Source organism: Corythoichthys intestinalis, chromosome 21 (assembly GCF_030265065.1).
Source record: "Corythoichthys intestinalis isolate RoL2023-P3 chromosome 21, ASM3026506v1, whole genome shotgun sequence".
Taxonomy (NCBI): Eukaryota; Metazoa; Chordata; class Actinopteri; order Syngnathiformes; family Syngnathidae; genus Corythoichthys; species Corythoichthys intestinalis.
The window spans coordinates 6,637,259-6,781,437 of record NC_080415.1 but is presented as its reverse complement, the minus strand read 5'-3'; the positions used below and the strand labels follow the sequence as shown (position 1 = coordinate 6,781,437).

Below are 144,179 nucleotides of genomic sequence, written 5' to 3'. Positions count from 1 at the left end.
ATGAAAATATATTCATCTTCGTGACTTGCCGCCTTGTTATTTTTGCCAAACTTAACCTCTCACCTGTACATCTGATAGTCCTGACCTCTAGTTGTTTTTTGGACTGCCTCTCTCACTACCAGTCCATATCCTTCCAATGAACAAAGTGTTTTTATCCTGTTTTCGTTCTTGTGTTGGGTGAGTGTGATTGTTCCTCTCATCCAAAATCGAGACCGGTGCAAAACAAAGACTGGCCTTTCCTTGATGATCATCCAAGAGTGTTGCGATAGCACATTAAAAGTGCATCTAGACAACAACAAAAAGTACTAAATAATTCTAACTGATGATAAAAAAGACATGCTGGAAATGACGATTTATGACAGCGTCACAATTTCATTGCTTTCCTGCAAAACGGTCGCACAGCGTATTTTCCCGTGAGAGAAATCAACATGGGTCCCAAGCATTGTTGTTAATAATGGCGTTACAGTATAACGGCATTACTAACGGCGTTATTTTTTTCATTAGTGAGGAATCTAATTAACCCATTCACTCCCAGCAATTTTCACCGGAGCAACCCCCTTCGCTCCCGGCCATTTTCCTGGATTTTGACTGATTTTGCAAGGCCCACAGAAAATTCTATTCTATTGTTATATAAACATGGAACCCACCAAAAGAAATATTACACTCTCTTCTTTCAGCAGGAAAAAAATGTTAGTTCATATCTTTTTCCACTCTTTAGAAATCAGCATTAGAAAATAGCTTAGTTTGAGCAATTTTCCAATTTGTGACGAAAAAGCAGAGAAATTTACAGAGAGAGAAATACATTTACAGAGAAATACATTTCAAACATAACTTTGACTTTAACACAACTATTTTTTGCTTTTGTGACATCCTAAACATCAGTAATGTTTTCCCTCTACAAAATAACATAAACAACAAGACAAATAGAGCTTTTGATAGCAAAGTAACAATTTTTTTACACATAACTAAACTATTGAACTGAGAGATGACGCTGTTCTGGCCGCGGCTGTCGAGCCAAACGGGGTAAACTTTTTCCTCATCACCGCCTGTCTCATCAAGATAGATTTTTTAAAATCTTTTTTTTGTAGTGACCACTACCTCATAGCAGAATTCACCCAGAGAACTTGTGTGGGGCATGTTGTGTTCCTGGGGGGAACTAATTTAGCCGTGCGCGTTTCCGGCTGAGTCACGAGACACTAGAGAGTCACGAGAGACACGAACGGCCGAACAAGGTATTGCAAGCTCTAATCAAAGAGCAACACAGACTCAACAACATCATCCGCTACACTGGTGATCCCGATTGTTCTGCTCGGTCGTCTAACGCCTGGCATCGCGGATGTCCTCCCGATTGTTCTAGCCTGGTACTCCAGACTCACCGCTGTTCCAGCTATTGAGTCTGGCCACCATGAAGCGGATAAAATTTCCAGGGCGGAGCAAGCCACAGAAAAACAGACAGCGGAGTGGACCAATCAGCGACGGGCGAGACGAGGGACATGCGCGCGGAAGTAAACATACGAGGAGAGCGGAGTTTATTCAACATGGCTAGCGCGAGACGGACTGTTTTCAATGACTTGTGTCGATGTGTTTTTGGTAATTTAAAACTGATTTTACCATGGATTGGAACATATTCTTGGCTCTCCTGTTCGCCATCTGTGTTGTTGTGGAGACGACTTCCGATGCGGAAGAGTGACGTTGCTTGTTAAGAACATGTCACGCAAATAAACAAATCTGATTTGTCGATTGATTTTGTACTTGTTCGAGAGGCCGTTAATGGGCTGGGTCCCAGACTTTTCTCTCAGTGTTTGAAAAACACACGGAGAACAGTCTGGCCGTACCAGGCAACGATTGTTCTGCTCGGTCGTCCGCCGCCTGGCATCCTGGACGTCTTCCTGATCGTCGCACTTGGTCATTCATCACCTGGCATCCCGGCGTCCTCCCGATCTTCCTACTCGGACTTCCCACACCTAGCATCCTGGACATTCTCCTAATCATCCATTCGGTCATATTCCACCAGTGCCCCAGCCGTGCAACCCGACCGTTCGTTCCACGGGTTACGCCTCCTCACTTCCTTTAATGGTCCAATATGAGTTCTTACCAAATGCGCTACTGTCCTCCAGTGGCCAGTTTTATTGCTTTAAAATGGATTTTGAGCATTGTGCTTTAGAGCAAAGTTGCATCAGAACCTAGAGATGTCTCTTGTGGAAAAAAAAAAAACGTAAATTGTTTTTAATTGTGTCAGTGTCCCAAACGTATTTATACATTTTTGGGAGCAAATGAGTTAATTACTTTTCCCATCTCTGCAACGCTGTTACCGAAGATGTGAAGGGGCGTGTTAGCTTGTTGTCTGATTTTGTCACAGCTGCCTGGAAGGTTGCAGAGCGAGAGGAAGGAGGAGGGGTTCCCGTTATGATTAGCGTTTAAATATCCAAAATGGTTCTTCAAAGTTCATCTCTGAAACACAGAGCCTATCTCCTTCCTGAGAGGTGAGATTGCTGGACATTGATGATGTTAATACCCGAATATAATTGTTTGAATGAATGAATGTGGCACCTTAGGCTTTGGGAAATATCACCCAAGGATAAGCCAGACTTGTGGATCTCCAAGATTCTCTCTTTGTTTTCCTGGCCGATTTATTTCGAATATCGCATGTTTTCAAACAAGGAAGCCAACTGTTTTAAATTGTTGGTTGAAAAAGAAAAAAGTCGATTTTCTCCTTTTACAGGTTCTTTTATTCTCTTAATAAACAAGAGATGACGATGCACAATTGAGGAACAAAAAGAAAGCAATAATCACCTAAGGTAAATACATTTATTGAGGAAAGAATTATTAAAAGCTGGCTAGCCAGGACAAATTTCCTTGAGAGCCCCCGAAAAGATCCGCCCCATACTCTCAACGCATACACATTTTGTTATTTCCAATGCGAATAGGCAGGCCCCCATGTTAACCCATGAAGTGACTCACAAGAAAGTGGAATTTCTAGGCAGCTGTGTTATCTGTTTTTGACCTGCAGGAATCTTGTCCTACCGAAGACAATATAACAATGATAGAGGATGAATGTACAGTGGTTTGAAAAAGTATCTGAAACTTTTGGAATTTCTCACATTTCTGCATAACATCACCATCAAATGTGATCTTTGTCCAAATTACACAGATAAAAAAAAAAAAACAGTGTCTGCTTTAAAGGGTATGACAACACCTGGGGAAATGCTAATATTCCATCATTTATCCATCAACGCATGCCTTTTGAATTTATATCATGCCATTTCGTGTAATTATACACATCGCAACACCAAGAAAATGATAGAAATTAGGTCGATTGTCAAGCTAAAAGGACCCGCTCCCGAGATGCCGGAAATCTAGCATATTGTGTGCGTGACGTCACTATAGGGAAACAACCGGCTCAGTGCTTAGTACTGAATGGCGGCGATGATGGCGGACAATTTTGTTTCTATTTGCAGCGACGAATCCGATGTTTTTTATTATAAAAGAGTACTCACTCTGGCCATTTCCCTCCTTTGCTTTGCCTGGGGTGGTGAGGTGGTCTCATCAGAGCCAGTCATCGTCCTCTTTCACCGGGCACCGCATCTGCTTTCAGCAGCAATTTCTTAGCAAAACCTGATTTCATTTGCCCATAGTTCGTATAGTTTTCAGGTGTAAAATGCGCACCACACAAAACCGTGCCGGAGGCTGGGTCTGCAAAATTAGCCCTCTTAGCACTGACGAACTTTACTCATTGTCTGCGTAGTCCAGCTCTTTTTCTCGCGTTCGGGAACTCATGGGTACTACATTGCGACAAATGGCTATTTGTAAACCACATAGCATGACAGGTTTGAACCATTTTAGCGATTTTTTGATAAAACACGAACGCAACTCTCTCGTCGATAAACAACGATGGCACCTGCCTCGACCTTTTGTTTCCTTTTTATGACGTCTCCGCCCCATTCGGCTGTTTCCGGAACACTTTCGGAAATGTTCGTCATTTTCGATCTATTTTCGATAATTGCTCATTAATGTGATTGATTTTTTTGTTACCTTTATCAATATTTGTTATCTTGGCACATAACGGTTCTATTGATGTCTCACACCCCCTTTGCGTTTTCATACCCTTTAACTAAAACCACCCAAACATTCATAGGTTTTCATATTTTAATGAGGATGGCATGCAAACAATGACAGAAGAGGGAAAAATAAGTGTGTGAAGCCTCTGACTAAGGAGACTTAAAGAGAAATTGAAATCAATTTTTGCCAAACAATTTAAGTCAGTTGTGTGCTCAATCTCTGATGAGTAAATTAAAGCTGCCCTGCCAACTATATAAAACATACCTGGTAAGAATTGTCTTGATGAGAAGCATTGTCTGACATGTGCATCATGACACATGTCTAAAGAGCTGTCTGAAGACCTGCGATCAAGAATTGTTGATTTGTGTAGAGCTGGGAAAGGATACAAAGCCATCTCTAAAAGTCTGGATGTTCATCAATCGACAGTCAGAGTTGTCCACAAATGGAGAGAGTTTGGCACTGTTGCTTCTCTCCCAAGGAGTGGCCGTCCACCAAAGATAACGCCAAGAGTTCAGCGCAGAATACTCAGACGGGTATAAAAGAACCCTAGGGTGTCTGCTAAAGACTTAGAGAAACCACTGGCACAGTCCAATATCTCTGTGCACACATCAAATATATGTAAAACTATGGCCAAGAATGGTGTTCATGGTAGGACGTCATGGAGAAAGCCACTGTTGTCTAAAAAAACATTGTTGCTTGTTAATGTTTGCAAAAAGGCACTTGGATACTCCACAGAAGTTTTGGCAAAATATTTTGTGGACTGATGAAATCAAAGTTGAATTGTTTGGGATTAACACACATTGTCATGTGTGGAGAAAAAATGGAACAGCTCACCAATATCAACACCTCATCCCCACCTTGAAGCATGGTGAAGGAAGCCTCATGATTTGGAGCTGTTTTGCTTCCTCAGGGCCTGGATAACTTGCATTCTTTGATAACAGAATGAATTGAAAAGTTTATCAAGATGTTTTGCAGGAAAACCTGAGGCCGTCTGTCAGACAGTTGAAGCTAAAAAGAGGATGGATGCTGCAACAAGACAATGATCCAAAACACAGAAGTAAATCAGACTTGGTTCAGAAGAACAAAATACATGTTCGGGAGTGGCCAAGTCAAAATCCAGACTTGAACCCCATTGAGATGCTGTGGTATGACCTACAGTAAATACAGGGATTCATGCCCGACATCCCACTAATCTGACTGAACTACATCAGTTTTGTAGAAAAGAATGGGCCAAGATTAGTCCTGATCGATGTGTCAGACTGATCTGCAGCTACAGGAAGTGTCTGGTTGAAGTTATTGCTGCCAAGGGGGGGGGCACAAAATATTTAATATGATGGTTCACTTACTTATTTCCCCCGTTCTGTCATTGTTTGCATGCTGTCCACATTAAAATATGAAAATCTTTAAATGTTTGGGTGGTTTTAGTCAAAGCAGACACTGTTTTTTTCCATCTGTGTGATTTTGACAAAGATCAGATCAGATATGATGGTGATTTTATGCATAAATTCCAAACGGTTCAGATACTTTTTCATACCACGTCATCAAGTACAACGAAAAAACATATGGGAACAAATATCACCACAGGCCTTGCCACATAGATGACAGAATTTACACCAGGATCTGCAAGGCCAGTGTGGCATTTGTTCGTCTATGTGATACAGTGTCGTCAAGGGGCGGCATCAGGCAGGAGACAAAAGTCAAGGTCTACCAAACTGTCGTACTACCAACTCTTTTGTATGGGTGTGAAACCTGGACAGTCTACTAGCGTCATGCCAGAAAACAAAGAAGGAGAGGAGTCTTTGATGGCTTTCTCCACTTTATTGTGGCAACAATAAGAAAACAATAAACAAAATAACAGCGCACTGCCGCCACGTTCAACCGCAAACTTTTGCTTCTCCCCTAACTCCCTACTACTCACAGGAAACTCAAACGAACCGTGCATAGTGTCTTGTTTTGAGTTTTTTGTTGACAAAAGTATCAAACACACGACATGCTGACATCTTTCTTTCTTTATTAACACATGGAGCTAACAGCACGAACAGAACTTTTGGCTCTCGGCAGGCTGTGCTCCTCTATCTCCCGCGTCACGTGACCAAAACAACAGCAACGTTGCGTGCACTTCAGGGTGCCTCGGAAAATATTATATCTGAATATTACACATAGTTACGGACACTACGGTATGAAATAAAATAATAATATGCACATATTCATTTACAGAACAAATCCCAAGAATTGCATGTTGTTTATAAAAATTTAACGTCATTTGAAAGAGTCGGAGATTTGTTGATGCACTGAAAAGCTGGACTAACAAATCACGCCGCTGACTTTCTGACATAAAAAAAAAACAAAACAAAACAAAACAAAAAAAAAACGGAAATTTGCGGCATCTTGCCAGCAAGCAGCCACAGTTGCATTTAATGTCTTTTTTTTGGGAAAAAAAAAAAAAGAAAAAAAAAAAAAAGGGAAATGGTTCAGAACGAGTCAGAAAAGCACAGAGAAAGGAAAGAAAAAAAGAAAAGTCCCAGAGCATGGCAAGTTGGCATTTGCGTGTTGTTTTCAGCACCATTTTCTGCGTATGTTCCGGGACCTGTGCCTGTCTCGTCAGCCCTGCGCTGTCATATGTACTTTGCGTTCCGGTCCCTTATGATTTAAAAATTAAGCACTGGCTGTACTCCTTAAATACTCCTCTTATTTGTTGTCCTTCGCCAGTGCGTTTTCAGTGTTTAGAGATCACTACGTAACCGCCTTCCTTGCTTTTTTTTGCCCTGCTGTTTTTTCCTTTGCCAGTTTTTGTTAGAACTCTAAATCCTCTTTCCACGTTTCCTTTTTTAATTAAACATTTATTGGACAGTGCCAACCTCTCATCTCGTGCATCTGAGTTCAGCCGTGTGTGCCTCATTACTGACATCATCAACCTTGATGGACGATCATTACAGGCATCCCCCAGTTGTGCCGTCAATTAACTCACATGCTGTCATTTAACCTATCAGCAGCTTCCAAAGCCATGACCTTATCATCTGGACTTCCCCATGTTCTTTAAATTCTGATGAGTCTTCCCACAGAAAACACCGTTTATTCAGGAAGTGGAAACATGGCGGACCAAGCCAGCTCCTCACTCACGGTTGCCCAGGAGTGAGAAAATCGGGTGGACATCAGCCAGCTCACTTTTCCATTTGCAATGACAAACGGCCACCCAGGCCTGGTCCAGATGCTGCCAGCGTGTCTTCGTCAGTTCGCTGACCATCCAATGGGAGGATGCAATCGATGAGGCATACAAACGGAAGAGGCTGTAGAATGCCAACCTAGCAGTTGAAGCAGAGGGGCGGGGCTGGAATGAGAAGGTGTGACATAAGTAAGTGTGGGCTGCAGGGACTCTATAGTCAAGTCTGTCAAAAACTTCTTGAAGGATGTGGGCATCAGAAGGCGAGCCAAACGGAGGACAGGAGGAATGGAGCAGTCACTGGCTGTGGCTGAAATGCAACGTGGGTTGCCGAATGATCAGGTGGTGCAATGGTGATACACATCTGATCAGACGAAGAAGCCTTAATATTTCATTACCAATGTGCTGACACTTTTTAGTTAATGGATCTGAGGATCAAGACCCTGAGGCTTTGGCCCGTACAAACACATATTTTTCCACTGTGGCCTTAGCTTATTAATGCGGAGTTTCAGGAAACTATAGCTGCACTGATGTTTCCAGACACAAAGCAACTGGCCTGAACAATGCAGTGTTAATTTATTTGGTTTCCGGCCTAGGACTGTGAAAACACCGATGGCCATAAAGACAGGAAAGACCATTAATAGATGAAGGAATGTTGGCTGAGGGCAAAGGAGGATGTGGGATTGAGCAAAATGTATCAAGTTGGGAGCAAATGAGATAATATGTACAACTAACCAGCATATGGATAAAAGGTAAAACTGTTATTTAGGAGGGCACTATACAAAAATAAATGTTCATTTCCCCTCCTATTTATAATTGTAAGTGATTTCATTTTCAATGGCTGTTTTATAGGTCTTTGTTTGCAAATTGTGTTATGACTTAAAAGTGCCTGTGACAGGATTAAAAAAAGTCTTAAATTGCAATATTACAGTGCCTTGCAAAAGTATTCGGCCCCCTTGAATCTTGCAACCTTTCGCCACATTTCAGGCTTCAAACATAAAGATATGAAATTTAATTTTTTTGTCAAGAATCAACAACAAGTGGGACACAATCGTGAAGTGGAACAACATTTATTGGATAATTTAAACTTTTTTAACAAATAAAAAACTGAAAAGTGGGGCGTGCAATATTATTCGGCCCCTTTACTTTCAGTGCAGCAAACTCACGCCACAAGTTCAGTGAGGATCTCTGAATGATCCAATATTGTCCTAAATGACCGATGATGATGATAAATAGAATCCACCTGTGTGTAATCAAGTCTCCGTATAAATGCACCTGCTCTGTGATTGTCTCAGGGTTCTGTTTAAAGTGCAGAGAGCATTATGAAAACCAAGGAACACACCAGGCAGGTCCAAGATACTGTTGTGGAGAAGTTGGAGCCGGATTTGGATACAAAAAGAATTCCCAAGCTTTAAACATCTCAAGGAGCACTGTGCAAGCCATCATATTGAAATGGAAGAAGCAATCAGACCACTGCAAATCTACCAAGACCCGGCCGTCCTTCCAAACTTTCTTCTCAAACAAGGAGAAAACTGATCAGAGATGCAGCCAAGATGCTGAGGATCACTCTGGATGAACTGCAGAGATCTACAGCTGAGGTGGGAGAGTCTGTCCATGGGACAACAATCAGTCGTACACTGCACAAATCTGGCCTTTATGGAAGAGTGGCAAGAAGAAAGCCATTTCTCAAAGATATCCATAAAAAGTCTCGTTTAAAGTTTGCCACAAGCCACCTGGGAGACACACCAAACATGTGGAAGAAGGTGCTCAGGTCAGATGAAACCAAAATCGAACTTTTTGGCCACAATGCAAAACGATATGTTTGGCGTAAAAGCAACACAGCTCATCACCCTGAACACACCATCCCCACTGTCAAACATGGTGGTGGCAGCATCATGGTTTGGGCCTGCTTTTCTTCAGCAGGGATAGGGAAGATGGTTAAAATTGACGGGAAGATGGATGCAGCCAAATACAGGAACATTCTGGAAGAAAACCTGTTGGTATCTGCACAAGACCTGAGACTGGGACGGAGATTTATCTTCCAACAGGACAATGATCCAAAACATAAAGCCAAATCTACAATGGAATGGTTCAAAAATAAACATATCCAGGTGTTAGAATGGCCAAGTCAAAGTCCAGACCTGAATCCAATCGAGAATCTGTGGAAAGAGCTGAGGACTGCTGTTCACAAACACTCTCCATCCAACATCACTGAGCTCGAGCTGTTTTGCAAGGAAGAATGGGCAAGAATGTCAGTCTCTCGATGTGCAAAACTGATAGAAACATACCCCAAGCGACTTGCAGCTGTAATTGGAGCAAAAGGTGGCGCTACAAAGTATTAACGCATAATAATATTGCACGCCCCACTTTTCAGTTTTTTGTTTGTTAAAAAAGTTTAAATTATCCAATAAATTTTGTTCCACTTCACGATTGTGTCCCACTTGTTGTTGACTCTTGACAAAAAATTAAAATGTTATATCTTTATGTTTGAAGCCTGAAATGTGGTGAAAGGTTGCAAGGTTCAAGGGGGCCGAATACTTTTGCAAGGCACTTTATGTGAATTAAAATCATATTTTGAGATGATTCGACTATATATAACAATTTGACAAAGCGCAGATAATGAGAAATTAGTCTTTTAATCTGCCGTTTAGCCCCGCCTGTCATTTTAGCGCTCTAGCGTCCCCAGCTGGATGATGATGTCGGCAGGGTCATGATTTCAGCTGACTTAAAATTCAGCCCATTGAGGAGGAAAATTCAGAACAAGGAAAATGCGACAGGGAGCAGCTAAATGCCACCATTGTTTCAATCTCTCTACTCCAATATTTTGACGGGATATTCTTTTTAAGTATTTATCCTCAATTGCTAAATAAAGGGTATGGTCATGACAAATACCACTCTTGTGCTAAATGGAATATGAAATACTATAAATGGATTTATTCGGTATGGCAGGGCAAAATTACTGCATAATGGTCAAAACCGCCGACTTCTTAAACCTCCCGAACAGTATTTTATGCCACAGGAGTTGGTCCGTCTTTTGGTCTTGCTTCGGAGACGGAGGAAAGAGCGTAAACAAAACTGGAGGCGTGACAGCTAGTCGACATACTAACCTGAACCGAGCGGCGTCTTTTTCTTGCCTTTCAAAAATGAAAAATCACACAAAACTACCTCCATTTATATCACACCCAGCAACAGGGTTGTTTGTCTTCACCGATCGGCCAGCCACCGGTGAACAAGTTACAGCTCGTCATTGTGCTGCGGCCATGGCGGGCAGGCAGTGCTCGTTGTTGGGAATGAACACTGGAAATAGCCCATTCTCCGTGGACAAACCAGCCGATGTTGGAGTGGGGGGCTGCTTGGGGCCTTGACGAGGAAAGCGCATTCTCAGCGGGCACGCCTTTACCGGCCGGCGACCATGGTGTGCGACAAGCCGCCGGTCGTCGGCCGTGTGGCCTTCTCGGTGGTTTTTCATGATCCCAGTATTTGACATAATATAAAACACAAAGCTTACTCAATTCCTTGTCCGACCACTGGTTCCTCTGGTGTCGGACTTCTTTTGCCCATTGCGGTGTACAACAATCTTTGGGAAATCCAAAAAGCCTCACACCTCTCCCTGGTGTAGCAAAACAAGTCTGAAGCACATTGGGCTGGCATAACGCAAAAAATAAACAAATTCATCTGCAAAATCAGATGATCCGTAGTAGAATCGGCAGTCCTTCTGCATGTTATAGTGATGACTGTATTGTGAAGATGATCTCTAACGCTGATGTCACATTCCCCTCCTTCCTCGATCCAGACGCTGGAGTCACTCATTTTCATGGTGCGGGATTAAAAAAAAAAGTTGAATAAATATATCGATCGCTTCCACACACATCCAAGCATTTCATTCAAGAGCATAAAATACCACGTGTAATATGAAATAAACATGCTTTTTTGTTTCACAGGCACTTTAAAATAATCCAATATTTTCTTCATCTGTGGCAATTGTGAGCATAAGTAGTTTGGATAGATAGCGTACGTATTGTCAGAAAATATTTTTGATATTAAAGTGTGTACGGCAGGAGAAACAAGTCTTAAATAGCATTATTATGTGAATTAGAATCATAATTTGAGATGATTTGACTATATACTGTACAACAATTTGGCAAAGCACAGATGACGAGAAATTAGTCTTTTAATCTGACATTTAGCCATTATAGGGCTTTAGCGTCCCTAACAGGAGGATGACGTCGGCAGGAGAATGGTTATATCTGTTTTACTATTCAGCCCATTGAGGGGGAATTATTCAGAATGAGGAAAATGCGACGAAGAGAGCCGCAAAATGTCATTGTTTCAGTCTCTCTACTCCAATATTTTTACAGGATATTCTTTTTATCCAAGTATTTTTCCCCAATTGCTAAATAAATGGTATCGTCATGACAAAAAACAGTCTTGTGCTAAATGGAATATGAAATAATAATAATGCATTTATTCAGTACGACATGGCAAAATTACTCCATAATGGTCAAAACTGTCGACTTCACCTTTACTGTCGCACCTCCCGAATGATATTTTATGCCACCGTAGTTAGTCGGGCTTTTGTCATTTCCCTGCCGGAAAATGCAAACAAACCTAGAGGCGTGTCGGCTAGCCGACATGCTAACCCGAACCGAGTGATGTTTCAAAGTCTTCGAAGCGAAAAATCACACAAAACTAGCCTGGATCATTTCATACGGCGGCGGGGTTGTCGATTGTCTTCGCCGATCGGCAACCCGCCCGGCGGCAAGCAAGTTAGATCTCTGCAGAGGGGATAGGGCTCGTTTGCGGGGAAGCAGCTAGACAATGACCGCCGGACAAACCGGCCGATGTCGGAGGAGCGCGTAGCTGTTAGATGGTAAACACGAATATGGCAATATAATGCTTTACTACACGGCGAAGACGTAAACAGCGAGAGAGTCATAGGAGAGGGGCTGCAGTTGTCGTGCAGCTAACATGGCAGAATGTGTCAGGAGAGTTTTTCTACATGCCCATCCGTGATCAAACGTAAGTAAATAGTCCTATATTTAAAGAAAGTTTGTAGTGTTTACTTTTATAATTGCTGTATTCGCTGCCATATTTAACATAAAGTTGCAATTTATGATCAGGTGGAAAATTTGACAGAACACCGGGCACACGACGAGGGCAATAAGCAGAGCATAGTGCTCCCCCGGCGGAGGGATGTGCTACAAGCCACCGGTCGTCGGCTGAGTGGGCAAGGAGCATGCCAGCCACAAAATGCAAGCCACCTCGGTATTAAAACGTGTGCCATGATCCCAGTATTTAACAAATACAAAACATGATGTTTACTCACTTCCGCGTAAGTCCAATGGTCCCACAGTTCTCGCACACTTGTTTTGGCCGATCTCGGGGTGAACGGGAACTTTCTGAAACCCAAAAAGGCTCACACGCCTCTCACTGGTGCTGCCACAAAAGCCTGCAGCCGTTTGGCTGGTGTGATGCGAAAAATAAACGAATTAATCCGCAAAATCAGCTGAATCCGCAGTCCATCAGCATGCTATAAAACAATGCTGTATTGTGAGACGCTGACCCGGGTGACGTCACATTTGCATTTGTCCCAAACCTGAGACTGGAGCCGGAAGTAACTCATTTTCATGGCGCGGGATTCAAAAATTGAATATATAAAACGATCGCTTCTACACACATCCAAGCGGTCCATTTCATTCAGGAGCATAAAACACCGTGTGAAATATGAAATAAACATGTTTTTTGGTATCATCACTTTAAGGCCTCCATTGCAAATACAAGTTGGTGTACCATTGCCACGAGTCTTGGACCATGGATGTTGCCAGACATACGTATTTCACTGGGGCACGTGCCCCAATATTGATCTGCAGTGCCCCAGTATAAATTTCACTAGTTAAAAAAAACATAAAATAAAATAAAAACTTTGGAGTTTTATGTCTACATAGCATAATTTACAGAACGCGCCTATTTTGATATGGCCATATTACTCTATTCACTCCATATATGTAGACAATCTGCACATGGCTCCTTAATAATGCTACACCATTGTCACAAGTATCTCACTAGGTAATATGTTCTCAGACATCTGTCTCAATCAGGGTACTGAATAATCTGTGTGCTGCATATGCAATATTTGCAGTTACATTATAGCATTTTTGCACTGTTACGTCAATATCTACTGTATGCACAAACTGTCATTTGCACTATCACATCAGGTCAGCCATCTGCCTCGTCTGAGTACTGTAAATTGTTGTACACGTTATTGTGCTCTGTTATATTACCACTACAGCACCACTTGCTGCTAGTCACTTATTCACTTTATTCTCAATCCATGTACACTGCAGCCTGTGATTTTGTTTCATGTTATGTGTAAATTTGATCTTTTAGCTCTGGTAATGACTGCGGTGGCCAGTGCTTTGCATTTGATTCCCCATGTTGTCAACTATCCTAGCAATGTTCCAACCCGTGTCTTTGTACAAAAGCATTGTCTTCTGAGTCTAAACACGTCTCCTCATTTTGTGCTTAGCATGTGACCAGGTGTACATCATTATACTTTGAGTTCTTTAGACTTGCACTTTCATCACGTTATTCCAAAAAATAACGGACACTTAATTGAGCTCCGGTGGAGAAAGTGATGTCCTATATATCCTCGACAAAGATCTGTTATGCCAAATTGGATGAAGAGCCACTGTATTTTGTCAGACTTGGCATTAGGACGGTGCGGGCCCTCAGCATAAGTGAGCTAGCCGGTTGCCTAGGGCACCATCTAGTGGAGGGTGGGCCAAATTGCCTTAAAGGAAAATATACTCATGCTATGCTTCTTGAGCGTTTCTAACTTAACAAGTAAATTTCTTTTTCTTTTTTCTTTCTTTAAAAAAAAAAAAAAAAAAAAAAAAAAAAAATTAACCTGTCCTGTTCAGCTGCTTGACACGGAGAATAGAGATAGAGATCTGAGTGTCCGATTGATCTGAACAGTTTTAATGTATCACATGGGAGTATGACATACATTATTATTAAACGTACCCCTTTTATTAGGAGAAGGCAGGAAATAGGAAGGGGTTATGGAGGAAAAAAAGAAAAGAGAGAGACAGAAAAAGCACAAACAACAAGAAATACATTAAATGCCTACTCTAACTATAAATATGCTGGTGCTATCGTTAGCTAGTTGTATTTCCGGTTGACACCACGTGGGGGACCTGATAACCAAGGAAGGGGAGGCGCAGAGAGTTAAGTGATTGGGAGGGGTGAAGTGTATCTAAATCAGCCATGTGGTCTAGTACCCAATATTTGTGTGAATCCCTTGCGAGTGTGAGTATGTTGGCATCCTATTCTATACTGTCTCATTGCTAATCCTGACACCGAGGTTTTCTACTTGAGTGTGTCTAATTTCACCCAGTCATGGGTGAGTCCCATCTAACATGTGATAGTCCCGCAGACGAGTGGAGGTGCCGCGTGGATGCCACCCCAGGGGGGCCATGGCCCTTCCCCAGCAAATCCGGGGGTAGGGCTGGGCGATATGGCCTTAAACATGTATCACGATAAATTGAGCAGATTTATCTCGATAACGATAAATGACGATAAATTCGCCCAAGCGGACTGTTATATAATTTGAAAATCTGAATCAATGCATGAAATACAGATTAACTATTTCTTGTTGATTTATTTACCAGCATTCAATTTGATACACTGTATTTAACAATTGTACATGCAGTCTAAACATTAAGTTTATAAAAATGTATTGTAAGCAATAAGAATTCAAGTATGAACATTTATAACAGCGTGTATGACTTGAACAATGTACATTGTCAAAATCAATATGCCTGTGCAAACATGTCATTGTAACACAAATGACTTGCAGCTTGAACAGTACACTTCAAAAAGACAACTTATTGTTAATGGTGTCATTGTAACACAAATGACTTGCAGCTTGAACAGTACACTTCAAAAAGACAACTTATTGTTAATGGCTGCTGTGACATAATTATTAAATACAAGTGTACACTTTATGGTTTAAGGGTCCCCCCCCCCCCCCCCCAGTGCATTTTTTAATAAATGCACGCACAATAAAAATAGCCGGGGCCATTTCTCGGTCATTATAAGTTTCGCCGTTGGATTGTACTTTATGCTGAATGCTTTACCATCACAAAAGCTATCAGAGGAATCACACACAGACAGATACAAAATAACGCCACATAGTAATTGCTAGATGCAGTCCGTGCCCAATCCACTCATTAAGTTCAGCCGTTTCGACAAGGTTAAAGCTGCTATCCGACTCCATAACGTTCATTTGTAGCATTAGCCGCTAGCTAGCGTTAGCCTGGCTACCAGTAGAAAGCACTGAAAAGCACCATCTCCGGAAATCGTGAGAACAAAGGAGGGCAGCGGGTGAAAGCCCGTCTGGATGCCACCAAGAGTCTACTAAATGTCGATTGAAAGTTTGGTGGACCTCCCTTAAGCCACACTCCATCACGTTTTGCTTGTAGCGTTAGCTGCTAGCGTTAGCTTACCGGGCTTTTGTTTGATTGGCTTCCTGATGATCACGTGACTCACTACGTAAGCACATTCACTGCTTTCTTAAAGGGGAATGAACATAGACGAACAACACAGAATCAAAGCGGGATGAAAAGACTATATTTTCTTGTTTTATTAATTTACCGAATTTACCGACATGGTCAAAATTACGTCGGTCATCGTTAAGAATTTCGGTGACGGTAAATTTTCGGTTTACCGCCCTGCTCTATCCGGGGGGTGAGGGGCGAGCCAGCGCAGCCCATCCCTCCTCGCGCAGCCAAGCAAAGGGGCCATCGTCACCCCTTAGGGATCCAGGGTGGTCCCCTGGGCCACCCGCGCCCCCATCAACCAGCCTTCAGGGCCGCCCACCCAGCCCACGAGCCACAGCCAAAGCCCCCCAACCGCACAGCACATGGCGGGACCCCCAACGGCCCACCAAGCCCAGTGCAGGGCCCCCCGTCGGAACAGGCGACATCCAGCCGACCCACCGGCATCCAGCCAGTGACCTGCGCCGGAATGCAGGGCGGATACCCAGGCAGAGAAGAGAGGGAAAGGCGGAAGCAGGAGAATGCCAAGGAGCCGCCGTGGGGCAACGCGAGATCGGAGCCCAGACCTCCCCCCACTCCTGCGGCCGACAGCCCAGGAAGAGAGGAGGCCACATCCCGGGAGCCACGCCATAGAGAAAAAGTGTGGGACCCACCTACCACCCTATTACTGTGGCTGCCAGGCAGGGCTGTCAACAGACTTTTAGGGGCCCGGTGACAAGAGACCATTATAGGGCCTCCTTACCCCTTTCACTGGCTTGTCACGACAACATATGCAGTACTTTTAACGCTTTGCAAGCAATGACAGTGTAAATTTTCAAATTATTTAATTTGAGATGGACAGTTAAATTTAACAGACCGTAATGTGATTTGACACAATATAAACAAACAATTTCAATCTATTGTCCCATGTAGGCTACAACTAAATACATCTGAGAGTGCTATGCCTGCCTGCTAAGCACTGCTGCTCATTTGTGTCGTTTCGGTGATGGATTCATATATCGGCCCACCCCTGTCGACGGGCCTGCTGCCAGGTCTTAACAAGTAAATTTCAATGTACAATACTATATACTTTCTGGTCTGCGAGTCAGATCACCCTGAACCTCTTGTTGCTCTTGTTTTACTCCTGTTGCTCTAATGTTGACAGTGAAAGGTATGGGAAGGCGATGCGCATCATATCACTGTGCTAGTCATAAATGAATTATTCACATCTGTGGCTGTCAATATGATATTAAGAGTTTTAATTATGATAAGGTCCAAAGCCCTCAGGTGCTGCTTCAAGAAAGCGACGAAAGAAGGTGGAGGAAAAACGGACCCAGGGGAAAGGTATGTACATCATTGTCTTAAAAAAAAGTTAAACATGAAAATAGCGTTAGCTTTGTAGATAGCTTGTAACCAGCTGACTCCCCCACTACTACCATGCAACTCCGCTCATGCATCGCAACGGAGTGGGGCAAAGCTTGTTGGTTTTGAACTTTAATAAGTATACAGTCCAAAAATCTATGAATACATTTACATATCCATGTTAAGATGGGAGTTAATTAAAAAAAAAAAAAAAAAATCAGCAATGCCATTTGAGGGGGCTCCAAGTCACACCTAGGTGCATTAGGAAAATGAGATTCAAAGGCTGTGATTGCACAAAACAAATACGACAATTCGAAACATTCATACGGTCACTGAAGCAAACTCCCGCTGCCCGCACCAAAGTCAGGCGAATGTGGTACTGCGCCATTTGTGTATTTCTAGAAGGGAAGAAAACACTTTGGTCCATATCTGGGAGTCGAACATGAAACACAATAAGTTGTTGTCATCATTTTAGGTCATACAATAGTCATGCTTATGGAAATGTACCATTACAAGCCATCATTATTCTTTTAAAGTGGCCCCAGTTGTATTTGTACATTTTGATTATCTGTGAAATTGTACATTTTGATCATCAAGAAGATTGTTCGGTCATTCAGTCAAGGGCATAGGTTTGCATAGGGATGGTAGGGACATAACACAGCCAACCTTTTAGGATGCTCAAATTGTCCACACCAACTTCAGTTATATAGGTAATTTAGCTTGTCTTCCTATATGTTGTCAGGATAGAATTGACCCCACCATTATTAAGTGAATTATTTTCATTATGTTCAGACTTATATGTACCCCTTTTCACTTGTGAATGTGCCAGTCCCATTTTTTCCCCTCAAACGCACGTTTGATTTGCTGATGACTTGAGCCCCTCCCCCATACAGACACAACCGCACTCACAACCCCGACCAGTGTTGTTAATCTTACTTTAAAAAAGCAATTAACTACAGTTACAAATTATTTCTCCCAAAAAGTAATTGCGTTAGTAACTCAGTTACCTGAATGTAAGAGTGAATAGTTTCTTGGCAAAGTATCTGGTGTTACCTTTCATATTTTTTTTTTCATTCCAAAAAAAAAAAAAAAAAAACATAATAACCTTTGCTACGTTTGGAAGTCAATTAATGTTGTGAATCAACTGTTAAAGTTGTTAAAATTGCTCCCATTATTGCATTAGTTCCCTTCTGTCTACTTTTGACATGTGAAAGTTTTAAAACTTTTTCATCATTTAAAGATAGATTTTGGAGATTTAGGAGTATTTTAGATAAAAAGTTACTGAGGTTCGCTCGGATGGTTCTCTACAACAGAGCCTTCCTGAGAAGCCTACTGCTTTAAGATGGCGGCTGTTTATTAACGCCGGCGAGTCTAACATTTTGAATCTAGTTCTATATACATGTTATCTCTACCGTAGCGTAATGTGGGCGCAGTTTGTAGGCTATCGGCTACAGTCAGTTATTATTGGAGCCAACTAGCATCGCGTTTGCAACAGCGTCACAACTCCTTTTCCTCCTGCCCACTCTTGCTCTGCTCTCTTGTCTCCGCGAGTCGGAGTCCATGTTTCTCAGACTTTTCTCGCGTCATTCAACCAACGTAGTAACGGATAATGATGCACGCCTTTACATCCTCAGCAACGGTAACGGCGATACCAAGATGAGAAAAGTAATTAATTAGAATACTCACTACTGAAAAAAATAACGCTGTTAGTAACGCCTTTATACTCTAACGCCGTTATTAACAACACTGGCCCCGACAGAATTACAATATGTCGACAAAATACCGAAGAGGAGGAAAAATAAAAGTTTTTTCTCCACCAGCAGCAGCCACTGTAAGGAATGTAAAAAGACATCAATGTTGTGGAGGTGGGGAACACACCACTAATTTTGCTACTGAAAGTCCCACCTGCATCAGAGTTAGCATAACTTTAAACTGTATGAATTTGCTAACTTGCAAAACTCGAGTAGGAAGCTGCTTAGAAAGACGTGTCCTCCTGCACGTGTTTTCTACTGCTAAGTTTAATTAGACTGTGAGAAATGTAGTGAACCCAGGTTTACCACCTTCTCCTCAATTTTCATTTTTATATTATTTATGTGGTCTCACAGCAGTGTCAAGGAGCTTGCAATTTCTTTGTTGAGTTTGGCCGCGCTTGTGGACAAAACCAGTAGTGTTTTACCTGAAGGAAGGCTCCATTTTTATTTGTTATTCCCTGACAAAGAAGTTTTTTCAGTTGAATTTAATTTCTTTATTTAGACGGACAATGTTGAGTGGTCTTAAGACAAATGTTCATTTTTTGCATTCCTGGATAGTTAAGAGATTTTGTTTGTATTTATTGTGTATGTTAATAATAATTTAAATTATGTTTAAATATTGCAATATAAATTTGCTAATAAAATCCAGACGTTTCCGGAAGTTTTCAGAATGGTTCTTTAGTAGTTTTTGAAAACAAATGTTTGACTCGAACAGTGCAACACCTGAACCAATACATGTAAGTTAGTAAAAGTCAAAACAGATCTGTTTGGTCTTTTTAATGTCCGGTCCCCAGCAAAAAGTGTACAGGCAAGTTTTGCTATTATATCGTCACTATCAATGTTGAGACCAAACCTACGCCATTGCATTCAGTGTCAATATACTTGCCAAATCCTCCTCAATCATCAATAAAAACCTGGCTATAGTAATTATTTGCAAATTTCTAGTTAATTTGACTCAAGTATTTTCTGAGAGTTTGTAGTCTGCACAAAACAAACAGACTGCAGAATGTGAATCGGACAGTGTTCAAGCAATTCGAGTATAATATGAATGTTAACATTCCTACTGCTTCTTAGTCTGAGCCTTCCCACTTGTAGGCGTCAGGAGAGAGTGCTGAGAGGTTCACGTCTGAATAGATAAGATCACTGACGTCTCTTTCTCTGAGCTGCTGTGTATGTGTTCTTTTCCTGAGGAGATGTGGCTGAAAACAACACAAAAAAACCTAGACACTTGAACACCCAAGAGTTTTTTTTTTTCTGCTGACAACATCTCTTCTCATACACACGCAATGGAAAGCATTCTGAAGCCTTCCAATCTTTAACTCATCCTAGTCGCAGAATGCTAAATTTTTGGGTCTGTAGAGTTTGGACACTTTAATTGTTAGAAGAATATAATGTGCTATAGTTGTTTTAAATGTAGTTTAAAACAAATCTAAAACTCAAGCCCAATGTCCTGCATAAGCCTGTCACGATATGCAATAAGTCAATTTATCGCACGGTAAATAAAAATGACGTCGCTCATTTTCCAGGCTGCAATTTATCTCCGCCTGCTGCATACATTTCTGCGTGTGTGTTTGCGTGTGCTGCGTGCACTCGGCACACGTGCATGTTGATTGCATATGATATTCCAGTTCTTTTTTCATATGTTTATTGATCATCAACACACTGTAGGATTAAAGTTCAGATGTACAGAATAAGGAAACACATCCATCTTAAACATTGTAAAACGTTAGCATTGCTACATTGAGGCTAATGGAAAAAAGACAATGTACAAATCACTTTAGCCTGCTATAAAACATTGGCAGTCTTCTCCAAAACACAAACTCGTTGTTAAAAGGTGACGCTTCAAACATGAAAACTCGCTGGTTTTCAGCATTTGCAAACAATACGAAAAAAAAAAAGTCTACATCTAAGTCTATCTATAAGTGTATATATAAGTCAATATCTATTAGTGGCTGAATTGATGAAAGATGTAGGTATCCTAAATTTCTGTCCATAAATACAGCACCTAATGTATATGAACGGTAGTTATTTTTTTTCTTTCTTTCTTCAATCACTGATTACCTCTGAGTAGCCTCTACCTATAATCAATGGTTCCCTCTTCAGGTAAACATAAGGCCATGCAGCATCACAATCAGTTGTATAGCTGGCATAGAACAAATAATAATAATAAAAAACAAAAGTCTCCAGCAGGGCCAAGAACGAAAAGTTGTAAAGGGATTTTGCCATGTGGCATTTTTTTGCAATGTGGCAATTTTTTTGCCATGTGTTAAAATTGATTTTGCCATGTGGCATTTTTTTGCCATGTGGCAAAATTGATTTTGCCATATGGCATTTTTTTTTTTGCCATGTGCCAAAATGGATGCGCTGCAAAGTGTATGGTCATAATCACAACTACACGTTTTTCTACCATTCAAAATGAATTGAAAATTTGGGCGTGCATAGCCGTCAATGGTATAGCCTTACTTGGGTGCTAGTTGAATGTCAATGCGCTCTAATGGTAAGTGTAAAGTCAAAAATCACAGCCACACATTGTTTTTCTGCCATTTAAAATGAATGGAAAATTTGGACATGCAGAGCCATCAATGGCATGGATGTGGATGGCCTGCAAAAATGCCATAACCCCCCCCCCCCCAAAAAAATGCTGCATACAAAAAAATGTGCCACGAAAAAATATGCCACAAACCAAAATCCATTTTACCACATACTAGTAAAAATGCCACATGGCAAAGAACAAATGTCACATAGCAAAATCAATTTTGCCACATGGCATAAAAATACCACATGGCAAAGAAATAATACCACATGGCAAAATCAATTTTGCCACGTGGCAAAAAAATGCCACATAGCAAAGAAAAAATGCCAATTGGCAAAATCCATTTTGCCACATGGCCCAATAAAAACACAAAGAAAAAATGCCACATGGCAAAATCAATTTTGCCACATGGCAAAATCAATTTTGCCACATGGCAAAAAAAAAAAAAAGCCAGATGGCAAAAAAAAGGCAAAATCATGGTAAAAAAAATGCCACATGGCAAAGAATAAATGCCACATGGCAAAATCGATTTTGCCACATGGCAAAAAAATACCACATGGCAAAGAAAAAATGCCACATGGCAAAATCCATTTTGCCACATGGCAAAAAAACGCCACATGGCATAAAAAATTCCACATGGCAAAATCTATTTTGCCACATGGCAAGAAAAAATGCTACATGGCAAAATCCATTTTTCAACATAGCAAAAAAAAAAAAAATGCAACACGGCAAAATCCATTTTGCCACATGGCAAATACTACTTTTGGTTCTTGCGGTCTCTCTCAAATAAAAAGAAGAATACAAAATAAATAATTGAATAATCTATTAATGTCATGAACAAAAATGCACACATGCTGGAGGAGGGGACTGTATCTCGGCACCAGGGGAGCAGTTCAGGATGTTGGTGTCTCTTTTAGGGACACAACAGTGGTGAGTGTGCTGCATTCCAGGGTTTGAATGAAGTCGGTTTTGTTCAAACTGATTAATCACACAACCATAGCGTGAGTGTGCATAATTGTTTTGTTTTTTTTTGTCTCCTTGTGCCCTGCAATTGGCTGGAAACCAATTCAGGGTGTACCCGGCCAACTGCCCATAGTTAGCTGGGATAGGCTCCAGCACCTCACACCAAGTCTCGTGAGGATAAGTAACACAGAAGATGAATGAATGAATAATTAAATTGTATAAATTGGCTTACTCGGTGAACTAAAATTGGGTTTTAGAAATATTTAAAAAACAAAACAAAATTATTTGTGTCATGGGCAAGTACTTATGACACTGAAGGCCCTGGGCAGATTCATTTAACACAGCAACTTGTAATATGATTTGACGGGGGAAGAACATTAATGGAAACAGGGAGCCACGAAATGCGATGAAATAAAAATAATCGACGACAGGTAATTTCTTGAAAGTTGTAAATGGAGGTCTATGATTCTGAAAGGGTTCAGGCCAGAGGAGAAGGTAAACTAAATTTAGCCTACACACCAGTGATATCTTGGTATGTTGGAACTCATGAACCTTTAGGCACATATTTTAGATTAGCTCTGGGCTGGGCCTTAGTGACCACAGCTTGGGCTACTATATTTTACACCCTGAGCTCGCACTGATTAGACAGAGGGAGTTAAGGACATTAAGTCACATATAGGACGACAAACTAGGATATAAGGAAGGAACAAATTAGAAGTCAAGTCTCCAGCCAATTCGCAAAGGCGGTTTCCACGTATCAACTCTTCTGGCTTTAAATCAACACAAACCTGGATCTTATTCCTGATTGTATAGCAAGCATCAAGAGAAAGCTCCAGCGACAGATCGGTGAGTCAAATTCTCAGATTAAGTGCCCTAAAATGGATTAATATTATTATGGGTAATGTTTTAAAATGTCAACTATAATAATTCCGGTGGTGTTGCTTCCTCAGAACAATCACCGAACTTTTTTTTAACAACAGCATATCAATTATTCTTGCCATAAAATGCTGTCTATTTGACCCTTATTCTTCTGGAAAGAAATCCCCATGAGCAAAGGACTTTCTTTAAGTCCAGGATGTCCTTCAGTGCTATTTGTTTGGAGTGTAACTTACAATAAAGGTCAGCAGCTGTATGGCAGAAACCATGGTCTGCAGCGACTGAGGAAGCGGGCAGGAAGCTGGCAGGCATGGAAAGGAACAACACATGGTCACAAGAGAGCTCATAGAGGAATCTTATTTTCCAAAGCAACACATGCACATACAATGCAGTAAAAAAAAAGTACCATAATTTTTGGACTATAAAACTATATGGACTATAAGCTGCTTCTTTTTACCCTAGTTTGAGCTCTGAACCCTTACAGGCTCATGTCGCTAATGTCTTTTGCTGCAAATGTCCCAAAATGCAATGCTTTTAGTCCAGTGCATTTTATGTGTGAATAAAAGAGTTTAAGAGACTAATTGATTTTCCTATAAATGGATTGAAGGAATCTGACCTTCTAGCCAGAACGCCGGAATCGCACCAGCTGAACCGCCGGACCTGCGCTGGCCGGTGCAGCTCCAACGACCCAGGCCAGCGAGACCCCGACAATCCGGCCAGACGGGCAAACTCCCTTAGTTTTTTCCCTTTGTACTGACTCCATTTTGAAAGGTTTAAAGAAGGCTCACCGAAAACAAGTTGACAATTTATTCGGGTTGACAGCGACCAAACAGAAAGGTGAAACAGACACAGACTCAGGCGAGGAGTCAAACTCGTTCCAAGGTCACCATATCAGAAGTCAACAAAAGGTTCCCGAGAAAAAAATGACAACTCTTAGTTAAAAATTCAGTCTTTTGAAGGCTCTCGTGGGGAGGGCCGTGGGCAGGAAGAAGGGGGTGTTTGGGATTATTGTCTGTTTGTGGATTGGACTGGAGGATTCGGGACTTACTGTTGTCTGGGCAACAAGGGTTGTGGATTTTGCCACCTCAGCGTTAAAAGGGGTTTTGGAGTCTTGTCAGTCGTGTTATGAGTTGGATATTGGGCGTCCTCCGGTGTGCCATGTGTTGGGACAGAGCGTCCCCCCATTTGTCGTGGACTGTCCGGGAGAACTGATTGCGAGAGTTGGTGAGTCAATCTTGCTCATGACGCACACATTAGGCTTCCGTGATAAGAAGGCACTGTGTATATTTTATGCCCTATATTCTGCTTGTTTTCCTTAAACTATGGTATAAGTGCTATTTATTTTATATTGGGTGTGTTAGAGTAATACAAACAGTCAATCAGTAAATACGAGAAATGATACTGTTCCCTGCTTGGTTATATCAAGTGTCTTGGAATCATGCAAACTGTTAGACGGTGCCTACAAGAAAAGGTAATATCTCCTTCAGAATTTAAAGGGTAAGTTCAGAATTTTTGACATAAGGCTTAATCTTCGATTTAGCGGGACTTAATTAGTTGATGACCAGTCATGGGTGTAAGCAGTGATCTGCCGTCAGCATAGGTGAGCTAGACAGTTGCTTAGGGCACCATCTAGTGGCGGGGGTGCCAAAATCCAGAAGGTTTGCTAAAATATTAAGTACATTTCAATATGCTACTTTTAAATAATTGAACCCACATTTAGTGAACTGTGAAACACACACGCTAACAAGCCAACCAATCAATCAAAACCAACTAAGCGACATAAAATCAATATGTTGATTGTCCACCTATTCAGAAAATGTAGAAGCGGTTTCCTTCCATCTATCAACTACTTTAAATGTGTCCCGATAGTCAATCCATCTCCTCCATTGTTTAACTTTTGTGCCCATTCTTGCAACTCAGGCACATTTCCGATACTGCTGCTATGACTGTCCATTGTGTGTGCGCAAGGGCATGTGCATACGTGCGTGCGTGTGTGTTGACCCACTTCACTTCTTGCTTTTGGTGAAGTAATAAGGAAACTCATAGTCAGGGCTTTTGTAAAGACACACACTACAGCCACACTTCCAATTGGCCAATCCATTTCAAGAAGAATAGAAGGAAATAGAAAGTGGTTGTGTAAGCTGGCCAGGGCCTGCTGCCTTGACAAATGCTTTAAAAAGCTCCACAACAGCCATTCAGCCCCAATATTTATTTGTATGAAGGGATTGGATTGATCAATGACAGACTCTTACAGTTTGACAAAGTGTAAAGTATTATACAACTTTTTAGTCAAGTAGTGAAAGTCCACAAAAATAATAGCAACACTGTACACCTAGAAACTACCACAAGAGTAGCTTGCCTGTTGCTCATCATCCGAAATATTGGTTAACTACCACAGTTCTGCTATTTTGAGTAGCACTGTTCTTTCTTAGAACTGTATGAAATTTCCTTGATTGCAATTATTGCATGTTCGGTTAGTCACTTATATTTACGCAAAAAATACACTTCATTTAGAAGATATAAACTGCAGCAAATAATTATTGATTGACCGAGATGTTCAGAACATATTTCTAAAGCTAAAAATATTTTGGTTATCCTTGAATTGACATTTTTATAGGACCGATATTTATAGTTAGTCCTGCCTGTAGTCAGCTAGGTTAGGCTCAAGTATCTATGGAACATGAGGTAGGTATTAACACATTCACGCCAATATACAGTATGTACTTGAGTAATTTTCTGAGAAAAATACTGCAACAACAAAATCCACGTCAGCACTTCTACAACCCCTAGCAAAAAGTATGGAATTACCAAGAGTCTATAATTTGCACTGGACAAGGTGTCAAGAGTCCAGAATCTGCATTGGACAAGGTGATGATGCTGGAACTTTGGTTTGGTGCTGTTCCAGTGAGATTTACAAAGATGACTGCCGGAATATGTTAGTTTCTTCATTCATATTCAAATGAAAAAATGTTTTTGGCTAAATACAATATAAAAAGTATGCAATAAAGAATTGGTGGTAATTGAGGTTGTCTAGCAGGGTCGTGCAGAGACCGATGGCGGGGCAGGTGCTCATAGATCAAAAGGGGCACATGACCAAGTATTTAATACACCTTACAACAACATAACTTCAATTTGAACAAACTTTACAGTATGATTGGCTGTGACTGTGACAGACTTTAGTTGGGAGGGGGGAATATCGAATAGAAATCAACACTGTCATCAACACTCTCTGGCTGTGACTCATTCAGTCTTTGCCTGTTTTCTTCCTTCAACCACTTCCAACTTCCTTCCTCAACTTGCTGCATCTGAGAACAAACCACACTAGATGGTCACCATCAGCACAGTTTTTTCAAAACTATTATTTCATTATTATCCATTGTTGACAGGTCTAGCACCTAACAATTAATAAAGTAATGATATAAAATGTTACAAAACAATGACATTGTAATTGGGTTTATAATTGTTATATTTTATCCCCGAATATCCTTGCAAACTGTGTGGTTCTTACCAATTGTTCTATCTACCCAGCTGATGAAGGTTCCACTGCCTTTAGCAGCCTCAGCGGCTTAGCGGCACGCAGACGGCTTTAAAAAAAAAAGCATTTATTTTTTTAAGGTGTTTTCGGTGTTCAAGTAAAGTACTCGGTGGCGTGCTTGCACAGTTGGCTAGGACACACATACGCACCCTCTGCCCCCCGCAAGTGCTTGTTGCCTAATAAATTTGTGATCCACTATATACTGAATAAAGTTTGATGAGAATAATCATTACTTGGGAAGTTTTATAGGACTCAAAGTTCAATGAATCACAAGGCTCTTTTTCCTGTTGACCATTTTCTGCTGACTTTAGAAGGTGACATGGAGTTCACCACAAATTCTAACTCAAACACACTTCCCCATGCATGTTGCTGACATTCTGTAATCCTGCACCATGAAAACTTCATTTAAGAAATGAACAGTAAAAGGATTTATGCTGCTTTACCTGTCCCTCCTAATCAAAGAATAGAGGGAAGCAAAGAGAAGGAGAATGTTTTTGGAAATATTTTTGCAGAATTGGAATCTTTGGATCTTCCTCTGGGAGCCACATTAAGGTAATTTAACCCTCTTATGCATGAATTATGATTTTTTTGGTAGCATTTTTTATTTAATTATTCAATTTTGCTGGGCTTAACAACATGTTTTTGGACACAGTCAAGTAAATTATTAATTTTGACTTCCACTGGTGTGTCCGTGCTAAGAAATAGTGACCATGTCAAAACATGGCAATCCCTGCAAAAATGTCATTTTACATGAAAAAATGAATTTGGCACTCAAATCTCACTGTCTTTAATCATTTAATAGTTATTTCATCCAAATCAATGCATCAGAGAACACCCACTTTTTTCAGTAATTCTGGTTGGGTTTGAGATCACAACCAGAGTTGATGATCATGGCTAGCTTGCCTGTGCTAGCTAGTACATGTTGACAGCATTGTAAGCCTATGGCTATGGATAGCATGCAAGTATGCTGCAAATATCTGCAGCTCCTTTTGGTTGTGACATCAACGTCTGTTAGGAGATTTTGTTAGTAGGCGGGGCAAAGGCATCTGAGAAAGAAAGTCTTGCATTATTATGCCTTTAACGGCACTTTTTTTTTTTTTTTTTTGATTGATTTGTGTCCAAAATATGGTCTGCTATCATTTTAAAGTCACTTGTTGCAGCATTTCATAGTTAACCTTTATAGGAGAAGTGACTATTTTTGGTCATTAAAAAAAAGTCACTTGAATTATCAGTTATTATTACACTGCTGGCCAAAAGTATTGGCACCCTTGCAATTCTGTCAGATAATGCTCAATTTCTCCCAGAAAAACATTGCAATTACAAATGCTTTGGTAGTAATATCTTCATTTATTTTGCTTGCAATGAAAAAACACAAAGGAGAATGATTTTTTTTTTTTTTTTTTTTAAAGATAATTATCATTTTACACAAAACTCCAAAAATGGGCCAGACAAAAGTATTGGCACCCTCAGCATTATACTTGGTAGCACAACCTTTAGACAAAGTAATTGCGAACAACCGCCTCTGGTATCCATCAATGAGTATTTTACAATGCTCTGCTGGAATTTTAGACCATTCTTCTTTGGCCAACTGCTCCAGGTCTCTGAGATTTGAAGGGTGCCTTCTCCAAACTGCCATTTTCAGATCTCTCCACAGGTGTTCTATTGGGTCCACGTCTGCACTCATTGATGGCCACTTTAGAAGTCTCCAGTGTTTTCTCGCGAACCATTTTCTAGTGCTTTTTGAAGTGTGTTTTGGATCATTGTCCTGCTGGAAGAACCAAGACCTCTGAGGGTGACCCAGCTTTCTCACAGTGGGCCCTACATTATGCTGCAAAATTTGTTGTTAGTCTTCAGACTTCATAATACCATGCACACGGTCAAGCAGTCCAGTGCCAGAGGCAGCAAAGCAACTACAAAACATCAGGGAACCTCCGCCATGTTTGACTGTGGGACCATGTTCTTTTCTTTGAAGGCCTTGTCTTTTTCCCCTGTAAACTTTATGTTGATGCTCTTTTTCAATAAGATTTACTTCTGTCTCATCTGACCAGAGAACATTCTTCCAAAACGTTTTTGGTTTTCTCAGGTAGGTTTTGGCAAACTCCAGCCAGGCTTTTTAATGTCTCTGGGTCAGAAGTGGGGTCTTCCTGGGTATCCTACCATAGAGTCCCTTTTAATTCATATGCCGACGGATAGTAAAGGGTTGACACTGTTGTGCCCTCGGACTGCGGGACAGCTTGAACTTGTTTGGATGTTAGTCGAGGTTCTTTATCCACCATCCGCATAATCTTTTGTTGAAATCTCTCGTCAATTTTTCTTGTCAGCCCTCATCTAGGGAGGTTAGCCACACTGCCATAGGCTTTACACTTATTGATGACACTGTGCACAGTACACACAGGAACATTTGGTCTTTGGAGATGGACTTATAGAGTTGAGATTGCCCATGCTTCCGCACAATTTTGCTTCTCAAGTCCTCAGACAGTTCTTTGGTCTTCATTCTTTTCTCCATGCTCAATGTGGTACACTCAAGGACACAGGACAGAGGTTGAGTCAACTTTAATCCATTTTAACTGGCTGCAAATGTTTAGTTAATGCCACCACCTGTTAGGTGCCACAGGTAACAGATGCTGTTAATTACACAAATTAGAGCATCACATGATATTTCAAAGGGTGCCAATACTTTGTCCGGCCAATTTTTGGATTTTGTGTAAAATGATAATGATTTACCCCCCCCCCCCCCCCCCATTCTTTTTAGTGTGTTTTCATTGCAAGCAAAATAAATGAAGATATTATTACCAAAGCATTTTTAATAGCAATCATTTTCTGGGAGAAATTGAGCATTATTGCAGGGGGTGCCAATACATTTGGCCAGCTGTGTAAATGATTTATAAAAAAAAAAATCATTAATCTTGATTATATCTTTACATTATTTTATATATTGTTAAATAAATTGAATGAATAAATGAATGAAGGAAAGAAGTAAGGAACGAAGGAATACAATGTTAATTACAAACTATATTGAATAAATTAAAATGAATAAAAACAGAAATACACTCTGGTTATGGTCCCAACTAGTAACACTTTGAATTTTCATTTCATGCCAGTGGCAGCCAATGAGTTAAATTTGTGCCTTATAACGGTTAGAAATAAACAGTCATAATTCAAATATGAAAGGGTTACGTTTTCAAGTAATAAATACATTAAAGACAAATATTCTACGACAAGATGTGTTGATGGAAAGATATTAGGACTGGAGAAATGTGACAACCAAATACATTAACACAATGACCACAATAATTGATCTCTGTTTTTGTTTTATCATCATTTACAATAATTACCGACACCAATCTAATCAATATCAACACCCAACAAATTCTCCTGTAATTTTCAGATACAAAAAAGTGAAACGTATGTTTGTTGCGTTTCATAACACACTGTACTTTACACAAAGCCTTAACATAATGAACTTCAAAAATGCACTGAAACTTGTCAGTTTATTAGAATTTATTTTATAAGACCCTGGCAATTTTATTTTAATTTCTTTTTTTATTATTGTCATACTCTGCATTCTATAGCATGCACTGCTCCAAATGTGTCATAAGAAGTATAAAGACGTTGTAGCCAAATTGTTTGTATATATGGTTCTATTTTGTACATTTGTGATTGTTTAATTAAAAAAAAAAAAAATCTATGAATCATAATGCTCCATGACCCCGCCCCGGTTCAATATTTTATTTCCGGGTAGAGTCTGTTGCACCCGAATTAAACACGGAGCTGGCGCGCCCTCTGCCGGCCATTACGTCTCCTTACGCTCCTACAGCTGCAGTGATAGACAGCCATAATGCACACATAATCATGGCGGAGAATGAAACACTGGAGTGTATAACGGAACACGAGCGGATTCTCCAGGAAATAGAGAGTACGGATACGGCTTGCGTCGGTCCCACGCTTCGGTAAGAACATCTGTTTTCCGACAGAACCGATTTAGTTTATAGTGTCAGTGAATGTTTCTCCCATCTACAGTATATGCCTTTTGTTCGTCAGATCGTTTAGCTATCCTACCAAGGGGTAAGCTAATGTTAGCAATTTTAAACCATGTTATAAAAAATATCAGGAACTTGCTGGTGCATTAACTAACAGGTTGATTTAGAAGAGTATTTTGGGTAGATATGTACGTGGTTAAGAATAGTGCTACCACGTTTACATTTGCACAATTTGATATTGACTGTTGACCTGTCAAAATGCAAACCTGAATTGTAGGTGTGGCTTTCGGGTTTGTAATCATTTTAATGTTCTTAGCTAATAGTTCAAACGATTACCTTTCTTACCTTGCTAGAAAATCCAGCATAGGGTAGAGTCTGTACCAAAACGCAACCGTTAAGCAAGGTGATGCTGGATTTGTGGTGTTATGGTTTTGGTCTAGTAAGGTGATGCTGGATTTGTTGTGTTTTGGTAATGGTATTACTAGTAAAGACGGTATCATATGTAGGATTTTTTAGCAGGTTGAAATTAGGAGCATTTTGCTTCATGGTTGTTAATCAGGTTATATCTGTTTCAGGGGTGACCAAACCTTTTTCTCTGAGGGTCGCTTTCGGAAAAACGATTACAAAAAAAATGTTAAACACACAATCAGAATTTAAAAAAAAAAAAAAAATAAAATAAAAAAAAAATTAAATGTGTTTACTTTTAAGTATTATTTCATTGAATGTGATAGACACAGTGATACAGTGGGGCAAATAAGTATTTAGTCAACCACCAATTGTGCAAGTTCTCCTACTTGAAAAGATAAGAGAGGCCTGTAATTGTCAACATGGGTAAACCTCAACCATGAGAGACATAATGTGGGAAAAAAAAAAAAAACAGAAAATCACATGTTTGATTTTTAAAAAAACTTATTTCCAAATTAGAGTGGAAAATAAGTATTTGGTCACCTACAAACAAGCAAGATTTCTGGCTGTCAAATAGGTCTAACTTCTTCTAACGAGGTCTGACGAGGCTCCACTCGTTACCTGTATTAATGGCACCTGTTTTAACTCATAATCTGTATAAACAATCTCAATCAGTCACACTCCAAAATCCACTATGGCCAAGACCAAAGAGCTGTCGAAGGACACCAGAGACAAAATTGTAGACTTGCACCAGGCTGGGAAGACTGAATCTGCAATAGGTAAAACGCTTGGTGTAAAGAAATCAACTGTAGGAGCAATTATTAGAAAATGGAAGACATATAAGACCACTGATAATCTCTCTCGATATGGGGCTTGTCTTACGAAATTTAAGGGTTCGCGTTGAGTCAGCAACAAGCACACTTTTGCTCAATAGACAATGTTTATTGATGATTATTGCAGTTATTGAGTACAGTCCCACACAAAGGCAAGCAAACAAATATCAAAACAAGCATAACATGTAATAACGATAACGCTAGATCTAGATTGTCACTTCTAGTATCCCCACGCTACCGTCTAAGCACAAATATTCCTCTAGTAATGCAAAAGAACTCTTACCGTGACAAAAGGGCGGCGAGCCAACGCCCCGATCAGAGTCAGAAGAGGAAGCCAAGCGATTCGTACGTCATCCTTTGGCGGACTCTGATCGGGGCGTTGGCTCTCCGCCCTTTTGTCACGGTAAGAGTTCTTGAAGATGAGTTGAATTTGACACCCAAAGTACTACAGTGCGGTCTAAACCTGTTTTGTTTAGATGCATACAGGCAGAACGTACTAAAAAATGCCTCAAGAAAATACTTAAATGTAGTTATATCAAATAAGGACGGTTTAAATACGCTATGTGACTAATGTGGTCAACTGCTTCAAAGCTAACACAAAAAAACACAATGGTTAAATGTAGGATAAGGGTAATGTAGGGTAATACATGCAAAAAGTATTTTTGAGGCAATGAAAAGGTACTAAAAAACTAAATAAAAACAAAAATAGTGAGAACTCGCCGCTTCTAACCGATGTGCGCATGCGTGCGGATGCTTGCGCAAGCGCGCTGAGCATTGTGTAGACGTTTCGCCGCGTAGTAAGGAATGGCCGAACACCGGAACCTATTTTCTTCACACCCTTCTCACCTTTTTAACCCCTGACCCATTTTGATGGCTGTATGTTATATGTGAGAGTCCTGCTATAACCATGTGAAGAGTCCTGCTTTGGCCTGGAAAAGGTCTAATTGTGACATAGGTGAGTTAATAAATTAAACATAATGAACAACCACAATGGGAGTATATAAACTTCGACATTAAAACTGTTCAGACAATTAGGACTATTCTCTTTGTCTAAGCAGTTATACAGGACAGGTTTAAAAGAAAAAAAAACTCACTCAGTTTCACTGCTTGTTTTTCTATTTGCACATACTGTACTCTGACAGCCATTCCATCTTAAAAGAACCCGCATTTCTTTTTTACTTTGGCTTGATGAGTGTAGTATAGCTGCCCGTTCCTTTCGCCACGATAAGTGGTTAGCATTTGCGTCTCAAGTAACTTCACTGCACTGTTGTTGGCTAGCTAACCTGCAAGGCGCCTGTGGGCTGCGTAGCGTAAGTGAAGTGAACTGTGTCACATTATTGGCTAGACACCTGTTGCTCATTGAGTTGCGTTACAAAATGGTACAGAAAACAATCTTGTTAGTGTAATTGACTAGATTACATCAGTTCTAGAATTAGATATTAATTGCTGTATTGGCCCGAATATAAGACGGCTCTGATTATAAGACGATCCCCTCTTTTTCAAGACTCAAGTTTGAAAAAAGACTTTTTGAACACCAAATTAATTTTTATACAGAAAATAATTACAGTACATCTGAAACCCATGATTATAACAATATATTTGAGAGAAAAAGCATGTTATTTTGCCTCATTCAAATCTTAATTTTTGAACATTTAAATATGTAAACTAAAGTGCAATCACATTCGTAAATGGATGGCTTCTGGTTTTTGAAATTTAAATAAGCCAATCTATTGTGATAAAACAACACAATTGCAATAACTGCATTAACCATCAAAGTGAGGTCTAACTGTAACAGTAGTCTTGAAACAAATCTGAATAAGGAAAAACATTGCAATAAAAAAGTGCAAACTGGTTAAACTTGAGAGTAGCTGAGATCTGTCATGACAGAACTTACTCCTAAAGTTCAGCAATCGCTTCAAAGATATCTGGCGCCATCTAGCGTCGTGAACGGGTATAATGTCTAGACCGCGAATATAAGACAACCCCTACTTTTTCAGTCTTATTTCAATGCAAAAAACACTGTCTTATATTTGGGCCAATACGGTAATACTGTAGTGCTTGCAAAAATTGGCAGCGGAATGTTGCTTCCGTAAATCAGCACAGGGGTCTAGTTCACTTTTCACTCTTTATTTTTCTTCGCACCCACCCAGGTCATGCACCTCACAACTGTACACAATCGTGGTGTGGTAACCCACCAATGAGAGCGTCGCATTGCCGTTTCGAACGCAGCAATAAAAGCATCTCGCTGGCTTATGGAACGCAACAATGGGAGCGTCGCGTTGCCGAATTGAACGCACCAATTGGAGTGTTGCGTTGCAGCGCCGACAGTAGTCCTAGTGACACTACAATACATTTCCGTTGAATTTCATTTTGTGCGTTGCATTGATTTTCTTGTGCGCCGAGTTTGTGCAAGCAGTGTGCGATTGCACACGCGCGCAGCTTAGAGGGAATACTGGGTGTGACAAAGTATCGAAATGGTGATAAATCGTGGTGCTTTGTATCCCAAAAGGTTAAATGTTCGCTCATGCCAAGAATAGAGATATCGTTTTAAAAAGGGGTCAATGTTTTTTTTTTTTTTTTTTAAAAGGACCAAACAAGTTGCTACTAAAATCTTCTGCCATAATAGTGTCTCTGTTAGCTCTAATATTGATGGCGCTCGACGCCCAGTCCATTAAGACTGGGAAGGGCGAAAGAAAGTTCGTTCATTCAAAACCAGAGGATTCACAGTCACTCTTTACAATTTTCGGGGCATTTATAGGTCACCTTTCTGTTGAGTTTCAGTCACTTCTGTTAAGTTTCAGTCACTGCCTATTCATCCTGCCTATACATCCATAAAATGCCCACATATCAACACGAAGTGACTGAAAATCAACAGGTAATGCCTTGAAATGGCCCATATTTACCTCATTACCTGGCACTAGCTGCCACTGACGGCCATAGAAGTGGGATGGGTTCATTTGCTGCCACCCTCCCAGTTCAAATTGATTGGGCGTCTACTAGGGATAACCTTACAGCAGAAGGATGAAGATAGCTTGTTTTTCTGTTTACTAGTTGTTTTGTAGAATATCTTAGAATGATTTCCTGACTAATGTATCAATAATCGTTCTATCGCCATATCGTGAGATCATCGTTATCGTGAGCTTTGTATCGCCTTTTATCGTTTTGTGTGGTACTAAGAGGTTCCCACCCTATGTATTAATTGATATTTTTAGAGATCAACTGATATAGGTTTTTCAGGACCGATTATTAGTAGTTAAAGGGGCCGATTACTGATTTTTAGAGATGATATTCATTTGCAGTAAAAGTGTAAAAAATTGGCGTGAAAAAAGTTGAATAATGCAAAAATGGAACTTTATTGAAATGCCTAAAGCATGTTTATTGAATCACACAAATAGAAAATAATAGCTCCAGAAGTGCCTGAATTTCCTAGACTTAGAAACACTTCATTTAACAGTCACTAGATGGCGCTGTAACGCCATAATTTTAATGATGATCGTCAGCTCTTGCCTCAAGATTGTAGTAGTAGCCAAAGGCATCTTTTTTTTTTTTTTTTTTTTTTTTTTTTTTTTGGTAACATGCCTCCGTTTTAAATTGAGTAAAGTGTTAAATTGGACTTTTTGTACAATTCCTTCATTGTGCTTTTAATTTAGATACACTTTTATTGATTATGTGGCATTGACAGAGGGAAGTCCTCAAAATCAACAATAGAAAGTTATAAAGAGTATTTTTCTTTTGGTAATGGGTTTAAATTGTTTACAATATCTGCTATTCTTTGTTTGTCTCTTGTCCAAGCACTAATCAGTAATCCTGTTCAAACACAGTTTACCCCTTTAGTTCTGTATTCGTTCCCTCTATCCGATCAATCTCGCCCACCCATGACCAGAGCAGACGCGTGGCACGGCATATTTCCTGGTGGTGGCTGCCCCAGTTATGGGCCCCGCTGTCGGAGGTGGGTTCAGCAGTGGGTTGAGTGGAATGGCGGGTGGTGGTGCGAACCCTCTGCCACACTTTGGAAGACTGTTCAAAATGTTTCAGTGGGCCCAGGGGCGGTTCTAGGATTTTTCCTGAAACGTGGGCTAAAAAGGGGCCACATGTTATCTTCAGGGGCCAACTGCCATCTTTGTTCAGTGTTTGTTTGGGTCAACTAGGCAATACGCAGATTATCCTGCATGTGGCGGTAAAAATCTTTGAGAGAGGGTCATTGATGCCGGCAAAAGTCGATTATTAAATTTGTTGTTGCAGCCTTAATTAATAATGTTTTTTTTTATTTTTTATTTTTAAATTAGGTGTTATAATTCATTATTGTTTTCGGCCTTGCTTCCCTCTTTTTCGGATTTGGGTTTCGACCAAGAATTTTAATATTAGTGCATTTCTAGGATATATTGACTGTTGTTCTTTTAACCATGTTTCTCCTCACTGTAATTTTCTCTGCTAGATCAATTTACGATGACCAGCCAAATGCCCACATGCGCTTCATGGAGAAGCTGGATGCCCGGATAAGGAATCATGACCGGGAGATTGAGAAGATGTGTAATTTCCACCACCAAGGTTTCGTGGATGCGATCACAGAGCTCCTCAAAGTCCGCATGGATGCAGAGAAACTCATGGTAATAAAACTATTCAGATTCTGTTGGCCTAAACTAATGTCAAGAGAAGCTTTTACAGAGTCTCTGACATTAAAGGTGGTGCTTGAGGTCACTGTGTCGGGTCAGTATGCACCTCACAGACGCTGGCCTCAGTACATATTTTATAAGTAGTATAAATACATTTTTGTAGAAATACAGGATTAATTAAAAAAAAAAAAAAAAAATAATAAAAATAAAATTCATAAAATTTTGATTTTCATCCCGCTGAATTTTCCGAAATAATTCATGCTCTAATACAGTGGTCCCCAACCTTTTTTGCACCACAGACCGATGTGATGTGGGCCTTTTTTTCACGGACCGGCAATGTGTAAGAGACAATTACTGTAAAGATAAAATAACAAGATGGGGCAGTACCGGGAATATGTAACCATATGCTGAATCAACCTTTTTTTGAACAACAGGCTCTCCTAAAACCTGATGGCAAATATCTTTGATCGCAGACATAATGAATTCTTCTCTAGTCGTGAAAGGTTTCTTAGCTTTAGCAATACGGTTCGGCACAAGGTATGATGCTCTCAGTGCATTCGCTTTTGTTGTTTCGTTTGCTAGCTTTTAGCAACATATTTTGCAGAATTGACTTAGTTGTATGCTCCTCTTCTTGCTTGGCAGTGGCCTTTTCCCAGTAAAAGTCCACTGTCCAAAGACGTCTGTTTTTCAGTCATCTTCGCTAATGTGTGGGCTTAGTATTTCCGGGAACAAATCTGATGCACCTACATCATTATCGAGGACACACGCACATGTGTGGGGTGGCGTGGCTCGGTGGTAGAGTAGTTGTCCCCCAAACCCAGAGGTTGTGGGTTCAATTCTCCGCCCTGATGAACACGCCTAAGTGTCCTTGAGCAAGATACTGAACCCCACGTTGCTCCAGTAGGTGGATGGTGAGATAGTGTAAAGCGCTTTGAGCGCCTTGAAAGGTGGAAAAGCGCTATATAAGTGTAACACCATTTACATAGATATAAAAAATAGATGCTAACTCCAATGGATGTCAATGACGACTTCCTATTCAGTTTTATTATTATTCCTGTTGACTAAACCGAGCAAATCGACCGGAAATACCCCGTGTTGAGGTGTGCCGCCCGCAGCACACAGCCAACAGCAGCTAACGTTACTGTTTACATTGACTGAGGGCTGCTATAGGTGTGCAAACACCCCAGCAATGGCGGCCATCCACTAGAGGGTGTCGTACAAAAATCTCTTCTCGGATAAATCATATGTCAAGAGGCAAAGGTGAGATTGCAGTTGTTAACAAATTATTTATTATTTCTCTGTGGCCCGGTAGCAAATGTGCCACGGACCGGTACCGGTCCCCGGCCCGGTGGTCGGAGTTGGTTCTAGTACACACCATGTCACCAAGCAGCAAAGTGACCACTACACCCTTTAAATAGACTACACGTGTGCACATTCTGTGACACACCTCAGAGTCTGATATAAATTATGGCCCGATGACTTCGGGGCATCATGGGACAGTCAGGGCACCTGCAGTCCTCTGATGCATGCCTGACACTGCCACCGCAGGGCTCAAGAGTGTGAGTACTGTATTATTGTCAGTGTGTAAGAGTAAAAAAATGAATGTTCCTGAGAGTCTTTGTAATGCTCCTACAATTTGTTGTTTGAAAGACACCCCTTTTTATTACAATTGACTTTCGTGCCCATCATTTTGAAGTACTTCGAGGAAAATAATCGAAGGAGGTGCTCAGAATTTCCCAAATGTGATACACAAACAAATGTGAATGCAAACTCTCACGCTGAAAAACAAGACACATTAACTCTGCCTCCATGTGCGACAGGCAGACCGTATTCGAAAGCTTGCTACTATGAGCTAAAATAAGAGTTCACTGATGATCAGAATGGGCATAATCAACTCTTAAAAAGACACATACTCTAGGAAATAGCCAAATTCAACCAGTACTTTATTTTCCAAAACTGTGCAACTACACGTACACACTCTCTGTTTCCTCTTGGTTTGCCAGCCAATCACAACTCGTCGTTTAGTTGCATGCCTCCTAGAACGTTGGAAATGACAAAACATTACAACAACCGAACTGCCGTTTTGCAAGTGTGACAATATTCAGATTTTTTTCAAGTCTCACCATAGGAAACCCTGCGCAACACTATTTTTAGGCGCGCCAAGTTTAGTCACTGGAGTAAAACTGTGTTTGGTAATAAATGCCCACAGTAGTATCTTAACATTGTGCAATGCAGCTAGGTAAATGTATGTTTTCTGACTATATATTTTCACCCTTAGAAAATTACATTTTTTCCCAAATCAAGTTGTCAAATATTACATTAAAGCAGTACTTTTCAAATAGTGAGGCGGGCCACCCCAGGGGGGCTCAGAGCGATGCTTGGGGTGGCGCATGTGACATTGGGCAACATACTTTTTTGCCATACTAGAATTAAGTGTAATTGCACATCCACTGAGTGGGTTGCAGTGGCGCTGTCATTTTCAGCATGTATTTTTGAACCAAACAAGATCACACAGCAAAGAGCATGGAGATATGAAAAGCTAAGACGAAGAAATATGACGAAGCGTATGTAGCATTTGGCTTTTGGCTTTGACTTTGACCAGTCTGGTTACTTTGTCTATAAATGTTCGCAGCAGACAGCAGGAATTCTTTTTTTTTTCTCAGCGAAAACGTGCCGAATATTACCACAATTGTCCCGCTTATTCAGTGTTACATCAGTAAACCAGCGACCACTGTCAGCATCACATAAGGTGGCATACAAATTTGCTCAATTTAAAATAACCCAACACCACAGCAAAGGAGCTGATACTGCCTGCAGCAAAAATAAAAACTGTCTCTCTGTCCAATGACACTGTCGTGTTTGTTCTATTAATTTTTGTTTTTTTCAGTCTAAAATAGTTTGGCATATTGTCCTCTCGAGTTAATGTTGCTAATCAATTAGAATTTATGAGTATTCATTGAAATTTTTTTTTTTCAGTATATCAAACGGTCAAAAAAGGTATCTTGACACACTTTTACACTTTTTTTTCTTCTTCAATATCAAAAAGGACACAATCTTATGCAGAGGTGTACTTATAATAATAAGAATTTCATAGACAAATGATACTAGAGTATATTTACAGTGGCAGCAGAGAGTTTGGGAGTGGCGCGGAATGTTTATGTCTTGTGTAACAGAAAATAATTGAGAAGCACTGCATTAAAGGTAGAAAACATTTTCAACTCGGTCTCAATTCTTACATCATAAAAAGACCTGAGGTAGGTGGTAACACATTACATTTACTTAATAACTTTTACTTGAGTAGATATGTGAAAAAGAAACGCTAGTCTTACTTCCACGATTATTATATAACTAATGTATTACATTTTACTTTTATTTTCTCCATCGATGCCCACAGTGTCTCCACCAGTTTCACCAATGAGATTCAGCTATCGATTATTTTAGTAGTCGATTAATCGATCAACTAGTTAGTTGTTTAGGAACATTTAATGCGTTGCAGAATAAATTTTATGAGATGTAAAATAAAGGCTTGCTAAGATTTTCAAAAGAGTATTAAATGCAAATACAAAATAGAATTCCTGGGTGTTTCCTCAAACTATGCAGAATTGCACTTTCATTTAAAAATAAATAAAAATGCCCGAGCTTAGCCTCAAACGGTATAAAATAAAAAAATAAATGAGGATCTAAGTACAACAAAAGAACAATTTGCTAACTTGCACAGCAAAAGTCCGCAAGCTTAAAGGGCATATGACACCAAAAAGCATGTTTATTTCATTATTCATGCGGTGTTTTATGCTCCTGAATGAAATGGACCGCTTGGATGTGTGTGGAAGCGATTGTTTTATATATTAAATTTTTTAATCCCGCGCCATGAAAATGAGTGACTTCCGGCTTCAGTTTCGGGTTAAGGACGAATGCGAATGTTACGTCACCCGGGTCAGGATCTCACAATACAGCATTGCTTTATAGCAGGGGTGCCCAATCCCGGTCCTTAAGAGCCCCTATCCAGCTTGTTTTCCGTGTCTCCCTCCTTTAATACACCTGAATCAAATGACCAGCTCATCAGCAAGCTCTGCAGCAGCCTGATAACAATCCTGATTAGTTGATTCAGGTGTGTTAGAAGAGCAAGACATGGAAAACAAGCTGGATAGGGGCTCTCGAGGACCAGGATTGGGCACCACTGCTTTATAGCATGCAGATGGACTGCGGATTCAGCTGATTTTCCGGATTAATTAGTTTATCTCTCGCATCACGCCAGCCAAACGGCTGCAGAAAATTGTTGCCGCACCAGGGAGAGGCGTGTGAGCCTTTTTGGTTTTCAAAAGGTTCCCGTTCACCGCGGATATTGACCAAAACAAGCCGTACTACTGTGGGACCATTGGACTTACGAGGAAGTGAGTAAACATCGTATTTTGTATTTTGTCAAATACTGGGATCATGGCACACGTTTTAATTCGGAGGCGGCTTGCATTTTGTGGCTGATTGTCCACCGAGAATATCACTCAGCCGACGACCGGCGGCTTGTTTGCACACACCCCTCTATACTCGGCTTATTGCCCTCTTCGTGTGCTCGGTGTTCTGTCAAATTTTCAACCCCATCAGAAATTACAACTTGATGTTAAAAATGGCCGCAAATACAGCGATCACAAAGTAAACACTACAAACTGTCTTTAAATAAAGGACTATTTACTTACTTTTGATCAAGGACCGACATGTAGAAAAGTTTTCCTCAGACAGATCCTGCCATGTTAGCTGCACAACAACTGCACTCCGCTCTCCGTTTACGTCTTCGCCATGTAGTAAAGGGTTATTGTACGCCATATTCGTTTTGATCATGTGGCAGCTATGCGCTCCTCCAACGTCGGCCAGTTTATCCGGAGGTACTCTCCAGCTGCTTCCCCGGCGAGCTCTCCTGTGCGTAGTAGCAGGGGAACGAGCTGTAACTTGCTCGCCACCGGGCGGGTTTCCGATCAGCGAAGACAATCGACAACCCCGCCGCCATGTGACATGATCTGAGCTCGTTCTGTGTGGTTTTTCGCTTCGAAAAGCGAAAATAAGACTTTGAAACGTCACTCGGTTTGGGTTAGCATGTCTGCTAGCTGCCACGCCCCTTAGTTTGTTTACATTCTCTGAAGCCGGGGCAGGAAAATGACAAAAGCCTGACTAACTACGGTGGCATAAAATATCGTTCGGGAGTTGCGACAGTAAAGGTGAAGTCGACAGTTGTGACCATTAAGGAGTAATGTTGCCATGTCAACTGAATAAATGCATTTTTATTATTTCATATTCCATTTAGCACAAGACTGTTATTTGTCATGACCATTCCATTTATATAGCAATTGGGTAAAAATAATTTGATAAAAAGACTATCCTGTAAAAATATTAGAGAGACGGAAACAATGACATTTTGCGACTCTCTTCGTCGCATTTTCCTCGTTCTGAATAATTCCCCCTCAATAGGCTGAATTCTAAATCAGATGAAACCATGACCCGCCATCATCCTCCTGTTGGGGATGGTAGAGCCCTAAAATGGTAGGCGTGGCTAAACAGCGGATTAAAAGACTAATTTCCCGTCATCTGCGCTTTGCCAAATTGTTGTATATAGTCGAATCGTCTCAAAATATGATTCTAATTCACATAATAATGCTATTTAAGACTTTTTTTATCCTCTCGTATGCACTTTTAATGCTACAAAACGCGAACGTGTTTTTTTACAATGCACTCAACAAATCGTTCGGACACATATTCCAACAAAAAATGGCTAAATACACCCATAAACTAAATTATGAATGCAAACAAACTAATTTAAAAAAATGCCTTATGTTGGTCTTAACAGGGAGCAGCTGGATTCACCCATGTTAAATGAGCTATGTCATATTCACTGTTGCCACTAGAAGGCAATGTATCCACCCTGTTTTGAAACAATTCTGATACTGCTTATGATCAATCACAGTATCAATGAAAATGAATAGTAGCGAGGCTGATACCCAATCACCAGGCTACAATGGGTTAATTTGTCTGTTATATCCAATCAGACAAGCATTCTTTGAGTAGACACTGCTTATAATCAATTACAGTATCAAATAATATAATAGTCACAACTCATAATCAATTGCTATGACTTATTATTAACTTCAGGATCGCGGATCGTCGGCGACTTACATGGACAGCAAACAATAACACTTCACTGCGTTAAACAAGCGGCACATTTTATTTAACCCACAGTATAAAGTGTACAAGCAAACAAGCAACAATTGTATTTCAGCTCATAGATTACATGCAATAACATAAATCTCATTACCGTGTGCTGGAAGGACGGAGAGCCGGGCGTCCTCAGTAATAGTGAGCGAAGAAATACCAAGGCTGGGCGACCGCGCGTAATCCCACAGCAGACTCTGATTGTACTTGTCTCCGTCGCTTCTTTATAGCAAGTACCGCGCCCCGTAACTTCCCCTCCCATTCGAGTGCGATTAGATGTTTCACACGGTTGACGAGAAAAACATGTTATGTTCACATTCCGATGTTTTGGGAGTCAGCTTGATAAGGTTGCCGATGTTTTGGGAGTCAGCTTGGTAAGGTTGCCGATGTTTTGGGAGTCAGCTTGGTATGGTTGCCGATGTTTTGGGAGTCAGATGTTACCTTGCAGCTTGATGTCAGTTGATGAGGTTAAAAACAACATTCCTTTATATAAGGCTTTGGGGCCTTGTCTTACACACCCAAATCAATAAAACTAAATGCAAACACTTTCAAAACAAACCATTACAACACCACTCTAATTAAAAGAATACTCAAAGCAGCAAAATTTGATTTGAAGCTTTTTTCTTATCAAATTACTCGAGTTAATCAATTAATCGTTGCAGCACTAGTGACAATACAGTCACATGACCATCCACAAGCTTCAGGTCGGAAATCCTATGTTCTTGTGGTATCTTTAAAGCACCTTAAAAAATAAACTTTTCATCAACATTACTGGAAATCGCGGATTTCAACCTCTCTCCTAGTTCTTATTTGTTATTTACTGATACACCACGGCAAACTGAGATGATTGTTTTAATTTCATGTAGGAAATGTTTGCTCCACGAGACGCCACATGCTCTTTGGATGGTTGATGTTTCATTTCTGTATATTTTTCTAGTCGGAATTTGATGCGTTTTGTATATTTTATTTTTTGGCCTAATATGATCATGTAATAGGTGACATAGCATTGTAGTATAGTATAGTAAAATATACCATTGTTTAAAAGTAATTGCACATTATAAGCAGTTGCTCATTACCTATTCTTTTCACTGAGTTTTCGTCTACTCGACCCACCCCTGATAAAGACTAAAGGTATATTGACTTAAGATATATTATCATTACATAAATATATTGAGGTGAAACCCCATGTAATGAACTTCTGTGACACTGTTATTTATACTTTTGCCCCAAACATTTGTGAGATCTTCTGCTGTTCTTGCTGTGCAGTAGGTAAAAATGAATTGGTGATTATATAGTTTGCTCCTCTGGATTGGAAACTCCGTCGTTGAAAGGATTGCATAAAAAGCCGACTGGTCAATTGGGTCATGGCTCTCAGCCGTGTGACAGGAGCAGATAGTTCAAAAATCCCCATCCAGAATCGAGAAGTTTGTCACTGAATCTGTGAGAAAGAGCCTGTCACAAGCCATTAAACTCCATGAAAGGCCCAGTGGAGCGATGATGGGTTCAGGTCCCTGCTGCCTGGTTAATCTGAATTTGCCTGCCTTTGTCCTTGGCCCTTCATGGACAATGAGCTGATTACAAGGTTGAGCAGCTGCGGGGAGAGGGATGGAGAGGGAAATGAGAGGGCAAGAAGAGGGGGGCAATACAGAGAACACATATAAGTACCTATGAACCTGTTGAAGATGTCAGTCAAAGGGTCAGAATATTCTCTGCTGTATTCACATTTCAAACAAATATAGGTCAGAACCAGAAAGCTTTAAGGAATACTCTTGAATGATCTGAATCTTCTAGTACAGTATAAGGCGAGGGTCGGCAACCTTTAGCATTCAAAGAGCCGTTTAAAACGAATTTCCATTCAAAACACAAAGCGCCACATGCACATATTGACATTTGAAATAATTGCATCAGTTTGTTGTGTGTGTGTGTGTGTATACTGTATATTAGAGATGTGACCGAAATTCGCCGCCGAAGAAAATTGACCACCAAAAATGAGCTGCATCAGAGGTCTCAAAGAGCTGCATACAGCTCCGGAGCTGTGGGTTGACGACCCCGGTATAAGGTGTCAGTTGATGTCAACATTATTTATAAAGCCCTTAATCACAAAGGAATCAGAAAGGGCTTCATACACCCATTCTTAGTAAAACAGACAATATCTCTGAGGACAATAGATGTTATGCTAGATTTTACATATATATTTTTTGTATTTTACAAAATTCAGGATTTTTTTCCCATATTGAAGTTTAACATGATGTGTTTTTTTAAGGGCCAAGTGACAGACACCAATCGAAGACTACAAGAAGCTGGGAAGGAGGTAGGACCTTTATGGCTGCTTGTGAAACATGTCAAACAGATAACAATCTAAAAGCTCTACAGGAATTTAGAATATGAAAAAGTATTCTAAATGGGCATTAAAACTATTCACAGTAAAGTAGACTACAGTTGACCCCCGCATATTTGCATTTATTTGCGATGACTAGGCATGTACTGGTATGAGATTTTACCTTAAAATAAATAAACATAATAATGCGGTTTCACGGCATCACGGTTTGCAATTAGAGCTCTAAAATGTGTTATTTTGAGATGTATGGGTTGAAATTTTTTTTCCATTGAACATGATTTCTTTTATTTTTTTCACAACATATTTGCAAATTGGAACGTCACATTAACAAAAAATAAATAACTGAAATATTTTAAATAAGATTGAAATTGAAAGAACTTATAAACTAAACCCACAGCAACAGCTCAAGCTGCTCAACATTAAAACGAACAAAAAAAAAAAAAAAAGAACTGGACCTAAGCAATATATGATCAAAATGATTTTATGTGAAATACATACCACAACTACTATTAATATTAATTAGTTGAATATTAATGGAGAGGAGAGTAGAAGACAGAGCGCGTGTGTATGACTCGTATCATTATTTACGCATTATACGCACGCACGCACCCACTCTCTCTCAACACAAAAAGTCGCCAGTGAGAAAAAACACCACTGGCTGTAATAAGGTAATTATTAAATGGATATTAAATATTTGCTTTTGCCAATGAAGGCTCACAAAGTATTGATTGCTATAATAGTATGTTCCATGACTGATTGCAGTAAAGAGACATTTTAGTGATTGATAACTATAGACATGTTTAGTTCTTGATAAAACTGCCTTGTCATTCTGAGTGGTTTAAACCGGCCCAGGTCAACGTCAAGGACAACCCACAGACATTGAGAACTAACATGTCTGGGACATTTAAGAAATCATATTGTTGCAATTACTTGCCAAAGGCTATTGCTTCATGAAATATATCTGATGTGATAGTTATTGACATGTTTAAATAATTGCTCTAATCAATAGCAATGAAGAAATGCTTATTGCTGCTCGCAATGAAGATATGCTTTTGCTCATTGTGCTCACAAAGAAGGGATGTTTTTCTTGACGTAGCCTTGAAAACTCTTGCCCTCCCAAGGGCAAGAGGTAACAACAGAGACAGTTTTGCTTTGCTGGAATGGGCTGACACACATGTATTAATCCTACCTACATGCATACACATAGCCAACCAAATCCATGGAGGTGTCGCCCGCTTTGCTCCCCATCCTTTTAAGGTTGGCACTTTTCTTGTTGCCAGGGCCATCCCCAAAAAAAAGAGAGGTGAAGGAGGAGTTTTTTTTTTAGAACGATTGCGGAAGCTGTATTTTGTAGTAGATTGTGTAGCTTCTCTCCTTCTTCTTGCAAGGTTTTCAACTGAATCGAGTACCTTCTCACCTTACTTTTGGTAATGTTTATAAATGTCCTCCTTAGGATTGTTATTTGAAGTTGACATAGGCTGTATTAAGAAAATGTTATTATGAACACATGTTTACAATGGTGAAAGACTTTACCAAAGTAGGCTAATGGCAGAGAGGAAACTAGTTGGTTGTCTTGGCATGCTAACTAGCCACGTTATCTCTCTCGGTAACGAGTTTACATTATAGTATTTATTTTACCATCGCTAGACACATTAAACACAGGGGCTTGCGAAAAATCCAATTCTTAGATTATTCGCGATTCAGCCGTGGAAGATTCGAGAACGATTCAAAAACATCCAAATTCTGATTATTGAATTATACCAGGTAAAGCGGTCCTAAAACACAGTCAGCGCGGTCTTCGGGACGCAATGAGGAACGGACCGAAAGTAAAGATCACGTTCAACTCATGCCACTGGATAAAAAAACAATAATACCTGACTGCGGACGACAGCTGCTACAAACAACACCCGGTGGCTAGTTGCTACAAACATACGGCCACATATCACTGCAGTAGATATCACATATATGTAGAACTAGATGCGAAATGACAGAGGACGGCGGCATTCGAACATGTATAAAGAACTAGATGCGAAATGACAGACTTGCCGGCGTTAATAAACAGTCGCCATCTTAAAGCAGTAGACTTCTCTAGAAGGCTCCGTTATAGCGAACCTAATTAACTTTTTATCTAAAAAAACTCCTGAATCGGCAAAATCTTGACTTGAATCCATCTTTAAATGATGAAGCAGTTTTAAAACTTTGACATGTCAAAAGTAGATAGAAGGGAAATTATGGAATAACGGGAGCAATTTTAACAACTTTAACGGTTGATTCACAACATTAAATTAATTGAATGTTGTTTAAAGCTGCTGATACAGAATGGGGACTTGAGTATTTTATTTAATGTTTTTAACTGTTAACTTGATACTGAAATATTAGTTTGGTTTAGCCTGTGAGGATTTTTGAACAATTTTGGAACTAAAGTACAAAACATTGAAAGCAGGGGCTGGGGGGGCTACATCAATAATCGATTTGGAGGCTCTGAATCGTCATCGTAACCGAATCGTTAGGTGCCCCAAGATTCCCACCTCTAATTAAACACACTGCTGTAGTGAACTCTAGTAGCTGGTGGAAAACGTTCATGAGAGTGTTTACTTACCTTAAATTTTGTATAAAGTGATGGATGACGGTCATGTAAATGTGAAATCATGTTGGAGGTGTTGCTTGCCCTGCCAACCACCCTCTGTGTCGGCTGTCCTTTTTCCTCTAAGCCACGGCCGTCTGTTTCCTTTCGGAAGCTGAAGTACTAGCATACTAGCGACTGTCATTTGGGGGGCGGGGGGGGGGGGGGGGTTCAGGTGTAGTATTACCGACAGACACAGGACAGAGCAATAACTCGAGTTTTATTGCTGCCGCTCCAATCCACAGATTTCTTGCTGTATTTTGGTGACATAAAAATATCTAATACCGTACTACGGTATGACAAAAAATTTTAGTGTGTGACGTTTTCTTACCACGGTTAACCTTGAAATTGGTAACTGGCAGATGCCTAGCGATGACCTTTTGTACAATAATTATCTGCCCTTAATAAACAAGGAATAAGTTACCCATCTGTCTTTTAGGGCGTTAAGGCATAGAAGTAAGGCAGTTTGCTACATATTCAAATTCAATTCTAGCATGCTTAGTAAAAGTTATTGCAAACATCCAGAAACATAGTTGCCAAAAGTTGTACTGATGCAATTGCCCTGTCCACATTTAAGATTATTTGCGAAATCCTGGACACCTTGTCCTCCAAGTTAAAGAGCATTGAAAATGTGTGGCACATTATCTACAGTTTATCAGAAAAGTGAGTACACCCCTCGCATTTCTGCAGATATTTAAGAATATCTTTTCATGAGACATTGCTGCAGAGATTGAAGAGGTTGGGGGTCAGGAGGAAGCCTCTTCTGAAGAAGAAACCCCGCAAACTGTTTGCTGAAGACATGTCAACAAAGCACATGGATTACTGGAACTACGTCCTATGGTCTGATGAGATGAAGATTAATTTGTTTGGTTCCGATGGTCTCAAGCATGTGTGGCGGCGACCAGGTGAGGAGTACAAAGATAAGTGTGTCATGCCTACAGTCAAGCATGGTGGTGGGAATGTCATGGTCTGGGGCTGCATGAGTGCTGCAGGTGTTGGAGAGTTACATTCCATTGAGGGAAGCAGGAATTCCAATATGTACTATTAAATACTGCAGCAGAGCATGATCCCCTCCCTCCAGAAACTGGGTCGCAGGGCTGTGTTCCAGCATGACAATGACCCCAAACACACCTCCAAGATGACCACTGCTTTACTGAAGAGGCTTAGGGTAAAGGTGATGGAGTGGCCAAGCATGTCTCCAGACTTGAACACAGTAAAACATCTTTGGGGGATCCTCAAGCGGAAGGTGGAGGTGTGCAAAGTTCAAAATATCCGGCAGCTCCACAACGTCGACATGGAGGAGTGGAAGAGCAATCCAGTGGCAACCTGTGAAGCTCTGGTCAACTCCATGCCCATGAGAGTAAAGGCAGTTCTTGATAATTGTGGTGGCCACACAAAATACTGACAGTTGACATGTTGTACGTACAGTGCTGCTCAAAAGTTTGTGAACCCCCTCAACATTTTGGAATTTTCTATTATTTCAACCTGATTTCCTAATCAATCAATTCAGTAGTTTTTTTTTTGTTTTTTTAACAGTTGTGTTGTCGAGACTAAATTAAAAAGAGTTTTCATCAACTGATGTAGGTGCAAAATTGAACTGTTTGGTCACAACCAAAACCGCCATGTCTGGCGAAAAGTCAACACTGCATACCACCAAAAGAACCTTCTCCCAACAGTGAAGCATGGAGGTGGGAATGTCAAGATCTGGGCTTGCTTTTCATCCTCAGGACCTGGACAACTCCACATAGTCCAGGGAATCATGAATTCTGAGGAATATTGTCAAATCCTAGAACATAACCTGACGCCATCTGTTTTTAAGTTAAAGCTTGGCAGAAGGTGGATCATGCAACATTATAATGATCCAAAGCATTCCAGCAATACAACCAAGGAATGGCTGAAAAAGAAGAAGATTCGTGTTCTGGACTGGCCCAGTCAAAGTCCTGACCTAAATCCCATTGAAATGCTGTGGCGGGACCTGAAGCGAGCAGTTCATGCCAGACGCCCATCAAACCTCTCTCAACTGACTGCGTTCTGCAAGGAAGAATGGGCAAAAATCCCCCAAAGTAGATGTGAGAGGCTGATTAGTCACTACAGAAACCGTTTGGTTGAGGTAATCTCTGCAAAAGGAGGCGCAATATCCTATTAACTGAAGGGGTTCACATACTTTTGCACACATGATATCTGAGTTTTTCTTAAATCAACAACTTTTGTTAAATAAAGAATGACAATATAACTATTTCTTTTGTTTCAGTCCATTATTTGGAATGTCAGTATTGTGGATTTGGGTATAACTTAACATTTAATAAGGTTATTTTAGTTTTTTTTTACAAAAAATCTGACCATCGCTGTGGGGTTCACAAACTTTCGAGCAGCACTGTATGTTAGTATTGACAACTTTTACTAAGGGATGTACTCTCGTTTGTTGCCAGAGGTTTAGATATTAATGGCTATATTTTGAGTTATTTTGAGGAGAAAATAAATGAACTTTATTATATAAGCTGCACACAGACTACTTTTCATTGTGTCAAAGTGTCATTTTGTCAGTGTTGTCCCATGAAAATATGTACTTAAATATCTGCAGAAATGTGAGGGGTGTACTCACTTTTGTGATACGCTGTAGAACAAAACATGACAGCAGAAACTCCGGACTGTGCAGCAATTGAAGTTGAACATCAGGCAAGAATGGGAAAGAATTCCACAAAAAAAAAAAAAAAAATGTATCCTCAGTTCCCTAACTCGTTTAAGTGTTGTAAAGGGAGAGAATCGTATACATGTCCCATTCCCATATTTTTGGGAATGTGTTTGAGGCATTCAATTTAAAATGGGAGAATATCTGCAAAAATATACAAAAAACATTCATGATTTTGAACATTAAAGTATCCTCTATTTTTTGCATCCTCATTTCATTATTGTAGCTTTAAAATCATTTTCATCATTTTTTTTTAATTAAGAATTTACACAACACCCCAGGTAATTGGAATTGTGGTTTGTAGAAAAGAAATAAAATGCAAACATGCTGTTTAAATGTGATTATTTTTATGTTCTCTTCTATGATCCCCAGGTGACAGCTCAAACTGGCGAGGTTATTCGTTGCCGGATCCAGCAGAGGAACATGGCCACAACTGTGGAGAAACTCCAGCTCTGCATTCCAGGTAGCACATTCTATCAAGGGGTCACCAACATAGTACCCACTGCAGCAAGTAGCCCCCAAGGACAACATTAGTCGTAAAGTGTTTCTCGAAATAGCCCACCAGGAATGGGATTTGATTTCTGAGGAGTGTTTCAATGATCATATGAAAATGTAAAGAAAAACCAATTGTTACATATTGACTAGAACATGCAGTTTCAGGAGAAATTGCGATTGTAGTTTGCTGTTATGGTTGGTATATCGAGTGACTTCCTGTTGTTTTTGAGTCATTTTGGACTTCTTGTAGATATCAGGTCACTTCCTATTTATTTTAGGGCATTTCGGGTTGACGTCCTGCTCATATTGGGTCACTTCCTGTTGATTTGAGGGCACTTCGTCGTCACTTTATGTTTATATCGTGTCACTTAGGTTGGAAATCAATAGGAGTGAATGCAGGTTTTTGTGCCAGTGAAATGCATGGCAGGCAAATTGGGCCAATAGAAATGAATGGGAAATTTTGGCTCTTAGAAACGAATGGGTATGTTTTTGGCAAATTTTGGCCGAACTGTACATTTTTAGCAAAAACTACAGGAGGGAAAAAAAAGGGAATTTTATAGGTAGTAGCTTTTGCATTACATGCAAAGCTGCCATCAATAACAATGGCCAATCGCAGGGCACATATAGACAAAGCAACCTTTCACACTCACAGTTAGAAGTATTGAGAATTTAGTGTTCAATCAGCCTACCATTCATGGTTTTGGGATGTTGGATAAAAACCTGCACAGAACATGCAAACTCCATGCAAGAAGGCCAGAGGTGGGGATTGAAACCATGATCTCATGAATGTGCTAACCGTTCGTCGGAGTCTCTTTTCTACACTCTTTTTATGATATTCAGCTTTGTTTCCATGGTAATTGAAAAAACCCAGCTTTCTTTTTTTGGACCATAACGTGAAAAAGGAGAGCAAAAAAAGGCGAAGATATTCCTGGCGCACAAACATAGACCAACACTGAGGACTAACTAAGTCAGAAACACTGATACTACGGACTAAATGGCGGACGAGACATGGTTGTCTTAAAGTTGAAACGTCGTAGGTCAGAGACATGGTATCCCTCTAGTTGAGTTTCCATTGACACTCTGTAGGTCAACAGTGCTGGTGACAGACCTAGTTAACCCTGGCCATGTCCGATGTGCTCTGGAATTTGTTTTTATTTCAGATACATTCCCTGTTACAACCATCTGTATTCATCCTCATGGCACAGGAGTGGTTTACATATCCAATTTTTATACTATGAATTTGTGATCATTGTGTTAAAACTTGCATGTTACTAATGCATATTTCTCTCCTTTTTTGTTATTTGTCACAGTGCTAGAAATGTACAGCAAACTAAAGGAGCAACTGGAGTCTAAAAGGTACCTATTTTAAGGTTACAGTACTGTGATTTTTTTTTTTTTTTTTTTTTTTAAACGCTTACATTTGAATATTTATTTGGAATGCTATACTACTACTACTACTACTACTACAGGTAGTCCCCGGGTCATTATTATTATTATTTTTTAAACGCTTACATTTGAATATTTATTTGGAATGCTATACTACTACTACTACTACTACAGGTAGTCCCCGGGTTATGACGCACTTGACTTGCGCCGCCATTTTGTCTCCATTTTTTTCTTTTTTTTTTTTTTTTTTGCCGCATAAACAGTACCTTATTGTACCTCACAGCATCATATTTTTTACTTTACTGTATCAATATGACATGTTCTATCCTCACTAAATGTGAAGTTGTTCAGCTTTGCAGACATCAAACAAATGTGCTTTTTGTAGCTTTCTACTTCCTTCACTTTTGACAATTTGTAAAGCTGTAACACACATATATACACTTATGTTCAAAACGACACGCATTCTAACGATAAACCAATTGACACAAAACAATAAGTGTTCAAACATCCATCTAGTCTAATCAATATGTAAATTTTGTAGATAGCCTAATTTGCCTAACAAAAGTCCGCTCGCTAAAATGCTTAAAAGAATGAACATGTTCACGATTCTTATAGCAAATCGCTCACACATAACTCCACAAACTGTGAATCCAAAATTAATTAATAATGCATACACAAACATACAGTATATTATCTGAAACAACTTAGAGCCTTATGTGGGCCAAACCCCGAGCGCAGGTATCCTTTATCCATATCAGAAATCCGAGTCTGCTCCTCAGCCATACAAGGCGACAGTCCAGCCAGACACAACGCTGTCACCAGAGGGCAGTGTATCCTCCATCATTAAACAAAATACAATACTTTTGGACTATTATTATTATTATTTTGAGATTTAGGGGTACTTAAAGGGTTAATTCTGACTTACGCGGTAATTCGTCTTATGTTGCCAGCGTAGGAACGAAACTCGTTCGTTACACAGGGACTACCTGTACTTTATATGAAATTGTAACCTAAGATAAAGGCACCTTCACCAATAACTTCCTTCAATCAAGAAAGTACCATTCATTCAATGTGATGTACGATATGACGTTATACAGTGGTATGAAAAAGTATCGGAACCTTTTGGAATTTCTCACATTTCTGCATAAAATCACCATCAAATGTGATCTGATCTTTGTCAAAATCCCACAGATGGAAAAAACAGTGTCGGCTTTGACTAAAACAACCCAAACATTTATAGGATTTCATATTTTAATGAGGATAATATGCAAACAACGACAGAAGGGGGAAAAATAAGTAAGTGAACCATCACATTTAATATTTTGTGCCCACCCCCTTTGGCAACAATAACTTCAACCAGACGCTTCTTTCTATAGCTGCAGATCAGTCTGGCACATAGACTAATTTTGGCCCATTCTTCTCTACAAAACTCCTGTAGTTCAGTCATATTCCTGGGATGTCTGGCATGAATCGCTGTCTTTAGGTCATGCCACAGCATTGTAATGGGGTTCAAGTCGGGACTTTGACTTGGCCACTCCAAAACGTGTATTTTGTTCTTTTGAAACTATTCTGTAGTTGATATACTTCTGTGTTTTGGTCTTGTTGCAGCATCCATCCTCTTTTTAGCTTCAACTGTCTGAAAGACGGCCTCGGGTTTTCGTGCAAAACATCTTGATAAACTTTTAAATTCATTGCTCCATTAATGATTGAAAGTTGTCCAGGCCCTGAGGCAGCAAAACAGCCCCAAATCATGATGCTCCCTCCACCATGCTTCACAGTGGGGATGAGGTGTTGATGTTGGTGAGCTTTTCCATTTTTTCTCCAGACATGACGTTGTGTGTCACTCCCAAGCAAGAATTCAACTTTGGTTTCGTCAGTCCACGAAATATTTTGCCAAAACGTCTGTGGAGTGTCCAAGTGCCTTTTTGCGAACATTAAACGAGCAACAATGTTTTCTTTAGACAGCAGTGGCTTCCTCTGTGGAGCCCTCCCATGAACACCAGTCTTTGTCAGAGTTTTACATATAGCTGATATACGCACAGATATTGGACTGTTCCAGTGATTTTTTGTCTTTAGCAGACACTCTAGGGTTCTTTGTTACCTCTCTGAGTATTCTGCGCTGAACTCTTGCCATCCTATTTGGTGGACAGCCACTCCTTGGGAGAGAATCAACAGTGCCAAACTCTCCATTTGTAGACAACTTGTCTGACTGTGGATTGATGAATATCCAGACTCTTGGAGATGGTTTTGTATCCTTTTCCAGCTTTATACAAATCAACAATCCTTGATCGCAGGTCTTCAGACAGCTCTTTTGACCGAGCCATGATGCACATCAGACAATGCTTCTCATCAGGATAATTTCTTACCAGGTGTGTGTTTTATAGTGGGCAGGTTAACTTTAAACTACTCGTCAGTGATTGGGCACGCACCTGACTTAAATGTTTTGGTTAAAATTGGTTTCAATTGCTTTTTAAGTCTCCTCAGGTAAGGGTTCACTTACTTATTTTCCAGTCCTGATCTATGTGCCAGAATGATCTGCAGCTATAAGAGGCGCCTGGTTGAAGTTATTGTTGCCAAAGGGGGTAGGCACAAAATATTAAATGTTATGGTTTACTTACTTATTTTTCCCCCTTCTGTCATTGTTTGTATGCTATCTTCATTTAAATATGAAAACCTATAAATGTTTGGGTGGTTTTAGTTAAAGCAGACACTGTTTTTACATCTGTGTGATTTTGACAAAGATCAGATCACATTTGATGGTGATTTTATGCAGAAATGTGAGAAATTCCAAAAGGTTCAGATATTTTTTCATACCACTGTTTATCGTCAAACCGACATAAAAATGACATATCGTCATGAAGATTTCATATCGTCAGTATTGTGATTGTTAGGCAGAATGTAAGAATGTACAAGCCTGCAGCATTTATGCACTTACTGGTCACACATCAGTTATGCCTAAGGTGACCTTTAGATGCCTCCAAACATTTCATTCATTTCATAACAGACAAAAAATAGGTCATAAAATCAAATATCATTCAAATTCATGGTTTTTAAAACGAAGATGATTTAAGATCAATCTCTTCAGACCGCAAATCATGAATGACCCTGTGAGAGTGATGGGCCATGTCCAGAGTGATGTTCATTACCCACTGAAGTAATTTTCATATCCAAAGATATAATTCCATTCCAAGTAATCTTTACTTTGTTAGTTTCCATGAACTTAATTTTTCCCCTATAAACGTCACTGACAGAAAATAATGACCCTTTTTTTGTTCATTACTGCGTACTGAAGGAACCGGCCATTCAATGGCGAGACAATTGACCCTCAGTGTGCCCTTGTTTGCAACAAGGCCCCTCCGTTGCAGTCCTGTCAAGGCCCACTGCCAATCTTAGGCAATTAGACCATGTTGGCCACTGTGTGAAATTTACGTATGTGTTTGGGCAGGGGTTCTACTTTCAGCACTAATGACATGGCTTTTCTACTGTTACTTTAAATTTAGAAAAGCATGTATCGGTCTAATACATATCACTATCTGTACTGAATGTTGTTTCTGGGCAGGTCACTTTCCTGCCACTTCTTGCCTTTGTGTTGTCCCCCTCCTGGTGTGCTGCACTCTGACAGACCTTTTCACTGTACAGTTTATGAGGCTGTCTTCTGTTCATGTGTGTACAACACATTTTACACTCACTGAACGACCAATTAGATCCCTCACAGCCTGCCTATCAGCCTAATGATGGGAGTTCAGCACACTGACCTGAGTATGAACCCCGCTGATTTGTGCTCACTACCAAAGACTGCAATGTCTTTAAAGCCCCTTCTCCTCTAAAGTGTACCTCAGTTTTCCTTGGATGCAATTGGTTCGACCCACCTCCATTTGTGTAGGCTGATTAGTCATTGCAGGACTCTGTTCTGGTGTCACCAGTGTACCAGAAGTTGTGATTAAGTCAGTGGTTAAGATCAGCTGAGAGAGATATGCTAATTACCAGATCTGGGAGAGGTATTTCTAGGGATGTACCAAAAGCTAAATTCTTACCGAAGGCTAATATTGGAAACACCTGACCGAAAAAACGAAACCACATGCATTTAATTCATTTTTACTTCATTTTTATTTTTTTCAAACGATATTATTTCATTATTTCAACACTAGAAGTCCCAGAGAATTCTGGAACATGAGTTGTCTTGGAAAAGGACGAATCGGCCTCTTCCAGGCATTCTGGTGCCTTTTCACTTGGCATTGGTTCTACAACCCCGGAGGCTCGAGAAATTTAGTTTGAAATGTGCCGATTCTGAAACCTCATGGACAGGGGCGGATCCACAAGGGGTGTAAAATTAGTCGATGTGGATCAATACGATATCAATTAGTTAAGCACAATTTAATGTAATTCGATCAAAATGCAAAATGATTGATTTCAATATTCCTTTTTGTCAAAAGGTTTCTTCATTAAAAAAATCTGATGTTTCATCAACAAAATTTTCATACACGTAAACACTAAAGCCCTTTTTACATATGCCGAAACACCGTTAAAATCCCGGGATTTAAACGGGCAGCCCTTGTATGTGAAAGCTATTTCCTGGGCCGACTGACATGGAGGTTACGCGGACATTTCACGGTTCGCGTCTTAGTATAATGTCCGAGAAAGTCCCGGGACGAGGCGTATGTGAAAGCAAATGTTAAATTCCTGGGTCGCAACACGATGGCTGATGACGTAAATATCAGAGTGGGCTGATCGTCACTTCCTCTTTCTTCGCAGTAAGACAAAACCGGTAAACAGACATTGCAATTATCAACGTAGCAAGCTGAAAATAGCTAAATTAAACTGAAAACATAACGAAATTAAATTGCTATTGTATCGTAGAGCTGAAGAAGAGAGTCCATCGTCCATCTTTGGAAATGTCTGGTTTATTTTGTTGCTGATGTTAGGGTCCGCAACTGCGGAAACAAGGTTGTACCTCAAAGCACAAAACAACGGAGGGAAGTGTTCAAGGGTATATTGAATACAAACAAAAACGCACACGATCGCGGAAAAGGGGGAATAACACATTGGGACAGTAGGTCGACGGGGATCAATAATACTAACCTAAGCGCTAGGCAGAGAGCTAATAAGAAAAGAAAACAAATACACTCAAATACCAGGAAAGCGCAGGGGTTTTCAAAACAAGGGCGACAGAGGTGTCAAATGGCACCCAGCAAGTTAATATCTCGACACCCTTCTCTTGGATCGCCTGGGCTTGAATACAGTCTTGATGAGCTTGAATTGGCTGCAGTTACAATGTCAGGAATGCTCCTACAACCGTAACAAAACACGATTTGACCAACATTGTAACAGCCGATGCCGACCCAAAATGATGTAATTTCCGGGTTATAAAATCGCGCCAGCAGCCCTCCCTGCACGGAGAGCACCAGTGGGCAACACGGTACAAGTCTGTGAAAGTGTCCAACCCGCGTCATTCTCTGTACATCTCTCCATGCGTGAAAGCAATGACGCGAGTAAATCCCGTGTCACCTTACACGGGAATTTACCAGGATATGGCGGAAAACACTCAGGTGACATGAAGTTCCGCTCTGAGACCCCCAATTTGGCCGAATTTCAAAATTGTCCTATATGATACATCATTGGAAAACTTAAAATCTCAATTTTCAGGTGGAAGACAAATTTTGAACACAATGGCATTTTGAAAAAAAAAAAAGTTTTAAAACAGCAAAATCCTAACTGGAGGTGAGAGCATGTGAGAGCATAATTAAAGACGCCATTATTTTAACGAGATATTATCGCGTACTTACCTCTTTTCGATCCAAAAAATGTAGCATGAATCATCAAGTGTCAAGACACAGCTGTGAATGGCCACAGCCGGATTTTTGGGGGATTTTATGGTGAAACATGGTAATACAACAAGGGCCGCGATGCAGAAATCGCAGACATCAAGGAGTGGTTGAGATTTTCTTTTTCATATATTTACCCTTTTAAATGTTTTTTTTTTTTTTTTTTCAATTTTTCTTTGGATCATTTATTTATCTTCTAAAATATTGGGGAAAATGCAACTAACAACAAAAAAATACATTTAAGGGATAGTTATGAGGTAGATATAGATATCTGTGACTTATGTACAGACACCATATTTTTCATTGTGAGGAAATTTTTTTTAACCCTTAAAGACCTGCAACATGAAGCAATTATCAGAGAATCCCAAAATTTGAAAAATAAGGTCCTAATGAAACGTTTTTTTCAAATTTGTAAAAAGAAATGTCAAAATGAATATGTGTCATAAGCGCTCTAATATCAATAACCCTAACTAAATCCTGTTTTTTCCCCCCCATGGAACCTGCAGATGCATGTGTTGACTTGCATCTATCATTTTTTTTTCCCAAAAAGAAATGTGAAAATTTTGAATTACTCTCAAAATCATGAAATTTTAGGTGTATCAAATGTGATACATTTGGCCAGGGCCGGCCCAGGCCATTTGGGGGCCCTAAGCAAAATAATGCCAAGGGGCCCATATTTTTGGCCCACCATTTCGTCACAGTGTACTGTGAAACCCATACATGCAATCAAACCTATATGTCCATATTTTTTTTATTAATCAGATTTAGTTGCACTGCATTCTTCAAACTTCTCACCCCAAATGATTGGCAATACTTACAGTAGATAATGCCAAATCTTTTTCTAAAAGAGGAAAGAAAGAAGTTAAGGAAGAACTTTTATTTTTTAAGCTTGTAATCAAGTATAAAGACTCTCAAAAGTCAAATAAAGCAAACTGTAGTAAACAAAATAGAATATAAATTAAACAATTGCCAGATTGCCCCCTATCTGGCCCCCCTAGTGGTTAGGGGCCCTAAGCAGCTGCAGAGTCTGCGTATAGGCTGGGCCAGCCCTGCATTTGGCAAAGTTTAATATATGCAAGTGAATAATTTTTTAAAGTATTCTTTTTAAACTAAATATTAGACTTTAATGAATACTAAAAATGACAGACATTTCGAATAATAAATATAATTACTTCTTTTTATGGCTGGGTTGAAACAAAAGCGGTTGCGCGACGTCTGTAAACGGGGATTTCCAGGGTAAAACGGTTCAATTAAAAATGTTTGGGGGCTTAATGCGCCATGAATCTGCTATGGCAGCATATAGACATATAGTTTAATCAAACACAACAGTTCTTTTGGCTTAAAATACAGCAGCTTATTTTAAAGAGGGGTGCAAGAGCAGAAACTCCTTTTTCAGTCTTGTCTGTGTTTTCCGCCATATGTTTGTGAAAGGGGCTTTAATTTATATTTTTAATTTCTTTCGGTAAATTGGAACTGATTGTGTTAAATGTAAGATGTATTAAAGCGTCGATAATGTATACCATCGTGAAAATATTACGAAACTACTTCCAGAACCAGTTAATTTCGTAAGGAGAGGTACCACTGTGTAGCCAAAAGTATTTCCTCACCTGCCTTGACTCATTCTTATTAATCGGTTTTAATATGTTGCCAGCCTGTCTTTTGTAGCTACAACAGCTATCTTGACAATGCTTTCTACAAGGTTTAGAAGTGTGTTTATGTGAATTGTTTGACCATTCTTTCACAAGCAATTTTTGAGTGTAACCTAAATCATTGAAATGAGAAGGACTTGCTCTCAGTTTATGCTGTCATTCATACCAAATGTTTTCGGTCAGGTTGAGCTCAGGATTCTACGTGCCAGTGAAGTTCCACAATTTGTAGTGCAAATCTTAAGCCACATTGCATTACGCACTGGTGCAAAGTCATGTTGGAACAAGAATGGACTATCACTAAACTGCTTCCCACAAAGTTGCAGCAGCATGGAATTGTCCACAATGTTGAAACACTGAGCGTTGGGTTATTCCAAGGTCTGTTTAAGGCTCTAGGTGTAGTGCCTGTTGTGTCTTGAAACTGCTGTTTTATTACATTAAAATGTACCTGCATCTGGTCAGGTGCCTGTCCATCGTCTGTCCCGCCTCACCCGCTCCTCTTAATACTGGATTCCCCACTACACATTACTAACATTGCTTGCGCACTCACCTTGCGTATCATACTCCTATCTGACCTATCTTCCCTCTTCTTATTCTTCGGTGTCCCTTCCCCAAAGAGTAAGAATATCCTTTGGTATCCCTTACCTTTGGTAAGACTAGTTACATTGAGATAGCAGCGTTACAGGGCCTTCTAAAAAAATTAGCATATTGTGATAAAGTTCTTTTTTTTTTTTTTTTTTTTGTAATGTACTGATAAACATCATGAAAAGGTACTATAAAGAAGCTACTAACCTAATCATCTCAATCAACGAATTAACTCAAAACCTCTGCGAAAGATTCCTGAGGCTTTTAAAAACTCCCAGCCTGGTTCATTACTCAAAAACGCAACCATGGGCAAGACTGCTCACCTGACTGCTGTCCAGAAGGCCATCATTGACACCCTCAAGCAAGAGGCTAAGACACAGAAAGAAATTTCTGTGCGAATAGGCTGTTTCCCGAGTGCTGTATCAAGGCACCTCAGTGGGAAGTCTGTGGGAAGGAAAAAGTGTGGCAGGAAACGCTGCACAATCAGAAGAGGTGACCGCACCCTGAGAAAGATTGTGGAGAAGGGCCGATTCCAGACCTTGGGGGACCTACAGAAACAGTGGACTGAGTCTGGAGTAGAAACATCCAGAGCCACCGTGCACAGGCGTGTGCTGGAAATGGGCTACAGGTGCCGCATTCCCCAGTTCAAGCCACTTTTGAACCTCAAACAGTGGCAGAAGCGCCTGACCTGGGCTACAGAGAAGCAGCACTGGACTGTTGCTCTGTGGTCCAAAGTGCTTTTTTCAGATGAAAGCAAATTTTGCATGTCATTTGGAAATCAAGGTGCCAGAGTTTGGAGGAAGACTGGGGAGACGGAAATGCCAAAATGCCTGAAGTCCAGTGTCAAGTACCCACAGTCAGTGATGGTCTGGGGTGACATGTCAGCTGCTGGTGTTGGTCTACTGTGTTTTATCAAGGGCAGGGTCAATACAGCTAGCTATCAGGAGATTTTGGAGCACTTCATGCTTCCATCTGCTGAAAAGCTTTATGGAGATGAAGATTTCATTTTTCAGCACTACCTGGCACCTACTCACAGTGCCAAAACCACTGCTAAATGGTTTACTGACCATAGCATTACTGAGCTCAATTGGCCTGCCAACTCTCCTGACCTGAACCTCATAGAGAATCTGTGGAATATTATGAAGAGGAAGTTGAGAGACACCAGACCCAACACTGTGGATGAGCTTAAGGCCGCTACCTAAGTATCCTGGGCCTCCATGACACCTCAGGAGTGCCACAGGCTGATTGCCTCCATGCCACGCCGCATTGAAGCAGTCATTTCTGCAAAAGGATTCCTGACCAAGTATTGAGTGCATAGCTGATATAATTAATTGAAGGTTGACTTTTTTGTATTACAAAACACTTTTTTGTATTGTTCGGATGAAATATGCTAATTTTTTTGAGATTTTTGTTTTTTTATTACTTTTTTGCCAAAATTATCAATATTAAAACAATAAAAGGCTTGAAGTACTTCAGTTGTGTGTAATGAATCTAAAATATATGAAAGTCTAATGTTTATCAGTACATTACAGAAAATAATGAACTTTATCACAATATGCTACTTTTTTATATACAGTACATTCAATCATGTTTTTTGATTCATTCTTCTTTTTTTCTTTCTGTCCCCGAAAACCTTTTTTCTTTCCAACTGCAACTTCTGACTAAACAACATAATATGAACAATCACAATGGGAGTACACCAAACTGCCATATGGCACATTTAAAACTGTTCGAGGCTATAAAGACACTCAGACTTACAATTTTCCCTGTTTAAGAGGCTGAACAGGAGAAAAACAAACACACCCCGCTAAAAAACATCACAAATCCATACAGAATAATTTTGTTGGGAATTCTTTTGTTGGGATATGTTTTTAAATCCAGCACTGTAAACTAAGTGTCAAAGTTTATTGCATTATAGAGGCCCTTCTTAATTGTTAATAATTTTGCCACTTGATTTTTGTTATTTTTGCATTACAATTTCAAAAGAGAAAGATGAGCATAACTTGCCTTCTTACCAGTTGCAATTTGTCTACATAGATACTACGCTGCACTGAAAACCATGGAACAATTGGAGAAGGTCTACATTCCTCGGTAAGATGTTTACAATGTCCGGTTTTATTTCTTTATTTTAGATAAACTTTTTTGATTGAGAACGCATCGTTGTTCAGTCTGGTCTCTAACAAATTATTAGGTGAGATCAGTATAGTAATTAATTAAATATGTTTTTTTAAGTTAAATGTAAAAAAAGTAAACGCATACAGTGAGGAAAATAAGTATTTGAACACCCTGCGATTTTGCGAAGTTCTCCCGCTTAGAAATGATGGTCAGGTTTGACATTTTCATGGTAGGTGATAGTCCACTGTCAGAGACAATCTAAAAAAAATCCAAAAATCTCTGGTGATGATTTTTTAAACAATTTATTTGTATTATACCGCTGCAAATAAGTATTTGAACACCTGTCTATTAGTTAGAACTGTGAGCCTCAAAGACCTGTTAGTCGCCTTTAAAAAGTCCACCTCCACTCCACTTGTTTCCCTAAATAAGTGGAGTGGAGGTGGACTTTTTGAGTCTGACTTTTTCACCTGTTTGAGGCGGTTAACTGCATATAAACACTTGTCAAAAATGACTGTCAATCTCCCCTAGACTAGGGCTCCATGCAAGATCTACCTTGTAGGGTATTAATGATGCTAAGAATGGCGAGGAATCAGCCAAGAACTACACAGGGGTAGCTAGTCAATGACCTGAAAGGAGCTAGGACCACCATTTCGAAGGTTACTCTTTGTAATACACTAAGACGTCATGGTTTAAAATCATGCATGGTACGGAAGGTTCCCCTGCTTAAATCAACACATGTCCTGGTCTGTTTTAAGTTTGCCAATGACCATTTGTATGATCCCGAGGAGTCATGGGAGAAAGTCACGCGGTCATATGAGATAAGAATGGAACTTTTTGGTCTTAATTTCACTCAGTGTTTGGAGGAAGAATAATAATGAGTACCATCCCAAGAACACCATCCTTACTGTGAAGCATGGGGGTGGTAGCATCATGCTATGGAGGTGTTTTTCTGCACATGGGACTGGACGACTGCACTGTATTAAGGAAAGGATGGCCAGGGCCATGTATTGTGAGATTTTGGGGAATAACCGCCTTTCCTCAGTTAGAGCATTGAAAATGGGTCGTGACTGGGTCTTCCAACATGGCAATGGCCTGAAGCTGACAGCCAGAATAACCAAGGAATGGTTTTCGTAAAAAGCATATCAAGGTTCTGGAATGGCCGAACCAGTCTCCAGACCTAAACCCAGTAGAAAATATTTAGAGGAAGCTCAAACTCTGTGTTTCTCAGTTACAGTCCAGAAACCTGATTGATCTAGAGAAGATTTGTGTGGAGCAGTGGTGCATAATCACTGCTGCCGTCTGTGCAAACTTGGTGAAAAGTTATAGGAAACGTTTGACCTCTGTAATTGTAAACAAAGGTTACTGTTCCAAATATTGACATTGATTTTCTCAGGTGTCAAATACGTATTTGCAGCAGTATAACACAAATAAATTGTTAAAAAAAAACATACACTCTGTTGCCGCTGAATCCTCCACTCTAGGCTGCCGCTAGTTTGAAACAGCCTCAATGATAGGTGCCGAATTGAAGCAAATTATTGCATTGTACGTTAGAAGTATCCAACATAAATGTGTCAATGCACTTACAGCTTGTTACAGCTTGTTAATGTCAGGCAAGCAATCCGGTTCTACACTGAAAACTTTTGATCAGTCTGTGGAAAGTTTTCGGCTTCAAACCCCTACATTCCTGAAGTCAAGGTGAGATAGAATGAAATATAACTCTATATAAATAAATATATATAAATATATATATAAATATATATATAAATATATATATATATATATATATATATATATAACTCTATATAATATAAATCAATGCAAGCAGCAATCTGTCGATAAACGCCAAGCGTTCAATAAATGCCTCCTGAGAGATCATTGGGAGACTATCCTTGAGCCGTACTTGAGCATTGTTTGAGCGTTCCTTGTTTGATCGCTACTCTTAGTAATCGTCAAGAGATTGTTTTGGACTGTGTCAAAACATTGAGGAGTCGTGGCGAACGTAGGGATCACTGGAAGATCATTGAGAGATCTTTGGTGTCGCTGGCGGCTCAATGAAAGATGGTTGAATTTTTTTTCATTGCTCAATGGCTTCTCAATGATCTCCACCCATGTGGCAATAAAAAGGCTCAATATAGTCAAGGGTGTACATTTGTGTACCAAGCATTTAACTTCTTTTTCCTTAGCCGGATGGTGGACGGGGCTAAAGATGCAAAGTGTTATCTGAGTGCAAGCGTGAGAAGAGGTGTTCTTTGTTCTTGTGCACTTTTCTTATTTCCCCAGTCGCTCCTATTCACGAAACAACAGTACCACAAAACTGATTCGCCCTCACTCTGCCCTCATGAAACAGCAATGTAAAAGCCATCTTGTGCTGTTTTGAGGGAAAACAAATTACTCAATGACAAGATTAGGCATGGGAACTTCTGCGTACCTCAAGATATGATACAATATGTGATACAAGGCTAACGATAATGATGATCTTAAGACGATATAACAATTACAGATACATTGAACAGGAAATAATTATTTTACTATAGCATGATGAACAGAAAAACAAACTCTTTTCATCCTTCTGCTTTGAATTGAATTGAATTTATCACGAGAACATGTCCAACTCATTTGAACAGGGAGGGTGATAGAATGGTCATTTGCTGCTGTCCCTGCCACTTCAAATGGATTGGATGTCTATGGTGGTCAATGGGAACCAATGAGTTTAAATTTGGGGGGGTTTCAGGTCATTGGCTGTTGATTTTCAGTAACTCCCTGTTGATTTTGGGGAATTTCTGGGTCACTTCGTGTTGATTTTGGGGCACTTATGGGTCACTTCGTGTTGATTTTGAGTTACAGAACAGGACGTGACCCACGAATGAATAGGCAGTTACTCAAATTTAACAGAAAGTGACCTGTAAATGCCCTAAAATTAACAGTAAGTGACCTGTAAATGCCCCGAAAATAGTAGTCACGAAAAATCACCTTTTCGATGTTTTGTCACACACCCAGACAATATATTATTTCTCTGAAGTGAGCTGGTACTGTTCCCCCAAGTTCCCTTGCGGCACAAGCTTGTGGTTGAGCTCAACTGAACTGAGAAAGAGACAAATGTTCATTAAGTGATTCCCTTCAGTATGTTCACTCAAACGATTTGTTCATTTGTCATTCTCAAACGACACACTATGGCATAGTTGAACACAAACGATTAGCTGTTCTTAATTTTAACTCATAGTTTTTACCCAATGTTTTAGTTCATCATTTACATTGCTGGCCAAAAGTATTGGCACCCCTCTTAATTTATTTTGCTTGCAATGAAAAAACACAAAAGAGAATGGGGAAAATTAAATCATTATAATTTTACACAAAACTCCAAAAATGTGCCGGACAAAAGTATTGGCACCCTTTGAAAAATCATGTGATGCTTCTCTAATTTGTGTAATTAACAGCACCTGTTACTTACCTGTGGCACATTACAGGTGGTGGCAATAACTAAATCACACGTGCAGCCAGTTAAAATGGATTAAAGTTGAGTTAACCTCTATCCTGTGTCCTTGTGTGTACCACATTGAGCATGGAGAAAAGAAAGAAGAACAAAGAACTGTCTGAGGACTTGAGAAGCAAAATTGTGAAAAATCAATGGGCAATCTCAAGGCTAAAAGTCCATGTCCAAAGACCTGAATGTTCCTGTGTCTACTGTGCGCAGTGTCATCAATGAGTGTAAAGCCCATGGCACTGTGGCTAACGGATGTGCGGATGGTGGATGAAGAACCTCGACTAACATCCAAACAAGTTCAAGCTGTGCTGCAGTCCGAGGGTACAACAGTGTCAACCCGTACTATGCGTCCGCATCTGAAAGAAAAGGGACGCTATGGTAGGATACCCAAGAAGAACCCACTTCTGACCGAGAGACATTAAAAAGCCAGGCTGGAGTTAACCTGAGAAAGCCAAAAATGTTTTGGAAGAATGTTCTCTGGTCAGATGAGACAAAAGTCGAGCTTTTTGGGAAAAGGCATCAATATAATGTTTACAGGGAAAAAAACTAGGCCTTCAAAGAAAAGAACACAGTCAAACATGGTGGACGTTCCCTGATGTTTAGCAATGGACTGCTTGACCGTGTGCATGACATTATGAAGTCTCCCTGGGTCTCCCTCAGAGGTCATGGGTCTTCCACCTGGACAATGACCCAAAACACACTTCAAAAAGCACTAGAGAGTAGTTTGAGAAACAGCACTGGTGACTTGTAAAGTGGTCGGCAATGAGTCCAGACCTGAATCCCATAGAACACCTGTGGAGAGATCTGAAAATGGCAGTTTGGAGAAGGCACCCTTCAAATCTCAGAGAGGTGGAGCAGTTGGCCAAAGAAGAATGGTCCAAAATTCCAGCAGAGCATTGTAAGAAACTCATTGATGGATACTGAAAGCGGTTGTTCGCAGTTATTTTGTGTAAAGGTTGTGCTACCAAGTATTCGGCTGAGGGTGCCAATACTTTTGTCCAGCCCGTTTTTGGAGTTTTGTGTAAAATGATGATGATTTCATTTTTTTCCCCCATTGTCTTTTGTGTTTTTTCATTGCAAGCAAAATAAATGAATATATTACTACCAAAGCATTTGTTATTGCAATCATTTTCTGGGAGAAATTGAGCATTATCTGACAGTTGGGCAGGGGTGACAATACTTTTGGCCAGCACTCTATTGGCCAGCTGATATATTGACGGGCCTTTAAGCAAAATCATTATATCAAGGAGAAGAACAGGTTTTGGTCATTTAAATATAGACCAGCTTTTCCATACGGGCTGGTGACTGGTGTGCATGCGTCACTTCTTGGAAGCAGTCTCTTTGTTTGCTATGCACAGGCATTTTGAGTTATAGACGGACACTAGTATTTTCAGTGGATGCTTTCCGTGAAATGTACTGCTCCTTTTTTTAAATTGTATTTTGTCTCATGCAGGGTAAGCCAATACAGGTTCTGTCAGATCATGGCTGAAAACCTGCCCAGGCTGAGGGAGGAGATTAAGGAGATCTCCATGTCTGACTTAAAGGACTTCCTTGAGAGCATAAGAAAACACTCAGATAAAGTTGGAGACACCGCAATGAGACAGGTTCTTGGGTTTGTGTTATTAATCATACCTCAGAATCTTTGAATCAGTTGTGTCATTGATATTTTTGTGTCGTATCCAGGCACAACAACACAGAACCTTTAACAGTGCAGTAGCAAAGCAGGCCAATGTGGGCCACTACACTAAGCCTTTGTACTCTCTCAATGGGCAAACACACACGCACACCAGTCTCATGATGGACGATGACGCAGAAGATGAGGACGATGCTGATGAGGAGGTAATGACACTCTGCCCTTTTCACGTTGTAATAGGTACAGAAGTCTACAAATAAAGGACAGAATGACATATTATTCAGAATACAGTCAGTACTATACTGTGTCTGAGAAGTGTCAGGCGAATCTCATGACCACATACTTTGCATAATGAAAAAAAAAAAAAAAAGCATGACAGGCAGAAAATAGGTAACATTCACTGTGTAAATCTGTAAATACAGTGGTACCTCTCATATGTATTTAATTCATTCTTCTTCCCGCTCCTTTTCAGGCATGTAGTTGATGTAGCAATGTTGCTAAGTTTGTTTTGCTGCTCTTTTTTTGTTATATGATAATATGAGCTGTATACATTTGCTGTCTTGACAAGGACAGTCATGGCTTGAAATAAATGAATACAATGAAATGAAATAAATGAAATGTCTTGCTGCAAAACAATGAAATTGCAACACTGTAATAAATCGTATTTCGAGTGTGTCGTCAAATATCGAGACAAATGACAAGTCAAAAATTAAGTCGTTTGTTGAAAGGATCATATGCCAATGCGATCATATGTCGAGGTACCACTGTATTGTAATTTCTGTAATTATGTAAGTGTCCTGTAGGAGATTAGTTTAATGTCTGTAATAAAGTGCATCTCATGTTTGGTGGCGCGTACAGAAGAAAAAAAACAAAAACAAATTTTAATTGTCCTTTTATCTTCACAGATTCTTACAGCTCAGGATCTTGTGGATTTCTCACCTGTTTACAGGTGTTTACACATTTATGCTGTGCTGGTATGTTACTCAATCGCAATTTCCTTTTCTTGGGTAGCGCCAAATCTTTTAATAATGGCTCTCACGTTATTTTTTTTTTTTTTTTGCAAAATCATGAAGTTTTTTTTTTTTTTTTTTTGCCTCTTGTGATTGTCCCAAAAGTTATGAAAATCCTTTATATTTGTGTGAAACAGGGAGACCGAGAAACATTTGAGAATTACTACAGGAAGCAGAGGAAAAAGCAGGCTAGGCTAGTTCTGCAGCCACAGGCTAACATGGTGAGTAAGAATCGAAAGTTAGCGATGTGCAATGCTACACGATTTGGTATTGAAACATGTAAATGCACAGCCATGCATCTCCAAGACTGATATTTTTTAAGAATTAAGGTACAGCAGATGCATAATCAGACTAAATATAACTGGATATCTATCTGAATTATAAACACACAACTTTGAAACATTTTACCAGAGGTGGGTAGTACCACTTTGCATTTACTCAGTTACATTTACTTGAGTAACTTTTTGAGAAAAAAATCTAAGAGTTGTTTTACTAAGCCTTACTTTTTACTTGAGTAGATTTGTCAAAAAGAAATGCTACTCCTACTCCATTACTTTGGGCTACATCTGAGTTGTTTCCTGTTTATTCTACATATTAGATTTGACCTTATTTTTACCAGCACAGTGGCTCAACCACTTTCACCAATGAGACATAGCAACAATAATCACATGACTTCGTTATACCAATCAGATTGGTTTAAGAAAATGCTCGCAATGCTAAAGCTAATGATTAGGTAAATGCTATGCTAAAGTGACGAGTTACATTTAGGCTGTAAGGCTCACTCAGTGAATAGCTTTAAAGGCTACAGCAACATCGCATATTCTCTCATGCAAGATAAAAAAAAAAAAAAAAATCTTCGAAAAATTTACAAAACAGGCAAGCCTGAAGTTTCCTGTAGTAGCCTTCTTTGAAGCTGCTGTAGGGTCCTTCCGTGGTCCTACCGTCAGTAAGTGGTGGCCACAGTTGCCCACACAGATACCAGTTCAAAATCCTTTTTTTATCAGCTTATTTTATTTGTTAATCAGCCTAATAGCCGATGTTGGAAAAAAGTCCATATATTGGTCGACCTCTAATTTCCACACTTTCTCAAAAGTGTTAGTCCTGGTGGATAATGTTATTTCAACTTAGAATATACAGTGAATTGAGATACAAGATTGGTGATTGTATAAATTCAACTCATAAATTTTGGTACCAATGCATGTCATTTATTTGCTACCCATTTTTACAATTTTTATTGACTTAACTTTGTCCCTATTTCTTTGTGTCTAGCATGAAACGGTGGAGGGCTATAGAAGATACTTTAATCAAATTGTAGGGTAAGTTGTCTTTCTTTCCCTTCTAATAATTACATTGCATTTTGGCAACTGATTTCATGTAAAAGCTAAGAGGTACCCAATATGTCAATTGCGGTCGATTGGTCAATCCCAAAGATACTTCTAGTCAACCTCTAGTCCAGTGGTTCTTAACTGAACCCCACAAGATTCACCGAACGCTTCGGAATTAGATAATAAAGCTTTTTTTTTTTTTTTTTTAAATTCAAAACCGATATATCTAAGATAGCAAACTAATAATTTCGCAAAACCCTGTTCAGAATTCTTCGAAATTAAAAACAGGTGATAATTTGTGACCATGCTGCCCATTGGTGTGTTGTATTCCCTCATATGAAGTGCGAGTCAACTAGTGCTACAACGATTAATCGATTAACTATTACGTATTCGATTAGAAAAAAAGATTCGGATTAGATTTTGCTACTTCGACTACTCGTTTAATTAAGGTGGCGTTGCAATGGTTTGTTTTGAAAGTGTTTGCATTAAGTTTTATTGATTTGGGTGGATACACTGCCCTCTAGTCTGCCTCATTTCACATGGCTGAATCCAGCTGCTACCTGTTAAAACGAACTTAGCTAAGTTTTTGTTTGAGCTAATGTTTTTTTTTTTATGCATTTGTAATTTAGTTTAAAAGTATATTTAGCCATTTTTTGTTGGAATTTGTCTGAACCATTTGTTAACAGCATTGTATAAAAAAAAAAAAAAAAAAAAAAAGAACTTTAGTGTCTCATACCATTTAAGCTTGTGGACTTTTGCTATGTAAGTTAGCCAATTGTTCTTTTGTTGTACATAGATCCTTATTTATTTATTTATACTATTTGGTGGTCAGCTCAGCTATTTTAATTTTTTTTGTTCCTTATCGGATTATTCGAACTAACTAGTTCACCGATTAATCGACTACTAAAATAATCGATAGCTGCAGCCCTAGAGTCAACCTTCCACTGAGCAAACCAGTTCCTCCTTCCATCAGATCGAGGACTAGCAGTTAAAAGAAATTGATTAATGGTTCCCCCTTTTTCAATCCAAACTCAAAACTCACCTATTCAGACTCGCTTGTCAATAATAATCCCTAATCCTGTTTTAGTTTCCTGCTACTTTTTTTTTATCTATTCGTATTTTTATGTTGTATTTACATCTCTTTAGTATTTTAAATTTGCCCTAAATCTTCTGTACTTTATTAGTTTTACTGTTTTTAATCTTTAATTTGTTTAAATGTTTTTTTCAATGATTGCATGGCGACTTTTACTGCCAGAAAGGCGCCTTCAAATAAAATGTATTATTATTATTATTACTATTAAGGCTGTAAATTGGGAGCAAACCTGTCCAAAACCTGGTCTTAAAAGCCACTTTGCCTAGATTTAAAAAGCGTCGGGCTCTGTGTTTAACACCGTACGTGTCGGCGGCGGAATTTTTACGCATATGATCTTTGAAGGAAAAAAATAAATAAATGAGGATCTAAGTACCGCAAAAGAGCAATTTGCTAACTTGCATAGCAACGGTTCGCTAGCTTAAATGCTATATAATGCTAATGTTTACCAGATTGTTTCTGGTGTGCACCAGATGGTTTGAATTTATTTTATTTCTGTCGATGTCCCTTTAGGGACTCCAAACTAAATGAACAGCCAAATGCCCTTTTGATCATATTTTAAGTAATCTTCATTACTTTTGTCTATCCACAACAGGTTCTTTGTTGTCGAGGACCATATTCTCCATGCAACTCAAGGGTTGGTGACCAGAGCTTTCACTGATGAACTATGGAACATGGCCCTGTCAAAGATCATCGCTGTGCTTCGCACACACTCTGTAGGCTTCCAGTCACGCACACATGCACACACGCCAACACACCAGCAGGGGTTGATTGTGAATCCGAATAAAATAATCCAGAGTCAATAGCAATAATAGCCTGCTGTTAGTCTAGTTCTCCTAGAAGAAGCTTCTTTTTCACTGGCCTTTTTCCCTGCTCACAAACAAAAACACTGCAGAGGTCAGCACACCCACAAACACGCTAATGATGTCACTCTCAAGGGAAGGGTCAAAACACAAACTGTCAAAGAGGAGGTCATTGGAGCCTTAATGAGAGACAGATTGCAACAATAACAGCAGATCAAGATGGCATATTCCTGACTACAAAGCTCTAGTCACTTGTAAATTACTAGGAGGATTATGCTAACTGGCCATAACTGGGCAGAGAATGGGCTGCACAGTGTGGGGTGAGTTTGACAAAAGCCCCAGGTCACCCCCCTACTGCCAGCCCTTTTTCTGGGGGTACACAGAGAAAGCTCTACATTTACAATTATTGCATGGTAAAACCACAAGAATAAAAGTAGCTCTGTAGATAAAGTTCAACTGTCACATCTATGGGATGCAACACTTGAAATATTTTTTTTTGTCATCATGGCTAACAAAATAAACATGTCGCATTACCTGTGCTTTTAATTTGACACTTCTACACTCTCTAGGCCAGTATTTCTCAAATAGTGGGCAGAGCGATGCCGGGGGTGGCGCATGTGACCTCGGGTACTAAACTAAAGTGTAATTGCACATCCACTCAGTGGGTGGCAGTGGCGCTCTCATGTTCGGAGTAGTATTTTTATACCAAAGAAGAGCACACAGCACAAGAGCACTGGAGATATGAACAACTAAGACGAGGAAATATGATAAAGCGTATTTAGCGTTTGGCTTTGACTTTTAATACAGCGGGAGCCAAGGAAAGACCAGTCCGTTTACTGTGTCTAAAGGTGTTTGCAGCGGACAGCTGGAAGGCAAATCAATTAAAATGTCACTTAAAGTCATTAGACCCCAATTACATTGTTAAGCCACTTGATTTTTTTTTTTCAGCAAAAACATGTCAAATATTACCAACAATCGTCCCGCTTTGTCAGTGTTACCTCAGTAAACCAACGAGCACTATTAGCATCATATAAGGTGGCATACCAAGTTGCTCAGTGCAAAATAACACCACACCATGGCAAAGGAGCTGATACTGCCTGCAGCAAAAATTAAAACTGTCCCTCTGTCCAATGACAGTGTCGTTTTTGTTCTATTCATTTTTGTTTTTTTTTCGGTCAGATTGTTTGGCATATTGTCCTCATGAGTTGATGTTGCTAATCAGCTTGAATTTATTAGTATTTATTGATTTGATTACATTTTATTTTTCAGAATCAAATGGTCAAAAAATGTACCTTGAGTGTATTTTTACAGTTTGGCTGTACAGTGATCCCTCGCTACTTCGCACTTCAAACTTTGCGCCCTCAGTCCGTCGAGTGTTTTTTTTAAAAAAATTATTATTTTTTTTTTAATAAAAAAAAAAAAAAAAAATACAGATGAGTTATCCCAGCAGATCGTTTAGTCTAGCTCTCGCTCCCTGCTCTTTGTTCCCCAGGCAGGCAGTGCACGTGCACTGGAGTTGCTTATTAAAGTTAACGATGTTGACAGATGTCTAGGTCTGATCTCAAGTCTGACCTGCCAACTTCAAAGCGGCGTATATATCAATCATCGTTTAACTTGTTAAACAGTTGCTGTGGCAACTCAATTTGTGTAAGTGAGAAGATTTGAGTGGACCCACTCAATGAAGTGCTGCATTGGAAAAGACAGGCTCTGTGTGCGCATTGCGGTGCCGGGGGGATAAGGAAGTGCGCGTTGGAATCAATGTGTGTGTGTGTGTAGCGATGTTCAAGGCAGTCGTTTGTTGGCGGCAATAAACGGCACAAGATTTGAAGTGCTTAAAATCCATTTATATACATACATATATATAATATATATATATTTTTTTAATTATACCTTGGGAAAAAAGTGAAAAAAAAAACATCTGAATAAATACATTGAATACACACAAAAAACAAATTTTTTTTTTTTTTTTTTTTGGTGTGCTAATTCGCAGTTTTTCACTTATCGTGGTGGGTTGTGGTCCCCATTAACCATGAAAAACGAGGGATCACTGTAGTTGCTTATTTATTTATTTATTTATTTATTTTTGACATCTATTTTAATTCAGGCAAATTTATGCGCTTGGTCTTTTCTGTTACAAACAAAACAATTTTAACAAAGTTACTTTTTTGGAAATTGTTCTATATTACATTTTTTCTTAAATATTAAAAAGGACACAATGTTATGCAGAAGTGTACTTGTTATAATAATAATAATTTATAGATAAGTTATACTATTTACAGTGGCGGCAAAGAGTTGGGCGGGCACAAAATGTTAACGTTTTCTTGGAGGGGGGCGTAACAGAAAATAATTGAGAAGCACTGCTCTTGGCAATTTGTTTTTTGTCTCCATGTTAGTGTCTGAGTAAACAGAGTCAATCATACAAGTGCTTCTTCCTGTCAATTCACAGGCTTTGTTCATTCTTCTGGTTGATTTACACACTCCCGTGTTTGACAGCATCCTTGAATCAGGGTTGGGGAACTCTATTGTGCTACTTTAAAGCTCGTAAATCTCTCTTGACCAGTAAAAAAAAGTGAGGAATTTACATGTTTCTAATGGTAACACATCCAAGTTTTGAACTTTGATGTCTGGTAGAGCATCTGGTAAATGTTTTTGCGACTTCAAATTTTCGTAGCTTTTTATTTTGTGAACAGTTTAGTTGATCTTAGAGTGGGGTTTATTTTCTAAATTAGGTTTGCAAAGATATTGGTACAGGTAGTCCCTTGACCTTGAATGGATTTGAGTGGACTCATTCAATGAAGCATTTAATAAAGACAAGCATTTTTCGACTTTATTCTTGTTTAAAAATAATTCGGTGGGACAGTAACATGTTTAAAACACAATTATAAAAATAAATAATATATAATATAATATAATATAATATAATATAATATAATATATATATATTTCAAATTATACTTTGGGGGAAAAAATGAAAAGAGCATGTCTTATCTGTATTTATTTCCATTGCTAAATCTGAATTAATACATTGAGAAAAAAAAAAAAAAAAATATATATATATATATATATATATATATATATATATAAAGATATAAATATTTTTTTTGTTTTGTTTTTTGGGTTGGGGTCAGGGAGGCTCGCTACTTCATGGATTTTCACTTATCGCGGCGGGTTCTGGTCCCCATTAACAGCGAAAAACGAGGGACCACTGTACTTTAATTTAAGCAAAATACTTTTCATATAAAAAAAAAAAAAAAGAAGTGGATAAAGAATCGTGATACAATTTGAATTGTGAAATTTTGTATCTTTACACTCCTTGTACAGGTAGTCACTAGGTTACGACGTACCCGACTTACCTGATTTTGACTTTGACGCAGGAGTCTCATCCGCCTTTTTGTCTTCATTTTTTTTTATATATATAGTCACAGTACACAACAGTCCCTTATTGTACCTCACAGTATCAAATTTTTTCTTTTATATTATTAATATGACTGATTATAATGTTGACTTTTGTTTTGTGTGCTTTTATTTTGCACGAGTAGCGTAGAGCAGGTAGTACTTGCCCACACGAGTAAGAGTGCATGTACACACGAAGACGAAAGTATATGTGCACACGAAGAAGAGCACAAGTGCACACACGATGAAGAGCGCTTTTGCTCCCACGAAGAAATCAAACAGCCGAGTAAAGTGGGGGAAGACTACACCTTAGCTCAATGTCTAACTAGGTAGCTCCAACGTCTTTGTGAGGGCAGTACAATGATGTATAATACATGTTTTTGGATAATTATTTTGAGTTCAGGGGATCTTTAGTTGTACTTAAAGGGTTAATTCCGATTTAAGCGGAAATTGGGGTTACGTCGCCAGCGTAGGAGCGGAACTCATTCGTAAACCGGGGACTATCTGTGTTGGAAATTAAGTCATCGAATTATGGATCTTAACTCATGTGGCTCATGTTTACCGTATTTTACGCACTATAAGGCGCATGTTAAAGCCTTAAATTTTCTCAAAAGCCGATAGTGCGCCTTATAATCCGATGCGCCTCATAAATTTATCAATATGAGTTAATGATGGCATGACATTCCCTTTAACGCAGATGCATCTAGTGGATGCATAATGACATACCTGTCAACCCGAGGCCTTTGGCAATCTTTCAAATAGTGACGTATGCCCTTACAAATTGGTGACTGATCTTACAGTGTTTTATATGCAATATGAAACAAAAATAAAACTCAGTTTTTAAATAATATGGATTTATTGGTAATATTGTCACATATAACCTGGTGCAATCAAAGAACAATCAAAATCTTCATCTACATCATGATTACGAAAATTTAACAGTGACTTTTGTTTGTCTTTTGATGGCTGCACTTCAGCTTGCAATTCAGTTTGACTTGAAGGTAGTTCGTTAGTGTGTCCAATTACAAATTAAAAAAGGTAAATTGATAAAAATGAACTTACCGATGCAATCTTTGAGTCAGAGAAAAAAGAAAAAAATCGCCGCTTTCGTCACTTTTCATTCTGCACACTTCATCTTTATGACCAGTGTTGTTAATCTTACTTTAAAAAAGTTATTGATTACAGTTACAAATTACTTCTCCCAAAAAGTAATTGAGTTAGTAACTCAGTTACCTGAATGTAAGAGTAATTAGTTACTTGGCAATGTAACTGATATTACTTTTCATGTATTTTTTCCTTTTTTTTTTTTTTTTTTTTCAAAACAACAAAACATAAAACATAGTAACCTTTGCTATGTTTGGAAGGCATTTTATGTTGTGAGTCAACTGTTAAAGTTGTTAAATTGCTCCCGTTTTTGCATTATTTCCCTCATGTCTACTTTCGACAGTTTTAAAACTTTCATCATTTAAAGATAGATTCAAGTAAAGATTTTGCCGACTTAGGAGTATTTTTGATAAAAAGTTACTTAGGTTCGCTAGGGAGGTTCACTACAACAGGGCCTTTCTGAGAAGTTTACTGCTTTAAAATGGCGGCTGTTTACTAACACCGCTGAGTCTGTCATTTCGCATATAGTTCTATATGCATGTGATATCTAGTGTAGCCTCAAGTGGGCGTAGATTGTAGGCTGTCGGCTACAGTCAGGAAATATTGGAGCCACCTAGCCTAGTATCGCGTTTGCAACAGCGTCACAACACTCTTCCCTCCTTCCCACTCCCTGCTCTTCTCTCCCCGTGTCTCTGACTTTTCTCATGTAATTCAACCAACGGAGTAACGCACTTTGTCTGGTTCCCAAAACGGTGACAAAATCCGAACGGAAAAAAAAACGTAATGCACGAAAAACGTTCAGATTTTGAACGTACGCCGTACACATTTAAAAATCAGTGCTTACTTGTGCAAATTACGCCGAAACTGTACAACTTGACATGTATGATAATGCAAACCCAACAACTACTACTACTGCGCCTTATAATGCGGTGCGCCCCATATATGAAAACAGTTTTAAAATAGGATCCGATGTGCCCTATAGTGCAGAAAATATGGTACAATGCTAAACAAAAATAATGCAATACAAAAAATCACTCCACTCGATGTAAGCCTGATATTAAAGTGTTTTTTGCTTTTAATGCCATATTTGTAGCAATCATTCAATCATTGAGATCATACAAATAATTTATGGTTCCTTTTTTTCCCCTCTCAGTCTTACTGCGAGGATCCAGACCTGGTCCTGGAGCTGAAGAACCTAATTGTCATCTTTGCAGACACACTACAGGTTATTTTATTTCCCAACTAATTCATTCAAATTGGGACTGATTTTTTTGTCGTTGTTGTTTGTTTATTTATTTTCCATATGTTCATAAAGGGTTTTGGTTTCTCTGTGAATCGGCTATTTGACCTGCTGTTTGAGGTCCGAGACCAGTACAATGAAACTCTACTAAAAAAGTGGGCTCTGTTATTCAGGTGGGTATTTAAGTGGTTTTGTTAAATGGTCATTTTTGTCCCTTTGTGTTGATCTAGGGCAGCTACACCAAACTTGGAATGCTATTTCACAGCGGGGATCAAATGGTTGGCCATTCTGTAGGGAAAAAAAAGATTAGAAAAATTGAATTCATTTGAATGAATAAGTCAAGGAAAGTTGGAAAACATTTCCAAAAGGATGAAAATTTTAGATGAGACATTCTTACAATATGTAAAAAAAAAAGTTTCCATCATTTACACTTTCAAAATAACACAAAGTGAAATACATGTAGTCCGCGGGTTGTTCCGAACGAGTTCCGTTCCTACGCTGGGAACGTAACCCGACTTACCGCGTAATTCGGAATGAACCCTTTAAGTACCCCTAAATACTCCCTAAATCTCAAAATATCTGTCCAAAAACATGTATTATACGTCATTGTACTGTCCTCGCCAAGACTTTGGAGATAAGTCCTAGCTAGACAGCGAGCTAAGCTCTGAAATGAAAATGTCAGACGTCCTTGTCACAGAGTTGTTGTTATGCAACAAATTTTGATTTGATTTACTTTCATGCATGGCAGATCACTCGAATACACCGGCCATTTTATTAACGCTCGTGTTTTGAAACAATTCTGATACTGCTTATGATCAATCACAGTATCAATGAAAATGAATAGTAGCGAGGCTGATACCCAATCACCAGGCTACTATGGGTTAACTTGTCTGTTATATCCAATCAGACAAGTATTCTTTAAGTAGACACTGCTTATAATCAATTACAGTATCAAATAATACAATAGTCACAACTCATAATCAATTGCTACGACTTATTATTAACTTCAGGATCGCGGATCGTCGGCGACTTACATGGACAGCAAACAATAACACTTCACTGCGTTAAACAAGCGGCACATTTTATTTAACCCACAGTATAAAGTGTACAAGCAAACAAGCAACAAATGTATTTCAGCTCATAGATTACATGCAATAACATAAATCTCATTACCGTGTGCTGGAAGGACGGAGAGCCGGGCGTCCTCGGTAAAGCGAGCAAAGAAACACCAAGGCTGGGCGTCGGCGCGAAGACCCGCAGCTGACTCTAATTGTACTTGTCGCCATCGCTTCTTTATAGCAAGTACCGCGCCTCGTAACTTCCCCTCCCGTTCGAGTTTCACACGGCTTCTGAGAATGTTTGGATCTCCCTTAGACGTTTCGCACGGCCTACGGCCTTCGAGAATCCTTACTCCCTTTTTGATTTTGCGGTCAGGCTGTACCTTGCAGCTTGATAAGGTTGAATAACACATTCCCTTCACACGGTTTGACGAGAAAACATGTTATGTTCACTATTTTGCGGAGTCAGCTTGATAGGTTGAAAGCAACACATTCCAATATTCCCCTTCATTCCACTCCTGGTGCTTTCAACCACATCAAGCCGAGTCCTGATTAATTAATTAGGCCTTGTGCAAACTTAACACATTCCGATTTATGTTACCTTGCAGCTTGATGTTAGTTGATGAGGTTAAAAACAACATTACATTCCACTCCTGGTGTTTTAAACCAAATCAACTCTAATTTATTAATCCTACTGCATGTCGGTTACTATTTCATACACCGCGGCTATAAGCATATTTACACGGTCAGGGTGTCGCTCTATACGGCGATAAAAGAATCCACCCCTCATATCTTGGTAGTCCAGGATATGCCCCCCTTCTTCAGTAGTTATAGTTACTACGCATGCATCTACCCCGTCTAAGTCTATTGTTTCTACCAGTACCCTCATAATTCTAACTGATGAAATATTTTCCGGGCAACCTGGTCCTCTAGACGTTTGACATAGCAACAAATTCCAATATTACATAGCGTAGTTAAAGCAATAGCGATTAAGACTAAAATCATTGGTGGAAGCAGCGTTACTCTAGCAGTTTGTGATAATCCTGTAAATATGTCCCACCAATGATGAGCAGATTGTTGCTGAATAATTTTAGCAGCATGCAAAATTTCTCCTTTAGCCATTAATGTTGATACCATCAGCTGGGAAACATTGGACGCATGTGAGTTAATCAATTTCTTTATCTCAGTGGATTGTTCCAATGCGCATTTGAAACGCTCCAAAGAGATTTGCCATGGTGTATGTAACACTTCCCATTACACAGCCGTAAACCGGCTAGCAACTGTGTAATTTGTCAACCAATACGTCCCGTTTCCCCACTGAAAGAAACGAACATTACATAGGCATCCTACAAATGGAACCGTTGGCAACATGGAGTGATTTTGGGCAGTGGCCACACAAAGGGTATGTGGTCCCACCTGCCACAAAATGTCCCTACTCGGTTCCCTTGACCAATCGCATAAGGCGAAGTCTACTTTTGTTAAGCAAGGATTAACAAATTCGTGATGCAATTTACAAGCTAGTCCTTTATCTGTGTTCTCGCAAAGATCGGTATTAAAGGTTTGGTTCGTTCCCGAATTAAACCATTCACCTTCTATATGCAAAAACCAATAGCCTAGTTCAGTTATTACGGGTAATACCTGGAATTTACATACGGTAACGTTTGAGGTTACTGTGTATTGTGTCCAATATCCCCTACATTCGGTCGTATTACAAATCGTATATTCCGAATGTAACTGTAACCATAACTCAGAGGATATATTCCAAACACTTCGCCACTCCCGGTAATTCCCTGTAGTCATCATTCGTACAAAACGCTCTTTTTGCGCCTGTGCATGTAAGTGTTGTATACTACATATGATCCAGTTTAGCTGTTTAGTTACGTTGGTTAACACTTCACTAGTGGCGTTCCACATGTTTAATTCCCTTTTAAATACATTTATCCACAGTTTAGCATTTTCTTTTTGTCCCACGATTGAATTAGGAAGCCACATTCCTACTTTTAGTAAGGCATCATGAGTTCCCTGTCTGGTCCCAGCTAATTTATATCGCGTTACTTCATTATCCACGGTATTAGATATCCCCAATAACGTTCCCGTTCCCCCTAACAATGTGTCATACCATTCTCTCTTCCTCCGAGCACACGATGGAAAAACAGGGAATACAACTTTCCAGTGCATTTTCGTAGTTATCACTGATTGTGTCAAAGGTGTACATGTATCAATTATAGGTGTTAATACTTCTTGTGTTGCATCCCACATCCCTTTATCCCATGACAATTGTGCTAAGAATAAACACGCCGCTTCATGAGGCGCGATAGATGTGGGCATCCAAAGCCCTACGGTCTTGTGCGCAATGTCACTTCCGGTGTTAGACAACATAGTTCTGGTGACTTCTCCATCAATCGTGTTAGAGATGCTTAACACTGTTCCGGTTCCACCCAGAAGGGTGTCGTACCATGCACGCTGTTTCCGTGCGGCACATGTGGGGAAAGGGGGAAACAAGACGATCCAGTGAATCTCCGTGTGCGTTTTCTTCAATCTGGGGACAAAGGGGGCAAACAAGGGGGCGAAGGGACCAGAAGGGGGATCCAAAGGAACAGGAGCAATTCATCCGATCCCTCGAACTTCCGTGCTGTTCGAGATCCATAGGTCAGACGTGACCTCGGTCATCCACTCAGTGCCATTGCGTGAGTGACACGTTTTGTTGTCGAGATGCCACAGACCGACCGACAGGTGTTTCAGACGTGACCGTGATGAGGCATCCTGCAGCCACCATGGGAGCCCTGCGAACCCTTCCTGTATTGTTGACTCCTGGGGTGCAAGGGGGGGGGGGGTCCAGAGGAGCAGGGACGACCTTCCTTGGACACCGGACTCCCCGAGCGTCCTCCACCATGCAGAGCCGTAGCGATCTCCCAGTAGATGTCCCAATAAGCCGCCTCCACATCACATTATCAATTGTCAGGCTGGAAGAAGCAGAAGAGATTTCAAACGCTTCGGACCAGACACATTTTTGTATCAATTTTTCCCGTCAGATTTCACAATAAACGGTTCTGAAGTCAAATTGTATATTACAACCCCCAATTCGCCTTGATAATCAGCATCAATAACCCCCAGCAAGTATAGTTACCCCTTTAAGTGACAATCCAGATCTAGGTAAACCCGGAGTAGCTCGAACAGGTAACTCGGCGGTTTCTGCAATCTTATAAGTTGTCCTGTATGTCTTCCACTCACATTCCCTGGCTAAATGTACCCTTTGATGGCACAAAAAGCACCTTCTTTCTAACATCGCAAAGTCAAAATCGTTATAATTATTTCCACTTGGCGAAGCGCCAATATTCACTTCTCTCTTCAGATTGTTCAATTCCGTCTTTTGTAATTTACTGTAATTACATACATTATAAATTTTGCCGTGGTCACTCATTACAAAATTGGCCACTATTCCACGTGACGACAAAATCTAGAATTGTCTATTAGCCACTGACATCACAGCCGAACAAAGACAGCCAAATTCCATCAGCATGCGATCCAAAAGCCGTAAGCCTAGACAATATTTCGTATCTTCAAAATTCCTTAAGAAAAAATTTCAAATTCAAATTATCAATAAAGCAACTCATGACAGTCAAATTCAAGTTGTCAATAAAGCAACTCATGACAGTGTTCAAGTTACCAATAAAGCAACTCATGACAGTAAGTGTACATTATTAACCCTTAAGTTGCCAATACCACACCTCAACTGTTACAGCCACATCAAGGTGAATAATCTCTTTATCACTGTTCCCATTAACATAATTTGTCAACACTATCAATAATCCTTGTTGTTTTGAACTTCTGGGCGGGAACTGGAATACCGTCATCTGTTGATCAGGCAGATGCTGGCATGCAGCTGTCCCCACCCTCAGTCATATTCGATTAATCAGTTAATCAAATGTCTAAACACAGTTTAATCCATGAGCTTGTTGATAATTAAATTAATTACCCTTAACATTCTATAAGTTTCAATGGAGCTCAACAATCTATTCTCATCTCTAATGAAATTCCATTTCAAAATCATTTTTGTTTTACCTGTTTTCCCAATTTGTTTCTCAATTTTATCCTAAATAATATAAGGAAAAGGCTGGAATATTCCCAGCTGCAATTACAACCTCCCCTTATAATCAATTTGGGCAAAAACCCAGCGAATGCCGTCGAGGACCCCATGTTGCAAATAGGGGCCACCGAAGGGCCGCACTCCTCATGTTGAAAAACGTTCCCTTCTTCCCATTTTGCGCAGTAAACGGTCAGCTATTCACACACGATCCCACGCAAAAAATCATAATCAGTCACGCGACAATAACTACAATTATACACACACAATAAACGTTCAACTATCACACATGAGCCTCGCAAAAAAAAAGAATCATGACGCGACGCAGCCTCACGTTCAGTCACACAATAACAACCATCCCCAATGGCTTATCATACAGGACAGCACAATTTCAAATACAAATCAGAATTACCGTACATTCTACCAGTGGCTCACACCAGACCAAACATAAAAAACATACAATTTGAGGTCAATGACGAACTAACTGTCAACACAGATCCACAGAAATTCCTATTTATCTGACGTCATGTGTAGTACAATCCCCTAACGAATCCACGTATCGGGACGATCATCGCATCCGCGCAAACACGACGCAATTCCATTCCACAGTTCTTTTTCCCAACGAGGAGTTACGATCTTTCCATGCTTCTGCACAAATCCACATCATTTTTCGTACACCCCCTAAAGGCGCTCTTTTTCGGACCACAACCTGAGTCAGTAAATCTTTGACTGACGTCGGGCTGGCCCCTGTTGTCATGTTAACCCACGGACCAGGGCGTCCCCCATTCCGCGTTAACAATTTCCCAATTTCTCTATACTCATGACTGTCCCACCCCGGCACTCCCGAGACGCAGTCAGCAGAATTCCCAATTTCTCTATACTCATGACTGTCCCACCCCGGCATCCCCGAGACGCAGTCAGCAAAACCCCCTTCGGGTTCATCCAAAGTTTTACTTTTACTCAAACAACAAGCCATGTCCAAGTCGCAGTTCTCCGTAAATCCTGTCCACCGTGACGCCAAAATTGTTTTGAAACAATTCTGATACTGCTTATGATCAATCACAGTATCAATGAAAATGAATAGTAGCGAGGCTGATACCCAATCACCAGGCTACTATGGGTTAACTTGTCTGTTATATCCAATCAGACAAGTATTCTTTAAGTAGACACTGCTTATAATCAATTACAGTATCAAATAATACAATAGTCACAACTCATAATCAATTGCTACGACTTATTATTAACTTCAGGATCGCGGATCGTCGGCGACTTACATGGACAGCAAACAATAACACTTCACTGCGTTAAACAAGCGGCACATTTTATTTAACCCACAGTATAAAGTGTACAAGCAAACAAGCAACAAATGTATTTCAGCTCATAGATTACATGCAATAACATAAATCTCATTACCGTGTGCTGGAAGGACGGAGAGCCGGGCGTCCTCGGTAAAGCGAGCAAAGAAACACCAAGGCTGGGCGTCGGCGCGAAGACCCGCAGCTGACTCTAATTGTACTTGTCGCCATCGCTTCTTTATAGCAAGTACCGCGCCTCGTAACTTCCCCTCCCGTTCGAGTTTCACACGGCTTCTGAGAATGTTTGGATCTCCCTTAGACGTTTCGCACGGCCTACGGCCTTCGAGAATCCTTACTCCCTTTTTGATTTTGCGGTCAGGCTGTACCTTGCAGCTTGATAAGGTTGAATAACACATTCCCTTCACACGGTTTGACGAGAAAACATGTTATGTTCACTATTTTGCGGAGTCAGCTTGATAGGTTGAAAGCAACACATTCCAATATTCCCCTTCAGCTCGATAGACTAACTTGTTTAGAAGTCAAGAAGCTAGGTTCATACTACAGGTCTTAATACATGAATGCGATTTTTTTGTGTTTTTCCGACTCGAGTCAGGCATTAACTTCACGGTCTGAACGGGACAAGTCACATAGAAGTGGACCATTTCAAATCCGATCCGAGTCACTTTCGTTTGTGGTTCAAATCCGATCTGGGTCACATTTTTTCAGAACGTGACTGGCGGTCTGAACAGTCAAGACTCCCAAATCGGAATTCATGCAGCAATTATGTCAGCAAAGAGCAAGAGGCACGGAGGACGGCAGCCATGTCGGCATTAGCGCCTAGCTTGAACTCTGCTTTTAAGCACGAAGTGGGCTTGACCACAGTCATAAAAAAATAAAATGAATAAAATAATAAGCTTTACAATTTTCGATTTTCAGTCTGTACGCCGAATGAGCAATATTTTATTATTGCACACATGTCCGAGACGGGGCAAACTGACGCATCCACGTCATTTCACGTTCTATCAGTCCATATAAACTTTGAATAAAAGACTAAACGGGGATTATTAATGTCTGTTATTTGTGTTCTCTTTTTGGAAATCAAAATATGATCACTCTGGAATGACATACAGCTAGAACGTGTAATTTGTTTTGATGCTTTTGCACATGCGGGTGTCTTTGCTGAGAGCGTCTCAGACTGCGAATTAGTGGGCATGCGTGATATTTGAACGGTCTCAATGGACAAAGGCAGTCTGAACTGGCACGCCAAAAACACAGATATGGCAAAAAATCGAATTTGTGCATTAAGACCTGTAGTATGAACCTAGCCGAAGTGACTTAAAAATGCAATTATGACTTTGAATAAAGCACTTAACACAAAAATTTCCATACGCTGAGATGATGTGTCCTGAATTCTGCTTATTATCCTGTTTAAGGCTGATTCTGACATGCGCCTCCAAAAAATTCAGACTACGCGTCATGTCAACGTGCGTGACGTAAACGCCGAAGGACTATGATTGGTCCGCTCAGAACCTTTCTGGTTCAGCAAAACAACACCGCCATTTTCAAACATATGTCTCCTACGCTTCAATATTTATATGAACAACATTTGTTTGTTCGATATTGATTAGCTGCAGCTGGAAATACACACGTTCCATCTTCTTTGACAATGCTGTCAATGACTGGAGGAACACTAAAGGAATTCGCCAAAAGTCCCCCAAATTCGTACAAAGACAAAGTCACAACCCTCTAGTGGCATGGCGTTGAATTACAGAGCGCTTGTTCCCTGGACGCAGAACTGCGAATGCTCAATGACGGCGTAGGGTCTATGCCGCTGCTCCGCCGTGTCGCAGCGGATGCCCGTCTTCAGGGTGTGCGAACGTTAAATTTCAGCTTTTTGCCGCATCCGGTCTGCACGGTCTGCCCCGGACCAGTGCGTAACCTATCAATTGGACTGTCAAATTGATGATACGGGCCGCATATGGCGCACTGACGTTCAGGGGGTGTGATTGCTATGCGTATCTGGAGAGCTGAGGCTGGATCTGACACGGAGTCACATGCTATTGGGGTTATTACATCATATATGAAGCTGTAGTGGTAGGGTAGTTAAGAAATAGGGTAGAATGTGATTGGCCGTTAAGCTATTCATCAAGATAGACTGTGACACTTGTGAGATATTGCTTTAACGAAATAACCCAATCTCTCATCGTGCTGTACAGTGCATTAGAATACTGTCTGACTTTGGACAAAAATACAAGATGGCATTATGATTGCGCATTACAATCAGTAGCTATTATCTTAAGTAGTAGTTGTCTCTGTGCAAATTAGTTAAATGCTCTAGCTCACAACTAAAATGGTGTACTTTAATGAAAATTTAATTGAAAGAATTGAAAAGAGTAAATAGCATGCAGTATAATGTAGAAAGATGATAAATGTTCTATTTTATGCAGGGAGATCTTTGAATCGGACAACTACAGTCCCATACCAGTGGATACGGAGGAGGAGTATAAACTGGTGGTCAGCCGCTTCCCGTTTCACGATGCAGAGATAGAGAAGGTAAACATATAGCAATTGGGTTGACGTACCTGATGAAGTCTTTCAAATCAGTGATTACCAAAAGAAGATCAGTAATGATATCATTTTTTTCTAATAATGACAAAATGCTCTTTCCAACTTCTCCTGCTGATGCAAAAATGACATTTATTGCACTGAACACTCCAAATTTTCTGTCAGCGTGATTGTTCGTGTGTGAAAGGTTGTTTGTCTATACCAAAAAAATGAAGCGATGTGCCTATGGCATATGTAAATCGGACACGAGGTACCCAAGTTAGAGTTTATCTAGGGGTGTGCGGTTGTTTCCTTTCTCAATGCCAAAAACACAACTGGGCCGGTGCCTTCAATGGATAAGCCGGTGTGTGTGGCCTCACTCCCAGCTAAATGTCACAAAAATAAACAGGCGCACTAAGGTAACACTAAGCTAACACCAGACGCTAACTAGCTAGCCTGCTAGCTTGAGCAGAGGAAAGAACATTAAAAAAACTGGATATCTAAGTTGTAGTTAGTTACTGAATATCATATCTTACTTGGATGCAGAGGTTGCGCTAGACTTTTTCGTTGTCTGTCATTTTGACTGACAGGGTCATAAAAATCCGGTCATAATCTATTTTTACCCGTCACTTAAATTTTTAAAATGATAATAATGACATTGTGGTGACCCTTTGTTTAGCATAATTCACTTTCTGTACTTGTGTGTCCATTTGGCCGAGCACGTTACCGGCTACGACACAGTCACGTGACAGAGACACTTAAGAGCCGCGCTCGTTCAGGTGTTGTGCCGAAAAATAGCCGCCCCACGTGAAATGTCCCCCCTGAACGGGAACGCTCATTTATAACGCTTTATTGAGGTGAAAACATCAAATGTTTTCATGGACGCATTACAGCAATGGATTTAGGATCAGTGTTAAATAAATAAATTCGACAAAATACTAGTACTTTATTTTAGTAACAAATCGTCGACTGGGCCACATAACCCATCTTTGAACAGAAATGTATTAGTCTACAGGTTTTCACGACCATATCTCAATGACAGTCACACAGGTATGACATTTATTAGTTCAAGCAGAGTAAAATAATACATATATTCACGGTACAAGAAAATCGTTTCCATGTCCGTTGATTGGTAAGAAAAAGCTGTACGAGTGACGTGTGGGCGCTCAATAATAAAATAAACAAACAAATAAATCAAATAAACGCTCAATGAAGCGTTATAAATAAGAGTTCCCGTCAGGGGGGACATTTCACGCGGGGCGGCTATTTTTCGGCACAACACCGGCTTGAATAGAGAGTTCACAGTGAGCAGCAGAGCTATAGCGGCTGGACACAGCATTTCGAGCTAACAAGACTCTTAACATTGCATACCGCTTCAACATATTCAATAGTATTTAGTTTTCATACATTTTAAATTATTATTACCGAACAAGCTTAACAGAGAATCCACACCGTGCCATCACACATCAAGCAAATGAATATGTAACTTTTTCTCCGCAGTGACAAAAACAGTTCACAGTTCACCTGCTGTGGCCTGAACGGAGTCTTCTTCCTCCTGGTGCGCATGGACTTGAATTGCGTGCCCGCTTGTGCGGTCCCTGTTTTTTCACCTCTTTTATCAACACCATCGTCGTTTTGGGGCTTTTTGAAGAAACTTCGGACACTTAGTTGCCTTGACATTTTTCCGAGTAAGGCCAACGACGTCATGCATCAAGAGAGACAATAGCTAATTAATATGGTCACTCGCCACCCTGTGGTCAGGGGTGTGAATTGCAACCTGTCAAAATGACAGATGGACTTCAGTTTTTTCCGTCACTGTTTTAAAAAATCGGTCAACGACGGAAAATATTCGGTTAACGCGACCCCTATTTGGATGTCATCGCTATAATGTCTAAGTAAAGCTGTTTCAGTCGCTAAAGTTAGTTAATTTCATGTCTTTGTTCACAGTCCTTTCTATTTAGGGCTGCAACTAACTTTGTGCTTTTTGAAGCTTTTTACTTCCTCCACTTTTGACAATTTGTAAGGCTGTAACACACAGATGTACACTTATGCTCAAAACGACACACATTTGTAATTGACGTGATATTTCAGGTGACTTATAGCAAATAGTGCGTAAATAATGAGCTATATTTATTAATTTAGACGTCTTGTTAAATTATCCACATTATGAATTAGAATGTATGTTTAAAAAAAATAATCTCATTTGCAAGGCGTAGCGTCTTTTATTTTGGTGTGTCGGTGCACCACAATCCTGTATATGTTGGGGAAACACTGTAATATTTAAATTTAGTAGATTAAATCTGCCTAATTTGCCTCACAAAAGTCCGCTAGCTTAAATGCTACGAATGCTCACGTATTTGCAATTCTCATGGCAAATTGCTCACACGTAACTCCACAAACTGTAGCTGTAAACTTAATTACAAATGCATACAAAAACATATTAGTTGAGACAATTTACAGCCTTATGTGGGCCAAACCAGAGCGCAGCTGTCCTTTATCCATGTCAGACGCAAGTCCTCCTCAGTCATAAGGCGATAGTCCGGCCAGACCCAACGCTGCCACCACAGGGCAGTGTATCCTCCATCATTAAACAAAATACAATACTTTTGGACTTTTGGATAGTTATTTTGAGGTACTTTAAGTGTCAATTCCGATTTACACGGAAATTCGGTTCATGTGGCCAGTTTAGGAACGGTACTAGTTCGTAACCCGGCGTCTACCTCAGGGTTTCCCCTAGGATTTTTTGAAGCTGCGGTGGTGTGCTGCATTACAAAACATTATTTGAAATCATTTTTCCCCTTGATTTTGGTGAAAAATGACCAACCTTTAGATGTATGGGCTTAATAAGAACAAATGGTAATATTTACCAAAAGTAAATTGAATAATCTGACCCATTAATCTGTTAACTAGTCTTTAACACTCAAAACAAGATGGAAAAAAATATTCAAATAGATTTAAGAAAAATCTTCAGATTGAAACGTTATAAATTTGCAGTGTGAAAGTTAGTACAAGTCAATCCAGATTTATTTTTGCATTGATCATTTAGCCTATCAATTAATTAGGTTCATATTGGTGAGAAATTAAGCCCTGATCCCCGTTCACCTAATCAGTTTGGTTTTATTAATGTTCTGTTCCCAGCAAAAAGTGTACATGCAGGTTATGCTGTTATAGCGTCCCACCAATATTGAGACCAAACCTACGTCCTTGTAATGGAGCCATTTCAAGGTGTAGGGGGAAATTCTAATTGCCGTGCAAAGAGTTTTACTAGTTTTGGTGAGAAGGTGCATAGTTTTTTGTTGTTGTTGTTGTTCGTGAACTACTTTTCCACACAAACGCACATCGAGGTACCATTTAGCTTAGCAAGTAGAGGTATGAGAGACATTTTTTGAGTGTCCCAGAACTCGTGAAACTTGGGGGAAAAAAGCACATTCATCAAGGTTTCGTCAGCCGTGATTGCATATATCCGTCCGCTGTAACAGCCCTGCATTTTCTGCTATTGAATGCATTGTTGACACATTAGCGCGGCGGCACTCTGACCCGCCGCTCGGCGCAAATTCATTCAAACTTGCCTCTTCGTCTGAGACGGCCGTCCACCACTCACTTTCGCCGAAAAGTCCGACCCAAAATACATTAATGAGGGGAAGAAGGACAGGAGTCTGTATTGGCTTAGCCACTTTATTGTGACTACAATAATAAAGAAAAGGAATAACAAAATAACGGCGGGCTTCCGTGACATGAGACCGCTATCTCCTTCTCGCTTCCCTCTACGTCACAGGTCCCTGGCCGATTGTCACTTTTTAAGGTGGCCCCGTATAGTTACGGACAATACAATACACATTGAATAGGTTGCCGCTGAACCCTTCACATTAGGCTGCCATTAGTTTGAAACGGCCTTAAAAAAAAATAAATCATCTCTTTTGCACGGCGTGGCAGCTTTTATTTTGTTGTGGCGGTGCGCCACAATATTTAATATGTAGGGGAAACACTGTACCTGTAAGAAAAACAAGTGCTGCTGATTGACATTTTTTTTCTTGTGGGCGAAGCACTGCTATAAATTGTGTCAATGACTCATTTGTTTTCTTTCAACAAATTAAACAACAAAATCGATAAGGAGGAGGCAGACTCTAAGAAATCAATTTTCTTTCTCAAAGGGTTTTTCATAAATACAATCCAAAAATCCAATTTCAAAGCACACTCTCTTGCATAACAACTTACAGTTTGAATGTGAATGAGTTTCTGTTGAAAGGAGTCTAAGCTGTTATATAAATGGGTTCATGTGTGTGGTTTCTTTATATTAAAAAAAAAAAAAAAAAAAAATGAATGAGACACCCTAAAAGTCATTAGTGGATAACTCAGAATTTGTCTGTGTGAATCTGCAGTGGGCCATTAAATTAGTTTAAAGTGGAATTAAAAAAAGCTTTAAATGAGATTTGCTGACACCTGTAGAAATCCATGTAGAAGTTAGTATAGAGACTCTGGATGATTGAAAACATGGTAATCCCTGAAAGATTTGAAGGGAATATGTAACGGATTATAGAAGTGCACAAAACAGATACATCTTTGTTTTGTCTTGTTAATGAATTGTTGTTGTATTTCTGTGTTTGAGTAGCAGGATTTCCCCAAGAAGCTGCCAATGTCCCAGTCTGTACCACAGATATATATGCAAGTAAAAGAGTTCATTTATGCCAGCCTCAAGTTCTCTGAATCCCTTCACCGAAGGTGTGTCTCGATTGATTTTATTGAATAACTTTTCAACAGTTCCAAAGTTGACAGTTTACTTTTGATTAGCCGTCTATTATTTTCACAAGAAGCATTTTCACTTTTTTTATCCAGCTCAACAGAGATTGATGATATGTTGCGGAAATCAACTAACCTGCTGCTGACAAGAACACTCAGCAGTTGTCTGCAAAACCTCATCAAGAAGCCATACATCGGGTTGACTGAGGTACAAACAAAATTGCCAATGACTCTTATTACTCCCTTCATATTGACTAGGGGTGGGAACCTCGAGGGTAGCTCGCGATAAGATACGATTTGATGAGTGAAAAGATATCGCGATAGAATAATGATCAATATGGCAAATAAACTAATGTTCTTTCACTGCCATCCCTCCCAACCCAAACGGATTGGACATCCATGGTCGTCAATGGCAGCCAAGGAGTTAATTTTGGGGCATTTCAGGCAATTTATCGTTGATTTTCAGTCACTTCCTGTTGATTTGGGGGGCCTTACGGGTCACTTCCTGTTGCTTTCACGTTACTAAATAGGAAGTGACGCGTAAGTGCCCTAAAATCAACAGGAAGTGACCTGTAAATGCCCCCAAAATCGCCATTTAGTGCTGCAACAATAAATCTCGATTAGTTTATTTTTCATTTAGTTTTATTTGTTTGGGAAGATACACAGCTATAGACTTCATAATGATATTGACGGGTCATATCCAACCTTCACTGCGCCACACCTTCAAGTAGGGGGCCATCCCAATATCCGCTTCAGTTATTCGCAGTCGGTCGCAGCGACACATGCAGCGATCCAACGCCAGATTTAGGTTGAAAAAGTACGAAAGCTGTACCGCATACAAACAGGAATGATTGTCTCAGGAAGTGATTTGTTCGAGGATTCAAGGTAATTATTATATTTTTCATTTTTTCGCAAGAATATTCAACGTAAAAATCTCTTTATTGTAAGGCTGCCGCCACATAGTCTAACAGACTAGCATCATTAATCAACATATTTACGTAAAATAAATGCTAACTGAACATTTACTTCTTTTAACCAAGAATCGAGTCTGTTTTACGTCCATATCTATAAAGAATTCAGGGATTTAAGCACTTATTCACAAGAATTTTCATCAGAAAACCTGTTCAGTTCACCTAAGACGGACGGCCGCCACATTGACTGACTGACTAGCATTGTACTTCGACATATTTACGTAAAATAAATGCTAACTGCACGTTTTTTTTGTTTTTTGCTTTTAACCAAGAATCGAGACTGTTTTACATCCATATCTATGAAAAATTCAGGGATTTAAACATTTATTCACAAGAATTTCAACGAAAAAAGCTCTTTGTCCGTGATTCCACTCGGTCAGCTCTGACGGCCACGCCAACAATGCAGGCCCCGTATTAATCGGCCCCACACCCGTGTCCCGTCAATATCATTATGAAGTCTATGAGACAGTCCTTTGGTGGCAGCAGTGAGTATGACACAACTCGTCTAAGCTGAATCAAGCTGCTCCCTGTTCAGGCCAACACAAGGCTTTAAGTTTCTGTGTGAGCTGATATAATATGTTTATACACTTGTAATTTAGTTAGGAATCATAGTAAGACTTTGTTGTGGGAATATGTGTCTGTGAAAAAAGTTAGCATGGTATAGCTTTTAAAATAGCAGAATTTCGCTATGCAAATTTATTACGATCTACTAAAATTACATATCAATTTGACTAATTAGACATTTAAACCCCAATTTTTTTGTTCTTTTGTTTTACTTATATATTCATTTTTTGCATAACATTTGATGCTAAGCTCATGTATTTTCGTTTAATTTTTAAATTTTATTTATTTTTTTAATTTTTATTTTGTATTCACATTTAATGCTGTTTTGAAAGTGCAATCTTGTCGCCAATGGATGTTTAGGTCAACATAAATGTTTTAGCAAGCATACACACTTTTCTTTTTTTTCTTGAATCTCCTTAAATTATTCTGCATTAAATGATTGTCATCCAATTACTCGATTAATCGAACTAATTCATCCATAGATTAATCGATTACTTAAATAATCGATAGCAGCAGTCCTAGTGCCATAGATGGTGCTAGACGTCTAATAAGCTAACATTCTAGTGAAAGATTTTGGTAGCAACCTGTTGGGTTCTGTTTTTTCTTTTGAGCAGTGACACCTTTTTAATAAGGAGTATATCGATAACCCTTCTGGGGTACAAAGCATCGCAAAATATCACCGTTTTGATATGTTGTCGTACCTCTAATGTTGACTGAATGTTGATTTTGTTTTCTTTCTAAAGTTGGTGCAGATTATCATCAACACCACCCACTTAGAGCAGGGCTGCAGGTACCTTGAGGAATTTATCACAAATATCACCAACGTGTCTCCTGAAACGGTGCACACAACAAGACTCTACGGCTTGTCCACTTTTAAGGTAAGGCGTGGTCGGAATTTTCATTTCTAGATTGTAGAACTGTTATTTATAGGAATATTTTAATACAACCCAAATTCCAATGAAGTTGGAACACTGTTAAACATAAATAAACTAGAATACAGAGAGTCTTCGAGTTACGGACCTGTTCTGTTCCTCAGCTGGCGACAATGGACACCCTCATATTTTTGAAGTTGTACATCAAACAAGAGTGGGAAAGAATTCCACCTACATAGCTTCAACAATTAGTATTCTCACTTCCTAAACGTTTATTTATTGTTGTTTTAAGAAAAGGTGATGCAATACTGTGGTGAATATAACACTGTCCCAGCTCTTTTGAGTATAGGCTTAACTATCCAAGGTCGGTGAACGCGCCGCCGTGTCCTTTGCGCACGCCCTCTTACAAGCCTTGTAATGTGGTAGTGGTGGCACTTGAACTATTGTTGGATCGTAAAGTTGTGTCATTTCTTTTTAGAAAGAAAACACACACATAAACCGATTGATATAGCAACTTCGACTCCCCTTGTGTTGAGAGAAGGAAGAGCTCGCGTTCTAGCGACCACCATTGGATGTAGTGCATGTCTGCGTGAGCAACTTGGAGACTTTATTTGGAGATGATCTGTAAATTGAAATTTACTTCATTTCAACATCTTGATGAAGAGGATGACTCAAATGTGTTGGAGAGTGATAACGTTTATGTAAATATGTGTGTGTTTGAGAAGCTTGATTGTATGTACAGTGGTACCTTCTACATATGAATTTAATTTGTTTCAGGACCTGTTTTGCGTGGGAAAACAATAAAATTGCGACGCTGTCGTAAATCGGCGTATTTCGAGCATGTCGTCATTTGAAAGGCTGGTATGTTTATGCGATCGTATGTCGAGGTACCATTGTATATAATTTTTGAGGCCCAGATTAGAAAAGATCTGATGATGGGTGCCAAAACTAACCCCACCAGAAGACGTCACTTTTTGTATATATTTTATTTTATTATATATATATTATATATATATATATATATATATATATATATATATATATATATTTATTATATTTTTGTAATGTATTTTCATTGTTTTGCACTGTTTTGCATAGTTGTTCTGTGTTTTGACAATAGTATGTACAATGTCGAAAAAGGCTTAAGACCATACCTGTTGTATCTCTTGATTATCAAAATATAAAACTATTCTCATTCTCATCATAGTTTCATTTTTTTCTGTTGAATGTTCATCCTAACAAGTTGAATAAATATGATCATGCTTCAAAAGAGATAGTTGAGCATGTTTGGTTGTCAATAGGACATCTGTATTTCAAATTTTGACAAAATAGCTGAGAAACCCAACGCTATTTTTGTTCTCTACCCATTAGGGCCCATTAAAAGTGTATATTTATTTCAAAATGACTGTCATCTTGTCCTACAAAGTGCGCATGTCAGCATTTTGAAGCCAAATTATTCATTGCCAATCAGATTTTTCAAAGTGTGTTTCATTTTCAAGCTATTCTTAGTAATTAGTTGTAGTTAATAGTAGTAATAGTAGTAGTTAAGTAGTGAAAAGTAATTAAAGTTAGTAGGTAATGTAGTTAATCTGAAGTATGTGAGAACTCCAGAAATCTTTATTTACATGTTGAACATGACAGGCTTTTATTTTGAAATGTTCAACGGAAGTATGTTCGCTAAGCCACTAACTGCAATTCTTTCTTTTTCGCATCATTTGCAAATGCTGTAAGCCAGCTAGTTTTCATGTTTGAAGTCTCACCTTATAACTGCAAGTTCGCGTTTTGGAGAAGACTGCCATTGTTTTGTTGCAGCCTAAAGTGGTTAGTACATTGTCTTTTTTTTCATTAGCCTCAATGTAGCAATGCTAACATTTTACAATCTAAAAGTTTCCTTGTTTTGTACGTCTGAACTTTAATTTTACATTGTGTTGATGACCAATTAACATCTTTGAAAGGAAATGGAGTCTCATATGCAATCAACAAGCACATGTGACGAGTGCACGCAGCACAGGCAAACGCACGCACACACGTGGCGATAAACCAATGCCAGAAAAATTACCACCCTCATTTTTAATTACCGTGCGATTAATTGACTTATTGCATATCGCGATAGGCTTAGGGTTAACATGATTTTTAATTTAACACAATACATTCTTACTTCATTGGAATTGGAGTTGTACGTCTGCACATTTTTGGTTAAAATTTGTCTTTGCTTGCGCTTGCATCCCTTCCTGCTGTTGTACTTTAACGTTTGTGTGCTTCTTAACACAATTCAACATTTTCCTATGTGGACTAATCAGAAAAATGTTTGCTAGGATGCCCGTCATGCTGCAGAAGGTGAAATCTATACCAAACTAAACCAGAAAATTGATGAGTTTATCCAGCTGGCAGATTATGAATGGAGCATGGCTGAGTCTGACGGTCGAGCCTCAGGTTACCTCATGGACCTGATAAATTTCCTCCGATCCACATTTCAAGTCTTCACACACCTCCCGGTGAGTTATTCTTTTACCTTAACGTATTTATTATGACTGCACAGCTTTTATATTTACAAATTTTAATGAACCCATTTGAAATTCGTTGCAAAGGCTTTGTGCTCACAACAGGTTTTTGTTTTGCTGTTAAATTTTTTTACATTTGGCTTAATCTTCGAGTTTGCGGGGGTTTTGATTACTCAATGGAGCTAATTTCAACAAATTCAATGCAGTTTGTTAGTTATTTAATATTTTCAGGGCTCCTGAGTGGCTAAGCTAGCAAGAGTCCATGGTCCCGTCTTAGCATGTCAATCAAACGATATTAACAGATCAAACATTGTCAAATAAATTCAAAATGCAGATCATTGTTCTAAATATCCATGCGGCCAAGACAAACTGCCGTAATTTATTTTATTCTGCAGGACTGTTTTTTTATATGCGTAATGCGACTACAAAAGAGAGTAGTGCTTCGGTACTCGTGCTCATGCTGCATTCGAGAAAGGTGGGAAGTCGGATTATCCTATTCGTATGGTACCAGTTGCGAACTGTAAGCATTCCGAGCAAATGTAAACAGCAAGATGGCTGATCGTGACAAGTTGTTTTTTATTTTAGCCATCAAAAGACATTTTGACCTCCAGAAAACCTGCCTTCTTGAAAGCGATCAAATAGTGGAGGAAAAACAACGGCTAAGGTAAATAGTACCCTCTGTAAATTGTCTTCTTTTGATTTACTCTTGATGGTCTGCTCTTCGACGGTCTGCGCCATTTTGTCGAGTGGCGTCAGTTTGAAGCGACTCATAAAGTCGGGCTACTTTATTTTTCTTCGCGACTAGGGCGTCCCAGTGCGAGTGGCGTTCTATGATATTTTTCCTGCTTAGAGGTTGGAAAACTTCCCACCTTTCTCAGTCTACTGAGACTTGACTGAAGAACGGCAATATGGTGAAATGTGCATTAAGACGTTGTGGAAACAGACAGAAGAAATGGGCAAATCAGAGTTTCCACAAATTCCCAAGGAAGAACGAGGAACAGTATAAACTGGTTACTTGCTGCTGGCTACAACATAAACAAACAGGTGGAAAAATATCACTCCGTTCTGCAGCATGTTTCCTGCAGAGCTGCTGGATTACAAATGTTGATGTGCATACTACAGTTATTGACATGCAATGGTACGTTTTGATAACTTTGCATTGAAAACATAGCCAAGATTATTTATTGCATGGGTCATCTGGGATTCTCATTGAAGGATTTTGACTTTTTAGCCAGATTGCTGGAAGTGCTGGACCCGTGCTAGCGCAGCTCCAACGACCCGGGGTGGTGAAAATCCGATAACCCGGCTAAAAGGCCAAACTCCATGCATTCGCCTTGGTCTTAACCCCTTGTACTGACTCCATTTTGAAAGCTAGAAAAAGGCTTCGAAACGCAAGTTGACAATTTATTCAGGTCGACAACGATCAAACGGCAGGGCAAAACAGCAACAGACCCGGGGGGGAGGTCACCATATCACAAGTCAACAAAAGGTTCCTGAGAAAAATGGCGACGATTAGTTAAACATTCAGTGTTTTTGAAGGCTCTCGCAGGGCGGGCTGTGGGCAGGAAGAGGGGTGTGTTTGGGTCTTCTTCTGTTGCAAATTTGGGCAGTGAAGTTTGTGTGTCACAGTTGCTGGGTCATGGTTGATGAGGCAATTGAGGTGGGAGGTTTGGCGTGCCTCACCGTCTGAGAGGCGCCGTGTTATCAAACTTAGAGTTGTTTTTGTTATCGCGTGTTGTGGTAGTACAGGACGTCCCTCTATTTGTTCTGGATTGTCCCGAAGAGCTGATTGCGGAATTTGGTGTTGCATATGTGGGCTTGTAGATGTCTTGCCTATCACCTGGTAGTCAGCGTCAATCTTGCTCAGTCAGCTGCATCACGCGCGCGTTGGGCTTCTGTGGTCAGAAGGCGTCATGTATCTCTTATTCCCTATGTCAAATATATTCTGCTTGTTTTCCTTAAACTATGATATACGAGAAAAAATGCTATTCCCTGATTGATTACATTAAGTGTGTTAGAGTAATACAAACAGTCGAATGGTAAATACGAGAAAAGATACTATTCCCTTCATTATGCATGCATATGTTGATTTTTATTGACATGCTTAGACAGGACCAGTGACTCGCGTTAGCTTAGCCACGCCAGATTCCTGAAACTAACCAATGACTGAAAAACTGCATAGAATTTGTAGAAAACAACTCCACCAACCCCTAACTCGAAGATTAAGCCTAATATAAAAAATTCTGAACTTCCACTTTAAGGCCTCTGTTTTCAGTTTTATATAAAACATGTTCTTTACATAGCTATTTTCAAGTTTTTTTTCTTGTGATAAACAATATGAATTCCTGGAAGGAGTGTACTAGTATGTTAATTTGTCTACATGCATGGTAAAACTTCCTTACTTTACACTCTTGCATGTCATCTGTAACTAACTGCCCATTTTATGTTATCTTTGCAGCTATTTATTGGTTGATAGATGTTATGCTTTGGGAATTGCATCCTTTGTTTTTCCCTTTTCTCCTAAAACATCCAATTTTCTGCCTTATCCAATCTTATTGATTTATTCTCTTACAATACCTACTCCTACTGTAGATACTTTGACTATCACTATCTATGACGTGTTCCTGTTTTTTTCCTTAAAATTTGGATTGTGTTAGTCACGAAATATTGCGCTATTTGAAATTTTCCTCCTCCTGTCCATTTATTCTTGCCACATTTCTTTTCCTGTCCTTTCCCTTTCCCCCTCCGCCCCTCGTCCATTTTGGGTTGGTTTGGGGCTGCTCAGAATAACAACAATGACCATGCATCGATGTCGGTGAGTATTGCTACCTGGCTGTTGCGCTGTACTACAGATACAGTCAACTTTATTGTCATCAAACGTTTACAAGTTCATGTGTTTGGTATTCAACCAGAAGTGCATTACATTTTAAATAAATTACACACTATAAATTTTAAAATTTACAGTTACGAACGGACTGTAAGATACAATAGTATGAACAGACTATACTGTATGATAAAGCACCATTAATATGTACGGAAGAGAAGGAAGGGAAGCATATTGAATGCTTATAAGATGTGTGGATGGGGGAGTGTGGACTGTGATGCTGAATGTGGAGGGTATAGGTGGTAGGGTGATTCGCAGAAGGTGGACCTCAGTCGGAAAACGTCTCAGGAGAAAAAGCTCTTCTTCAGCCTGGTCCGAGTCAGTAGGATCCTATAGCGCTTTACCAGATGGCAAAAGTGCAAACAATTTGTGAAAAGGACGGGGGCTTCGTGCTTGGTATGGACAGCGTTACTACTGAATGTTCTCAATATTTGGGAGAACCACTGTTGTTTTTGGCAGCCTATTTAATTTTCGTTGTAGTCTTTCGGACGAAAATAGTTTAGCATTAGTCATATTTTAGTCATTTCAAAATGTGTTCGTCTTCGTCTTGTTTTAGTCAACGAAAACGCAGACAAATTTTGTCTAGTTTTAGTCGATAATCAAAAATGTTTTCGTCTATAAATTTCAAAACTTAAGTCCATAAATAAAAAGTTTCCAACAATTTAGAATGAACACTGACAGACAAGCACATAATTGTAGTCTAGAAGGACATCGTCATCTTGAAAACAGTACCGTATTTTTCGGACTATAACTTTGTTTGGCTGGGGGTGCGATTTATACTTAGGAGCGACTTATGTGTGAAATTATTAACACATTATGATATAATTTTACATGTTGTTATGATGTTTTGGAGTGACACTGAAGGTTTGGTAAACTTGTTAGCATGTTCTTTATGCTATAGTTATCTGAATAACTCTTAATAGCTATGGCCACGTTCGCGTTCTGCCTTTGGCAATGTGTGTTCAATTGTATTATTAACTTTTTTATATTAAAATGCATGCTTTTAGTTTGTGGCGCTTACACACCCACATGAGGGTGCATTTGCACTTGTTTACGTGAAGAAGACCGCCCACACGCCAGAAGACGGACAGCTACGCAGCTTGAGTTAGTGGGCGAGTTAGCAAGAGAGAAACACGGCTGCGAACCTACGTTCATTGTTTATGCTTGTAAAATATCTTTACAAAGGCAACGCCTGTGTGTATCATCTTTTCTGTTGTTGTTGTGTGTTTTCCACCTGCGATCGGACACTTAAACCCAGTTGTGTGGTTGTTTGAACGATGTCCTGATGCTAGCGAACGCATGCTAACCGTTTGTGTCATTGCTGTAACAGCACCTAATTATCATTTATTTACGTTGATGCAAACCTGTTTGGAATCGAGGACGAAATTGATTCCGCAAATTATACGGACGTCAAGCGAGTTTAGCTCGCTATATAGCCAGGACCGAGCCGTAGCGTCCTGGTGAGGACAGTTTATTCGCATTTCACTGTTCATGCACTGTACACTTATTCAGTATGTTGTTCTCTATTGTATTTTTATATTAAATTGCCTTTCAAGATGACAGATCTGTTCTATGTGTTGGATTTTATCAAGTAAATGTCCCCCAAAATGCGACTTATACTCCGGTGCGACTTATATATGTTTTTTTTTCCTCTTCGTTGGGGATTTTATGGCTGGGTGGCTGGTGCGACTTAAACTCCGGTGCGACTTGTAGTCCGAAAAATATGGTACATTACATTTTTCAATTAATTGAACTCACCTCGACGCCACGAACTGTTTTCCAGGACTTTAAGACGACACTCACTACACTAAAAGCCAATTCTAATGTGAACGCTATGCTAACGCTATAAGTTACATTTAGTGTATGATGATCACTCAGCGCAGACCTTTAAAGGCTAAAGCAACATGGCTTATCTTGCCAAGATAAGAAAACAAAACTTGCCAAGCAGCAAAAAGGCAACTCTGGAGCCTGGAGAGTTACTCGAAACAGAGGCGGGGATGGGGCTGGGCCCAGCACGAGTGACACCACCAAACACTGCTACGATGCATACTAACTACACATATAATTAGAAACTGTCACACATTGTGAACTTATGACAGAAACTATGGCAATTTTTTGTCTCATTCGGGTCTCGTATGACGAAAACTGGCATCGGTCTCCTTATGTTTTAGTCTGCTAAAACACTTTTTTTTAGCTCGTCATTGTCATGAAAAAATTGTTCGTTGATGAAATATTTTCGTTATCGTCATCACTGATGAAAACAACATTGAGGAGAACCATCCCTGCAGTCTTTTGCAATCTGTGACAATACAGTTTCTATACCACACTGCTGGTTAGGATACTATCTAACGCACACAGTTTACCAGAATGGCTGGAAGGAGGCATTGTTGAATCGTTTTGATCAACCTAAATGTGTGGCTGGAACTGGAGAGGTAATTAAAAAAAAAAAAACAATGCAATGGATTTATATAGCGGTTTTGCAGGACACTTAAAGACGTAAAGCGTCTTTACATTAACATTTATTCACTGCATACTAGGTGGTGATAAGCTAATACTGTAACTGTAAACTGACCAAAGAAATACAGCCAGTTTGCACTACTGGCCCTCTCAATCTCGAGCTACTTTCACAGGGACAAGTTGTGTGGAATGGACACAACATCAATATGCACAAGCAGGAGTCGAATTTGACCACCGAATCAAATGATGGGCTTAACCACCTGCGCCATCGTTGCCCCATTAGAGATCCTCAGAGATGCGGAGACTCAGGAGCTTGTAGTTAGAGACGTGTTTCACAGCCATCCTGTTGATACGGATAATGTTGTGCGTGTCTATTCTCCCCATGACCTTTGTCTTGGTGCTGTGAAAAAAAATAATTATTCGGCACAGGGAACAGCCAGATCCTGTACCTCCTTCATGTAGGACTGTGCAAATAGTATCAGTGTAAATAGTATCATTTATCTATAAAATGTATTATGATAAGTACATTTCTGCATATTGTTGTATCCTTTTTTATAGTAAAGAAAAATATATAAATCAACTTACAATAGAGTATAACTTAATATTGACTTCCATTGATTGTTTGTAACAGAAAATACTTAAAGCTGTAGTGTGAACTAATTTCTTCACATGCCAAATAGGGTCACAAGTAAAGTAATTAAACATTGTCCACCAAATAAAGCATGAAAAAATAATTTATATGTTGTATATTTGACAAAATAATCGCGTTTCCGAAGTTCGAGCCTGAAAGGGGACGAACCCAGAAGTGATACGTCACACCGGGAACAGCGTTGGCAGCTCCATACATACGGCCGCCAAACAAAGCCCTTCAAACAATGATTCAAACAGCGATATAAGCGATAGACCGAGCGCAAGGGAGGAGATCCAAGTTTTTGAAGAGTTGGAGGAAGAAGAGGAGCTTGGAATTTTATGTTGGATCTAACATGTATTAGCCAGACGCTAATCAGAATGCAAACAATGAACCTAGACTACCTGACATGGAATGGATACAAGACCCATCGAGATTACAACATTGGTAAGATATAGGCTGTTATTATTTTTATGATTTGAAGATGCAGCCATTTGCACATAATGTTATGTTTTTGTCTATCTGATGATATTGTTAAAAAAAATAATAATCAGACTTTATGTTCATTTTGGCAGATCCGGCAGCTCTCGTGCATATAAAATGATAATATAAAAACGTTGGGGGGAAAGAAGGAGATGAGTCTTCGATGGCTTTCTCCACTTTATTGTGGCAACAATAAGAAAACAAAATAATAGCGGACTGCCGCCACATTCGACCGCAAAGTTTTGCTTCTCGCCGATCTCCTCCTCGCCTCCCACTCCAGCGTCTCTTAAACGGATTGTGCATGTCTTGTTATGAGCTTTTTGTTTACAAATGTATCAAACACATGACGTGCTGACAACCTTGTCTCTTTATTAACACATGGAGCAGTTCTTATGGAAAAGTTAGAACACAGCTCGGCACAGCTCTCGGCAGGAATTGGCGTCTAATGGCGTGAGGAAATGTAGTTTTTTCACACAAGCGAACAGATTACAAAGCACCACTTCAGTGTTGTCCCGAGACTACATTTCCCATGATTCACTGCGACCTGCGCGCTCGCTGATTCGCTACGAGATGGACTCAATGGCTACGCTAAACCAACACGCTATTTTTCAGCTGTCACCTGTCAGCGGCTCTCATAAAACACAAACTAGAAGCCTATCATGCGATCACCGTGAACGCTGAACCGTCCATAAGCAATGCAATGCTTGAAGCATGAAGGTGGAAATACATAATACAAATACAAATAAATGTGCACAAACTAACCAGCGGTGTGTGTCTCTTACAGCAACGTGACCGTGAATTACCGCGACGCCGACCCGTTTATATGCACATCCACACCCGTTTCCCGATTGACAGTGGATTAACCCTTTCGGACATGATCGTAAATGACGTACAATTTAAACACGCTTAACCTAGCGAACGCAACAACAACTATGATCGGGGATTTCCACGAGTTAACTTTCGGCTAATGTCGCTAGCTTATACTGTTCAATTCCACAACAGTAGGCAGCTATGCTTTGACAAAGTCATCAGTCATCTATCCAAAAATCAGATTTACTTTTTGGCAAATCCTTGATCATAAGCAGACCGGTTAAGGAAGCAGGCATCTTCGAAGTGTTTGCAGCAGAGAACACTACTCGATGATGGCGTGAAATTCATTCGCTTCATGCGAATGAAAGATGTCCATTTACGTGCCCTGCTATCCTTTGGCCACTCATACAACTTTTCGTTTGAGCGAGAACAAAACATCGCCACACACCGCTGTGGCATCTTACCGAGAAGCAATGCAACAAACAATACTGTTCTATGGTGGACTTCCCTCGCATGTCTAGGTGTGACGTAATTTCCGAAGATTTCCGAAGATTGCCGAAGAAAAGCATTTTCGTTGTCAAGGGCGTTGCTATGGGTTAAACAAAGAATCTGGAAGGGTTGCGTTAAAAAAAATAATGAAAATATGCTTATAATTGTTCAGCCATTGATATTATTCAAAAACATGGTTGGCCAACCTTACTTCAAAGTTCCCCTTTAAAGTGCATCAATTTGCCTGAATTAAAAAAAAAAAAAAAAAAAAAAGTCGCATCCAAACAGTAAAAACAGACTCAAGTTACCATTTTTTGACAATTTTATACTGAAAAATAAAATTTAATTAAGTAAAAAATAATATTTCAAATAATTATAAGGACAATATGACAAACAGTTTGACCGGAAAAACAATAATTAATAGAACAATAACGACAGCGTCAATGGACAGAAGGACAGTTTTTATTTTTGCTGCAGGCTGTATCTGCTCCTTTGCTATGGTGTGGGTTATTTTGCACTAAGCAACTTGGTATGCCACTATATATGATGCTAACAGTACTCGCTGTTTTACTGATGTAACACCGACAAAGCGGGACGATGTTTAGCAATATTCGGCACGTTTTTGCAGAAAAGCAAAGTCAAGCTTATCAATTTGATTAGTGTCTAATGTCTTTAAGTGACGTCTTAGTTGATTTGACTTCCTGCTGTCCGCTGCAAACATTTTTAGACACAGTAAAGAGACTGGTCTTTTCTTGTCTCCCGCTGTTTTAAAAGTCTAAGCCAAAAGTCAACAGCTACATACGCTTTGTCATATTTCTTCGTCTTAGGTCTTCATATCTCCTGATCTCTTTGCTGTGTGCTCTTGTTTGGTTAAAGAATACTGTGCACACTCTGAAAGTCAGAGCACAACTGCCACCTACTGAGAGGATGTGCAATTACAATTTATTCTAGTACGGCAAAAAAGTATGTTCCCCGCGGTCACATACGCCACCCCTGGCATCGGGCCCCACTATTTGAGAAGTACTGATGTAGGGTGTCTCATTATTGTTGCCGATAATGTGATGTAATGATGTTGCTGTCATCCACAAATGCGATTATGGTGTTGGATCCATGGACAGGTCTGCAGTCGTTGATGAAAATTGAGTACAGGAAGGGGCTCAGTACGGAGCCCTGTGCTACCCCTGTGCTGAGTGTGATGGTTGCAGAGCAGGTGTGTCCTGCTCTAACATGCTGGTGGTGTCTGTGAGTGTCAGGAAATTCATAATCCATTGACAGATAGTGTTGGTGATCAGATCAACAGCATCATTCTTGCATATGTGTTGCTGTTGTCAATTGTGAGCACAGTGCAGAGCCACGGAGACCTTTTCATCTGTTGCTATCTACTGCTGCGGTAGAAAACTGTTATGGGTCCTGTATGGGTGGTAGTCAGCTCTGCAATTGTGCTATGACCAGTCTTTCAAAGCACTTCCCAATGGTGGTTGTGAGTGTGGCATTTATGTATTTATTTAGAATAGTGTTTAACACATAGATTTACAAACATATTTAATTGATAATATTAATTTGGTACTGACATTTTAACAATGCACAACATTAAATGACACAAAATTACATATTTAGCTTGACCACTGTACAGTAAAAAGCATGTTTAAAATACTACTACCGTAATTTCTGGACTATTGGGCGCCCCTGATTACAAGCCTCACCCAGTACATTTTTAAAGGAAAAACCATTTTGTACATACATAAGCCTCTCTTGCCTATAAGCCGCGTGTGCCCACTTAGTAACAAGAGACATTGACAAAGAAATACACAGTTTTCAAAATTTTAATAACACACCTTAACTTTTCGTTCCAAACAGCGCCGGCAAACACAGCAGTTATATAGCAGCGGCACGGAAGTTACTTAGCATCAGCATGGCGGTGCAGCACTAATTGTGCTGGTTAATAAAAACATAAAAGTCTTTGTTAGGAATCTTCATCTTCCTCCTGTGCATTCAAACCATGGAAGTCTTCACCCTCAGTGTCGAATATGAAGACGCTCAGATGCACTTCGCCACGCACCTCAGTCTCTCCTTCGCTGTCGCCTTCAATGTCTCCCGTAATGAGGCAAATTCACTCCCAGCCTGTGCCGTCCTCCTCGCGCTTCAAGCTGCCAGGCTCCCCCGGCAAACCTGTGCAAAAGCTGCTCTTCGCATGCGGCGAGTCTTGGCAAACGATCTCTCGCCGCTCGTCATCAAAGCTTCCCATACAACTCAGATGCCCAATTTAATTTCTTCTAGCATTATTTTCCATGATGCAGGTCTGCCAATTCTACTCATTCATGCACAAAGACGAGGGTCCGCCACCTCTATTCATGCACAACGCACAAAGTTAAACTACCGGTAATAGTGCAAACTAGCGTCTTCCTCGACACATATATTCCACATGTCTCACTCCCACATTCCATGCTCGAGCGCCCCTGGCGACCGTCAGAAAAATACACAAATTGGCCGCATCATTGCACACGCCGCAGGACCCAAACTGAGGGGAAAAAAGCGGCTTGTAGTCCGGAAATTACGGTACCAATAATCTGTTATTGGTTTACAAACACCCCCTTGGTACTTTATTTTCACTACTTGTATTATATTTTGGTGTTCTTTTGCTTCCCCGATTGTAATGGAAGGGATCATTTTTGAAAGAGTTTTCTTGGAGTGGCCTTTAAAGTACCATCTAGTTGTGCATGCAACCAACATTACTTGCATGTGGCTACAGTAATTCAACACACCCACATTCACCACTCCAGTCTACTCTTAGAGAAGTGCATGCTACCAAGCTTTTCGTTTATACCAAAGCAACTTCTAGTGTCAGAAACGATATATGGTCAAAAAATTAAAAGCAGTTCGGAACGAAACCACATCTTTAGTCGCATTTTGCCCAAAGGTTTTCAGGTGCGGAATTTTCAGTACATCATTCTAAAAAATGACAAAAATATTGGCAAGGACTATTTCACTTTCCAAAATATTGGCTGGAACTTTAACCTGTAGTCCCTATGCAAATCTACAGCCTTGGGTCTCTCCCGCTGAGAACTAAAAGCTCCAACTCTACCTTTCTCCCTCACCTCAAGATACCCCATAAATGGCTGAGGCTGTTAGTTTTAATTGTATATAGTTTGCTCTACTGTTTTGATTGTTTTTACGCTACTCATATATTGTTTTACATGTTGAATCATTTTGTGTGTACTTTGTACCCCATCATGCTCCTTCATGGCATTTTATATTTTCGTCATTATCTCTATTTATACATGTTCACCCTTCCAACGACTCTACAATCCCCTGTCCTCTTGACATACACAATCCCCATTTTTTCTTTGTCATTGCCTCATCTTTTCTCTCCCTTCCTCTGTTACTTTCTTTATAGGGTAAAGTGGCCCAGACAGCTTGTATGTCAGCTTGCAAGCATCTGTCCACATCCCTGATGCAGATGCTGCTGGACACAGAACTGAAGCAGATCAGCATGGGCGCGATTCAGCAATTCAACCTAGATGTCATTCAGTGTGAATGTGAGTACAGGAAAATGCTGCGATGTATACTAATTCCATTAAAAAAAAAAAAAAAAAAAAACGATGAAAATTAGTCTATGGTTATAATGTATGCATGACTTCCATGTATTATTCATTAATATGAAATAACTAATCAATTAAAATAGATTAATAAATTAGTTGCCAAATAATTTGATAATCGATTTTTGCCAGTCATGAGCAGTCAAGTTTAGGTCCTTGTTTGTGTGTGATATGAGGCAGGCGGTGCGTACGCGCCACTCATCAGAACAAGAGAGAGAGAGAGAGAGAGAGTTCACTGCTGCAGTCAGGACGGGTTGCTGAATTAAAACAGTAATATTACGAAGTGAGTTAGATTGTCTTTTGAGTCGTTAGATCCAGTTTTCCTCCGTCAGAGTTGAGTATTAAATGAAGCCAATTATTGTTTGTATTTTTTGTTGAGGAGACGTTACTCCTTAGCACGGAGCGCTAAGCTTGTTAGCGATTATGCTAATCAGTGTTTTAAGAGTGTTTTTGTGTTGTTGGAGAAGCATATTTGCACTTAAAGTACTGTTAGATAGTAAAGTTGTCTCACTTATTTTTATAAAGAAACCACATACATAAACCCATTCACATAATAGCTTAGAGTCTCCTTTCTACACACACTCATGTTCAAACTTTATTTTGTCATACAAGAGAGTGTGCTTTGAAATTTGATTTGGATTAACAAGTTTTATGTACTTAAAAGAGGATAGTTGCAGACTACAGTTAAGTTAGGAAGCTGTAATATTTTTTTTTTTAAGGAAATAGTCATCCATTTTGTCTTCATTGTTACTTACAACATGCTTAGAACAACTTCAAGTTCAATTGTGAAGGTAATTGAAACAAGTCTTGACATTTATAAGATTAATTAATCATTCGAATAATCGTTAGTTGCCGCCCTACAAATAAACTTCAAGTACTGACCATGGTATGACCAGGTAACATTTTAGCATTTTAAGCCTATTGTTAACAGTGCAGTAACAGCACTTAATTTGACACACAATTTGTGTTCACAGTCTGTTCCTGATTATAGTTATTTCACTTCTATTTAAATGTCTCTTTTTTTTCAGTGTTTGCGAGCTCCGAGCCAGTCCCAGGCTTCCAAGGAGACACATTGCAACTGGCTTTTATCGACTTAAGACAGGTAAAGTTGGCAAAATGTTGGAGTAGTGGTGGTCATGTCTACCTTAGAGTCGAGAGGCTCTGTTTTCAGATTCTCAGCTTGGGCTGTTCTTTGTAACATTTATAGCAGATGTGCCAACACGTTTTTACCTTGCAAGCTATTTTTTGATCCAAAATTATCTACATATCAGTATATGTTGGTGTTGGTGTTACTTATATAGTGGTTGTGTACACTTGGTCACACACACATACGCACGCACCTAATTTCTAAACTTTTTACTCACATGGCCACATCATTTAGGAAAGACAGTGAGGGAAAATAAAGCGCATTTTCCCATCTGGGTTGTAAAATAAACACTGTATCAAGCTTGTCTTTGAGGTGAGTAAAAACAGAAGCTGCAGGACAATGCATTTAATTGGGGAACATAAATCTAGTATGTGTGCATGTGTCCAAACGTTTTCCAACAATTTCCAATGAACATAGACGAGCACTTACTGTAGCGTCTACAAGGAGAACACAAACTTAGTGATGATAATGCACACTCAGCAGGAAAAGCGGTACATCATGTTCAATTACACCAACCGGGAAGCCACGAACTGTATGTAATCAAAAATGTTGTTCAAGCGTTATTCACTGGGAAGTCTGTTTTTTTTTCTTAAATTCTAGCCAGAAGCTGCAAGTACTCAGTATTTCCCAGTAATTGCTCATTTACCAGGGGTGCACGATATCCGTTTTTTGAAACAGATATCGATAACTTCCTGCTCCTCAAAGCCGATATCGATAACCGATAATAAATATATAATTTTTAAATGTATATTTACCTGAGTTTTTGAACACCCGCAGGTTAAAAAAACTAGTGGTGGAATCAAAATAGATTTGCCTTTGGCCTAACCAGATTTTTCATGATGACATGAACATTATTATAATGAACAAAACAAAGACAAGAAAAGTCTCGACTTTAAATAAAGTGCCAATATTTATTTTTTCAAATAAATATAATTTGAGTCAATGACAATCAATTCAATGTCATTGAAAAGGTGTTCCCTGAACAATGAGCACTGAACTAAAACATAAACCCAACAGGTATTGTGCTTTGTCATCAAAATAAAAACATTTGGTGCTACAGGAGAGGAGACTATTACTTTTTTAACCTGTTAATTATAGGAAAGCAAGCCAATCAATACCCAAAAGGCCTCTCAATATCTCACTAACGTATAACTTACACTGTAAAATGCAAACATTACATAGTAAGGTTCACCACTCACTCCTCATTATCAAAAGTATGGTAGAACAAAAAGGATTAATGGCTTGCCTTATAACAATCATTATAAATGCCAGTGAGTGAACCCATTTTCATTAAAGCATGAGGTCTCTGCACAGTACTAAATCCTTGTCCGGCCACTTGCTGAGAGGAGTAACATTACATGTCCGTATGTCCGTGGTGAAACTTGCATGCCGTGCATAGTTGCCGATCGAAGTATGGAAGCGTGTGGCAATCTCATCATACTTTGCTGGTAAACATTTGGCTTGGAATGACTAACCTGGGCTCCAAAGTAGCTGCCTGAATTGTATGTCTTCGACGAGGGAAAAGGGTTGGTTGTGATCATATTTGTGATCGCAATAGCCCTCGGTCATCTTTGCGAAACTTTTCAAAGGCCTCGTTAAATGTTACAACCCCGGCTTTCTTAGCTGGCTATGGAATTGGATGGGGAGCTTCATTTGCAGCTCGCGTGTCCTCATACTCTTTTAAAACACCATCGAAGCCATTGTCATCTTTTAAGTGGCTTATTAAAATGTGTTGTAGCTCGACACTTTTTTCCCTCCTCGTGGAACTTCGGCTTTGCATTTGTTACAAATTGCGAGTGAAGCCTTTTTCACTGACAACTTGAAAAAATTTCACACTACCGACGCCATGCTACAGACTGCCGTCGTTTGAGCGTTACGTCACAGAAGGGAGCGCTTGATTTGTTGCACAGCTCCCTCTTCCTACACCACATACAGTCACTGATACATTGAACTGGCAAAACAGGAGTGGAAACGAACGCACACATCCCAATCCACCGACACAGTGCCAAAAATATTGTACTGTATATTATCGGGCCTATTAATAATGTTATTGTATTTATTGGGATGATGTCATAATTCCTATTATCGAACTAATAATTATTGGACCAATAATTATCGTGTCCCTATATCATACCAAGTAGCTCAGCACAGACCTTTAAAGGCTAAAGCAGCATTGCATATTCTCTCTTGCCAAGATCAGAAAACAAATCTCACCGTGTTTCCTAATAAGCAAGATGGAGCACAGTTTAGCTTTAGACTAGAGGTTGACCAATCTTGGATTTTCAAATGCCAATGTCAATATCCAAAGCAGTTTTGTAAGCCAATACTTGAGGCCGATATACTTTTGTTTTCAAAGCCAGTAGATTATAAAGGCAGTTTTAAAGAGAAATGCTTCAACGGCTTCAAAGTTACAATGATGACCTGAGACTTCAGGATTAATTCAGTTTACTGCTACCAAACCAATGAACGCAGCACTTCTTCTTATGATTATACACACTCAGCGTGAACAGTAAAATATTTTCAGTTAAACACACAAGGACATCATGATAAGATGTAAACAAGTGAGAGTTTAAGAGGATGCTCGCCCTGCTAAGGCTAACGCGAATGCTACGCTGTAAGTTACATTTAGAGCGTAAAGATCACTCAGTGAACACCTTAAAAAGCTAAAGTAACTTGCATATTCTGTCATGCAAGATAAAAATCTTACAATATTTACAAAACAGGCAAGCCTGAAGCTTCCTGTAGCAGCCTGCTTTCTACCTGCCGCAGGGTCCTTCCGGGGTCCTACTGGCAGTCAGCGGCGGCCACAATTGCCCACACAGATGCCTGATCAAAATCTTTTTTTTTTTTTGATGGTCGATGTTGAAAAAAAACTCAATATATCGGCACGATATGTTGGCCGACCTCTAGTTGAAACACCTAAACTCTGATGAGGAGAGTGAGGGAGCGGCGCAGCACATCTCAAATGAGTGACACGACCCAAACACTGCTACGATGCTAGCTGATGTACTCCACGTACAATTTGAAAATTTCATGGATTGTGACCGTATCACAGAAACTAAGTTGCATTTTCGTCTCGTTCTCATCCCGTCAGACAAATACTGGCATTTGTCTCGTTATGTTGTAGTCTCCCACGCCACGTTGTTAGCTCGTCCTTGGGTCATTGTCATAAAGAAATTGTTCGTTGACGAAATATTTTCATTATCGTCATTGTTGATGAAAACGACATTGGACTATTATACAAATAAGACGTACATTACAGTCACATGACCACACACAGTCTTGTAGTCAGAAAACAAATGATCACGCTGGCCAGTTCAGTCTTATGTTTTTAAAGCACGGAAAACCAGACCACGGAAAACCAGAGATATGATTAATTTCATGGTATGAAATATGTTTTACTCCACTAGAGGGCACTTATGCTCTTTGGATAGTCAATGTTTCATTTCTGTAGATTTTTTTTTGGCGGAATTCGATTATTTTTGGGTAGTTTGTTTTTTTTGGGGGGCCAAATATGTTCATAGTAGGTTATAGTATAGTAAAATAATAACTGTTCATATACTAGTAGATGATGTTGTATTGAGGGGGAAAAAACCATACACTATAAGCAGTATACTTTTTTACTTGTACTTGAGTCAATTTTTGGATGACTACTTTTTACTTGTACTTGAGTAATTTTATGTTGAAGTAACGCTACAGTTAGTTGAGTCAAATTTTTGGCTACTTTATCCACCTCTGAGGTCATCCTCTTGCTATTTCACCTTTTGCATGAACGTCATTGTCGCATGAATTCAGACTGCAGTCGCATTCCAAAAAACATAGCCTATGTGAGATTTGAAACCACATTTAAAAGTGCCTCCGTCAGATTCAAACAGTAATGAAACAGTGGTTTTGCTTATGTCATCATATCTATTTGAAGGCCATTTTGTTGGTCGGTAATTGTTTCAGACTGATACCGAAAACAATTTTAGTAGCTTTTCTGATATATTCTAATACTATTGGTGACATAATTTTCGGCTCAAATCTATAATACACACTGGGTAAGTCTTAGAGCAAATAACACATTGTTAGCACTTCTTGTCTTTTGTTCTTGAATTAAAAATCATAAATTCATTTTTCTCTCTCTTTAGTTTAGTTTTATGTTGTCACTATTACATTGGTGTGTCTTTGAATAACCTTTTAAACTTTTCCATGTCCTTTTTTTCACCTGCGCTAAACACCTCCCCATTTCACAGACATGACCCCTCAAACTTGCTTTTTTTGTAAACATCAGTGGTATGTAAAGTGTTGGTAGGCCTCATTAGCTTCTGTTTAAGTTGACCTATTAATCTGAGCCTGGGGTTCAGGCTTAGCTGTTCATTCAGTTTAGGTCAAAACCTTTCTGAACACAAGTCGGCTATGTATACTGTTTGCAATGTCACATTAAAAGATGGGCATAGGGGATATCTTCAAATTAGAGTTGATAACTACTCAACTCTGCAATAGCAATTTTTTAACACTGAACCTTTATCTTTTCGGTATTGACTCTGTGTTCATTTTAGAGTGCGTATAAGTGGTAGAGATTGATAAGTTTGTAATACTAGAAAGTATGGCGTAAGGTAGGAGTAGGTAGTCATGTGAAAAAATTAGGACACCTTATTTAAATATTCACTTCTTTATTAAGAAACGTTCACATATCAATGTCTGATCTTGTTTTTCTTCATCTCTGGAGAAGTTAATTTAAGGTAAATAACAAAAAATAACATTGTTTTCCTCAGTAAACCAGTAGTGTCCAAACTATTCCACATAGGGCCGCAGTGGGTGCTGGATTTCATTCCTACAAAACAAGACGACATCTTTTCACCAATGTGGTGTCTCACAAGACTAATGCGTTGATTGCAGGCAGGTGCTGCTTGTTTTCGCACAAACTTCATTGGTTAAACTGTCTGTGTTCGATTGGTAGGAACAAAAACCAGGACCCACAGCGGCCCTTGAGGACAGGTTTGGACACCCATGCAGTAAACCAAATATATCAACAAAGATGCATATTCTAACTGAGGAAAAAACACCCTACCATCTAATAGCTAGTGTTACCCCCTTTGGCTGAAATGACTTCAGTGAGACGCTTTTTGTAGCCATCTTCAGGTCTTTGACATTGATCTAAAGAAAGTTTGCCCCACTCCTCAACGCTGTGAGATGTTTGAGGGGTTTCTTGCATGTACAGCCCGTTTCAAGTCATCCCACAGCATCCCAATGGGATTAAGATCTGGGCTTTGACTCTGCCATTCCAGGACTCATTTCTTCCTTTTCAGTCAGTCTTTGGTACATTTACTGGTATGCCTTGGGTCATTGTCATGTTGCAGGGTCCAGTTTCGCTTCAGCTTTAATTTTTCATATATGATCTCACATGTTCCTCAAGCACCCTCTGATACACGATAGAATTCATGGTGGGTTCTATGATGGTCAGCTGGCTAGGTCCTGCTGTAACAAAGCATCCCCAAACTATGACACTTCCACCTCCATGCTTCACAATTGGAATGGGATTCTTTTCCTGGAATGCTGCATTGGGCTTATGCCAAACATGTCCTCTGTTCTGGTATCCAAATAATTCAATTTTAGATTCATCTGTTCAAAGACCATCTTTCCAGAACTCCTTGTCTTTTTTAACATTCACTCTGGCAAACTTTAGTCTGGTCTTCATGTTCCACTCGGAGAGTAAAGGTTTTCTCCTTGCACACCTCCCATGAAGATTAAACTTGTGAAGTCTCTTTCTGATTATAGATTCATGCACTTTCACTTCAACAGTAGAAAGATCCTAGCTCTAGGTCCCGTGATGACATTTTAGGGTTTTTGGAGACTTCTTTTAGCATCTTGTGGTCTGCTCTCTGGGTTAACTTGCTTGGACGGCCAGACCTGGGCATGCTGGCAGTTGTTTTGAATGTCGTCCACTTGTAAACTATTTTCCGGACAGTGGAATGGCTGATTATATATTCTTTTCAAATCCCTTACCAGACTCATAAGCATCTACAATATTCTTTCTGAAGGCCTCAGACAGCTCATTTGATCTCGCCATGGTGTTTTCTCTCACTTCAACAGTCAGTGGCACACCAAACTAAATGTCCAAATAAGGCAAGCCTCCTTCAAAACACTGAGTAATGTTGTTCTAATCATGTGCACCTGATGTGATACACCTGTGTGTGATTTTTAGCCATTTTAAGTGGGATTGAATGTGGGGGTGTCCTAATTTATTCCTAAAAAAAAATTGCATTTATTTAAAATTACATTTTACGGAAAGTCATTAAATCTTTTTTTCAGTTTAAATTGTTCAGTTCTATTATTTGAATCCCTCAAGAGTGTTAAAAAATATATTACCGTAATTTCCCGAATATAACGTGCACTTTTTTCCCTCAAAATCAACTTGTAAAATCACGGCATTATACACTGGTACAGGGATTGAGACAAATATATATATATATATATATATATATATATATATATATATATATATATATATATATATATATATATATATATATATATATATATAAAAATAAAAAACGATTTTTTTTTTAATTGACACGGCCATGTTGTGTTGAAGAAACGTATGCGGCGATCCGTTGCCGACCATTGCGGTACGAGAAGTCACCATTTTGTTTCGGTCGTGGCGAGCTAGGGAGGAGGAGTTCCCTGAACAAAATACCTCCCCCTAGGAACTATACAACGTGCCAACATAAGTTCCGCCGGTGAATTCTGTTATAACTCGCTACATGGTAATACTTCACTCTGATTGGTCGAATGATTTCGTCTGTGTTAAATTCTCCTTTTTTCACTCTTCATAAAGCACATAATTTAGTTTCTTGAACTCATTTGAGTCAACGTTTATTGCTGCTGCGCAACTCGGACCGTAACAAAAGTAACACAACACAGACTTTCTGTGTCTGTCAATATATCTGTCCCTCAGGAAACTCAAATCCAAATAACAATAGTTCTTATTGTTACATTCTAATCAACAGCAATGCGCTCTTCTGATTTTCGACCTAAATCACCACTTTTATTTTACTGTATCAGTCCATTGAAGAAACATTTATTTCATCATGATGAAACGAGCAAGTTATATAGCAGCCTTTAAAAGAAAAGTCACATCTGTTTTGTTTTCTCCTGGATTCTGGTAAATCGAAGAAGTTGTCAGATCATATTATTACCCCACATATTGTCAGTTTACGGTAATGTTTTAAACTACCAATGTGCTATGTTTGTGCTGTGTTTTACCAGTCAGTAAAATGACATTTCTGTATCTGTACACAAGCTCTGTTTTCTTATTATTCTTCTATTTATTGGTGCTAAAATTAGGGTGCACGTTATACACGGGTACAATAATTTACCCTAGATTTTACAAGTAAATTTGGGGTGCGCTTTATACACGGGTGTGCCTTATATTCGGGAAATTACGGTAAATATCCATATGACCAAATATGTCAGAAAACACGCAGGCTACCAAAGGGTGTCCTATTATTTTCACATGACTGTATAGGGGTTTATTTGCATTGATCATTGGAGCTTGATTTTTTCATTTTTGCCTCAGAGCTTATTAATTACATGAATAATTTGCAAATTTCTTGTTTCCTCTAGGTTCTGAGTTTGCCAGTGGAAGGAACCGAGCGGTTGTAGTAATTTTGAGTATGTCAATACTAGGGATGGGAATTGATAGGATTTTTACGATTCCGATTCCATTATCGATATTGCTTAACGAGCAATTCTTTATCGATTCTCTTATCGATTCTAATTTGGGGATAAAGAAGAACAAACGTTTTGATTGGCATTGAGTTGGTTTGATCAGAAGTCACAACCTTACAAACTCACAACAAGGTCAAAAGAGGCCCAAAGCCTCAATATTAACTGTGGCAATAAGTGGCAAATGCACAAGAATGTGTAACATTTTACTGAAACATTTTTCTGATAGAAATGAAAAATATTGGTATATATTGGCATATAGTTCGTTGGTCTGCCGTTAGCAATATGTGTTAAACTTGCAAGGGTCCCCAAACTTTTTCCAGTGAGGGCCGCATAACTTTTCCCTTCTCTGATGAGGGGCCGGGGTCAGTTTGTAACAGAAAAAGTGTGACGATTGCAGGAGTGCCTAAATGTAAAAAATTTTTGTTTTTCAGAAAGCCACAATCAAATAACCCTTTCTGGATATTTCACGGAACAAAAGTAAATAAAATGAAAATTATAATATAATAATAATTAATAATAATAACATTATTAATCAAATAGATAATAACCAAATAACCCTCTCTGAGTTCTTCACAGAAAAAGGCTAGAAAATAAATAACATTATTGAGAAAAAAAAATCAAAAAATCAAAATGCTCTCTGGTATTGTTCAGGGGGCCGGACCAAATGCCGGGCCGTAGTTTGGGGACCCCTGTTAAAGTGTATTATTTACCAGTATATCGAAATGCATGCCTTTTAGTTTTTATGGTGCTTTCACGCTCCAGTGGGGGCGCCCTCGCGCTTCCTCACGCGAAGAAGAGTGTGCTTCTTCGCGAAAAAGAAGAAATGCTGCATCCAAGCGAGTGAGCGAGTTAGTGAGAGAGGGAAGCACTGCTACGACCCTACGTTCTTTGTTAATGCTTGTAAAATATCTACAGAGGCAACACCTGTATGTATCATCTTTTTTGTTGTTGTTATGTGTTTCCGCTCGCGATCGGACACTTAAATCCAGTTGTGTAGTAGATTGAACGATGTGCTAATGCTAGCGAACACATGCTAACTGTTTTGTTATTACTGAATTAGCAGCTAATCATCGCTGATTTACGTTGACGCACACCTGTTTGTTATTGGGGACGAAATTGATTTGTTTCATTTCTATTTTTAGTTTCACTCTTCAAGTGATGGTTGAATAAAGTCAGCAAATTATACCAACGTCTTCTGTATCGTCATTTCGGAGTTTAGCTAGCTGGATAGCTGTCTCGGTGAGGACAGTGCAGTCTATTCCCTCCCGATGCAGTTATCGCCACCTTCCCTACTTGCCCAATGATTGCAAGTCGTTTTGTTGTAATTTTTCCTCGTGACGTGAAGACACACTTTCGAGCGTTTGATTGTACGTGCTGTCATTGTTATGGTTACGGCTGCAATGCTTGTGCTAAACCATCATAACCTTTCATTTTCACCCTCTTTCCTGGTGAAGTGTAGCCAAACTTTGGAGCCGGTGGCTTTTTGCGCCATGCTTGTTTGATGCGTCTGGACAACAAGACAGTCACGTCGCAATATGCGTCTTCAGGACTCGTTAAAGGGATCGTTAAGGCTTTTTCATTGTGATGTCGAGGCCTCGAAACACTAGGAACCGGTTCCGAATTGGAATCGGATTTCGATTCCCATCCCTAGTCAATACGTACAATTCAAACCCATTTAATTGTAAAATTGTCCTTTTTGAAGTAGAGTCAAAACTAATATAGTTCTTTTGTCTAATATTTTCAAAGGACATGACCTGACTGCCCTCACTAATGTCTCTGGTCATTAGTGAATCTGTTTTTCTGTCCTCAGTCACAGTGTAATTTTCTTCAATGGTGCTAATTATTCAAAAAAAAGTGTCTGTGCATTCTTTCCCTTGCCTGGATGCGGGTCACCGGTTTCCTCTTCTGGAACCAGGCCTCGAGACGAGGTTCATGGTGGCTGGTCCTGAACCCATGGTGCATGAAAGGGCACAGCTCAAAGGAAGGGGGTGTGTAGCAGTCTGTGTTGGTTGGTGGCTAAGAGCAGGGACCTAGGCAGACCCCAAAATATTGTGAGGGTCTTGTGTGAATGTTTTTCAGAGACCCATGTCAGAAAGAATTTCGCCTATCACCTCGTATAGACAGGAGATGTTTTTGTGCTTCTACTGTTAGTACGAATGATGAATGGTTAACTGAAAAAAGATTCTAATGGGCCTGTGAGACTATAGAAGCAGGTTATGGTCACCAGCAGACCTACCAAAATTCAGGTTTGGTGTTAACTTTTGCAAAAATCTGGGGTTTGGACAAGGGCGTAGGTTGTGTGGTCCTAAGACTAATGTTTATTTTTTGCATTCCTCAATAGTTAAGAGATTATTAAAAAGTGTGTATTTATTGTGTATTGTAATATAACTTAAGTAATGTTCAAATATTGCAATTTAAATTTGATCATAAAATCCAGTACCTCTAAACACCCACTAATTCTCGAATATCTATCTAAAAACATATATTGTTCATAATTGTACTGTCCTCGCAAAGCCGTTGGAGCTAAGTCATAGTTAGACAGTGAGCTAAGCTGTTATTTTTCCTCTCTCTCACTCACTCGGCTGCACGACTTCTTCGTGGGCATTAATACGCTCTTCCTCATATATGCGCATGCTCTTCTTTGTGTGCACAAATACGTTCTTCTTGTATCAGAAGTTGCGCTAGACTTTTTCGTTGTCTGTCATTTTGACTGACAGGGCCATAAAAATCCGGTCATAATCTATTTTTACCCGTCACTTAAATTTTTAAAATGATGTTAATGACATTGTGGTGACCCTTTGTTTGGCATAATTCACCTTCCGAACTTGTGTGTCCATTTGGCCGAGCGCGTTACCGGCTACGACAGTCACGTGACAGAGACACTTAAGAGCCGCGCGCGGTCCCCTCACTGTCCACTCGCTCTCGCTATATGATTGGCCGAAGAGTCGAAATGCTCTCCCGTGAAATGCCTGTTTAAAAATGTTCCCGTTGTTACTTCTTGCGTTCGCTTATAAGTGCCCATTTAAAAAGGAAAAGCGATGGATGATACTACACACAGAGCGTATTATTAACAAATGTTAAAGTTGTATAATCATATAGCGAGAATAAGGAACGTCACTGACAAGCGCTGGCCCCCGCGAGTGGATAGTGAGGGGAATAGGATAGTGCGCCTACAGCTAACAAGACTCTTAACATTGCATACCGCTTCAACATATTCAATAGTATTGTAACGTTGATAATAGTCAACCGTTGAATCAGATTGCAATTCTTTATTTGTGGAAACTTATTGAACAACACGACTGCTGTCTGCCGCAGCCAACGCACATATCTCCCCCGCCAGAACAATCGTAAACACGGAAGGCACGTCCCTCGCTCTCCCGCACCTCCCTCACCCCTCTACGTCATGCGGTGCATTCAGGAACACATGCTAACACCCCCGCCACATTATAACTCGATTCGTTACAGTATTTAGTTTTCATTCATTTTAAATTAATATTCTGTCCGAACAAGCTTAACAGAGAATCCACACCGTGCCATCACACATCAAGCAGATGAATATAACTTTTTCTCCGCAGTGACAAAAACAGCTGACTGTGGCCCCAGTAGTTAGATTGCCTACCATATGTAGCATATGGAACAATGAAATTAACAGTTCACCTGCTGTGGCCTGAACGTAGTCTCAGACTTTCCTCCTGGTGTGCATGGACTTGAATTGCGTGCCCGCTTGTGCAGTCCCTGTTTTTTCACCTCTTTTATCAACACCATCGTCGTTTTGGGGCTTTTTGAAGAAACTTCGGACACTCAGTTGCCTTGACATTTTTCAGAGTAAGGCCAACGACGTCATGCATCAAGAGAGACAATAGCTAATTAATATGCTCACTCGCCACCCTGTCGTCTGGGGTGTGAATTGCAACCGGTCAAAATGACGGATGGACTTCAGTTTTTTCCGTCACCGTTTTAAAAAATCGGTCAACGACGGAAAATATTCGGTTAACGCGACCCCTGTCTTGTATACACGCGCTCTTACTCGCGTTCGGAAGTACTACCTGGTCTACGTTTCCTGCGCCAAAATAAAAGCATGCATCACCAATCAACAGTTAAGATTATAATCAAATACACATTTCGCCAAAGGGCAGAACAGTCATATTAATAAAATAAAGTTAAAAATTAGATACTGTGAGGTACAATAAGGTACTGTTTACACGACTAAAAACGACAAAAAAAAAAACGACTGGAGACAAAATGGTGGACGAGACTCCGGTGTCGTAAAGTCGAAATCATGTAACTCGGGTACTACCTGTAAAAAAAAAATGGAAACGCCAGGTTGCTACCAAAATCTTCCACTAGAATCGCGTCTACGTTAGCTCATTGGCTGCCATTGACGGCGCTAGAGAGGGTGAATGAACGTTCCTTCAAAATGGATTGTACGTCTAGTGCCGTCAATAGCACTGAACCAGAGCAGAACAGGAAATGCCCCAAAATAAACAGAAAGTGACTCAGAAATGCCCCAAAATCAACAGGAAATGACCTAAAATGCCGCAAAATTAATTCATTGGCTACCATGGCCAATCTTACCAATCTGTTTGAAGTTGTAGGAATGGTAATGAATGAACAAACGCTGCCACCCTCCCACTTCAAATGGTTTGGAAGTCTACTAGTGATAAACTCCTTGAAATTGACAGCGGAAGAATTAAAAAACCTTTCTTTTCATTTTATTAGTTGTTGTTATCGTGAGCCATGTATGGCAAATCGTATCGTAACTTGAGCTACCCAGAGGTTCCCACCCCTAGTGGAGATTAGGCACTTTGTGAGAAGATTTTAGTACTACTTCCTTCATTCCTAAACCTCGGTATGACCCCAGAAAAGCTGGAAAAAGTGGCCTCAGAGAGCGTAGCTTAGGCTTCTTAGCTTAGGTTGTTATCCATGTCAAATAGACATGGATAAGTGGAAGAAAATAGATTGATTGATGGATGAGTGCATGTGCTCCCTTTTATACAACCTGCTTGCTTGACATGTTAATCCTAGCCTTAGGTGAAGGGGTAGGTAGCAATCCACTGGCTGAGGTTGCACTAAGGCCATCCATTTACTTTCCCTTGATCGCATAACTGCCGATTTTCTAAAAAAAAAAAAAAAAAAAACGTTTAACTTTGGGGAAATCATTATAATAGTTTTCTGAAATGTAATATGAGTTTTCTAAAATGTAGTAAAGTCAAATGCAAGGTAAGGCTTTTTGTGAGCCCTGCTTTGGATTTGCAGTTGTCAAAAGTTTTTCAAAAACGGTGATAAGAACCTGACTTTGGTAGAATGTTTCCATGAAATAATCACGGTGCACGAGGTTTCAGAGAGAACTTGACCTTGACAACATGATCCTTTCCTTGAAATGAGCACAGGTAATTGGAAACACAGTACAGTACATTACCCTTTTTTATTTTTTAATCTGTCCTTCGGACGTACTTGCTGCTGGAGCTGTTTTGTTCTATGCAACAGCAGTTTTCTATACTGTGGTGTTGTTTTCATCAACTATGACGATAACGAAAATATTTCGTCAACGAACAATTTTTTCATGACGTCACGATGACGAGCTAAAACTGCGACATCTGAAACATAATGAGTTGGATGCCAGTTGTTGTCTGACAAGACGATAACGAGATGAAAATTTGCCGTAGTTTCTGTCATAAGTTCCCAAATGTGATATTTTTGTAAAGTGTTTCACAAAAGTGAGTACACTCCTCGCATTTCTGCAGATATTTAAGTATATCTTTTCATGGGACAACACTGACAGAATGACACTTTGACACATTGAAAAGTAGTCTATGTGCACCTTATATAATAGTTTATTTATTTTCCACTCAATAACTCAAAATATAGCCATTGATATCCAAACCCCTGGCAATAAAAGTGAGTAAACCGCTTAGAAACTACGTACATCCCTAAATGTCTAAATTGTGTACTGCTTGTCATTTTCCCTCCAAAATGTCATGTGACTCGTTACAATAGTGCTGTCAGCATTGCTGCGGAGACTGAAGAGGTGGGGGGGGTCAGCTTGTTAGTGCTCAGACCATACACCGCACTCTACATCAAATTGGTGTGCATGGCAGCCACCCCAGGAGAAGGCCTCTTCTTAAGACGGTACACAAGAAAGCCCACAAACAGTTTGCTGAAGACATGTCAACAAAGCACATGGATTACTTGAACCATGTCCTATGGTCTGATGAGACGGGCAGGCTTTCTTGTGTACCGTCTTCAGAAGAGGCTTCCTCCTGGGGTGACAGCCATGCACACCAATTTGACGTATGGTAGACATTAGAGGCGTGCAAAATTTACGATTCTTAGATTATTCGGCGATTCGGCTGTGGAAGATTCGAGAACGATTCACAAACATCCAAATTCCGATTATTGAATTATACCCGGTAAAGCAGAAATAAAACACAGTCAGAGCGGTCTTCAGGACAGAATGAGGAACGGACCAAGAGTAAATATCATGTTCAACTCATGCCGGTAGATAAAAAAATAATAATAATAATGATAATACTTGACTGCGGCTGTCAGCCGCTACAAACAGCGCCCAGTTGCTAGTTGCTACAAACATACGGCAACATAGGGCTATGGTAGATATCACATATATCTAGAACTAGATGTGAAATGACAGACGACGGCCGTGTTAGACTTTCCCGCGCTAGTAAACAGACGCCATCTTAAAGCAGTAGACTTCTCTAGAAAGCTCTGTTGTAGCGAACCTAATTACTTTTTATCTTAAAAAAAAAAAAATCGGCAAAATCTTGTCTTGAATCTATCTTTAAATGATGAAACAGTTTTAATACCTTCACATCGAAAGTAGACAGAAGGGAAATTATGGAATAACCAGAGCAATTTTAACAACTTTAACGGTTGATTCACAACATTAAATTAATTGAATGTAGTTTAAAGCTGCCGATACAGAATGGGGACTTGAGTATTTTATTTACTGTTTTTAATGGTTAACTTGATACTGAAATATTAGTTTGTTTAGCCTGAGAGGATTTTTGAACAATTTCAGAACTAGTGTACAAAAAATTAAAGGGTGGGGGGGGGGGGGGGGGGGGGTTTGTGGTGCATCAATAATCGATTTATAATCGAATTGGAGCCTCTGAATCGTAATCGAATCGTTAAGTGCCCAAAGACTCCCACCTCTAGTAGACATATTGGTCTATCAAACATCTTTGGGCTTAAAATACAGCAGTTCATTCAAAAGAGGAGGGCAAGAGCAGAAATTGCATTTCCAGCCTTGTGTGTTTTCCGCAGTATATCAAATTGTTGCATCAGGAAAAAATACTTGTAACGTTTTACTTGTAAAGTAATTTTTAAAGCAATTACTTTTGTACATGAGTGTTTTTTTTTTCTTGGAACTTTTACTGAAGTAATTCTTTGCCCCTGTATCTCTACTTCTCCGTAGCTTAAAAAAAAGTGAGTACGTTATCAACCACTGAGTATGATGTGCTACCTCCTCTATAAACTGGCTCATCATTAAGCTTCAGGTGAGAATAATAGCATTGTTGCAGAAGTTCACTTAGTCAGCTGAATAATCGCATTATCCCTAAGCTGCTCTTTCACTGCTCTTTCAACATGAGCTAAACACCCAGCTGTTTCACCCTATGACATTAGCATACACTGTGTGGGTGCACAAGGGGAAGGGGGTGAAGTCCATCAGGTTAACCAGGGGTCATTTGTGGGCTCTTATTTTAAATGTTCTAAAAACTCAGCTGCCACACTTCTCTCAAATGTTGTCTTTTGTTTGCGTCTCCAATTATACAGAATGAAGAAAACATCTGAACTCAGTTGAGCTTTTCACTAATTTACAGGGCGTCAGTAATGGAATTATAATGAAATACTTGTGCTGAACCACTTAACACTGCAGGGATTTCTGTTAATGACCGTGACTTTGTCAACTCTGTTTACACTAAGGTTAAGGAATGTGGTTGTTTTTTGTTGTTGTTGTTTTTGTTACAGATAACTTCTGCTATGGAAGGTGTAATCTTAAAGGGGACCTTGCGTCTAATTCTATTTTTTCCGACTGTTCAGGCGTAAGACAGGTTAAGATATGTGTGTGATCTTCAGTGCTGGGTGTAACGTGTTACACGTTTCCTGTAACGAGTGCTGTAAGGTCTAACTTGTTTAAATAAGAAAATAATAATATCACAGTTTAAACCTATACACTCTGAGCATTTTTTGTGAAATTATGGATTGATTTTTCTATGAGTGTTTCCTGTATACTCTAAAAAAATATATTTTTTTTTTACATTTTTGAAAGTGTCATAACCAGTAAAAGTTGAGAAATATTGAAAAAGTATTTCATTGTGAAGTTTAAAAATGTATTAAATGAGAGAAAATAGAACAAATTCATCGCTGCTACACACTCGTTCTAAAGTTGCTTTCTCTTGATGTCCTGAGTACAGTGCATTTGAGTCCATGCGTGAGTAGTTTGGAGTTTAATCAAGCATACAGAATACAGATAAAACAGTATTTAAAAGCGTACATGTACATTTGCTGTGGTTTAGTACAATACTTTTATCACATAACCAATATCTTGGTTTGTCACAATTATTGTAATAGCCTTGGAAGGCGTTTAATAGTTCAGCTAGATGCTAGAACATTACTTTTTTGTTGTTGTTGTGAACTACAGTTCCATACACACGTACGTACATCGAGATATTATTTAATTTAGCAAGTGTTAGAGCCATTTTTCCATGTCCCAAACTTCAAGAAAGCTCATTTGTCAAGGTTTTCTCGGCCATGACTCGTGTCTCCGTCCACCGAACAGCGTGCTATCACGATGCCAGCACCTATGCTTTTGGAAAGCGCTTGCCACAAAACACTCACTGCTCCCAGGAACTCACCCTCCCAGGGGGTTTCAAAATTGGCACCTTTCATACCAAATTTCTCAAGCCTCCAGGATCATTGAACATTTTTAAAGTCATTTGCGTACTTGTGAGAAGGCATCATATTTTAATTTCTTCATCGTAAAAAAACAACAAAAAAGATGGGCTATAAGGTACTGAAAACCTGGAAAATTGGTCTTGAAAGTCCTTAAATTGAATTTTGGTCATGAAAAATATATACGGACCCTGCATATGCACATGCACAGTAGTGGTGAGTCGTGTCATCTGTGTGGCCAGTTATCACTTTTATTGATAACTGGCTTCAATATGTTGATGACGGACTTTGCGATTTTCGTGACTATTTACATTAGGACTGCAATTAACAATTATATTTTTATAATTTAATAATCGGACGATTAATTGTATACTAGTAATTGTCACTTTTTTCAGTTACCTTCACAATTTAACTTGAGGTGGTTTTAGGCATGTTGTTTGTAGGGTTGTTCCGATCAGGTTTTTTTGCTCCCGATCCGATCGTTTTAGTTTGAGTATCTGCCGATCCCAATATTTCCTGATCCGATTGCTTTTTTATTGCTCCCGATTCAATTCCAATCATTCCCGATAATTTTTCCCGATCATATACATTTTGTCAATGCATTAAGAAAAAAATGAATAAAACTCTGACGAATATATACATTCAACATACAGTACATAAGTACTGTATTCGTTTATTATGACAATAAATCCTCAAGACGGCATTTACATTATTAACATTCTTTCTGTAAGAGGGATCCACGGATAGAAAGACATGTGACTTTGTATATTGTGACTAAATATTGCCATCTAGTGTATTTGTTGAGCTTTCAGTAAATGATACTGTGGCCATCCCAAATGCATGATGGGAAGTGGAACCATGACTGTGCAACGTGCTACCATTGGCTATATGTTCTCTGTGTTGGAAACTAACATAAGGTGTTAAGACAATGATCAATTGCCACCTTGCTTCCCCACATTGCTTCCCATGATATTTCTAATCATAGGGAGAGGGATTGCAAGGCTTAGACAATTAATAATAGGCTCCAAAGGCTGCCAAAGTTCACGCTACTCATTTTGCACTGCCTTTTATCTCCCTATATAGGTAAAACTGCGTCATTACAGATTGAGCACGACAATGAGTGAGAGGGTCATGCAGCGCATGCATTAATTGCGTTAAATATTTTAACGTGACACATTTTTTAAAAAAATTAATTGCCGCCGTTATCGGGATAAATTTGATAAGCCTACCTTAAGCCTAAACTAAAGACTCCGGATGAGTGTAACATATTATGTCTGACGTTAAATACAATTAGAAAACGATATAAAAAATATATATACATATATATATACATACATATATATATTTAAAAAAGGCATGGCTGATATTTTTTTTGCCGATTTCGATACTTTGTAAATGACGTGATCGGACCTGATCGATCGGCATCCCGATGGATGACTATTTCCATCAAAAATAATATTACAGCTTCCTGACTTAACTGTACTGTTTTAAGTACATAAAACTTTTAAAGATTTTTAATAAAGGTTCTGAGTATGAAACATAAGAATTGTCAGTACGCAAACCAGACAAATTCATTCAAATAAAAAGACTTTTTTTTTTTCTTGTGGGCACAGCACTGATATAAATTGTGTTAAAGACTCATTTATTTTCTTTAACCCATTCAGACCTAAGCATGCTGCTGAAGGACAAGACGCGTTCGCGTCTCTAAACCAATAAATACACTAAATTTAGTTGCTATTGCCACTTCTGGGAGATGATTGGATGAAACTTTACCCATCGAAATCAAATCATGAGGTTTGGCACGCCCTCTTTGCTATTTTTGGCTCTTTGAAAATGGCTGACCAAATGCAACTTCAAAAAGGATAACGTAAAGTGCTCATTTCTCATTAAAAACACATTAACATTAAAAATGGCCAACAAAAGCATGAAATATCCTGGACCAAAAAATTGCACCTTGTTCTGGTGTTTGAAGCGAGTAAAAATCAGCGCAGATTTTTTTTTTGCCCAGCAGAACTCAGCAACCCGTCCTGAGTATAGACCCTACTCACCTACGTCACAAAATGGGCGTGTCGCTTTTTCCGGCCGCCATATTGTACCTATTTTTTAGACCTATTCTCATTGTTTTCAATTAGTCGAGCAAGTTATAGAGCAATTCATGGAAGCCCCGGTGTTATCTGACGCTGTAAACTCATTGGATGCGTTGCATAAAAGGCGTTACGTGGAAAAGCTTCCGTTTATCCATTCGCCAGATCCGTATTTGATGCCTAAATCGATGTTTTTCGACCCGCTGGCTTCGCCTGACATCTGATATCCTGATATTTACAACTATCTTGTCCACACAAAATCAGCCTATTCTCACGAAAGTTTGAAAAACTTTAAGAGCTTGGAGGCTTATAAATGCTACGTTGCTGGTTGGGTGAAACAGGTCCTCGTACACGAAAATTTGGCAGGAATCTTGTGCTCGGAAGGTGAGTTACGAAATTTTCAATTCAAAATCTTTTGTTCTTGCTAACATTCACTGTCAAGTCTAATGTATTTCATATCATTTGTCAATGGAGCTAGAGCTTTTAATGTCTATATGGTTTAGCGATAGCACTCTCACTATATACATATATAATACGTAATAAATATGAAGTGCGATAGCACTACTCCAGATTGTCCCTAGTTGAATTTATTTTTTGGCTTTTGACCTCAATAGTGAAATTGTAAATTAATTGTATGACAACTGTCTGATTATCCGCTTATAATTATATATTTTCAGGTAGTTCATTCACAACGTCTGAGTGTATGTTGTCGGCGATTAGCCTAGCAATGATCTTAATTGTGGTTGTCAGCCCAAAACCCTCTAAATATATATTAAATGCATCTTACCAGATATAAAATGACTACTACATAATCTGTGGTAGTCGTTTGGAGCCCAGTTTTCTCGTCGAATTGCAGCAGTCAATCTCGGTCTCCTCTTCGGGTCTCTCGGAATACGGTAAAAATTCAAGTCTCTCCGTCTATCGTCTCTGTTTTTGCAACCGACCGCCACACACGACTTCACCATTTTGATTATTAATGTTAACGAGCAGAAAAACACGCCATAATAGGAGGAATTTACGAAGCGCTAATGCATTAACATGACGAGTATCCGGACAACATGGCGCGGGGGCGTGGCTGTGACGTCACGTGAGTAGGGTCTATAGCTGCTGGCAAAAGTCGATTATCAAATTCGTTGGCAACTAGTTTGATAATCGATTTAATCGATTAGTTATTGCAGCCTTAATTTACATTGTAGGTTCTCATTGAAGTTATCCAAACTAAAAATAACATTTTTTTTCACATTCTCCTTTAAGTCAAAATTAAACAGTCTCACCTCTTAATTCCACCATTATCGGAGAGAACTTGAATCTGTGATTTAAAGTTGTATTCTTTTTGTTTGTTTGTTTGTGCATGTCAATGTTTGGTTTGCAGCTCCTGGACCTGTTCATGGTGTGGGACTGGTCTACTTACCTCGCAGACTACGGTCAGCCAACCTCCAAGTACCTTAGAGTAAACCCATCCACAGCCCTGACTTTACTTGAAAAGTAAGTGAATCTGACACTGTCTTTAACAACACTTACTCCAAACCTTTGTATTGCAAATCAACTTTTCATTTGAGTTAAATGCCTTTAGAGGTCCCAGTCTGTCGAATTCCAATTTTCTTCCACTGTCACTGTTTCATGCGTAACGTGATAAAGGTTCAAATTAATGTTACTTTTTCGAAGTTCAATGTACACAGTTACTGGCACCTCCCAAAATTCGTGATTTCTCCCCAAAAAGCATAGGTTTTTTGGGAGAAATGAGAATTATGTGTACAGTGGGGCAAATAAGTATTTAGTCAACCACCAATTGTGCAAGTTCTCCTTTTAGATTAGAGAGGCCTGTAATTGTCAACATGGGTAAACCATGAGAGAGAGAATGTGGGAAAAAAAACAGAAGATCAAATTTTTTTACTTTTAAAGAATTTATTTCCCAATTAGGGTGGAAAATAAGTATTTGGTCACCTACAAACAAGCAAGTTTTCTGGCTGTCAAAGAAGTCTAACTTCTTCTAATGAAGTCTAACGAGGCTCCACTCGTTACCTGTTTTAACTCATTATCGCTATAAAAGACACATGTCCACAATCTCAGTCAGTCACACTCCAAACTCCACTATGGCCAAGACCAAAGAGCTGTCGAAGGACACCAGAGACACAATTGTAGACTTGCACCAGGCTGGGAAGACTGAACCTGCAATACGTAAAACGCTTCGTGTAAAGAACTCAACTTTGGGAGCAATTATTAAAAAATGGAAGACATACAAGACCACTGATAATCTCCCTTGATCTGGGGCTCCATGCAAGATCCCACACCGTGGCATCAAAATAATAGCAAGAACGGTGAGCAAAAATCCCAGAACCACACGGGGGGACCTAGTGAATGACCTACAGAGAGCTGGGACCACAGTAACAAAGGCTACTATTAGTAACATAATGCGCCGCCAGGGATTCAAATCCTGCACTGCCATACGTGTCCCCCTGATGAAGAAAGTACACGTCCAGCCCCATCTGCGGTTCGCTAGAGAGCCTTTGGATGATCCAGAAGAGGACTGGGAGATTGTGTTGTGGTCAGATGAAACCGAAATAGAACTTTTTGGTAGAAACACGGGTTCTCGTGTTTGGAGGAGAAAGAATACTGAATTGCATTCGAAGAACACCATACCCACTGTGAAGCATGGGGGTGGAAACATCATGCTTTGGGGCTTTTTTTCTGCAAAGATATCAGGACGACTGATCTGTGTAAAGGAAAGAATGAATGGGGCCATGTATCGAGAGATTTTGAGTGAAAATCTCCTTCCATCAGCAAGGGCATTGAAGAAGAGACGTGGCTTGGTCTTTCAGCATGACAATGATCCCAAACACACAGCCAGGGAAACAAAGGAGTGGCTTTGTAAAAAACATTTCAAGGTCCAGGAGTGGCCTAGCCAGTCTCCAGATCTCAACCCCATAGAAAATCTGTGGAGGGAGTTGAAAGTCCGTGTTGCCCAACGACAGCCCCAAAACATCACTGCTCTAGAGGAGATCTGCATGGAGGAATGTGCCAAAATACCAGCAACAGTGTGTAAAAATCTTGTGAAGAGATACAGAAAACGTTTGGCCTCCGTTATTGCCAACAAAGGGTACATAACAAAGTATTGAGATGAACTTTTGGTAATGACCAAATACTTATTTTCCACCATGATTTGCAAATACATTCTTTAAAAATCAAAAAATGTGATTTTCTGTTTTTTTTTCCCACATTCTGTCTCTCATGGTTGAGGTTTACCCATGTTTACAATTACAGGCCTCTAATATTTTCAAGTGGGAGAACTTGCACAATAAGTCATTGACTAAATACTTATTTGCCCCACTGTACGAATACATTAATTTTTTTAGTGTTCAATGTTCAGGTTATTTATTACATTAAATTACATTTTAGTACTGTGGACCCTCATGATACAAGCACAATCCGTTCCACGACCAAGTTCGTAACGTGAATGTGCTCGTATCTTGAATGTACTGTACTGTTTTCTCCATAATAAATAACTGAATTCCAGTTAACGCGTGCAATACTTGCCACAGCACACCCCATGTTCCCCCTAAATAATAATGCAACGCATCATTTTTAAGGCTAAATAATTTGGAAAAACAAAAGAATCTGAAAAACAAAAGAATAAAAGCAATGTTATTTATATACTAGGACTTACCTTGAGGGGTTGGAAATGGACCGCTTGGATGTGTGTGGAAGCGATCGATTTATATAGTCAATTTTTTTAATCCCGCGCCATGAAAATGAATAACTTCCTGTTTTGAGGAGGAATGCGAATGTGACGTCACCCGGGTAAGCATCTCACAATACAGCATTGCTTCATAGCATGCAGATGGACTGCAGATTCAGCTGATTTTGCGGATTAATTCGTTTATTTTTCGCATCATGCCAGCCAAATGTGCTGCAGAGTTCTGTTGCTCCACCAGGGAGAGGCGTGTGAGCCTTTTTGGGTTTCAAAAACCCCCACCCTGACATTGGCCAAAACAAGTCCAACAAGAGGAAGTGAGTAAACGTAGTGTTTTGTATTATGTCAAATACTGGGATCTTGGCACACGTTTTAATACGTAGGTGGCTCGCATTTTGTGGCTGACAATGCTCCTTGTCCACCGAGAATGCCATTGGGCCGACGACCGGCACCTTGTCGCACACCCCCATCGGTCCTCTTCGTGTGCCCGCCGGGAAAGCGCTATACTAGGCGCTTATGCTCGTACGGTTCTCCATATCGTCCAGATTTCCTGTCCCCTCTGCCCTCTTCGTATGCCTGGCAATAGACTACTATCCTCGGATTGGGCTTTGGCAGCTACGCGCTCCTCCGACATCGGCCGTTTTTTCCGGCTGTTATTCTCCAGCTGCTTCCCCAGCAAACGAGCTCTCCTGCCTGCAGCAGGGAAACGACAAGCTGTAACTTGCTCGCTGCCGGAGGAGTTGTCGATCATTGAAGACAATTGCAAACCCCGCCGCCGTGTGATATGATCCGGGGTAGTTTTGTGTGATTTTCCGCTTTGAAAGGCAAGAATAAGGCTTTGAAACGCCACTCGGTTCGGGTTAGCGTGTCGGCTAGCTGTCACGTCTCCTGGTTTGTTCACGCACTTCGAAGCCGGGACAGGGAAATGAGAAAAGCCAGACTAACTCCGGTGGCATAAAATATCGTTCGGGAGGTGCAAGAAGTCGATAGTTTTGACCATTATGGAATAATTTTACCATGTCGTACTGAAAAAATGCATTTTGAATATTTCATATTCCATTTAGCACAAGACTGTTATTTGTCATGACCATACCATTTATTTAGCAATTGGGGAAAAATAATTAGATAAAAAGAATATCCTGTAAAAATATAGGAGTAGAGAGATTGAAACAATGACATTTTGCGGCTCTCTTAGTCGCATTTTCCTCATTTTGAAGAATTCCCCCTTAATTGGCTGGATTCTAATCCTCCAGCTGCGAACCTGCCGACGCCATCCTCCAGCTGGGGACGCTAGAGCGCTATAATGACAGGAAGGGTTAAACGGCAAAATAAAAGACTAATTTCTCGTCATCTGCGCTTTGCCAATTAGTTGTATATAGGCGAATCGTCTCAAAATATGATTTTAATTCACACAATAATGCTATTTAAGATTTTTTTAATGTTGTTGCAAGTAACTTTAAGGCACAAAAAAAAAACGCCCTAGCTCCAACGTCTTGACGAGGACAGTACAATGACGTATAATACATGTTTTTGGATAGTTATTTTTGGATTTAAGGGGTACTTAACGACTTAGGCGGAAATTCGGGTTATGTCACTCACCAGTGTATGAACGGAACTTGTTCATAACCTGAATACTACCTGTATACAGTATATACAGCAAATATGTATTTTTTTCCCCCCAAGTTCTGATTAAAATGATAAAGTAATACATGGCACAAATTCAACTGTAAAATAACTGCCTCTCCTTCATGTTGCTCTTTCTCTCTCAAGGATGAAAGACACCAATAAGAAGAACAATATCTTTTCTCAGTTCAGGAAGAACGACAGAGACAAACAGAAGCTGATAGAGACTGTAGTCAAGCAGCTAAGGAGCCTGGTCAATGGCATGTCCTCCTAAAGTCATATTGTATGTGTCACTCACTCAATCATACATGCACGCACAGTGAAACTGCCAGGACCCATTAAGGGCAACACTTTCAACCAATGAATGAAATGGGGCCAAATCTAGGGATGTCCCGATTGCATATTTTTGCACCGAGTGCGTGTCACCTGATTTTGAGAATCTTTTAATACCGAGTCCCGATCTAGTACCGATAATTATTTTCTTTTCAGCCTCTAAAAAAGTAAAATAAAAATAAAAATATATATATATATATGTATATGTGTGTATGTATATACAGTGGTACCTCTACATACGAAGTTAATTCGTTCCAAGACCTTGTTTGTAAGTCGAAATGGTCGTATGTTGAGCAGGATTTTCCCATAGGAATACATTAAAATTCCAAATAATTCGTTCCACACCCAAAAACCTACACTAAATCCATAGTAAATACTGCTGGTACAGTTATTATAAATGGCAATTAAACATAGCAAAATAAATAAGTTATTAATAAAAATCAGAATAATATAATAATGATAATAACAATATTAATAATAATAATAATAAAATAAAAATGATTCCGTTAATAATGTAACAAATTGGATTCTAATGTGGCGGACACTTTTTGCTGTACCTGAATGCACCGCGGGGCTGACGTCACAGTGAGATAGGTCAGTGCGGTAGAGATAATACTTTCGTTTTCTTGAGAGCACAGTCAACTGCAGAGGGCAATGGGCGTTTTGTGTTGAATAAGTTCTTAAATAAATTATAAAAACGTGACGAAGCTGGCGATTTCTTTGGCGATGTTACCACAATAATAATTGTCACCTTGACTTATAAAGACTGGCGAACGGTGGTCGGAAGAGGACCGTGGAGCTGTATTGTTGAGCCAGCTCACGGATGCGCACCCCATGCTCATATTTTTCTATAATTTGCATCTTCATTTCAAAGGTAAGCATCACTTTTTTCCTTGTTTCACCAACTGTACCAACTTTTTGGAAACCTGTGTTGATTTCTCACACAAGAAAATCAGCCGTGAGTTCATTTGCGTTGCTGTCGTGTCGTCGTATTTCGAGCATGTCGTCGGATGTAGAAACAAATGGCGCGTCAAATTTTACGTCGGATGTCGAAAAGATCGTGTGTCGAAGCGATCGTATGTCGAGGTACCACTGTATATACATATATATATATATATGTATACAGTAAATTGGGCCTGAATGATAGTGGAAAAGATTTATATTACGATATATATTGCCAAGGCTCCACACTTACTTTTTGCATTGGTTGCACTTTTTTCTTAAGGTCCACTAGCACAAAATGTAGGCGCACCCACATTTTTCATTGCATTACTTTTAATGCCATTTTTTCATCACTCTCCATAACATTCATATAACTCATATGAGCAAGTCTACTCAAATTCACTCACGCTTTGACACTCACACTGCGGACAACAGTCTCTAGACCAGGGGTTTTCAACCCAGTCCTCAAGGCACACTGTGGGTCCTGGTTTTTGTTCCAGCCGATCCAGCAGAGACAGTTGAACCAATGAGGCTTCTGCTAAAACAAGCCACACCTGACTGCAATCAACTGATTGCACTTGTAAAACACCAGATTGGGGAAAAAGTGTTGTCATCTTGTTTGGTAAGAATGAAATCCTGCACCCACAGTGTGCCTTAGTGGAATAGGTTGGGGACCCCTGCTCTAGACAACAAATATTGACTAAACGTTGATTGTAGAGCTACTAGTACAGAGCCTTTACTTGCCAGATCAAAGTTACAAACCTGTCAGTCATCGTTAACTTTAAGTAGCAAACTCCAGCTCCACTGCTGAACAAAAAAAGCAGCTGGATGAAGAGTGAGAGGCTTTACGAGCATGAAGCAGAAAAACTTTTTTTTTTTTTTTTTTTTTTTTTTTAATTAAAACCCCAATTCTTTTCACCTGAAAAGTGGTGCCATCGGCCTGATTTCTGATCACATGATTGTATCGGGACATCCCTAGGCCAAATAAATTTTTGAAAATTGAGTAAAGATTGACAATGATCCATGTCCAATTATGTGACTATAAAAAAACTACATTAAAACTCTTCAAATTAGTTTGTCACAAGTAGATGTCCAATCCATTTAACTTGGAGGGTGACAGCGAATGAACAAATGGATTGGACGCCTATCGCTCTCGTACAGTTGTCAAAAGTTTGCAGTATTGCTACACAAGTAGAAGAGACAAGGAATCACTCAGTCCTATCAGCTAAATGCATGGGCACTATCGAAGTGACTGGCTCCATCTAGTGTCAAAACTGAGAAGTGCAACAGAGTGAAGGCTGAGCTCAAGCTTCTTGTCCAGGCCATATTCAATTCAACTTTCATAATTTGCTGCAGGCCATTAAAATTTCCCTCTCTCAGGACACAGTTTGGACACCACAACCCTATAACGTTTCACAAAACTCCTTTTAACTCTGTGTATTGGGCTTATTTTAAGGCACTTAAAACACAATTAGTGCTGACCTCTTCCAAGCAGTTTCCTGGGCGTGCTCCCCAATGTTTTAAACACAATGTTACACAGGTGAGACGCATGCAACCAATTACCACAGGTGGGTAGTAACGGATTGCATAAACTCCGTTACACAGAAAGCACCACAGGTAAATAAAAAACTGTCTTCTGCATTTGTAATTCAGAGCTTTAAAATCTATGGGGAAATCTTTTAATCTTTTTTCTTGAGATGTTGTTTTGTATTATCTTTTGAATCGATTTAATTGCAGAATTTAAGATGTTTACTCTTTCATGTTAATGCATTAACAGAGGGATTTGTTTATTTTTCTTCTTACTCACTCCTATAGAATGTGATTGGAAGAATGGCTTGTCTTTTATTTACAAAAAAAATGGACAATGATGTCTTGAGAGGCGGATGTTCATCAAAGCCCTTATTTGTATTGCTTGGGTTTTAGTTTTACTTTAAAAAGGAAAAAAACAACAACTTTAAATTCATTCATTCATTCATTTTCCATGCCGCTTTTCCTGGCATATTTATTTTTTCACAAGTTCTTCCCAACAATGTTGCCAGGATTCCAAAGAATCACTGGCCCCTTAATCAGATCAGCTGATGCCGGATCCAGATTTAAGACTTCATAGTAAAATAGTGGTGTCAAAAAATACCACTAAATTCATAGGAAACAGTACAGCGTAATGCACTTGCAATCTGGTAACAATCATGTAAAAAAAAAAAAAAAAATCCTTCATTCAGTTAATATTGAATTTTCATTTACAGTACGATAACAGGTTGAGAGAAAAGATTTCTCAATTCGTTGAGAGTGGTGTGGTTTGAATCTTAGCTCCAACTGTCCCATCTAATGCTGCTTTCAGACCGGCCGAGTCCCCCCCCACCGTCTGGTTGCATGATGGGCTCCCGTACAAAGCAGTGTTGTTTTTGGCAGACCTTTTAAATTTTGTCCTGGTCTTTTGGACGAAAATACTGGTCTTTTGGACGAAAATACTTATTAGTCATATTTTAGTCATTTCAAAATGTTTTCGTCTAGTTTTAGTCGACAAATTTTCTTACATATTTTGTCTCGTTTTATTCGACAGTTACTCAAAAGGTTTTTGTCTGAAAATTCAGACGTTTTCGTCCCAAAATAAATAAGGGTGACCAACAATTTTGAAAAAAAAAAAAAAATAGATGGATGCGCACATATTGCCAACTTTGTGGTGATAATACACACTCAGTGGGTAAAGCAGTATATTATTTTCAACTAGAAACTGCAATTTCTGGAGAAATTACTCTGGGTCTCTCCTGTGAGGAGATACAGATCTTAGCCCCACCAGGGCTATTAATAGAATGGACAAACATGCCCGTAAATGGCATTAAACAAAGTAAATGCTATTAGAAATAAATGGGAAATTTGGACGTCCATGGCGGTCAATTGCATCGACTTAGATAAGCATCGATGGCAGCACCCTCCATAAGCATTAATGGAATCTGGGAAGTTTGGGGGATACGTCCTATTGGTATCTGGTCATTTCCTGTTGATTTGGGGACATTTTTTTTTTTTTTTTGGCATTGAAAATGAATGGAAAAAAATGTGGACGTCCATGGCCAACAAGTGGCATCGACTTACATAGGCAACAATAGAATCCAAGTACATTAGCATCAATAGATTCGACAAGTATGGCCGTCAAAGGAATTAAAGTAAATGCCATTAGAAATTAATGGGATATTCGGATGTTCATGGCCGTCAATGGCGGCACCCTTCATAAGCGTCAATTAAGCCTACCTAGAAGCCACAAACTGTACGTGAAAATAAAAAGTTGTCCAGGTGTTTAACATCCTCTGGACTTCTTGACGAGAAGAGCCATTCAGAAGCTAATGCTAACGCGAATGTTATGCTAACGCTAGGAGTTACATTTAGCATCTGATGATCACTCAGCACAGACCTTTAAAGGCTAAAGAAAAATTGCATATTCTCTCTTGGAGAGATAAGAAAACAAATCTTACCGTGTTTCCAAACAAGCAAGATGGAGCGCAGCCTAGCTTGAGACACATCCTAAACTCCGGTGAGTAGGGAGAGGCGCAGCCCATCTCACATGAGTGACACAACCCAAACACCGCCATGATGCAAGCTGACGTACTCCACGTACAATATGAAAATGTCAAACATTGTGAACATATGAAAAAAACGATGTTTTATTCCCATCTCGTTGTCGTCTCGTCAGACGAAAACTGGCATTCGTCACGTTATGTTATAGTCTCCCGAGCCACGTTTTCAGCTCGTCACCGTCATGAAAAAATTGCATTATCGTCATTGTTGACGAAAACAACACTGGAAAAGTCAATGTAATTGTGCGTTGAACGGCGACAGACGGCCTCGAGATGGGCGATACACGTCAGGTGTGATGCAATGTCGCCAGTTTGACCGGATAGGACGCAGCCCGGCAATGTCACCCGTTGACTTTTCACATCGCAGAGAAGATGGCTGAGTTCATCTTCCTGCAACAGATTTCAGCGATGACGAGGAATCAGCCAATCAAATGTTTTATCATTCAAATGACTTCTGTAGCTTTAACCTTCCTCAACAAGCAGTCAACTAAAGTCCAAACAAAGAGAGAAAAAAAAAGAATTGTCAGAATATTAGGAGATTAAAGTCGCAGTATTACAGAGTCATTACAAGTCAGAAATTGTAATATTATGTGAGAAAATCATAATATTATGAGCTTATAGTCATATTTTAATTACAAGAATTAAGTCATCCAATGTAAATTACAAGATTAAATGTGTAATATTACAAGATTAATGTCGTTTTGTTATTTTTACTGGAAGAGAACTGGAAGTTGTTTGGTTTCAGGGGCTGAGACTTTTTTGTGAGCTAAGGTCTGTATTGACACAAACTACTTTTGGCGTAGGAGATTGAAGTATCAGGAGAAACAAAAGTCGTAAAACTTAGACTTCATAATTATATTGAGGGGACATGGGGCCAATTTATAGGGAGCCTGTAATGTTGGCGTGGCCGTCAAAGCTGACCGAGTGGAATCAGGAGCTTTTTACTTTGAAAATTCTTGTGAATAATTGCTTAAATCCCTGAATCATTTATAGAAGCAAAGCATTCTCGATTCTTGGTTAAAAGCAAAAAAAAAAAAAAAAAAACATGCAGTTAACATTTATTCTACATAAAAATGTTGAAGTACGATGCTAGTCTGTCAGTCGGTGTAGCGGCCGCCATATGTAAACAGAGCTTTTCCGGTTAAAATTCTTGTGAATAAATGTTTAAATCCCCGAATTCTTTATAGATGTGGACGTAAAACAGTCTCGAGTCTTGGTTCATAGCAAAAACACGTGCAGTTAGCATTTATTTTACGTAAGTATGTCAAAGTACAATGCTAGTCTGTTAAGCTTTTTACGTGGAAAATTCTTGTGAATAAATGCTTAAATCCCAGAATTCTTTATAAATAGGAACGTAAAACAGTTTCGAGTCTTTGTTGAAAGAGCAAAAAAACTGGCAGTTAGCATTTATTTTACGTAAATATGTCAAAGTATGATGCTAGTCTGTTAGTCAATGTGGCAGCCGCCATATTTAAACAGAGCTTTTTACGTTAAAAATTCTTGTGAATATATGCTTAAATCCCAGATTCTTTGTTAAACAAGCAAAAAAGCGGGCAGTTAGCATTTATTTTACGTAAATACGTCGAAGAATGATGCTAGTCTGTTAGACAATGTGGCGGCAGCCTTTCAACAAACAGCTTTTTACGTTGAAAATTCTTGTGAAAAAATGAAAAATATAATAATACCTTGAATCGTCGAACAAATCACTCCTGAGACGATCCTTCCTGTTTGTATACGGTACAGCTTTCGTACTTTTTCAACCTAAATCCGGCGTTGGATCTCTGCATGTGTTGCTGCGACCGACTGCGAATAACTGAAGCGGATTGTGGGATGGCCCTCTAGTTGAAGGCGTGGAGCAGGGAAAATCGAATCTGAACCGTCAATATCATTATGAAGTCTATGCGTAAAATTATGAGATTGACGTAGTTACATCACTTATTTTTACGTTACGTCAATCGGAAGTTGTTCAGTGTACACAGACTTCAGCTTTTAGCTAAGTAAAGGTCAGTGTGAACACAAAATGGCATCGTCGCACAACAAATCATGGCTGGTCTGAACGCAGCATAAGAGTCCTTGGGCAACATGAAACTGAAACCTAAATTGCCTCTAGGTAAGTGTCCTACATGCTTAAAGAAAATAACACAATTTAAAGCCGTGAGCTATTGGCTAACTCCTTACTTACAGGCAACAATAAGTAGGTAATTGATTAATCGGCAGTGATACAAAAATTTTTAAAATCGGGCTCCAACAATCGATGCGTATACATCCATATGATATATATACCAAATTTCATTGTGGTAGCTAAAAATAATAGTGTACACACCAACAACAACATCATCAGTGGTAAAAACTAGTAGCTACAAACACACTTCTACTGGGTGTCAATTCATTTAATCTGGATTAAAATTGTTGTCTCTGCATTTGAATGTCATTTGCTGATGTGTGGAAAATGTCAGCAAAATATTTGTCAGAGTTTGATTAGAAATATATTAACAATTTTGTCATGTCAATGGGAAGGAGTACTTCAGTAAAATTCAATTTTTTTACCGTATTTACACACATTAATTGAAAATTCTGTCTGGAGATGGTAACAATGTATTTCTTTTGATCATTTGAATGAACACGCATCCTGTAAATTATACAAATTGTACAACTACAAATATACAGTATGTGTGACGTTAAATGCATTTTTGTTCTATAAATTTGTCCCCTAATGTACAAAAATTGTTTCAATCTGAGGGGCTGTAATGTTATTATAAATGTATACTTTGTATATTTAACAGGTTAAGAACTTTTAGATTTTACAATTCTCTATTTTTGTTCCTCAGGGTAAAAAATGAGGATTTTTAATCTGTATATTCATAAAGCACAGCAATAATGACTTGGCTTCTTTACAATGTTGCTGGCAGGTTTAATGTGGAATTCCTCCTTTTTTATAATTCCATTACCATTTTTGTAATGCCGTGTATCTTGCATTATTCTGTGCTCCCAGCCGACATACTTTTATTGTAGTGTTTAGCTTCTTTTTTAGAATTATGTTTCAGCATTTTTCAAAGGTTTGTTTGTGCAAAACTCAGCAAAGTCTAGACATGCGCTACGGCATTCATTCAAATAATTCAGTGTTGCTGAATGTCTAAATTCAGTTTCAGATTTGGGTTTTTGTCTATGAAGACTGCATTTGCTAGGGATGTCCCAATAGCATATTTTTGCACCCAAGTCCGAGTCCAGGTCACATGATTTTAGAATCTTCAGATTTCTTTTAACCAAAGTTCCAAACATGTTAGTGTCCTAATGTGCCGACTACATTATGTAAATTATTTTTAAACAAGAAAAACGTTGAAAAATATTTGTCTTAATTAAATCATTCATTGAGTCCACTCAAATTCACTCAGGTTTTGACGCTCATGCTGCTGAGAACAGCCTCTCACTTACACAATGAGTTGCCACAGCACACTTAGGACGCTTTCACACTAGCACTGTTTTGGTCCGTTTTAAACGGACCAGAGTTCTTTTTCTCAGATAGTCCACTTTGTTTTTTAAATGTAAACACACATCCGAACTCTAGTTCTAACAAAACAAACGAACTTTGGTCCGCTCAAAAGTCGTGGGTCTTGGTCTGCTTTAAGTGCACCCTGCTTCGCTTGTGAATGCAACCGGAGCAGGAGGCGCTTTTGGTCCTTTACGTGCAGCGTCACGGCTTGGACCTGTGATGCTCCAGGCTGTAACGCTATACGCAGGGCATCATTGGAAGCGGAAATATAGTGCGCACGATATTCAAAATCAGCAATGGAAAGATGATGATTAACCATTGCCAAATGTTGTTGTGTTGTGCTAAGCAGTTGCATTTGATACACTGAATCGGGTTCTAATGTGGCGGTTGTGTTTTGCATGCTGTTCTTGAACGCACCGTGTGAGAGTGACATTGGCCATGACAGGCGGAGCCTCTCGAGGCCTCCGTTTCGTGAGTCTCGCTCACCTGGAAGTGGCGACTATTTGACAGTCCAAAAGTCAAGAAAGTGAGAGCGATTGCATGCCTATGTGACTTGGAGTACTATGCGGTTCCCTTTAGTGGTTTAATTTTCCCCTATGGAATTTTTATATGCTCCAGTTCACTCGGTATCGAGTCGGGAGGGGCCGACCCCGCCACTGGCCGAGCGGTGATTTAGATCATGCTACATTACGTGCAGCATCACGCTGTGACACTCCACGCTCCCTCCATTTCTGGGAGGGAGGTATTTCCTCGTCTATTTGTCCAATGAATGAGTGTGCCTGTCGTTCACGTGACGTTACTTGGAAAGTTTGCTTGGCACAGTGTGAATACTGAACCTTTTCAACAAGTCATTTGCAAGTGTGGTTGTGAGGTAGCTCTCCAACCGGATCCTGGTCCTCTTGGTCTAATGTGAAAGCGCCCTTATGCAAGTTTAACGATGATTGACACTTGTGCCTTTGATCGTAGACCTACCAAGCTCAAAGATCAAAGCTACAAACCAAGTACCAAACGCAAGCTAGACAGTTTGGCCGCACTGCTTAGCAGGAGGGAGGGTGAGAGGCTGTACGAGCATGGAGTAGAAAAACATAAATATATTTTTTAAATTAAAAACCTGATCCGCTTCACCCGATTCCAATCCTCTGAAAGATGACGCGATCGGCCTGATTTCCGATCACGTGATTGGATCGGGATATCCCTAGCATTTATATTAGTTGATGAAAGATAAGCAATTGTGATGCTGTGAGATGGAAAATGAACCAAAGACATGGCACGAAAATGTGCTGTCATTTTTCAACACAAGCATACAAAAACACCACAGCAATCTTGGTTGATTTTATTTCATTACGTGAAACAAAAAATGCTGACAGCTCATGTTTCTCGATCATTTCCATTTGTGTCTGAAATTGAAAACTGAACTAATGATACATTGATTCACAAATATTGACTGTAGCCAAAACATTGTAAGAAGAAACCAGAAATCGCACGGGTCGACCAAGACAACAGAAATGCGAAAGTCATTGACGATATTTTGAGTACTACTCAGAAGGACCCTTCCAGAAAATAACAGTTCTAAAAGGTTGAGGTTAAAGCCTGGGAATGCATGTGTTGTTTACATTATTACCAATATATAACATGTCTCTCTGTTCTAATACTTTTGTTTACCACAAATTTGGTTCCACTGTACATATTATCGCTAATCTAATACAAGTTGTTTTCTGATTCAAATGTTGATGCCCAGAAATAAAAGTTGGACTTTTGGTCTGTCGTCCTATGTTCTATGTCCTATATATAACCTATATTCATAGGTGTAAACAACTAAACATACGTTTAGTCTTCAAGAAAAATATTAAGTTTAGAAGTAATCGTATGTTTGTGTAGTGAATTTCGAGCTCAGGTTTAACATATGGAGGCAGTGTTGCAGCTGAAATGTGGGATTACAGGTTCTTGGCACTTTATGGCATATTGGGGCAAATAGGAAGATCAATGCGCCTACCTACCACACTAATTCCTCGATTGATGCAAATTTGATGACCCAGTGCGCCAATGAAAAAACCTAAGGCAGCAACTGGCAATGCCTAACATAAATAGTAGGAGCCACTTACATCCTCTCCACCTTCTCTTTTTACCTCTAAAAGTGAATCAAAGCACTTTTAAAATGGAAAACTATCGGCCTCACATTGCCTCTAGATCCATCTAAAACAAAAGACCTGAGAAGTGTTCTCCTTGTAGACAAACTGTAACTGATCCAGTGCCTGAGGTCTGAGCTATGAAAGCAGTACCCTCTCTATAGCCTTCATTATTATGGACATCAGGGCCATTGGTCTGTAGTCATTAATTCCCGCCGACCTCTCTACCTTAGGCACTGATGCAAGACATGAAGTCTTCCCATGAGTAAGGACGCATCCAGATTAAAGTTCAAGATAGCTTGCAGAGGCACTGCCATCTCAGAAACAGTCCTTTAGTACCCGTGGTACTACCCATCATGCCCAGCTGATGCAAACCTTCTGCAGCTCACCACGCACCTCGTCTAGTGAGAAGTAATACTCACGAGGTGAAGCCACAGGGTAGAGCAGCCAGAAGGAGCAAAGCTCGAGAAGATGCAATGTGGTCCAGAGCAAGAGGCAGCGGCAGAGATGGAGAATCCACTGGATAGTGCGAGCCAGAGGTGGAGTAACTGCTTGGGGGTGCAGAGTAGGAGGCAGCAGCCGAAGTGGAGTAGCTTCTGGGTGGCACCGAGTGGGAAGCTGCAGAGGTGTAGGAGCCACTAGGACAGGGGTGTCAAACCAATTCCACAAAGAGCTGCAGTGGTTCCTGGTCTTTTCCATCAGACCCAGCACAGACAGTTCAACCAATGAGGTTTCTGCTAAACCAAGCAGCACCTGACTGCAATCAACTGATTACACTTGTAAAACACCAGATTAGTGAAAAGTTACAGAGGCGTGTCAGCCACGACAGCCCCACAACATCCAGAGGCTTTGGGGAACTTTGGGCTGATCTCATCCACCCGCGGTGCCCTGCCACAGAGGAGCTTTCCAACCACCTCAGTGACTTCAATCCCAGAGATAGGAGATCCCACTCCGTCTCCTCTAAAGGAGGCATATCGGTGGAATTGAGGAGGCCTTCG

At 39.6% G+C, this 144,179-nt stretch overlaps 1 protein-coding gene across 4 annotated transcripts; it reads left to right on the top strand.

Annotated features, from left to right (window-relative positions):
* The first annotated feature begins 27,176 nt into the window (after window positions 1-27,176).
* On the top strand, window positions 27,177-143,389 carry exoc6 (exocyst complex component 6). 4 transcript variants are annotated; one of them, XM_057825480.1, is made up of 24 exons: window positions 27,177-27,328; window positions 36,430-36,601; window positions 45,066-45,113; window positions 50,825-50,915; window positions 52,258-52,303; window positions 62,424-62,477; window positions 67,436-67,586; window positions 67,666-67,821; window positions 68,521-68,589; window positions 68,763-68,846; window positions 69,895-69,941; window positions 71,636-71,756; window positions 77,494-77,565; window positions 77,656-77,753; window positions 86,465-86,570; window positions 91,171-91,280; window positions 91,395-91,506; window positions 93,577-93,711; window positions 96,021-96,200; window positions 98,992-99,021; window positions 107,352-107,493; window positions 108,582-108,655; window positions 128,780-128,892; window positions 132,869-143,389. In XM_057825480.1, the coding sequence occupies exons 1-24, from the start codon at window positions 27,189-27,191 to the stop codon at window positions 132,993-132,995; spliced, it is 2,478 nt and encodes an 825-aa protein (XP_057681463.1). In that variant the 5' UTR covers window positions 27,177-27,188; the 3' UTR covers window positions 132,996-143,389. The 4 variants fall into 4 exon arrangements, with proteins under 4 accessions (XP_057681463.1, XP_057681464.1, XP_057681465.1 ...); XM_057825482.1 differs by lacking the exon at window positions 27,177-27,328 and adding an exon at window positions 30,605-30,726 and having other exon boundaries at window positions 132,869-143,387; XM_057825481.1 differs by lacking the exon at window positions 98,992-99,021.
* Window positions 143,390-144,179: the final 790 nt, after the last annotated feature.

Excerpts from the sequence above, each read along its gene's own strand:
- exoc6 (XM_057825480.1), top strand. The coding sequence starts at position 27,189 with ATGAACAGTAAAAGGATTTATGCTGCTTTACCTGTCCCTCCTAATCAA. Across the intron at positions 45,114-50,824 it reads TACAAGAAGCTGGGAAGGAG|GTGACAGCTCAAACTGGCGA; the intron begins GTAGGACCTTTA and ends TATGATCCCCAG. Across the intron at positions 91,281-91,394 it reads TCTGAATCCCTTCACCGAAG|CTCAACAGAGATTGATGATA; the intron begins GTGTGTCTCGAT and ends TTTTTTATCCAG.